Source organism: Suncus etruscus, chromosome 3 (genome assembly GCF_024139225.1).
Source record: "Suncus etruscus isolate mSunEtr1 chromosome 3, mSunEtr1.pri.cur, whole genome shotgun sequence".
NCBI lineage: Eukaryota > Metazoa > Chordata > Mammalia > Eulipotyphla > Soricidae > Suncus > Suncus etruscus.
This window is the reverse complement of record NC_064850.1, coordinates 138,309,728-138,432,172: the sequence shown is the minus strand read 5'-3', so window position 1 is coordinate 138,432,172 and position 122,445 is coordinate 138,309,728. Positions and strand designations below refer to the sequence as shown.

The window sequence follows — 122,445 nt, the reverse complement described above, 5'->3', positions numbered from 1 at the left end:
GGAGCCCATGGCTCCAAAATGAGAGTCTAGTGAGACACAGCCCTGGAAGCAAATGTCAACACAGGAAATAATCCACACAGTGAAGAGGTACAAGAATGGATTCAGGAAATCCAGTGCTCAAGCAAGGAATTCAACCACCCAAGCTTTCTGCTCCCAAGATGAAATGCAGCTCAGTGGAAGAAGACCAAAAATGAGCCTCTGCCTTCCTCAGACCACTGCTTTTATCAACAAGAATCAGGTCCCACTCTAGGGTGGAAGAAGAATACCAATTAGGGAATACTCCAATACACCATCACCAGATCACAGCCTAGGGTGAAGTACAAATATTAATTAGGATAGGATCAGTAACCCAACTACAGGGAATCAATATCACCATCAATGCAGGCAAAGAATAGATGTGGGCTATTCCTGCACTCCTATCTCAGGGATAGTAGGGACTAATAACAAACATTATTTTTACACTTTGAACAAGATCCCTTAGCAGGCCCCAAGACATTGTTCCCTGGAAAATTTGTAGGTCTTATTTCTATTTTATAAATTGAAGTCACTTATTAGACCTGAGTATAAGAAAAATATATCTTTGAGGAAGAGAATGGATTGTCAGATCATGGCTCCATTGTCAGATCCTTATGGCCCATCCATAAGGAACTTTGTTCCTTGGACAAATCAGATCTTTGCCCTGCCACCTGGTTTGTAGATCTTCATCTGGAAAAAAAATAGGCCTTTTTCTTTATACCTTTCAATATATATCAAAAGAGACAGCTGCTTTTTTTTTTCTGGCAAGGCCCAAAATATACCTTTCCTGATTCAGAGCTTTACTGCCTTCCAGTCCGCTGTTCTAGGAACTTTGATCATTTTGTCCTTTCACTGGTCTTCCCAGAAGCATATTATTTTGCCAAAAAAAAATAAAATAAAATAAAGGGTGGGGAGAGAGAGAGAGAGAGAGAGAGAGAGAGAGAGAGAGAGAGAGAGAGAGACAGAGAGAGAGAGAGAGAGAGAGAGAGAGAGAGAGAGAGAGAGAGAGAGAGAGAGAGAGAGAGAGAGAGAAGAAAAACCAGCTGAACTTTGAACAGGATATAACAAGTATCTGAAATATAGAGTAAGGACTGCTCTGTACTAGATGGTGAGAAATAAACCCAACAAGTTTCCAGGACGTCAGGGCTCTGAGGCATGTTAAGATATTATTTTCAAAGACAAAACGGCATTATGTGCCGTTTTGGAGACCACAGAGAACTCATTTGGACAAGCCACTTCCTTGCCCAGTGACTTTTGAAGCTGCCACTTAGTTTTAGTTTTTTATTTGGGTATGAGGGCACATCCAAGGGTGCTTATGGGTTATTCCTAGCTTTACGCTAAGGAATGACACCTGGTTGTGCTTAAGGAACCAAATCAGGGTAGTGGGGATGCAAGGCCTTAACTCCTAAATCATGTTTCCGATACCTGAAAGTTACCATTTTGGGGGTTTTGTTTGGGGCCATACTAGGCAATTTTTTAGGCTTATTTCTGGCCCTACTCCAAGAAGAGCTTGGGAACTATATTGGGTGCTGAGGCTCAAACCCTGGTTGGCCAAGTCCAAGTCAAATGCCTTATCCACTATACCAGGGGTCCTCAAATTTTTTAAACAGGGGGCCAGTTCACTGTCCCTCAGACCATTGAAGGGTCTAACTATAGTAAAAACAAAACTTATGAACGAATTCTTATGCACACTGCATATCTTATTTTGCAATGAAGAAACAAAACAGATACAAATACAATATGTGGCCCGCGGGCCATAGTTTGAGGACCACTGCACTATACTATTGCTTCAGCTTGAAACTGCCACTTTTTTTAAAATTAATTTTTAAAAAATTCGAACACACCCAGAAATGCTCAGGGTTACTTCCCCATTTTCCTTGATTGCGGCTCTCTGGTCTTTGTCTAGAAGCCCTAGCTAGCTAGTCCAATAAACTTGCTTTTGTATTCTCTGAAGATTCGTGGTCTTTATTTGAGGTGGTGGGCTTCCATGTATCCTAACATTGAGGGGCTGGAGTGATAGTGAGTAGGGCATTTGCTTTACATGTGGCAGACCTGGGTTCGAGCCCCAACATGCCATCTGATCACGAGCCTGCTAGTAGTAATTTCTGAGCGCAGAGTCCATAGTAAAACCAAAAACCAACCAACCAACCAAACAAACAAAAAAAAAACCCAACAAACAAACAAACAAACAAACAAAAAGTCATTGATAGTCTATTATTTTTATACTTTTCCCAGGCCAGCTTAAATCTACAATTCAATGCCCCATCTACCACCAGGAATCTAAAACATCAAAGATCTTTACTCACTTATCCTTGCCTTTGACATCTACAGATAAATATGTATTGCAAGATTGCATTACAGCATTTTGTTTTGTTTTGTTTTTTTTGGGGCCACACCCGTTTGATGCTCAGGGGTTACTCCTGGCTAAGGGCTCAGAAATTGCCCCTGGCTTAGGGGGGACCATACGGGACGCCGGGGGATCTGCAAGGCAGACACCTTACCTCTAGCGCTACCTCGCTGACCCGGTATTAAAGCAATTTTTTAAAGGAAGAACTAAAAGACAATAATAAGGTTTATTGCAGCCACTGTGACACACAGTAAGACTCCTTAAAAAGGACAGAAATTTGTAGACTACCACCTGTGCTCTTAATACATTTGAAACTCTTCTGTAATGGCAAGAAAATGGAAAAAAAAAAAACAAAACTGCAGACCTATGTGGACTTTCCTTTAGAAAACGATCTATCACAGTACACTATGGACTCTAACAACATACAAGAAGAATATAAAGTATTCTGTTTTGAACCATTATGATAAAATAAAAAAGGGTCATTGCACAGTCTACCGTAAAAAGACAGCAAGAAAACATTGGTTTAAATTTGATAATCAAGCAATTTCAGAAATAGCTAATTCGTCTATAAAATCTCCAGCAGCCTATGATCTTTTTTATATCTCAAAGAAACTTGTTGCTGGGGCCGGAGAGATAGCACAGTGGCCTCTGCCTTTCAGCAGCCAACCCAGGACCTAAGGTGGTTGGTTCAAATCCCGGTGTCTCATATGGTCCCCCGTGCCTGCCAGGAGCTACTTCTGAGCAGATAGCCAGGAGTAACCCCTGAGCACCGACGGTGTGGCCCAAAAACCAAAACAAAAAAACAAACTTGTTGCTATGAATATAGCTGTTTAAATTAGCAGATGTTTAACTGGATGCTCCTTAAAGATGTCTATAATAATGTTCTAATGTTTAACATTTTTTTACCAACAGAAAAACAGCTGCAGGATGTGGACTCCCACTATAGTGAAACATTTTTAGAATGTTTCAGTGTCTTAATTTCTATTCTAGTATGTTTATAATAATCTTAATGTTTCTATTAATTTAAAATGTGTTTAAGTTTTTGGCCAGGGTGACTAAATCAACTGGAGAAAACAGAGAAAGATGAGATGGAAATCTGTGAGATACTATCAGTTTTGGGAGTTTAGAACGTATGTAATGATCATATGGAACTAGACATAGTTTGTAACGCCAAGTGTAACCCCAGCTCACAGGCATTGCTAGTGTGAGCCAGAAGCCAAACAAAAAAAGTATGTGCCTTTTTCTTTTGATCCACATCCAGTGATGCTAAGGGCTAACTTCTGGTTCTGTACTCAGCAATCACCCCTGGTAGTGCTCTTAGAACGATATGGGATACTGGGGATTAAATCAAATCAGGGTTGACCTGTGCAAGGAAAATGCCATATTCACTGTACTATTGCTCTATAGTCCAGAAATATGTGTTTACTAAAGGATTAATTTCTAAAACTCATACTAAAATAACATTAAGGAAACAAGCTAAGGACCTGAACAGTAATTTAATTCTTTAAGGACAAGCAGATGGCAATTACCTATGAAAAAATGTTGAATATCGTTAACCATTAGGAAAATATGTTGAACCTGTCAGGAGGCTATTATCAAAAAATAAGAAACCAAAAACAAGTGTTGGTCAGGATATGGAGAAACATCTGTTGGGGGAATGTCAAATGGTACAGCTAATATAGAACAGTACAATGTGGGCCGGAGAGAAAGCATGAAGGTAAAGCATTTGCCTTGCATGCAGAAGGTCGGTTGTTCGAATCCTGGCATCCCATACGGTTCCGAGCCAGCCAGGAGCAATTTCTGAGCATAGAGCTAGGAATAACCCCTAAATGCTGCCAGGTGTGACCCAAAAACAAACAAAATAACAACAAAAATAAGAAAACAGTACAGTACAGGTGGTGGCGCTAAAGGTAAGGTGCCTGCCTTGCCTGCACTAGCCTTGGACGGACCGCGGTTGGATCCCCCGGTGTCCCATATGGTCCCCCAAGCCAGGAGCAACTTCTGAGCACATAGCCAGGAGTAACCCCTGAGCGTTACCGGGTGTGGCCCAAAAACCAAAAACCAAAAAAAAAAAAAAAGAAAAGAAAACAGTACAATGCAGGAGAGACAAGTCCTTGCCTTGCATATGGCCGACCGCATACAATCACCCTGAGAACTGCTAGGATTGACCAGAGCACAGAGGCAGGATTAGTGGGCTCTAAACACCTCAGGGTGTGGCCACAAATCCTTTCCTGCAAAAGAACACAGCATGGAAATTTCTAAAAAAAAAAAAAAGTATAACATTATCCAGTAATCAGACTTCTGGGTATTCATCCCAAAATAACCGAGTCAAGATCTCTAAGAGACATCAGCATTTCCAGTGTCATAGAAGTACTGTTCATAATTAGACAAGATGTGAAAACTTAAAAGTCTAGTATGAAAGACTCTTCAGTGTTAAGAAATTTTGCAAGGGGCCAGCGAGGTGGTGCTAGAGGTAAGGTGTCTACCTTGCAAGCGCTAGCCAAGGAAAGATCACGGTTCAATCCCCGGCATCCCATATGGTCCCCCAAGCCAGGGGCAATTTCTGAGCGCTTAGCCAGGAGTAACCCCTGAGCATCAAACGGGTGTGACCAAAAAAAAAACAAAACAAAACAAAACAAGAAATTTTGCATATGGCACATGAAACTTGACGACATCATGCCAAGTCAAATAAGCTGGTGACTACACGGCAATCACTATTTATATAATGTACATAAATCAGTCCAATGCATAATCCTAAAGAACAGAAGGATAACTGCCGGGGCCAGAAGGAGGAAATGAGGATTAAATGAGTATTGAAACTTCAGTTAAATAAGATGACAAAGCTATAAAGGCTGCTGCCCAACACTGTTATTATAAACCATAATAATGAAATAGAGAAGATAAAATCATTCATAAGGCTATTCTCGCTGGTATATAAAGTTCTCCTATTTAGTAAACATCAATTTGGGCTGGAGAGATAGCACAGTGGTAGGATGTTTGCCTTGCATGCGGCCGACCAGAGAGGGACCTGGTTCCATTCCTGGCATCCCATAGGATTCCCCAGCCTGCCAGGGGCGATTTCTAAATGCAGAGCCAGGAGTAACCCCTGAACGCCGCTGGGTGTGACCCTCCCCTCAAAAGAAAAAATTTGCTTACTCCTATAATAAACCAGAAGTAGTCCTAGAAGATGAGGCAAAAAGAACAATAGAAAAATAAGGCATATTTTAAAAAGATAAAACAGATGTACTCAATGAGTGCTATGAAATTTTCATAGTTGGAAGGGAAAAAATAATCTTAAACACCATAAAAAATTTATCATGGGGCCCGGAGAGATAGCACAGCGGTGTTTGCCTTGCAATCAGCCCATCCAGGACCAAAAGTGGTTGGTTCGAACCCCGGTGTCCCATATGGTCCCCTGTGCCTGCCAGGAGCTATTTCTGAGCAGACAGCCAGGAGTAACCCCTGAGCACCGCCAGGTGTGGCCCAAAAACCAAAAACCAAAAAAAAAAAAAAAAAAAAAAAAAAAGAAATTATCATGAATTGCTGTAACTTTGTTGTTGTTGATTGGGTCACACTCAGTGATGCTCACTCAGTGATGATTTCTAGAGGTGCTCAGGGGAGCACAGTGGTACCAGGAAATGCACCTGGGTTAGTTATGTGCAAAACAAGCAACTCAGGAAGAATCCTTGCTCTTTCTATGTTGGAGGTTTTTAGGCCACAAAAACCTGGCTGTGGTCAGGGTTTACTCCTCACTCTGTGCTCATGGACCACTCCGGAAGCTGATTGGGGGGCCACATGGGTTGCTGGGAAATGAACCTGGGTCAATGCAGGGCAAATGTCCTATCTGTTGAATCATGTCTCAAGCTCCTTGGTCTAATTTTATAACAGGACATGTTTGAGAAAAGCACAACATCTAATACAATTAGCAACACTGCAATTTGCAAAACTGTACTGAGCTGCTTGTATCTATCCGGAAGCAATTTTAAGCTTAAAGTAGCATCACTGTTCATTTCTGAGCCATGAAAGCAATTCTCTCAGTTGTCTTTTTGTTGCTTTCTTAATCTATATTGTCAGAAAAATGATTAAGTGATAAAAATCTTATTTCTTTCACAAATTTAGAAAAGCCACTCTATCAACCTCCTTGTTCTATATAGCAGGCCTCCATTGCAGCTCTGGACTGTCAGAGACTAGATACCAATATAAAGAAAAAACTCAATAAGCAGGTGATATATGGCTTGAACCCACTTAAAATTAAATGTCAGTGGCTAGTTATGAAAGTGAGTAAACCCAAGAAAAAATTCACCACTTGAAGTAGAGCTTCCTAAGATAATGCACACAAGTCAACAGTCTATTTCATAAAAATATTTAATGCTGCCAAAAGTATAAAAATACAGTAGGAATGGCAGTACAATGCAAAGTAGTCTCTCCTAATTTACTTCTTTTACATTCTTTCTACATTTCATACACACATTAAAAACTTAACAATACTTCAAATTAGAGAGTCTGCAAAGTCTTCTGCTGGTGGTGCTCTTCATTCCCTGGATGTAAAGTTTACTTTGTAAACAGACAAATGTGAGGCCATCTACAGGCTTATCAAAACCTCACTTTAGTTTCCGGAGTGGACTTCAGATCTTGCTTTGCACATCAATGGTTCAAAATTTATAGCTGCAGAATATTCTCAAGTCATGAATAGTTAGGTGTCTGTCAGTCTTGGCCTAAAACATAAAATAAGAAGTCATCTATTCAATTCACATCTGCCAAACACACAGACATACAAGGCTACACACAAACATAAGAGAACAAACAAACTAAAAAGGCATAAAAAAATTCCAGCCTATCACATTCAACTACACTAAGTGCTTTACTGTTTATCTTGGTAAGCTAATTGTATTACATCTGAATTTTCAAACAACTGATGGTGTGAGGTTGACTTATAACTCAATTTTGTTTTTGGTTTTGGTTTTTGGGCCACACCTGGCAGTGCTCAGGGGTTACTCCTGGCTGTCTGCTCAGAAATAGCTCCTGGCAGGCACGGGGGACCATATGGGACACCAGAATTCGAACCAACCACCTTTAGCCCTGGATTGGCTGCTTGCAAGGCAAACGCTGCTGTGCTATTCCCTCCGGTCCCCTATAACTCAATTTTTAAAAATAATGATTACTACTTACTAATTTTGTTATCTGGCTTTACCGAACAAATGACCTCTAAGTGTAATACTGACAGGCAGGATTAACAAGAAATCACTCATAAAAGTTAAGCAAGTTTACATGGTATGTGCTAGACTTTCAAAAACTTTGGAATTCGATTTGAAATTCCACTATACTATACTGCTAAGTATATTATGAGTGTAGGAACATAAAGTTGACTTCTATTTTTAAATCACCGACTGCTAGCTACATGCTTTTTGTCCTGTAGAATAACATGATTATAGGAATATAACCTGAATTGAAGTGACAATTAAAATTTACTAACAATATAAAAGACAATAAAATAATTGAAAATTGTTATGTAAAGATAAATTAAGAATTTAAACAAGCAAGTCAATTCATACCTATTTTAAGGACAGGTTGGGTCTTTTTAATTGCTACTGCAAAACATTTGCAAACAACCAATGTTTGAGGGTGTAACTGGTCATTTCCTTTCTTCTCCCAACTTCCCTCACTGCACAAACTCCAAATCTAAATACTTATCATTATTAAATTCCCATATATATTAACATGATATATAAATCAAACCTACATATTTAGCAGAAACATTTAGTCAAAATCCCTGAAAGACCTCAAACTAATCACTAACTCCTACTAAAGGAAAGTGTAATAGTAACAGTGCATGAAGGGAATAGTGAAATAGAATGCTTTGGTAATGGTTTTCATTAGATATCTGTGAGCCTCAATACTCACTATAGATTTGCAGCAGGGATCTACAGAACGTTGAACCAAAGTGGCTGAAGCAGGACAGGGACTTCATATAGATTCTGACTGCTTAGAAATAACTCAGTTATTTCCCATACAGTCACTAGTATGTTCTTGACAATAGGAGAACATAATAAAAGTAAACAAAATAATGGCTCTGTTCAGAGAATATTCTGATGTTTCAATAGTTCAGGTTTAGTGGTGGTCCAAATTGTCACACACTTTTTTTTTTTTTTTTTTTTTTTTGGTTTTTGGGCCACACCCGGTAATGCTCAGGGGTTACTCCTGGCTATGTGCTCAGAAGTTGCTCCTGGCTTGGGGGACCATATGGGACACCGGGGGATCGAACCGCGGTCCATCCAAGGCTAGCACAGGCAAGGCAGGCACCTTACCTTTAGCGCCACCGCCCGGCCCCCAACACTTTTTTTTTTTTTTAAGGAAAAACTCGACTCTCTCCTTAAAATGTAAAGAGGAGCTAGAGATATGGTTCAAACAGTAAAAAACATAGGCCTTACAGATGTGAAGTCCTAGATTTAACTCTTAGTAGCAAGGACGTCCTCCCCAGCACTGCTTTGTAGCTTTACAGTGGTGGCAAAATAAAAGAACAATCCAGGCAGGGGGACTGAAGCACCTAAGCACTGCTCAGGCTGTGAGTGTGTGTGCCAGTGACTTAACTCACCCTGTATACAAGGCAGGGGCCTCTGAACTCTCTCTCTGGCACCAAAGATTATGGGGCTACTTTGGATTTTTAACAAATCAAACAATTGTCAGATGGTTCTTTACTCGTTGGTCTACATATACCATTAAAAAAAGACTGACAAAATGGAGGAAGTCTGTGATATGGAGATTAGATTCTGTAGTCTGGCGTGCGAGTCTCAGCTGTCAAGTGTACCTTGAGCAAGGAAATTTTCTGATTGATATATTCTGCTCTGGTTATCAGATGTCTTGTGGGTTAAATTTATATTGTTGTTATTATTATTATTTGGTTTTTGGGTCACACCCAGCGGCACCCAGGGGTTACTCCTGACTCCGCTCTTAGAAAATGCTCCTGGCAGGCACAGGGGACCATATGGGATGCCGGGATTTGAACCACCATCCGTCCTGGATTAGCTATGTGTAAGGCAAATGCCTTACCGCAGTGCTATTTCTCCAGCCCGATTATATTATTTGAGTTGATTGGCAGAATTTTAACTTTTCCATATACATGGCTGCCTTTCCAGCAGTGTGTTCAAAGATGAACTATCATTTATAAGAACTCGACAGTGTTCTAAAAAAAAAAACAACAAAAAAACAAAACACCACTTTTTTTTGGGGGGGGGGCATAGCATAGCATAGTGGACAGGGTGTTTGCCTTGTATGTGGCCTTCCAAGTTCAACCCTCCAGCTCTCCAGGATTGATTCCTGAGTGCAAAGCCAAGAGCCTCTCCTGTCCACAACCTGATGTGCCCACCCCCAAAAAATCCAATCCACTTGTTTTTGATAAACAGTATTCTAGGGGCTAAGAAAATAAGAAGGGCAAGAAAGATAGTATAGAGGTTAAGGCACTTGTGTTGTATATGCAGCTAACCTGAGTTTGATCTCTGGCACCACCTATATGGTTCCTGAGCCCTGCCAGGAACAATTCCTGAACACTGCCAGGTGTCTCAAAATTAAAACAAACAAAAACCTGGAAACATTAAATTGCATTTAAAAAATTTGCAAAAATTAAAAGACTAATGGATTTCAATTTAGTTAAAAGAAAAAAATTTTTAGGGGGGTGGATTTATTTAGGAAGGTAAGAATAAAATGGGTTCAAAGAAATGAATCAGCAATGCTGGGCCCTATTTTTAGCTAGAGTAGAGCTCACGTAACACCCACCACTCTTTCAAGCGCAAGCCTACAAGAGTACCGGAGCAGCTTAAAAGCAGAGCAAATTATCCAGAAGCAGTCCACACTCTGAAATAAGAGCAAATTCAACGACAACAAAAGTAGTTCTACCCTAGAAACTCGGATTTTACTGAAAAGAATCCAAAAACTTCTCTAATGTGAGAAAAGCACTGCTTATTGGCAAAAATCTAACTTAATTGATTTCTCCTTAATTCATACAACTCAAATAACTATACTAGAAATCTGCAAAATCAATAGCAACATGTCTAAAAAGGTTGAGGCCAGATTAAACCACAAAGACTGATGATTCTCCTTAAGAAGTAGTCTTTGTAAAGGGAAAACCCTGCAATCTTACACATGATGTAATGGAAAAAAGCATAGTAATAAAAGCAGCCTCAAAAAAGACTAAATTCGGGGCCGGGAAGGTGGCGCTAGAGGTAAGGTGTCTACCTTGCAAGCGCTAGTGTAGGACGTACCGTGGTTCGATCCCCCGGCGTCCCATATGGTCCACCCAAGCCAGGGGCGATTTCTGAGCTCATAGCCAGGAGTAACCCCTAAGCGTCAAATGGGTGTGGCCCAAAAACCAAAAAAAAAAAAAAAAAGACTAAATTCTGTAGTGACCACATCCCACTCCTAATTACGAAGCCAAAATAGAATTCAAAAGGCTGAACTTTCATTATTCCAATAGACTACATAGAGATGGTTAGAGTTTTAAGCAATTTCTTCACTATCTGGGATCGAAGAGGGTACAGGGCTGGCTTTCAAGTAGCTGGCCCTGATTTTATCCACAGCACTATATTGCTCCACACATATTACATCAGCTTCTGGAGGCCTGAAGTATTGCTTGGGAGGTCCGGTGATGCTTGGCACGCCTGCAGGGACTTAGCAGCACTGTATTCTCTGTTCCAAGAGGCCCAGATGGCTCCGAATTCCCAGGCTTCCTGAGCACCATTTGGGAGCTGCTACTCCCAATCTTATCATTGTCAGGTTGTTACCAATAAATAAAACCTTTTAAGCCAAGTAAAAAGAGCACCTATATTCATTGCAGCACTATTTACCATAGCAAAACTCTGGAAACAACCAAGATGCCCTTCAACAGACGAATGGCTAAAGAAACTGTGGTACATATACACAATGGAATATTATGCAGCTGTCAGGAGAGATGAAGTCATGAAATTTTCCTATACATGGATGTACACAGAATCTATTATGCTGAGTGAAATAAGTCAGAGAGAGAGAGAAAAACGCAGAATGGTCTCACTCATCTATGGGTTTTAAGAAAAATGAAAGACATTCTTGCAATAATAAATTTCAGACACAAAAGAGAAAAGAGCTGGAAGTTCCAGCTCACCTCAGGAAGCTCACCACAAAGAGTGATGAGTTTAGTTAGAGAAATAACTACATTTTGAACTGTCCTAATATTGAGAATGTATGAGGGAAATGCAGAGCCTGTTTAGAGTACAGGCAGGGGTCGGGTGGGGAGGAGGGAAATTTGGGACATGGGTGATGGGAATGTTGCACTGGTGATGGGTGGTGTTCCTTTTATGACTGAAACCCAAACACAATCATGTATGTAATCAAGGCGTCTAAATAAAAAAAAGAAAAAAAAATTTCCAAAAAAAAAAAAAGAGCTTGTATAAATCACTGCTTGTATGAGGCTATTCTGTGATGGAATACATAGAATAAAATGCAAGGAAAGTGCCAACAGTTGAGAATGAAAAAACAATTTCCCCAGATAAGTTTCTAGAATCCTGTAGCCAAATGAGAGAACAGTTTCTCTGAAGACTGAGAGAAAGCACTTGTGCAGAATTATTCAATACTGATGATCAATCCTGGAGCAAAATAAATGTGGTGAATACTGAGAAAATTCCAGTTGCTGAGGAATATACATTGTCAAACCCATACCATTTCCCTGCAAGGTTTTCTTTAGAACATTACCTGAGAAAGCAGTTTAATTCTTTAATTTTATGCTTGTTTTACTCCTGGCTTTGTGATCAGGAATCCTGGCAGGGTTTGGGGAGCCACTGAGGGTGCTGGGAATCGAAACCAAGTTGACCATGTGCAAGAGAAGCGCTCTGCTCCCTGTACTATCTCTCCAGCTCTGAAAACAGGTAGTTAAGTAACTAAATTCAAAGCTGAGATGGTGATATGATGGTCAGAAACTTGGAATACAGGCAAAAAGTGTGAAGTATCTGGACTGAGGGTGGCCAAAGAAACATTGAGGAATTACATGACCAGAATGTCTTTCCAAAATGGCAGGATGTCACTTACACTTCCATGGAACAAGGTAGCTGTAATGTCTAATATCTACTGCTGTAGTGGCTGGTGGTGGTGGTGTTCCATAACGGTCTCTTATTCCTTTGAGGATAGGAATAAGGAAAAAAGGAATCAAATGCAAAAAATTAACTAGATTAAAAAAAAAAAAAAGATGACCTGTATTTTAAGTCAGAACTTAAATTTTATTATAAGAAAATTATTTTTTAATTTTAATTTTTGTTTTTTTGGGCCACACCTGGCGATGTTCAGGTGTTACTCCAGGTTCTGCTCAGAAATTGCTCCTGGCAGGCTCGGGGGTCCATATGGGATGCTGGGATTTGAACCACCATCCATCCTGGATCGGCTGCTTGCAAGGCAAACGCCCACTGCTGTGCTATCTCTCCATTCCATAAGAAAAATTTTTTAAAAGAAAATGGGTTGGAGAGAGCTCAATGGGGCTGAGCACAACTTTTGCATGGGAGTGGGGTAGGGTGGGGGAAGGGAGCAAGGGAGCCTATGGTCCTTGAGAACAGTCACGAGTGATCTCCAAGTACTGAGCTCAGAGCATCCTAAACATCACCCAAGCTGTACATACACAAAAAATGTCTAAGAAATTTGTATAATTACTGGTGTATAAATGAGAACACCAACTGCCAAATTAGCTATGTGATCAGATAGAGAAGGACATACTAAGCTCTAACTTGCCCATCATCTTCTATTCCCATATTCTGCCAGTGTGCAACCAGTTTCTGCTCAATGAACCAACCCACATGAATCCACTGGAAGCAAAATATTTCAAAGTATATAGACAATGTGGTTCCTTGACTCATGTCTGGGTGTAAGGAAAACCAGACCATGATTGTAAGGGTACCACACATATAAGAGACAACATTAAATCCCACCAACCCCCATCCCCAACACTCTAAAAGCTCTAACTGAAACTAAAAATCAAAGTAAACGAAGTTTTTTGATCTGTAAAATAACTAAACAGGTACTTTGGAAATGTAAGCAGTTAATAAAACAGTATTGTGACAATAAAAACACTTCTAATATAACCAAGTTCTGATCTGTGTCTGTATATACAGAATGTAGTCAGAGTTATTTTCCTGAGAGTGACGACTTGTTACCTAAGATTTAGAAGACTGGATTTGTTCAAATATACCATATATAAGACTTTTCAATGATTGCACCACAAAAGGATATAGAAACGTCAAGTTCCTGGCTGGTCATAAACTTAAAAATAACGCCACCTACCTCAAAAGCTTGTGAGGATTATATGGGGTAATATATGAAAAGTGCTTAGCACTGTGCCTGGCATAAGTAAATGATCAGTAAATGGTAGCCACCATCACTTAGAATTGATGCTGAAAGCAAAGAATGAATGTTATAAAACTTAAGAACTATTCTATATCACAAACTATTTTTAAAAGTATCTACTTTTTTTGTTTTAAAACATCATTCAAGTTCAGTTAAAATGAGGGAGAAAAGTGTACATAAGCAGCCACAACTTCTTCCTCTGACATAAACATTAAGCAGAGCTACTTAAAAGAGGTGAAGTGTGGGGCACAAAGATGGCTCAACAAGTTGAGTACACCACATGCATGTGGAGGCCCAAATTTGAGCCCTTTGTACTGCACAGTCCTATGCACCAATGGAAGCCACCCCACAGCACAGCGTGGAGTAGCCCTGAGCACTGCTGGGTATCCCCCCCACCAACAAACAATAAATTAACCAAATGAAAATGAAAAGATCAACCAGCTTTTTGTTTTTACTTCCTCTGTTCTTGCTTATTCCTTGGTAGAAATGTTAATATCCTATAATATGGAACAGAATGTTTAGAAGAGTAAAAGAACAGAGCAAATAAAATATCCTTGAAAAACACAATGAGCTAACATTATCTTAAGTTTTCTGCACAAATTTAGTATTTCTTTAACCTGATAATAATGTAAAAAAAGGTATTTTATTGTAAAAATAAACTAAAATGAATAATCATCATATATCATATGCATACAGGCATAGGTAAAAATCAGTAGAATACTAGCACAATATACTGACTACATTTAGGAAGAAAAGAATTTGCAACGAGTCGGTATGATGAGAGGACATGGCATTAAAATGGCTACTGCCAATTAGCCTGGACAATTATGAATACAAATAAATTAGAAATCAATGCAAACATTCTTAACTTTTTACAGTTTTGGGGCTGGAGCAGGCAGCCTTGGATGTGGCCAACCCTGGGTTCAATCAACCCCTGGCACCACAAGGTCCCTCAAATGATGGCTGTGCTGTGCAGAATCCATCAAGGACTGTTCAATCCTGCTTTCCTTTGTTATCAGGGAAGACAGGAGCCTGGTGGCTGTCTGCTCCCCTTCCTAGGAATGGCACATCTCATTTACTAAGGCTGAGAGGACAACAATGAATGCCTCAGCACGATGCTGTGTATGTTCAACAATTAGTACACAGAACCCACCAACTAAAGAAACCATCTTTAAGTATTTGTGTGGAGTAGGAAAGGTGATTAGCCCGTGTAGAACATCATCAGTAAGTGCGTGCTACACTGAAGTAGAGGTCTAAGTGTTCCCTTGGGCTTTTCTTCTATACTACACCTTCCAGGTCGACAGTGAAGAAATTATTCCAAAAAAGTAAAATCACTTGTTTCCATAATTAGTTAAAATAAAATATGAAAAAAATACACACATAACACACATATACATGTGTACATACATTTATGTATATATATGTGATGTGTTTTATATGTCACAGGGCTCAGAGATATAGCTCAATAGGCCTTGGTTTGATCCCTGGCACTGCAGGGAATGACCTCTGAGAATAAGAGTGGGGAGCAGCTGCGAACACTGCTGGGAATGAGCCTCAAATAACAATAAAAGCATATTTACTTCACAAAGAGTAATGTGTACAATTATCAGTATGTTTTCTGTAATGTTTTTACCTTTTCTTTAAAGTAAGGCCTTCCATCTCCAACTGAAATATAAAATATGGCCTAAGTGTATTTGACTTATGAAAGAACAAAGTGGATTTAAGCAAAGCTAAGCCAGAGTAAACTAAAAGAAAAAATTCTGTTTCTAGTTTTTTTTTGGTGGCAGGGATCAAATCCAGGGCCTCACATATGCACGGCAGATGCTCTACCACTGAGCCATATCCTTGGCCTGGAAAAAGATTTTAAACAATAATGATTGTATTGTAAGGGTCTTGGTGCCTATACACAGATTTAATGCAGACAAGACACAAGAAAATGTCCCTCTTACCTCCTCTCCAATTTAAGGTAACAGGAGACAATAATACCGAATTAGGACACAGGCACAAGTTATAAAAATCATTTAATATATAGTAGTATCACCTACATTCAAGAAGGCTACTCACATCAACTAAAACTATCCCAATGGTTTCAAAATGTTTTAAAAGTAATTGCTCCCTTAAAATAATTAAAACTTATACAGAAATCTTATGGAGTATAAAAAACAGAGAAAAGAAGAGATGATCTGGGTGAAAATAAAACTAGACTAGATGCCTTCCATTTACCTCTTGGTGACCCCTTAAAAGTATAGTCTGAAAACCACAAAACAATGTGATTTCATAATTCCTGCAATTAATAGTAATAACAACTATTTAAAGTCGAATAAGTTAACACTGGATGGAATGTTATGATTTGAAGAAAACTAGCATTCAAACAAACAGCTAAAATCAATAAAATTTCAAGTACCCATAAAAAGTTAAGGGACAATGTAAGGTTGTATGTCATACTATTTATTGAAGTAGAAAGAACTTGAAAAAAATGTACTTCAAAATTTCAGTCTCATAAACTGAAACCATGGATAATAAAAGACTGTTTATTACTTCCCAAATCATGACTTACCCCAGTTGTAAGTTAGGGTGATATTACACTGAGAATTTAATGAAAAAGAAACAATATTGATAATGGGCTTTACAGAAATAAATCCGTACCTTTACATAGATTTGAACGACTGTTCAACTTACTAAACCAGTAAGGAATTTTTCCTTCATATATACTTTTAAGGAAAAAAATTTTCTCTTTAAAATTGGGAAAACTGTACAACATAAAAGAAATGCAAATATAGAATAAAAATCACTTTTATGAGTTCTATCTGCTTATATCAAATTTCTCTATAGGAAAATGTTTCTAGTACAACTGAGTCAACATATACAATTATTTTATGGTAACAGATTTTCCAAATTTAGCTTTTATAAAGTACATTTAACTACAAAAGATTAAATAGGTATTTATAAAATATATTTACCCTGAAATGGTAAAGAATATAAAATGTTGATACCCAGGTCAATAGTACATTATACATTACACACATTAAAGATATTTTCTTTCCAGTAATAACGTAAATCAAACCACAATATTTATTGCTTATATCAAGTGCAGATTAATATCCAGTTATCTTCTAAAAACAAATCCTGTGATAAAGGATTTATCAGTCTGTTCAAGTAAAATATTATGCTAAACATGTATGATGAATACAGCTACAAAATGTACCATTTTTTAACAATCATTAAAGTCTTTATTTTAGATAGCCATTTACAGTCTTGGGGCAAAGTCCTGAGATGGAGAGCAGGGTCTGAATATAACACTCATCTGGTTAGTGTCTATGCTATTGCGCCCTTTGGGAAATGAGAAAACTGTTGTTAACAAAACAAACCCTTATGATTAACACACACTATCAGCTACCAGTGCAGAAGCTTGCTAGGCAAAATTAATTGCTTATTTGTAAGGTATTTTGCCGAAAGAATAGCATCCAGCCGACAAAAGCGCCAACCAAAATGAATGACACAAATCCTATCTTAATAAGAATAGGTTGCCAATATAACCACCTTTTTCTTTTTCGTTCAGTCTCATTTAGCCTCTGTTTCATCTGCTGAACTTTCTGAGCTGTGTTAGCTTTTCTGTCCTCTCGAAAACGTTTTCGTAGAACACTATGAAGAAATAAAAATAAATAAATAAATAAATAAGCACAACAGAATTTAATCACACCAATATAGTATTTTGGCTCAAAGGCATTCAAATACTGCAAATAAAGGAGAAACAGTACAATATTCTAAAATTGTCAGAGATGTACTATGATAATTCAGAAACAAAATCAAGTTAACTTGAAAATAAACATGGTGCTTGCTCAAAATAATGGACTAATTATTTTCAAGTTTTCTTTCTTTTCCTTCCTCCCTCCCTCCCTCCCTCCCTCCCTCCCTCCCCCCCCCCCCCTCTCTCTCTCTCTCTCTCTCTCTTTCTTTCTTTCTTTCTTTCTTTCTTTCTTTCTTTCTTTCATTTTTTTTCTTTCTTTTGGTTTTTGGGCCATACCTGGTAGTGCTCAGGGGACAGATGGGATGGCGGGATTCGACCACCTTAGGTCCTGGGTTGGCTGCTTGCAAGGCAAACACCACTGTGCTACCTCTCTGGCCCCTTCCATTTTCTTTTTATTTTTTTCATAATATATACATATATGTGTATGTGTGTGTGTGTGTGTGTGTGTGTGTGTGTGTGTGTGTGTGTGTGTGTGTATATTTTTTTTTTCTTTTGGTTTTTGGGCCACACCCGGCAGTGCTCAGGGGTCACTCCTGGCTGTCTGCTCAGAAATAGCTCCTGGCAGGTACGGGGGACCATATGGGACACCGGGATTCGAACCAACCACCTTAGGTCCTAGATCGGCTGCTTGCAAGGCAAACACCGCTGTGCTATCTCTCCGGGCCCTATTTTTTTCATAATATATTTAAGCACCATAATTACAAACATGTTTGTAGTTGTGTTTCAGTTATAGTAAAGAACACACCCCCCACTTCATCAGTGTAACATTCCTACTATCCCATCTTATTTTCAGTTTTCTTTATTATCTAGCCTGTAGGTGACAGTAACTGCATCCTCACATTTCTGATTCTCTTTTTGTGTGTGCTTTGGGGTAGTTTTCCTTGGCTCTGCTCTCAGGAATCACTCCTGGCAGTGGAAGGGGACCATATGGGATGCTGCAGATTGAACACAAATTGGCACTGTACAAGGCAAGCACCCTACTTACTGTACTATCACTTAGTCCCCTGAAATAATTTGCTTCTTAATAGGACTAAGCTCTAAGATTAAAGATGTCATCATACATTACTAAACAGCCATAGGTAATATCTAGTTAATTCATTTAACAAAAGGCCTATATGATCTCATAGTCACAGAACGTACTAAAAATTAGTCTTATTTTTTTAAAAGTATGTTACTGTAATAACCTTACCTCTCACTGTTTTCCTCCACAGAATCTTGCATTTTAGAGGATAGTCCTGTGTATCTGTCATCTGTCAGTTTTTCTTCTTCTAGGTCTATTCTGTTTCCATTGTATTTCTCAGTCATTATTTTTGTTGGTGAATGATCAAAAGCAGGAAATAAGTCTTCTTTAGAGAGTTCTTTCCACTGTTCCTATATAGGAAAAACAAAATTCAACTATGTTAATAAATGAAATAATAAAACCAAGTCCTAACTAAAGTATCTCCTAGAATATCTGACAAATTAAGAATTGGTTAACAAGAAAAACCCAGTAACAGACATGATGTTAGGTAGAGATATGTAAAACTTGTTTAAAAAATACACAAAAAGGGGTCCGGAGAGATAGCACAGCGGCGTTTGCCTTGCAAGCAGCCGATCCAGGACCAAAGGTGGTTGGTTCGAATCTCGGTGTCCCATATGGTCTCCCATGCCTGCCAGGAGCTATTTCTGAGCAGACAATCAGGAGTACCCTGAGCACCGCCCGATGTGGCCCAAAAACCAAAAACCAAAAAAAAAAAAAAAAAAAAAAAAAACCCACAGAAAGGGTGCTGGAGCAATAGTATAGCAGGTAGTGTGCTTGCCTTGCACATGGATGATTTGGGTTTGATTCCCAGCATCCCATATGGTCCCTAAGCCTTGCCAGGAGTGATATGAGCACAAATTCAGAAGCCCTGACAAAGCGGGTGTGGACCCCCCCCCCCAAACAAAGAAGTACCACAGGGGCTGAAAAAATAATACAGCAGATTGAACACAATCTGAATGTTTGTCTTGCATTTGGCCAACTGGGTTCAATCCCTGGTACCCTTGCAGTCCCTTGAGCTTGCTGAAGTGATCCCTGAGTGCAGAGCCAGGAATAAGCCCCTATAACTACTGGGTATGGCCTGAAAACCAAAACCACTTCAAATCAGAATCCTTTAGTCATTATTCTGGGCAGCAAGCTCCTTCAATGTCTTCCTTTTAATACACCAATCAGAAGGTACTCTAATATTGCCCACTCAGTCTGTGTACTTGAACTGGTGAGGCCAAGATACCAAAACTGCACTGAGCTACAATCCTGTCCAGGGTCTCACATTGTGACTTAAACTAGAGCTTATGTAGAGTGAACCTATTTCTCATTTTTCTAACTTTATGTTCAGATTGAACCACACCTGTACAACAGTGCTGCATGTTATAAGAAGTGTCTCACATGGTACCTATCAAATATTCCCCCCCATTTCTCATCAAAAAGAACCTCCTGGGGCCAGAGCAGTGGCACAAGTGGTAGGGCGTTTGCCTTGCACATGCTAACCTAGGATAAAGCAGAGTTTGATCCTTGCGTACCTCATATGGTCCCCCAAGCCAGGAGAAATTTCTGAACACATAACCAGGAGTAACCCCTGAGAGTCACTGGGTGTGGCCCAAAAACCAAAACAAACAAAAAAACCCCAAAAACCTTCTAAGTAAAATGATGAAATTAAGCTTAATATATACTCTAATTTGTATAGTGTATCAATACTTAATAATTAGTAGTATCAAGTAGCTACAAGAAGGTGCCTCCACGCTATCATTGTGAACATACTAGAAATAACTTTCTTCTTTTTTTTTTAATATTTATTAGTTTCCCTCTAAAAGTAGAGGCAAAGAGGATACAAATACATGGTGAAAAAAGAAGCCCTATTCTTATTTGGCTTTCATGATAAGCAAAATCTGCAAACAATTTAAATGCCAAGTAGAGATGATGGATATAAGAAAATATGGTCTATCTACACATGGAAAACCATACAGCCATTAGAAAAGATGAAGTCAGGAAAATTACTGATGAAGTTGCTGTTCATCCATGTATATGAATGAACATGAGAATATCATGCTGAATACTATGAGTCAGAGGAAGAGGGATAAACATAGAATTATTGCTCTCATTTGTAGGACATAAAGAAATACAGTAGGAGAATAATACCCAAAGACAACAGAAATGAAGGCAAGGAGGACTGATTCTTTATACTCCGGCTATTACATTCTTGTTTTGTTTTTGGTTTTTTTTTTTTTTTTGGTTTTTGGGCCATACCCGGTGATGCTCAGGGGTTACTCCTGGCTGTCTGCTCAGAAATAGCTCCTGGCAGGCACGGGGGACCATATGGGACACCGGGATTTGAACCAACCACCTTTGGTCCTGGATTGGCTGCTTGCAAGGCAAACACCACTGTGCTCTCTCTCCAGGCCCTTTTTTTGTTTTGTTTTGTTTTTTTCTTTTTTTTGTTTTTGTTTTTGTTTTTTGGGTCACACCCATTTGATGCTCAGGGGTTACTCTTGGCTAAGCGCTTAGAAATTGCCCCTGGCTTGGGGGGACCATATGGGACACCGGGGAATCGAACCACCGAGGTCCTTCCTTGGCTAGCGCTTGCAAGGCAGACACCTTACCTGTAGCGCCACCTCACCGGCCCTATTACATTCTTATATAGTTGATAAAATTTTTTAGATCACAGCCATTTCTGACAATTTGGAACCAATACACCAACAAAATAACCTTAGTTCTCCATAACTATAAGGTTTAATGTTTTTATCTCAGGAACCTTTAATTCTTATAGACTTCTGTTCTAATCTCAAGATTTAGTACTTACTGTTCATTAAAATATGTGAGGAACATACATAATTTTAAAGTGTCAAGTCAATTATTAATATTTTTAAAGGTGAATTTGGAGGTGAGAATGTGGCTTATGGTAGAGCACCTACTCAGAATGTGAGGTCCTGGCTGGAACCCTAAATATGCAAACTGAAAAAAGATGAATTTGGGGCTGGAGCGATAGCACAGTGGTAAGGAGACTGCCTTGCACATGGCCAACAAAGAAAAGACCCAGGTTCGAATCCTGGTATCCTATATGGTCCCATGAGCCTGCCAGGCGCGACTTCTGAGCAAAGAGCAGGAGTAACTCCTAAGTGCAGCCGGTGTGACCCAAAAACCAAACTTAAAAAAAAAAAAAAAAAAAAAAAAAAAGGTAAAAATTTAGGGGCCAGAGTGATAGCACAGTGGTAGGATGTTTGCCTTGCAAATAGCCAATCCAGGATGATGGTTCAAAACCCGGAATCCCATATGGTCCCCCAACCTGCCAGGGGCAACTTCTGAGCACACAGCCAGGAGTGACCCCTCAGCACCACCGGTGTGACCCAAAACAAAACAAAACAAGGTGAATTTTAACAGTATTTTAAACTCATATGTACAAAATACTATCAAATAATATTTTAAAATATTGATATTTTTTATATTTTTTAAAAAATTTATTTTAAATTTTAGATACATCTTAATTCAGACTTGTTACATTTCAAATGCTTCAAAGAATATGTGGTTAATGGCTGTCATTGGACAGGAATTCTCTTAGAAATTCATTATGTATTATTATAAATACATATGCAAGATAAATCTCTCTGTAAAATACATATTCCTGAAAAAATTCTTACATGCCCAAATGCATTTAAATTTAAGGTAAAAGTAAAGTAAATGAACACTTTTATTTTGTAAGTATATAATTTCATTTTCACTGAATTCTTTTGTACCCAATATGAACTCACTGTTTTTATAATACAACCAGTAGAACCAAGTCAATTACTGGTTTAAAGCTAATTCTGCTGAAATGGACCTTTCCAAATGGTAATAATAATCCTGAGTACCAAAAAAGGATATATTTCCAACAGGGGCATTATTCATGTTAGAAGTACTCAAGCTGCTCAGGGCTCAGGCATTACTCCTGGCTCTTTGCTCAGAAATCGCCCCTGGCAAGCTCGGGATGCTGGGAATTGAACCATCGCCTGTCCTGGATCAGCCCTGTGCAAGGCAAATGCCCTACAGTTATGCTATCTCTCTGGGCCAAGCTGTTCATTTTTTTTTTTTTTTTTTGGTTTTTGGGCCACACCCAGCGATGCTCAGGGGTTACTCCTGGCTGTCTGCTCAGAAATAGCTCCTGACAGGCACAGGGGACCATATGGGACACCGGGATTCGAACCAACCACCTTTGGTCCTGGATCGGCTGCTTGCAAGGCAAACACCGCTGTGCTATCTCTCCGGGCCCCAAGCTGTTCATTTTTATAATTATAAAGTAAAATAGTTATACCCCATCATTCCATCTCATTGTTTTTGGGTCTCTCCTGGCTCTGCACTAAGGAATCACTCCTGGTGGTGATATGGGACACGCTGTGGGAAATGGGATGCTGCTAATTAAACTTAGGTGAGCAGCATACATAGCAAATACCCTAACTGCTGCACTATCACTCCAGACTCCATTTCATAGTTGTTGTTGTTTTGTTTTTGCCACACCTGGAGTAGCTCAGGGATTACTCCTGGCTCTTCTCTCAGAAATCACACTCGGCAGGCTCGTGTGACCATATGGGATGCCAGGGATTGAACCTGGGTCTGAACCTAATGGTCAGTCATGTGCAAGGCATACACCCTATCACTGTGCTATCACTCCAGCCCCATTTCATGTTTTTAATAGAACAAAAGTACATAATGTTTCTGGTAGTTTAAAATACGTAAACTTCGGGCCCAGAGAGATAGCACAGCCTTCGGGCCCAGAGAGATAGCACAGCGGCGTTTGCCTTGCAAGCAGCCGATCCAGGACCAAAGGTGATTGGTTCGAATTCCGGTGTCCCACATGGTCCCCCGTGCCTGCCAGGAGCTATTTCTGAGCAGACAGCCAGGAGTAACCTCTGAGCACTGCCATGTGTGACCCAAAAACCACACCAAAACAAAACCAAACAAAAAAACAAAAAAAAAAAAGAAACGTAAACTTCCTTACAAAAAAATTTACCTTCTTTAATGAAACCTTGTTCCCATTAGGGATTTTAAGTAACAAGAGAATTTACTATAAGGCTAAGTACATATAAGAAAGTAAACTTAACTTTTATAATTTTGGTGCTTAAATAAATATATTATTAATAAAATAACTTAAATTTTAAGGTATCCTTTTGGATTTCTCATATTAATTTTTATTTTTGAAGATTGGAAGATGGCTAAGTTCTTAAATGCAATACAATTATTTGGTGCTAATTGTATTTCACACAGGCATCATTGTTTCCCTCAGAAAGTTTACCTGTATACTTGAATCTCCCTTTAAAATTTTTGCACCTTCTATTATTGTCAGATAAGAAAATCTGAGTTGATCTGGTGTCTGAATAAGTCCCATTCGGTATTTTCTCATATTCAGTAACAGTTGTTTAATGTTAATATCATTTCTTTTTTCCATCTGCAAGAAAGGTAAACATTAGTGAAGCCTTCTGAGTTCAGAACGAGCGCAATATGAGATGATTGGTACAAGTTTGCTATTATGTGCTGTGTTTATACTCAAGAACAAAGAAAAATTCCCACTGCAGCTATAATTCTTTCAAATCAGAACCATTCAAATCCATTCATCTTTCTTACATCTCAACTATTTAGACAGCAAAAGACTTCTGAGCACACTAGCAGATTCACAATTAACTGCAAAAAATATACTAATTTTATCTGCTCCTTTGGACAAAATCCTTCATTTATAAAGTTACAGCTTAACAGAAGAATAAATCCACTGAAATTGTCAGTGCTCTTCTTTTTCTTAGGTCTTGGCGGAAGTAACTGTGATTGGTGCCCCCTTCTATCTTCATGTATGAGGCAAGCAGCCATTTCAAAATGGTGGAGAAGAAAGACAGAAGAGTTGGTAATATGGCTGACCCACTGCACCAGGCCTAGAATATGGATCTGCAATTATAACCATCAATCCCCCAAATGCAAAAGAAAAAGAAAAATAGTACTAAAGCAAGTTTGGCAGAGAAAAGGTAAAAAACAATCAGTTTTAACATTCATCATTAACAAAATATACACAAGAAATTAAAAAATGTCCAAAGTCTACTTAAATGTAACAATTCAGTTTTTGATTGAAGTATACTATATAATGGCAGAGTGGTAAAATAATAGAATAGAGGGGCCGGCGCGGTGGCGCTAGAGGTAAGGTGTCTGCCTTGCCAGTGCTAGCCTAGGACGGACCATGGTTCGATCCCCGGCATCCCGTATGGTCCCCCAAGCCAGGAGCGACTTCTGAGCGCATAGCCAGGAGTAACCCCTGAGCGTCACCGGGTATGGCCCAAAAGAAAACAAACAAAAATAAATAAATAAATAAATAAAATAATACAATAGAACTGTACCTATAGCTGTCCCTATGCCATATAAGTTCTCCATAGTGAACAAGAAAAGATGAGAATTCTGATAAAATAAATATATTGTCCTTAGTTTCAAATAAGAAAACGATGGAATGAGAAATGATGGATATGTCTGTGAAGTAATTCAAGATCAATTTAAATCTGATAAAGAAAAAGGAGTAATTAAACTTGAAAAGAGAGGCAAGAGAGAGTGAGAGAAGAAAAACGTCTGTCAGAGGCAGGCAGGGGAGAGGGCAAGAGGAAAACTGGGACATGAATTTAAGTTAAAAAAATATATAGTTCCAGGGCTGGTGAGGTGGCGCTAGAGGTAAGGTGTCTGCCTTGCAAGCGCTAGCCAAGGAAGGACCAAGATTTGATCCCCTGTCGTCCCATAGGGTCCCCCAAACCAGGGGCAATTTCTGATCGCTTAGCCAGGAGTAACCCCTGAGCATCAAACGGGTGTGGCCCAAAAAACCAAAAAAAAAAAAAAAAGTTCCAAGATGCTCATTTTAGAATTTACAGTAAAGATGCAAACAGGACAAAATTAGATGAGATAAGAAGCACTTACCAGGGGCCGGAGAGATAGCATGGAGGTAAGGCATTTGCCTTTCATGCAGGAGGTCATCGGTTCGAATCCCGGCGCCCCATATGGTCCCCTGTGCCTGCCAGGAGCAATTTCTGAGCCTGGAGCCAGGAATAACCCCTGAGCACTGCCAGGTGTGACCCAAAAAACAAAAAACAAAAAAAAAAAAAAAAAAAAAAAAACAAAAAAAACAAAAAAGAAGCACTTACCAGAACAAGACAGGTATCTACCAGAGAAAAGGTGCCTGACCGTCCAATGCCTGCACTACAGTGGATCACTGCAGGCCCATGCTCAGGATTCAAGGAACCAGATTCTCTTACTTTAAATAAGAAATTGAGAAATGAAGCTGGTGATTCAGGGACTCCAAAATCTGGCCAGGTAGTGTAATGAAAGTGTGATATTGTTCTGGTTTCGCAGGTCTAAAAAGTAAAAAATCAAGAGAAGGGGAAGGTTAGTTCTAATTGTTTTCTTGGGAACTACTTGGGAAAGACTGTTTTGTCTACTAAATCTTTTTTTTTTTATTTTTAATTATGAGAACAATGATGCAAAGAGGACAAGGTAAAGTTACAGTGGAAGGACAATCGCCCATAAACAGAGTTCTCAGAAGAAATCCCCTTGCTGATGCCTAAATATTGAACTTACAGTCAAAGAACATTAAGAAAAATAAGGCAGAACCCATGTACAATTACTTTGTCCACAAGTCCCCAGATTGTAGTACATTATAACATTTCTTAGAAGTACACAAAGCAACCTAAAGCCATGAGATTTATGTGACTCCTTAAACATTGAATGCATAGTTTTTTTGTTTTTTTTGTTTGTTTTTTTTTTTTTTGTGGTTTTTGGGTCACATTGTCTACTAAATCTTACGGACTTTTTGTACTGTTTTTCTTTTTTGTTTTCTGTACTGTTTTTTTCATTTGCCTTGTGAAAGTTACAAATTTTGGGAAGTTTTTGTTAGGACAATTTATATATAATAATTGTTAATGCTATTATATAGTTAAGATATCAATACTAATGTATATTAATTAGATACTAGCAATTGATAGTATTGTATAACATTTATTTTGTAGGCATGTTTTAGGCTCTTTAACTCAATCCACAAACATTTTTCTAGATGAGAGAAGAGGCCAAAGTTAATTTACTCAACATTACATATGTGGAAAATGAGAGCTCAGCCTGAAGAAGCAGTATGGTACAGCATATGGGTACTGAACCACTTATTTGTATCATATGTTTCACTCATCATAATAAATTCTTTCTTTTTACTATCTTTACAATTTCTTCCTACTATTTTGATTTTAAAGATTTTCTTTTTAAGAATTTGAGAGTTACTTTTTCAAACAATTCTATGTTAGCTTTCAGACAATACACAGCACAGAAGAGCAAGTCGATTAATTTAAAAAAACAATCTTTATATTTTTAATTGAAATTGCTCTTCTAATTGCTGCTTTTCCCCATGGCAATAGTTTCCAATCTTAAAACTGTTTATATGTCTTTGCTGATGTGCTAAAGTGGTTTACCAACATGCAAAATGTTTCCTGTCCCTTAAAGCCTGCCTGGCATCCACTATCATTTCCTGGATATTCCTGATGATTTTTATTTCTGACTAACTCATTATGAAAATGTTCCTTAGCTCCTGCCAAATGCTTTTTGCCCCAAGGAACACTTCTCTGCCTTATACTTCTTGTTTCTGTAAACAAAGCAATAATCCTCTAGTATGTCTTTGCATAACTTGTGCAGCTGTATTACTGTACTTTCTTCTTTCAGGAGAAAGGAGTCATTGAAGGATCATTTTTAAAAATCCAATTATTTAAAATAGTGACTAACAACTTGCTTTGAATATAAATTTTCAAAGCTAAATGCAAAGAAAATGGCTAGATTTTAATAAAAATTTCTTCCTTTTGAGTATCAGAAATTAAAAGTTCTAAGACTCAGTCTGTTATATGAGGTATAATATTGATAAAACACAGTGCAGATATGTTAAAGAAATTAAATGATTTGTGATCGATTTCTATTACTAGCCAGCCTTCATAATTCCAAAACACTATGATATACTGGTTCTCAACATATTAAAAGCAACACAAGATATCCCTACTGCTAATAAACATGCTTGCCATGATTAGTAGACAGTAAACTATTTTCTTTTAAATTCTAAATTAAGTACATGGTGCCAGACTCTTAAGTATTATATGCTATATTTCATTAGAGGGCACTCTGACAAGGGTAAAATTAAAGGAAAAGAAAACTAGATCAGTAGTTAGTTGCCAGGAGTTGGTGGATAGTGGTAGAGTTAACTGTAGAGGCAGTAGGAGAAAACCCAGAAGCTAGATGGGTAATAACACTGCTCTGCATCTTTGTTTTGAGATGAGAGGCTACACAACTGAACACAGGTAAAACTTGTAAAACTATATACCAGAGACAGTTCCTTTCACTTCATTTATGAGTTAAATGTACTTATAAAGGAACTTAAAACATGAAAAATTAAGACTAAATTGTTAATTCCTTTTACAAAGTCATAAACAGAGAAGCAATATCTACAAAGGCCTAAGGAGACTGGCCCTTAATAAGCCCAAGTGTTCAGAGTACTAGTTTTCTATTCCTAGGCCTAATTTAAATGCGGTCTAAGATTCCAGTAGATGTTTTTAACCATCACCACTCCATAACCCATTCCCTCCACAAATACCCTACTACGGTCATCAGCTGCCATCAAGTGCGGAACGCATATAGCAAGGCCAATAATCTACATCTATGCTGGCCTAAATGAGGTAAACTGAGAAGGGTGGCCAGGTCTGGGACGGGAAGTGCCAGGCGCATCAAAGTGGTCAAGCTATGCTCCCCAAGTTGTGGTCCAGTGCTCCTAATAGCTGTGTATACAGATCAGGGTAGCTGTCGCCTTCCAGCTAAGAACCGTGCTACTCAACAAGCTTGAATGATAGCTTGTTTTTCCTTGGCCTGTATGGTTTTGGCTTAGGATTAGTGGTCTCTTAATTTTTCCCCTTCAAATTCAGGTCATGCTGTCTGGAATATTCAAAGTCAGTTCCCAGAAATGCTCATGACTGTAAAACACAGTCTTCCTTACTAATAAATTTTTGAAAAACAATCATTTGTACCTCCCCTTATAGACCAAAGGACTTCTTGAAAGGTTAATATTAATTTAGTCCTATTAAAACAAGACTCAAAAAAACAGCCAACAAATCTCTCTCCTCTCCCCTCCCCTCCCTTTCCCTCTCCCCTCCCCCCCCCCCTCTCTGTCTCTGTTTTTGGGCTTGGCAGGCTCAGGGGACAAAATGGGGTGCGAGGTATTGAACCTGGTCTGTCCCAGGTCGGCCATGTACAAGGTAAATGCCCTACCACTGTGTTATCACTCCAGCCCCCAAAATCATATGAATCATAAAGGTTCAAATACAAGTAGTAAAATACTTATGCTGACTACTCTTGTATAAAATAAACGTTTAATGCATGACTTCCTCATTTTCATGCTGGGGAGAAACAAAGAGAATTGGGTTGCCAATGAGTTTAAAACAAAATTCAACTTCATTCCAAGTAAGCATTACATTTACATTTTTTGGCAAACTATTTTAAAACAACAATGCACCCTTTTCTTGGTAACCAAGTCACATGGGGCCTCTTGTGATGTCTTGCCAGTCCTTTGCATCCTGTCTGCTGTGTCTCCCATCCCACATTCAAGAGCTGCACCCCAATTCTGCAGCTATCCTCCAGATGTTCTGCATATGCGAGCCAAGTCCAGACCAGCAAACTTACTTTATGTATATGACATACCACACAAAATATAAATGGGGACTATTCTTTTTAAGGAAAAAAACCTCATTCACATTTTAAAAGGGAGTTCTAAATTTAATGTTTCTGAGAAGTATAAAACAACAACCAACAGTCTAAAGCAACTTATATGTATGCTGCCTATTCAAGTTTATGATTATTATGAATAAAGTCAAAATTCAAATTATTATAATTATAAGCAATCTAATAGCTCTATTATACCAGGCCCAATGATTTTTATACATTAGACATGTTTAGAAAACACCAATATTTATATTATTATAATCTAGGTTGTCATCCATAAATATGGTTGAAAGAAGTACTTACCATGTAGTGAGAATAAATGAAATAATAAATGTAAAATCCCCAACATTGGCCTGCACATGGCATATAATTAATTGACAGACATGATTTGCAAAACACCTATACTAAATGTCTTTACTATCATTCCAAATAAATTCTCATCAGTTGTAAGCCTTTCCATATTTCTAATCTGTTCATTTAAATTTTTCTCTATACCAACCAAGGAAACATATCCTCATTCCTAAATACAGACTCAGTGTATCAAATCTATATTGTCACTGTCACTGCTCAGTTCCCTATTTTTTGATAAGTTTATTATACTGTCCATGCTAGATACATAGCTAGTGAAATTCATTTTGAAAGATGAAAAGAACTCAAGAGAAAAGTCAGGAATAGCTAAGCCTACGGTTTATGTTCTTACTTGAGAATTATCAAATCTTTTAATATGATCAACCTTGGGCGTCTGTAGGAGTTGAAGGTGAAGTAGACTAGACAGGAACTATGTTGTGGGGAGGAGGTGGTTATGGAAGTGTTTTAGATTTATGTAATGGCCACTCTGTGATTGAAAGATTATGCCTGAGTCTTAAAACAACCACATGAACTTGGTGAATGTCAGAAAGGAACACGAGTAGTGAAAAACTTGAACTGCTTAAAAATATAGTCACATACAAGTATTGAACAAGTCAGTAATAACATTTACATTATGTAAATAGCATACAAAGACCATGGGTTGGAGAAAGAAAAGGGGTAACAAGGAGTAAGGCACTTGCTGGTTTATTCCCCAGCTCCACGCATGGTGCTCTGCCTACACAGACAAAAGTAAACCCTGAGCACTACTGGGTATAACCAGACATACCACCACCACCAAAGACCATGGCTATTAGGAAAAAATGTGTCACAGATGAATTTATTAAGACACAAGTAAGAGTTAGGTTGTAAGGTGGTTCTGTTTACTGATATAAACAGAGAAGAGGGAGACATATTATTTAAATTATTTTGAATCAAATCCCAGCTGAGCATCATCATAATCAGGCACTCATCCTATTTTGGGAAAATCTACAGGTGAAGAGAAATAGAAGACAGCATTTTAAGTGTTCTGAAACTTTACAAACCAAATGCTGGCCAAAGGTATTATGGGAAATAATGAAACTAAGAAAAACTGAATAGCAAATAAGTTTTATATAAGACTTGTACTTAGGGGCCCGGAGAGATAGCACAGCAGTGTTTGCCTTGCAAACAGCCGATCCAGGACCAAAGGTGTTTGGTTCGAATCCCGGTGTCCCATATGGTCCCCCGTGCCTGCCAGGAGCTATTTCTGAGCAGAAAGCCAGGAGTAACCCCTGAGCATCGCTGGGTGTGGCCCAAAAACCAAAAAAAAAAAAAAAAAAAAAAAAGACTTGTACTTAAAAAACACCAAAATTACAGTCAGTTTGAAAGCAGATTAAAAAATCTCTTCATTCCAGGTGAGAAGTTAAGAGTCAAGGACAGCTGTTATGTAGCTTTATAACTTCATTATACTACAAAGAACTTAGGGAAATAAAGCTTTGGCCTGTTAACACAAACCACTAGACTCCTTCAAAAGGAAGCAGTTCAAAATCTCAATAAAGATTTGCAGATCAATTTGGCTATCATGCACCTAATCCAGAACACACACACACACACACACACACACACACACACACACACACACACACACACACACACACGCAGAGAAATGCACCAAAAAGTTGATGTACACACACATATTTACACTGAATGCTGTGTAACCATAAAAAATGAAATTATGTATTTGACTGCAACTTGGACAGAACTTAAGTATTGTGCCAAGCCAAGTAAGAGCAGAGGAAGATGGACAAATACGAAATGACTTCACTCAACTGAGGTATACATAGAAATAAGGAAAGAAAATGGAAGGTATCAAATGATGACAAAACCTGGACCCTGGATTATAGAATCAAGGATGCCAAGTAAGGTGGGGAATGGCCAGATGTAGAAATGATACAGTGGGCTAGAAATGACTTATAGACATTGGTAAAGGATCTTGGGTGCTTTGGTGGTACTGAAGTTGCTGTGTATACATTAATAAGAGAAGTGATAACAATGTTGTAAACATGTGGTCTGAATTATCACTGCACTAACAAAAAGCATGCCAAGGGAGTGGGGTAGAATAGGACCTTGAGACACAGGTGGAGGGAAGCTGATGCTTACTGGTGTTTATGTCGGTAGTATGGTGTTGGAACACTAAGCCTGAAACTCTTAGTATTATTAAGTGTTTTAAGTCATAGTGCCTAAATAGAAAATGGTGGTGGTGGTGGAGAAAGGTTTATACCCTTCTCTATTTTAAACAGAAATAAAAACTGGGATAACTACCAAGATAATCTATTCAGAAACCACAAGAAGTTTATGGAAATGCAGCCATTTCTGGGAATAGGTAAAATACAAATCTGGTGAAAGAGAGTGATGATCTCAAAACCACTTATGACAGAGAAATGGAATAGCTGTGCAAAATAAATACAGTAAGAAACTTATAAATAATTCTCTTATAACTCCCAACCTCAAGCCTTCTTTGATGACTTAAAACTACACAATAGGCATAATTAGGAGTTTCATGGGATGTTCAATCAGGGTCTAAAAAATATAGTAAGAATTTGTACTTATAGGATGCATAAAAACCTCTGAATCAGGGAAATAGTTCAAAGAACTAGAATGTATGCTTTAATATTGGAGACCCTAGTTTGGTTCTCAGTACCATAAAGTCTCAGACAACTGCCAGGAGCAATGTCACAAGGACTGTCGCCTCCCTGAACATGGTTGGGTATAATAACCCTCCACCCTCCTCCCAGAGATCACAACAAAAAAATTTTCTTTTCTCCCTCTCCTCTTCCATCTTCCTCCTCTTTTTCTTTTTTTTCTTTTTCTTTTTTTTGGTTTTTGGGTCACACCGGCAGCACTCAGGGGTTACTCCTGGCTCTATGTTCAGAAATCGCTCCTGGTGGGCTCAGGGGACCATATGGGATGCCAGGATTCGAACCACTGACCTTCTACATGAAAGGCAAACACCTTACCACCTTGCTATCTGTCCGGCCCCTCTTCTTTTTTTTTTGGTTTTTGAGGCCACACCCGTATGATGCTCAGGGGTTATCCTGGCTAAGCGCTCAGAAATCGCCCCTGGCTTGGGGGGACCGTATGGGACACTGGGGGATCGAACTGCAGTCCTTCCTTGGCTTGGCTAGCGCTTGCAAGGCAGACACCTTACCTCTAGCACCACATCACCGGCCCCTCTTCTTTTTTAAAAAAAATTTTGGGCCACACTTGATGGTGCGCAGGGACCATATGTGACGGGCAGAGATCAAACCTAGGTTAACGGAGTTCAAGGCAAATGCCTTAAACCTGTACTAAGTCTTAGGCCCAGGATATTTTAAAAAGATGTAAAATTAAAAAAGTTACATATGCTTTTTTTTTTTTTGACCATATCCTGTGGTGCTCAGGGTTAGTTAACTCCTGGCTCTGCACTCAGAAATCACTCCTGGCTCGGGATCAAACCCATATTCATCTTGGTTCAGCTGTGTGCAAGGCGAATGCCCTACCACTGTGCTAACACTCCGGCCCATATACTTTTCTTTTTCTATAAAACTTGTATTTGTTTTTTTTTGTTGTTTTTTTTTTTTGTGGTTTTTGGGTCACACCCGGCAGTTCTCAGGGGTTTTTCCTGGCTCTGTGCTCAGAAATTGCTCCTGGCATGCACGGGGGACCATATGGGACGCCGGGATTCGAACTGATGACCTTCTGCATGAAAGGTAAATGCCTTACCTCCATGCTATCTCTCCGGCCCCAAAAACTTGTATTTGTTAATGATACTTGTTAATTACCTAATTCACTTAATTAGTAAAGAACTCATTTTAGAGAGAACATACATTTCAGAAGGCATTTTTTGGCAAGCTCCTAGTCGGCCTGCCCACCAACCCCATTAACCAAACATATTCCTACGTTCTAATTCTCCTTTCTAATAAATAGCATTTCAGCAGAATCCCTCTCTTTTCAAATTCTTCCATTATTTGTATAAAAAAAAAAAAAAAAAAGTTGGGTTGTGGGGGAATCCATTCTAGTGGTGCTCAGGGCTTATTCCTGACTCAGTACTCAAGTATCACTCCTGGCAGGCTTGGGAACCATGATCTTCAGCTTTAGAATAGCAGGTTCAAATTACTATGTATATGTATATAGACTAGGTATTATGGAATAGCATGTATATGTCTCAGAAAAAAATTCAAATATGTTCTTAATAAGTCATGCTACATTTATTTCACCATTTTTCCTAATCCAACAAGGATACATTTCTCTGTGGTGCATTGCTTGAGTAAACTATGTTCCTATGAGTTACCTTGTTGACCTGCTTGCTACTCTCAACAGTTGTCATTCATTGGATATCAATAACTGCATCAGGCACTTTGCATATTCCTCTTCATTTGCTCTCCACAATAGCCCTAAAAGGGAGATACTATAATCTCCATTTTACACATAGGAAAAAGTCTTCAGGAGGTTAAGAAACAGGTCTAAAGCATATTTTGATTAAATAACAAAAGTAACATTTAAATCCAGGCTAATCTATTTTTAAATTCCTTTTTCTTAATGTCCAAGTATTTTTTTTAATTAAAATATTTTCATTCCTTATATATTAACTTGAACTCTAACAATTTTAGTTTCTAGAAGTTTTTGACTGTATAGTTTACCCAAATGTGCAATCCCAAACTTTAAATCTAGTAACAAAGAATAATCCTTAAAAATCATAGTAAGTCCAATCTATTGGACATGAAAAGTCTTACATTGATATTTTCTAATCGCAGTAGATGTACTGTATAATATGACTTCACATCTTCTGACAAAAACTTCACACTGAATCCTGTTTCTTTAAACAGCATCTCGTGGTCGTCTTTTGTTGGCCAGTACTGTGCACATTTAACCTAAATTTAAGAGTAATGTATATACAATTTTTAAGTTTATAGACATTATAAAACCATAAAATGTTGGAAGAGGAAAACAAACATACATGCTATATTTTTTTCTGAAGGACCCAAATCTCCAAATATCCATACTACATTTGAGATGCTTACTGTATTTTAATGAGAAAGGCACAAAAGCAGGTTTATAAAATGTTTCATAACTTATATACCAAAACATCGTAAAGATATTTGTATCAAAAAAGAATATTATTTCTAAAGCCCAAACCCCAATATTTTAATATCAAACTGACTTCAACTTCGTGCTTTTAAATGACCCAAAGTTTTGCGAGCACCTTATCTTTCAAAGTATTGAAGACTTAATTTTACAAATGTTTTTCATGAATACCTAAGAATCTGCTACAAAATACTTTTTATTTAGAAATAACATCGCATATTTACTTACTAAAATTAGGACAGGAAGGAGAACCAAAAGATAAGCCCCAATACCTAGAGTTGTTACATCTTGGCAGAGCTACTGATATAAAATTCAAAATTCTCAGAATAAAGGATCTTCCCAAAGCCAAATTATAAAGCCATCACACTGAAGCAAAGTGAGATTAAAAAGTAATTTCACTAGGGAAAAAAATACCAGAAATGCATGCTTGCAAACTATGGCCATTATTCTTTTTCCAAATCACAAACATGAATCAATGAATATCATGAATTTATACTGAAAAAAGTGCTAAAGAGACTTTAAAAATGGCATAAGAAAAAGCATAAATGAGAACTAAAATAAAAAATATTAAGTGATAATATATAGAAAAGAATTACAATAGCATATATTATTTCAGAAAAGAGGGCTGAACTGTAAGGAACAAAACTGAATAAATAGCAGATAATGCATTAAGATAAGAGGAAGAAGGCTGGAGCTATAGCACAGCAGTATGGGGTTTGCCTTGCATGTGGCCAACCCAGGACGGATCCTGGTTCAATTCCCGGCAATTCATATGGATCCCCGAACCTGCCAGGAGCAATTTCTGAGCACAGAGCCAGGTGTAACCCCTGAGCGCTGCCAGGTGTGACACCAAAACCAAAAAAAAAAGGAGAGAGATAAGAAGAAAAAAGGAAGACTAATTTAAAATAAAGAGATGGAGATACAAACAATATTAGGGAGAATTAGTGACAAATTTCACTAATTTGTAAGGTAAGCAAAGATTATCTAACATATATGTCAAGAGACAAATAAGATTAGAAAGCATTGAAAATAGAGAAGCAAAGAAAAATCAAACATGTACGCTAGCCACCAAATAGAAACATCAAAGCAAGCAAATATAATCCCAAAAATATTTCTTTTGAAAAAGAAAAGAGATTCTGGAGAGATTGCACAGGCAGGTGACCCTGATTTGATACCCACCCCCAAGAACTGCTAAGAGTAACCCCTGGCTGAAGAGAGAGCATGGAGGTAAGGCTTTGCCTTTCATGCAGAAGGACGGTGGTTCGAATCCGGCCATCCCATATGGTCCCCCGTGCCTGCCAGGGACGATTTCTGAGCATAGAGCCAGGAGTAACCCCTGAGCGCTCCTGGGTGTGACCCAAAAACAAAAAAACAAAGAGAAACCCCTGAGAACAGAGCAAGGACTAAGACCTGACTTCTGCAGGGCATGGTGCAAACCCACCAACCCTCTGATCCCCAAAATATCTAAAGTAATAAATTAAAGGAACATGTTGTCCACATGGAAAGTATGAACTAGAATGACACATAGAAATATGATTTAAGACTTGGACCAAGGAGATAAATCAAAGGTCTATTGTGCAGGTTTTGCATGCAGGAGCTCTAGTTCAATAGTCAGTATTACATGCTCTCCTGAGCACTGCTGGGAACAGCAATTCTGGGTATACTTTCCCTTTCATAAAATCTTAAAAAGATGTTCATTTGAGTTTGACAGTAATTTTTAAGCCAAAGAGAAACTAAAATATAGTTAAGCTGCTGAAAGAAAAACAAACATGAGGGCAAAGGTTCATTTTTTTTTTAATCTTGCCAAGATGATTTTTTATATTTCATTTTGGGGCCACACCCGGCAGCACTCCGATTACTCCTGGCAGGCACATGGGACCATAAGGGATGCCGAAGATGAAACCTGGGTTGGTCACGTGCAACTGCTCTACTGTTCTATTGCTTTGGCCCCCACAAAGCTAATTTTTTTTTTTATTTTTTTTTTTTTTGTGGTTTTTGGGTCACTCCCGGCAGTACTCAGGGGTTACTCCTGGCTCCATGCTCAGAAATTGCTCCTGGCAGGCACGGGGAACCATATGGGACGCTGGGATTCGAACCGATGACCTCTTGCATGAAAGGCAAATGCCTTACCTCCATGCTATCTCTCCAGCCCCTAATTTTTAAGTCTTAAGACAGCACATAAATTGTTATCGACATATAAAATTCAGGGGTATCAGGGCCGGAGAGATAGCATGGAGGTAAGGCGTTTGCCCTTCATGCAGAAGGACGGTGGTTCAAATCCCAGCATCCCATATGGCCCCCCGAGACTGCCAGAAGCGATTTCTGAGCATAAAGCCAGGAGGAACCCCTAAGCACCATCGGGTGTGATCCTAAAAACCAAAAATAATAATAATAATAATAATAATAATAATAATAATTCAGGGGTATCAAAAGAAATTGGTGAATACACAGCATGTCTACATACAAAACTGTAGAACTAAGATGTTAAAAGGGATATGAGAAAGATGATATAGTATGCTATCTGCTATCTGTAGTAAGATACAATTAAAAAAAAACAAACAGGGTTGGAGAGATAGCACAGTTGTAGGGTGTTTGCCTTGCATGCGGCCGATCCAGGATGGATGGTAGTTCGAATCACAGCATCCCTTATGGTCCCCGGTGCCTGCCAGGAGGGAATTCTGAGCACAGAGCCAGTAGTAACTCCTGAGCAATGCCAGGTGTGACCCCAAAACAAACAAACAAACAAAAACCCCAGCATACAGGGATCTGAAAAACAGTACAGAGGGTAGGACATTGTCATGCATGTGGCTATCTAAGGTTAGATTTCTGTCACTCCATATGGTTCTCTGAGCTCCTCACCCCTCACTGAGCACAAAGCCAGAAGTAAATCTAGGAAAACTGTTGGGTGTGGGCCCAAAACTAAAAATAAATAAAAACTTCCATAGCAAACAATAAGGGGCTGAGAACAGTGACTCAAGCACTTGCTTCACAAGCAAGAAGCTGAGTTGGATCTCTGGTGCTGCCACAAACACCCTATCAAATTTCAGTGCCTCTGCTATTTGCACTGGCAGCCCTTATCTTTGGTCCCTGACACTGCAAGCAGTGAAGGCCTGGCAACCAAAAGATGGAATCCCTACAAGGACTGAGTAACCATGGCCAGAAGATCAGTCTCTGCTGAGCCCTATAATAAAATATGGACAAGCCCATGATTAAAGAGTGCGACCCCCAGCAGACTGAGTGTGAGCACCACAACCAAGCATGTGTGTGATTCCTGGTCACAATAACAACAAATCAGAAAAGAAGACAAACTGAACAACAACAAAAAAACACTTTCAAGTGTATTTTATTAGTTATTTATGCATTCCACCCACAACACCCCCCAAAAAATATCTCATTGACCACTCATATTATAAACAAATTTTTTTTTTAAAACTCCTACTTAAAATGTGCAATTATGACTTTACACAAGAGAATCAATAATCTAAAGAAATGGAATAAGCCTAAAATCTTAAACTGGGAAAATAAATGACTGGTTTTACAGAAAAATAATCTAAAGCTACAGACGTTAAAGGACTTAAAATTATTTCACTAATTAACTTTGTGTTACACTATACCTTCAAATTTAAATATTTCCCTATTTACTGTCTCAGAACCTAAAAATACCAATGATGCTTTCACATTGCACAAATATTTGATTTTACAACTGAAAAACTGTCCATCTAAAGAAAAAATAAAACATATATAATATGAATAAGTTAAAAACATCAGGGCCAGTGAGGTGCCGCTACAGGTAAGGTGTCTGCCTTGCAAGCGCTAGCCATGGAACAGACCGCAGTTCGATCCCCCAGTGTCCCATATGGTCCCCCAAGCCAGGGGCGATTTCTGAGCGCTTAGCCAGGAGTAACCCCTGAGCTTCATATGGGTGTGGCCCAAAAACAAACAAACAAACAAAAAAACAAGTTAAAAGCATAGGTACTTAAAGACAAGGGGAAGGAACACAAATGAAGCAGATGTTGATCAAGTTTAAGAGTTAGGGTTATATTAAAAATTTGGTGGTGGCTATGTAGCTTGTGTAGAAATAAGTTTTCTGGGACCGGCGAGGTGGCGCTAGAGGTAAGGTGTCTGCCTTGCAAGCGCTAGACAAGGAAGGACCGTGGTTTGATCCCCTGGTGTCCCAAAAGGTCCCACCAAGCCAGGGGCAATTTCTGAGCGCTTAGCCAGGAGTAACCCCTGAGCATCAAATGGGTGTGTCCCGAAAAAACAAAACAAAACAAAACAAAACAAAAAGTTCCCTAAACTACTATAAGATCTGCTCGTGTAGACTCAAAAATGTTGGGGTTGGGGAGTTGGCAGAAACACTTAGGTAACCACATAATAAAATACATGGGGAAAAAAGGGCAAAAGGTGAACTCAACAAAAATGTGGTCATTTGTCATATGAATTCTTTTTTGTTTGTTTTTTTGGGTCACACCCGCTGGCACTCGGGGTTACTCCTGGCAGGCTCGGGGGACCATACGGATGCCGGGATTCAAACCGGGTCCGTCCTGTGTTGGCCGTGTGCAAGGCCTTACTGCTGTGCTATCGCTCCGAACCCTCATGTGAATTCTTGAACTTTTATTAAATCCTTTGAATTGCAAACAAAATAAAACTGTGCATGAAATGGTTTTATTTCAAATACACAAATGTCTTCTGGGACCGGAGAGATAGCATGGAGGTAAGGTGTTTGCCTTGCATGCAGAAGGATGGTGGTTCCAATCCTGGTATCCCATATGGTCCCCTGAGCTCGCCAGGAGCAATTTCTGAGCACAGAGCCAGGAGCGATCCCTGAGCGCTGCCGGATGTGTCCCAAAAACAAAAACAAAAACAAACAAAAAAAAAAAAGCCACAAATGTCTTCTGTGAAATAAGACTGCTTGCATCTAATTTTAGGTCATAATAATAAAACATTTTCTTTCTTTAGCAGCTGGAGTGATAACATGGCAGGTAGGGCATTTGCCACACACACAGCCAACCTGGGTTCAATCCTATGGTTCTTCCATAAGTAACCCCTGATCACTGCCAGGTGTGGTTCTCAAACCAAACCAAAGACCCATAATCATTTAAATATTTTACAAACATTTCCTCCAATTCTGTTAATAAAGTGTAGTAATTCTATACTTTATTTATTTATTATTATTTATTGTACCCTAGTGAGCCCAAAGATCTATATGTATTTATTTTATATTTTATCTTAGAGGATAAAGGTCTGTTATTGTTACTAAATATTAAAGGTAAGAAATAAAAATGATATATGAATTCTTCTGGCTAATAAAAAATAGCTGACTACTAGCTTTTAGCTATAAAAGCCCAAACTAATGAATATACAAAGAAATAAGAAAAAATAGGTAAAATAATAATCCCAGACAATACACTGCACTATAGACAATAGATTATACTCACTGATTCTTTCTCCACAACTCGGTTTAGCATGACAACTGCTTTGGTTTTCTGCTGCCAAACCATCAGCCAAAAATGACAACCTGTATTAGGAAGTGGGCCCTGTTAGAACAGAAAAGGAGTAGATAAGATAAAGGATGGCACGGGTTCAAAGAAACTCTCATATAGCTCTGGTTTCAGCTCCATCTTATGACCTGTGCAAATACCAAGATCTCTAGTTACAGAGGCCTAATTTTATCATCCATGACTGAGTGGGAAGTTTCCAGACACCACAAAAGGACCTAGGGGAGAGTAAAAGAGCATGTACGGAGCCTTTAGTTATTCCCATGACAGTATGCTTCAGGGGTGTAGAAACCCTGTATCTTAGGCCAAGGAAATTCCTTTCTAATCTCCCCAATATTTACTATGCCTATGCAAAGAAAAAGGGAGCACAATTTTTTTGCATTATTATTGTTGTTGTTTTTATCTCTCTGTTTTGCTTTGGTTTTATTTCAGGATTGTGGTTATTGTTTGGATATTGTCTATTACTGTGGTGCTTCTCAGGTATTTTTGCTTGATTTTTTTTTTTTTGGTCATTGTAGTTTTTCTTTTGTATTATGTTTTTCTTCCTTTTTCCCTTTCTTCTCTTAAATTGATATTTATAGCCTCTAGAACAGTGGTCCTCAAATTATGGCCCGCTGGCCACATATTGTATTTGTATCTGTTTTGTTTCTTCATTGCAAAATAATATATATGCAGTGTGCATAAGAATTCGTTCATAAGTTTTGTTTTTACTATAGTCAGACCTTCCAATGGTCTGAGGGACAGTGAACTGGCCCCCTGTTTAAAAAGTTTGAGGACCCCTGCTCTAGAAGGACTCCTCCCATTTTTTGCTTATTTGATTTTTGCCTTTTTATTCCCTTCAAACAGAACCACATAACTTGAATCATCTTGTTCGGCCTCATAAATTGAGGGATGGTACCAAGACCAAACAGTCATATGAACATTGAGTACATATAAAAAATGATCATATTTAAACACCAAATCCAAAGCCAATGATGACAGAATTGTTACCCAATCTACAAGGTAGACACAGAGGGGACCACATATACTAGCAGCCCGGGGGGAGGGGGGTAAAGGAAGGGGATAAGGGATGCATGCTGGGAACAGGGGTGGAGGGAGGACAACAGTGGTGGGAATGCCTCTGATTCAATGTTACTATGTACTTAAAATATTACTGTGAGAGATTTGTAATCCACTTTGGTCAAAATAAAAATTATTAAAAAAATAACTTTTCAATAAAACAAAATGTATTTTCATTATATTTTAGTTTCCATCCTTTATCAATTAACATTTTCATCTTTGTAATATCTTTTATAGATAAAAATAAAAATCTATAAATAAAATTTAAAAAATAGCTTCTGGTTTCAAACAGGGTATGGCATTCTTCACTTTACTGTATTTCAAATACTATATTTTCTACAAATTGTAGGTTCATGACAATCTGGAATTAGGCAACTTTATGAAGTTTCATTTTTCTAATAGCACATGTCCTTACTTTGTGTCACATTTAAAGTATGTATTTTGTTTGTATAGACAGAATCGTACTGCTTTTTTATCAGTCAACAGTATAGCATAAATCTAACTATTTTATGTATTAGGAAGCAAACAAAAATATTTTATGACCGGAAAGTCAAAATTTACAGACTTGACTTTATTGCGATAACCCTGTGATATTTCCAGTACTGAAATGTACTGAACCAAAGAAATACATCATGACTTTAAATCCACTTGACAAATAAAAATAGACCTGTGGCCAGAGAGATAACATGGAGGAAAGGCATTTGCCTTGCATGCAGAAGGTCAGTGGTTTGAATCCCGGCACCCCATATGGTCCCCAGAGCCTACCATAAGCGATTTCTGAGCAAAGAGCTAGGAGTAACTCTTGAGCACTATGTGACCCCAAAACCAAAAAAAAAAAAAAAAAAAAGAAGAAGAAGAAGCCCTATACTAGCTAGGATTCGATGTTATAAATCATCAAAATTGATTTTGAACTACTTAGGCAAAAATGAAAAAATGTCTGGGTAACTTTCTAAGCTGAGAGAGCTGGAAAACCAGTCTTGAGTGGGAATCAGTATCAGGGCAAGCTTTTGTCTAGAGTTCTATGGACTGGAAACTGATACTGTCACTTCTATCTCCTTTCTTGTTTTGTTTTGTTTTGGGGCCACACCAGGTGATTCTCTGGAGTTACTCCTGGCTATGCACTCAGAAACTGCTCCTGGCTTTGGGGACCAAATGGGACACCGGGGATCAAACTGAGGTCTGTCCTGGGTCAGCCACATGCAAGGCAAATGCCCTACCACCGTGCTATCACTCTGGCCCCTCTATCACCTTATTATGTGAGCACTAAAGTGGTTGCACTGGATGTGAATAACCCAAATGCAAACTAGAGTCTACAGAATTATCTGGTTGGTCAGAAATCTTTGAGCTGCAAAGGAAGAAAGGAAAGAGAAATTTCTTTCTCCTTCATTTTCTACAGCAGAGGTATTGCCTCCACGGACTACTGGCAAGTACAAAAGGATTCTTATGTGTTGCTATGTAGCCAATAAACTCCAGTTAACTATAAAAGTATTAAAAAAAAAACAACCTAGAAATTTCATGGTATCCATGCCACTATGAATATCCCTCACCTCACCTTTTCTCAGACTCCCCACCCCCCCCCACCAGTTTTTGGGCTACACCTGGTGGCCATATAGGATGCTGGGATGCGAATCACCATCCTTCTGCATGCAAAGCAAACACCCTACCTCCATGCTATCTCTCCGGCCTCAAATAACTGAGTTTAATAAACATTTAACATCTCTCCTTATTTTGTGAAATATTTTCTGAATACATGCTCTATTCCTAAGTACAAGATCAAAAACTGTCTCTGCTTCCAAAGAATGCTAGATGTCCTTCTATGTCAGGTGGCAAAGGTAAGAAGAAAATCGTTTTATTTTTGGCAGAAGGCAGTGCAAGGCTATAAAAACACTAGATACACCTTTATAAGAAGTGAACAGTATAGGAAGGAAGGAAATAAAGGAAAGAAAAAAGGAAGGAAGGAGGGAGGGGGAAAGGGAGGGAGGGAGGAAGGAGGAAGGAAGGAAGGAAGGAAGGAAGGAAGGAAGGAAGGAAGGAAGGAAGGAAGGAAGGAAGGAAGGAAGGAAGGAAGGAAGGAAGGAAGGAAGGAAGGAAGGAAGGAAGAAGAAAGTTGAGATGAGGGATCTAAGGTGGTTGGGTGTTCTTTCTTATTTTCAAAAATTATTGTTTTCAAATGTAAAAAACTAGCTTATTTAAAAACATATAAGTACTCTTAAAAAAAACTTCAAACATGAAAGATAGAGAACAAATTAAAGTTTCTATTCCCAATCTCCAGAAATACTACCGTTACTTATGGTACAGATATGACAAATTTAATCCTTTGCAGATTATTCAAGTACTATTTTACTCAAATAAATTGCAATATGTACCCTCAAATATACCTTAATATGTATCTGACTACTAAGCAATATAAACTTTTAATTTGTTGTTCTAACAAGTAAAAAAATAAAGGTAGCCAGTTGCAGTTTTAAATCTATAGTCTATATATTAAGGAAAAAAATACATTTTCATATATAGTATTTACCTTATTTTCTTTGAAGTTGAAATTTTGTTCTATGGCAATTTTTTCAGATTATTAATTTTCTTGTCGATTTACAGAATAGCTTTAATATTCTTTAAAATTAGAAATAGCCTAAAAAGGCTGGAGTGACAGCACAGTGGCCGACCAAGGACCAATACAAGTTGGAACCCTAGCATCCCATATGGTCCCCCGAACCTTCCAGGAGTGATTTCTGAGCACAGAGCCAAGAGTAAATAAACCCTGAGCGCCGCTGGAGTGGCCCCAAAATCCAAAAAACAAAAAAAAAAACAAAAAAAAAAAACAAAACAAACAAAAAAAGTAATAGCCTAATAGAAGCCAGTTATATTAATTTGTATTCTTTACCATGCTAAATTTTTTCTCTTTCAAGAACAGATTATACTAATGCAAACTAGGTTTTAAGAAATATCAAATAGGGCCGGGCGGTGGCGCTAAAGGTAAGGTGCCTGCCTTGCCTGCGCTAACCTTGGACGGACCGCGGTTCGATCCCCCGGTGTCCCATATGGTCCCCCAAGCCAGGAGCAACTTCTGAGCACATAGCCAGGAGTAACCCCTGAGCGTTACTGGGTGTGGCCCAAAAACCAAAAAAAAAAAAAAAAAAAAAAAAAAAGAAATATCAAATACTAGATCACAATGGTTTCAATAAAATAAAATTAAAAATAATAATAAAAAAAGAAATAGCAAATACTATGACAACATAATTTAGATTTTGTGTTAGGGAGAGGGCCTGGGCCATACCTAGAAGTGCTCAGGTCTTACTCCTGGCCCTGTGCTCAGGAATGATCTTGGCAAGGTTTGGGGGACTATAGGGTGCTAGAAATTAAACTCTGAGTCAGTCACATTCAAGGCAAGTGCCCTGTCTGCTGTACTATCTCTCTGGCCTCTGTAATTTAGTTTTTGAATATTTAAAAACCCTTAACTGGAGAAAATGACAGTACTGTTTATTGAATCACTTTTATTTGGTACATAAAGGACAACTGGTTTAGATAAACCAGTATCACTTCTATTATATAAACCAGTATCACTTCTATTATCTTAGAATGGAAAAAGGTCATTTTGGAATATGAATGCAGCTAGTGTATCAAGGAATAATCAGGTAGAAGATTACAGCCTCTCTGGTCTCAAGGGCCTCCTGTTGCACCTGATCTAACCATAGTCACTATTTGCTGAAAAATAGCTGGGTGGATCCAAGACATATCCTACTCTGAAAAATATGTGTTAGAAATGAGGGTAGCAGGGACCCGGAGAGATAGCACAGCGGCGTTTGCCTTGCAAGCAGCCAATCCAGGACCAAAGGTGGTTGGTTCAAATCCCCATGTCCCATATGGTCCCCCGTGCTTGCCAGGAGCTATTTCTGAGCAGACAGCCAGGAGTAACCCCTGAGCAAAGCCGGGTGTGGCCCAAAAAACAAAAAACAAAAAAAAAGAAATGAGGGTAGCTGCCAGCAGTAGGATGTTTGCATTGCATGCAGCCGACTCGGGAAGGACCTGGGTTCCATTTCCATATCCTATGTGGTCCTGTAAGCTTGCCAAGAGTGATTTCTGAGCACAGAGCCAGGAGTAAACCCTGAGCGCTGCCATGTATGGCCAAAACCCAAACAAACAAACTAAAGCAAAAAAAAAAAAAAGAAGAAGAAAAGAAAAAGAAACAGGGTACCAGAGTGGTAGCACAGTGGTAGGGTATTTTGTCTTGCATGTGTATAACCCAGAAAAGACGCGGGTTTGATACCCTGCATCCCATATGGTCCCCAAAGCCAGAAGCAATTTCTGAAGTAACCTCTGAGCACTGCCCAGTGTGATCCAAAAAAACAAAACTAAACTAAAAAAGAGAACTTCTAATTATAAAAGGCCTCCTAATTATTATACAAGCTATGTAAAGATAAATTAAAATAACAGCACTAACAAAGATTTTAGAAACTTTTCAGCAAGGAAAATCAGTTACCCAAAATGATTTCATTAAAAATAAAATTTTGGGGCAGAGAGGCATTTGTCTTACAAGCAAACCCAGGACCAACAGTGGTTCTAATCTGGCATCCCACATTGTTCCCAGGCCTGCCAGGAGTGATTTCTAAGCGCAGAGCCAGGAGTAATCCCTGAGAGCTGCTGGGTGTGACCCAAAATCCAAATAAATAAATAAATAAATAAATAAATAAATAAATAAATAAATAAATAAATAAATAATAAAATTTCCCTTTGCAGAATACATACTGCTAAAAAGTAACTTCAATTTGATCTCATGTACACATAGCTTCAACATAGTTTCCAATTTAATATATACGCAAAACCAACAAAAAAGGAAAAGAAGGTAAAGAAAACCAATAAAACCCTAAATCAGTCAAGATATATTCTCAGTTGTATTTTTAAGCACCCAACCATATAAACTGTACTGCTAGGCATCTGCCCAACGAGCACACCACTTGCCTGTGTTAAGATGTAACTCCTTTGCGCCTCTTCTATGTCAACTAAGCTGGCATTTATATAATCATTTTCAGCATTTTGCAATTTAACACGGCTGTGATCATCTGAAATAGAGAATGATAAACTGTAACTGTCATTTCAAACTTTTTAATTTAAATATTAAAGTTCATGGATATAAAACTATGGAAGATACAAAACAAAAAATAGGCTAACAGCTGTCAAATTCTAAATTTCTCATTTTTGCTAAAAAAATTAAAAATAAAAATTAAAAAATATAATCCTTGGTGTGTTGTTGGACAGAAGGAGCTTCAGCTATTTCAACTGAGGAATGTAACATAATAAAAAGCATTGAATATAGGCCTTCTAAAAAAAAAAAAGGATCTTCTAGAATCTTGTATCCTAATACTGATAGGCCTATCTATAAAAATTGAATGGGGGCTAGAGTGAGAGTACACTCACTCAGTGTCCCAATATCCCATATGGTCAGATTTAGGAATAAACCCTAAACAGCAATGGGTTTGACCCTAAAACAACAAGAAAAAAATAGAAGTCTCTTCTTGGTAATGCTTGGCTGTGACCCCACATACTTTGTGTAACCTGAGCTACAAGATCCTCCCATTTCTGGGAGGGTCTTGGGCGGATATTATGTGTATTATTACCTGCAAGGCCCTCCCAGGAATGGGAGGGATCTTGGGGAGATTATAAAGGTGTGGCCTCAGGGCCACAGGGGAGGAATTTGCATTTACCTGGATGGAGAGCTATGGCTAAGGGAGAAGTGAGAATGCAAGGCTGAATGCTTAAATGGTTAGAAGCCACAAATGTTGGTTAGGGCGTGTATAAAGCTGATACTTCCTGAAGCCTGTCTGAGTGAGTATGATTTCTGCTGCTCTCATGAACCTTCAGACCGGCCATCTGACGTGGCCTGGGATGGCAGAGAAAGGCACCTCCATGCCTCTACCACCATCCAACCCCATCCTAAGGGCTGTAACTCTACACTTGGCCCTGGCTCTTCATTCCTTAGGGCTCCTGCCATCAGTGTTCAAATTACAATCAGGGCCCTGTACTTTACCACTAGGTTTTATCCATTGGCCTTCCTTCTAGAAACCTATTATTAAAAAAAAATTTGTTTTTAATTTTTGCATGTTTGGTGGTACTTGGGGAATCACAGAGCTGCCAGGGATGAAATCCTGGTTAGCTTATTTGCTGTGTAATACTTTCTGCAAGTTCTCTTACAGGAAAAAAACATTTTTTGTTTATATTTTTGTTTTTTGGGCCACACTATGTGATGCTCAGAATTAACTCCTGGCACTGCACTCAGAAATTACTCCCAGCAGTGCTTGGGGGGGGGGGGGGACGGGGGACCATATACGAAATGCCAGGAACTGAACATGGGTAGGCCACATACAAGGCAACCACTCTATCTACCTGCTGTACTGTCTCTTCCTACAGAACTTTTTTTTAAAGATATAAGCCATACCTTTATTATACAAAAAGTGTGTAAAGTCTTATAAAATAGTTTTAAAACTCACTTTACCTTATTAGAACAAAAATAATAATTTAAAACATATCACCAGTGTTTTGGTTGAAAGGAGAAAGAGTGAAACTTATAAATAGCAAGAGAATTAACATAAACTTAGAATCCTAAATATACAGGAGCTAGAGCAAGAGTACAGTGGGTAGGGCACTTGTCTTTCGAGCAGACAACCCAGGTTCAATCCTTGGCATCCTACATGGTCCCTGAGTATCACCAGAAGAAAGCCAGGATTAACACGTGAGCAAGTCTGAGCAAGTCCCCCCAAATTCTAATTAACTATAAGATGTAAGAAATGAACTGAAAAATATTTGATGTTTAACTCAGCAGAATATATTCTATTCTAAGGAATTCTCTCTAAAGAAAATGTACATAAAAATATCCACTCTCTCCTCTTTTAAACACATCATTTATTTATTTGGTTTGGGGGCCAGAGCCAGGGGTTACTACAGGCTAAAGCTCAAGGGTTATTCCTGGTTCTATACTCAGGAATCACCACTGGTGGTTGATGATGCTCAGGGGACCATATGATATGCCAAGGATCAAACCCAGGTCAGCTACGTGTAAAACAAGCACCCTATCCACTATACTATCTCTCTAACCCCTCTCCTCTCTTTTAAACTGAACAAATGTCTACATTATTTTCATATGAAAGAAAATGTTAAATGGCTTTAGTTCACCCAATCAATTTATCTGAGATGATACTGCTGGATTTAACCTAAGATCTCTGTAAATATTACATGTCACTTGCCAATAGGAAAACTAAATCTTGTTATAGTAAATCACTTAATACTAGTGTTCTCGGAAAGATGATGTCAGCAAGCACTATCTTTAAAACTTTATTTTAGGTTTGACAACTCTGTTATATGAGACAGTAAAAAGGTCAACTACCTAATTAACAAAATAAGACTGTGTATCTTATAGTACCTAGATAGTACTCAGAATGAAGGCCTTTAAAATGCTACACAATACCTAAAATTCAAGATCCATTAAAATATAGTAGCTAAAGGCAAGTATTTCCTTATGTTCGTTCCTATGTAATTACAGAAAGAACAAAGAACTCAAAGTGAATCATATCTGTTGCACAACTGATAACAGCAATTTGGCCAATATGAAGTAATCCTTAAAACCTGATTCATAGTGCAGCTGCCCTCCTCATCACTTCCTCTGTTTCTTCTATAACTAAGGAAGAGTGACCTTTAAGCAGAAAGACCCTTTGTCTTTAGAGTATCTGAAATGAAGTCAAGAGATAGCACAGTGGTTAGGATGCATGCCTTTGCATGTGATAGACTTGGGTTCAATTCCTTATGACTTCCAGAATATCATCAATTGTGGCTCTGGAGGTCGTCGGGACTGCGGCAGTGGCCCTGATATTTGATTACCTTCCTTGAGGAATGTGAGCCTGAATTACTACCATTTCCCTCCTACCTTCAAAACCAACTTCAGGTATCACTTCAATACATTAAAACACAATACACACTCATCTATCCTTTGAAGCTGCAGTATTTGACCAAAGGGATGCAGAACACAAGAAGTGGCTCTGGTTCCTAGATGACATTTATTTACAAAAAAAAAGTCTGCAAAAACAAAGATAATTCTGATCTCCCCCCCCCCCCCAGGGAGTAGGTTTTTACTTTGCTAGCAGTTTAAGACTCAAAATGGAAGGCAACTGATGGCAAACCATAGCTATTTAATTAGCTACAAATGTTGGCTGAACTTTTCTCCTCAGGATGGATTAAAAACAAATTTCTTGGGGACTGGAGTGGTAGCACAGTGGTTGGATATTTGCCTTACACGCAGCTGACCCAGGACATATCCGGGTTCGATTTCTAGCATCCCATATGGTCCTCAAGCATGCTAAGAGCGATCTCTGAGTGCAGAGCCAGGAGTAACCCCTGAGTGCAGCTGAGTGTCGTCCCAAAACCAAAACAACAACAAAAAAACCCTGAAACATCTATAGTATAGATATTTATTTTAACTGTCCTGTTCTATTAGAAAAAATTAAGTATCTGGGGTAGTTTGGAGCACCACAAAGCCAGTGGAACTGAGCTCCATTCCAAGACAGCTAAAAAAAAAAAAACTGAATAGTAAAATAAATCTTCCTTAAAAACTGGGTCTAGGAGATAAATGGGGTGGAGAGAGGAAGCACACATCTTGTCTTACCTATTTGAGAATCTGATTCTGACAAGCCTATACCAGATGGCACAAGCACTTCTAGGGAGGGCCCCATCAAATTACAAAATAAATAAATCTAAGTATCCAAACTTGCTAAATCAAATGAGAACAGTGTCAGGAACTAATAAATAAACCTATTTTGAAACGATAAGTATAGTGTACACACTTCAGGAAGTGAAGTTATCAAAGACTATGAGAAACTGGCATGATTTATGTTTTCCAAAACAAAGAGGGCTGGGCCCGGAGAGATAGCACAGCGGCGTTTGCCTTGCAAACAGCCGATCCAGGACCAAAGGTGGTTGGTTCGAATCCCGGTGTCCCATATGGTCCCCCGTGCCTGCCAGGAGCTATTTCTGAGCAGACAGCCAGGAGTAACCCCTGAACAATGCCGGGTGTGACCCAAAAACCAAAAACCAAAACAAAAAACAAAAACCAAAAAAAAACAAAGAGGGCTATGCCTTTTCTCCATATATGAATTAAGATTCACTAGCTGATTTAAAATATCTTTGCTGGGGGCTGGAGCAATGACACCAGCAGCAGGGTGTTTGCCTTGCACATGCTAACCTAGGACAGACGCGGTTCGATCCCTTGGCATCCCATATCGTCCCTCAAGCCAGGAGCAATTTCTGAGTACATAGCCAGGAGTAACCCGAGTTACTGGCCCCAAAACAAACAAACAAACGAACCCTCAAAACTTTGCAATTTGGGGGATAACCAATGTCCAAAGGCAATAGAAATGAAGAGCAGGAGAACTAGCTTTAATAGGAAGCTTAACTTTGGGAGGGGGGTGAAGTGAGGAAATAGACCAAGGTAGGAAAGACTACAATAATAAATAAATAAATAAATAAATAAATAAATAAATAAATAAATAAATAAATAAAATAATAAAGACTAGCTGCTAAAAGGAGGTAACGGGGAATGTATGATACTTGACATTATTGTAAACTACAGTGTCTAAAACAAAAGGGGAAACATATAGAAAAAGAAAAAAGTGACTGACATAGAAACGGGCTGGGTGAAGAGGTCAAATATCTTTTCCTTGCTCTGTAAATGCCAGTCAATCCAAACACGTATTTCAAATCAAAGTTTTAGTTTCCGAGTTATGGAAAAAGAAACATTTGTTCTCTTTTCTCCCATAGTTTACTCTATGCAGGAACCTATGATGATCAAAATGAATGGGCTATAAGCAAATCCAAAACCACAGTACTCTTATCAGTCTAGTCTAAGCAGTAAGGTATCTTCCTCTTTCCTATCTGTTTTTTTTTGGGGGGGAGGGAGGGGTTTGAGCCAAACCCGGTGAGGCTCAGGGGTTACTCCTGGCTATGCGCTCAGAAATTGTTCCTGGCTTAGGGGACCATATGGGACACCGGGGATCAAATTGAGGTCTATCCTAGGTCAGACACGTGCAAGGAAAATGCCCTACCACTTGTGGTACCACTCCAGCCCTCTTTCCTATCTTTTAAAGGATCTGGCAAAAAGAAAAATAAACTAATAAAATTTCAATTTATAGGGCCGGAGGGGTAGTGCAGTAATAGGGCGTTTGCCCTGCACATGGCTGACCCAGGATGGACCTTGGTTCGATCCCTGGTATCCCACATGGTCCCCGGAAGCCAGGAACGATTTCTGAGCGCATAGCAAGAAGTGACCCCTGAGCGTCACAGGGTGTGGCCCCCCAAAAAGAATTCAATTTATGTTGCATGAAATACCCTTATGCTAATAAATCACACTTCACAGGAAATCTTATTTCTCAACATCTATTAACAGCAACAGAACTACAAAGAAATCCCCTGTGGGATATAATCTTCTCTCATCATTGGGTGAATGAAGAAATGCAATACCTAAATAGAACTGTGGTTTATAACCATAAAAACTAAGTAAACTTGTGACGATGATTTCCTTCACCTCCTACCCCCAAAGGGTATGTTTTCTGAGAAATGATTTTAGCTGTCAAGAAATGACTCGCCTAAGCTGACAATACAAATTGGCTTCCTCTTTCAATACTGTCATAATGAATTTTTTTAATACACACACCCACACACTGTTTTCACCTAATTCATCATTATTATAAAATCACCTTCTTTTGGAAGTCTTTCAGGACAAATAGGAAAGAGAAATCTTATTCATCATCCTCAATGGGGTTACACCAAGGCAGAGACCAAAAATAATTAAGGTAGGTAGGTAATTCGCCTTGCATGAAGCCAACCCAGGCATCTTATATGGTTCCCTCAACCCACCAAGTGACTCCTTGAGTACTTCCAGGTGTGTCCCAAAACAAAAACAAAAACAAAAACAAAAAAACAAAAAAGTGCCTCAAAACCATTTCTAAGTTGAGCAGGAAGTGTAACTCATTCAGTACAGCATTAACAGATTTTATTTTTCCTTTTCTTTTTCAACAGGAGGAAAAGAGGGTTTTTTTTTGGGGGGGGGGGGTTGGGTTTTTTTTTGTTTTTTTTTTTTTTTTGGTTTTTGGGTCACACCCGGCGGTGCTCAGGGGTTACTCCTGGCTGTCTGCTCAGAAATAGCTCCTGGCAGGCACGGGGGACCATATGGGACGCCGGGATTCGAACCAACCACCTTTGGTCCTGGATCAGCTGCTTGCAAGGCAAACACCTCTGTGCCATCTCTCCGGGCCTAGGGAAAGAGGTTTTAAAACCGATCTCCAGGGGACAGAGCAGCAGTATAGCAAGTAGGGCACATACCCTTGCATGTTGCCAACCCGATTTGCCCCCTGGCGCCACATATTATCCCCTAAACCACCCTCAGGAATGATCCCTGAATGCAGTCAGGAATAAGCCCTAAACATTGCCAGAGGTGGCCACCAAAAAGCAAAAACAAAAATGTCAAAACCAAAACAAACCCAAAACCTAATGCCAATACACAAAATATTTTTCTGACAAGAATATAAAGCGGTTAAATGTCTGCACAAAAAAAATATATGTTATTATATATAAAAAAAATCATGAGCCAAAGACAAAGCTGGTCTAAAACCCAAGTCACAGTAAGCTCTTTCACATTAATGAAGAAATAGAAACCTTAGTATACATTCCACATTTCAATAGTTTTGCAAAGAAAAAAATCTATTTGACAAGTTAATTTGTCCACACTAATCTGACAAATGAAATGGGTTAATATCTAAGACATATAAACACTTGCAAAACCTAACAAAAACAAATAAAAAACCCCAAATAATCCCATCAAAAAACAGGAAGAAGAGCTGAAAAACACTTAGTTAAAAAAGGCCTACAGATGGCTGGGATATTATTTATCATCAACAAAATACAAGTGAAAAATATCGTTCATAACTGCAAGATTGGTGCACATAAAAAAAAATTAGCCAGAGCTGGCTGGGATGTGGGAAAAGGAGAACCTTATCCATTGTTGGTAGGAATATCTATGAAACAGTAGGGAAAGTCTCCAAACATAAATAACTGAATGTCAAAGAACCCAGTAATTCCCAAGGGCCGTGAAAACACCTCCAAAAAGATATCTTCACTTCTCTGCTCACTATAGCACTATCCAAGGTCTGGCAAAAATCCAAACGCTCAAGAACAGATGAATGGATAAAGAAGTTGTACACATACAAAATAGAATACTACTCAGCTATAAGAAAAGATAAGGGCCCAGAGAGATAGCACAGCGGCGTTTGCCTTGCAAGCAGCCGATCCAGGACCAAAGGTGGTTGGTTCGAATCCCGGTGTCCCATATGGTCCCCCGTGCCTGCCAGGAGCTATTTCTGAGCAGACAGCCAGGCGTAACCCCTGAGCACCGCCGGGTGTGGCCCAAAAACCAAAAACCAAAAAAAAAAAAAAAAGGAAAAGATAAAATCATGTAATTTGCAGCAACATAGATGGAACTAGAATATCAAGCTAAGTGAAGTCAGTAAGAAAGAAAGGAATACAAGATGACTTCTTATACATGGCACATAAAGAAACAATAAAGAAAAAACAAATGCCCAATGACAAGAGAACTTGAGAATTGACCTACAGGACCCTGCATGCCTGCCAGGAGCGGTTTCTGAGTGCAGAGCAAGTAGTGGCCCCTGAGCACCACCAAGTGTGACCCAAAAACCCACCCCCCCCCAAAAAAAAAAGAAAACTGGCCTACAGAGTTGAGTTTAAGAAGAGAGAGTGAGGGGCCGGAGAGATAGCACAGAGGTAAGGCGTTTGCCTTTCATGCAGAAGCATGGTGGTTTGAATCCCGACATCCCATATGGTCCCCTGTGCCTGCCAGGGGCGATTTCTGAGTATAGAGCCAGGAGTAACCCCTGAGTGCTGCCGGGTGTGACGAAGAAAGAGAAAAAGAAAGAAAAAAGAAGGAAGAAAGAAGGAGGAGGGAGGAGGGAGTGCGGGGACGGAGCGGTGGCGCAGCCTTGCACACGGCTGAACTAGGACGAACCACGGTTCAATCCCCCAGTGTGCCATATGGTCCCCCTAGCCAGAAGCGATTTCTAAACACACAGCCAGGAGTAACCCCTGAGCATCACAAGGTGTGACCCAAAAAATGCAACAAAAAAGGAGAGAGTGATCCCTAGAACAATGGTGAATAAACACTGACATAGGGCCCAAGCAATAGTACAGTGGGTAAGGCGCTTGTTTTGCATGTAGCCGACCTGGGTTTGATCCCTGGTATCCCATCTGGTCCCCCAGCACTGCCAGGAGTGATTCCTGAGTGCATATCCCTGGAGCATTGCCAGGTGTGCACCCACAAAACAACAGCAAAAATAAATAAAAGGAACAGTGACTCTTGTCGCCTGTGGTGTTGGAACCTTGGATGCCTACAGATATTCTACAATTAACATTATTATAAACTGTGAGCCCAACTCTTTTTTAAGCTTCAAAAGGGAAAAAAAATGACGGTCACCAAGTCTTCCAGGTACTCTGGTCTGAGCTGAAAACTTTGGGGCTTCTCTGAAAAGGTAAGGGCAATTTCCACTTTCTGCCTGAAGTGAAAGCAGCCCAGAGCCACACCTGATATCCTGGGTCACAAACATCTAAGCTCCACAACTTTACCTTATTAAACTGCCAGGCCACCAAATTTGTTCCAGATCTATCGATCTTGGACCTCACAGCCACTTACAACTCAAAATTTCCTAATAGTGTCAGCCCAGTAGGATCACAGAAAATTTGATGGGAAAGTTACATAGAAGACCACCAAGCTAAACACAGAAGGCTCAACTAGCTCAAAATACCACACAGTAAATCCTTAGACAATAACTTTTGTAACACCATAAGAGATATAACAATCATTTCAAAGTAACCATTATTGACTTACGTTTTATAATTCCATTTGTCTTTGTGTTGTAACAAACAATATGAAGTAAATTTATTTGTGCCTGCAAGAGAACAAGCTAGGGAACACTGGAGGAGTCAAGATCACATTGATGGGATATTTAATGCCTGAAACAACTAAATCATGTAATAATAAAAATTTTTAAATTGAAAAAAATTATAAATTATGGTGTCTCAATAAAATTTCAAACAAAAAGATTTCTTGGGCCAGAGAGATAGCACAGTGGTAGGGCGCTTGCCTTGCAAGCACCGACCCAGGACCAATCGTGGTTCGAATCCCGACATCTCATATGGTCTCCCGTGCCTGCCAGGAGCAGAGAGCCAGGAGTAACCCCTGAGCACCACTGAGTGTGGCCCGAAAACAAAAACAAAACAAAACAAAAGATTTCTTATGGACTACATGACTACTTATTATCACCATGTAAGAGATTATTTAGTGCCTATAATGTGTGGGTACTGTATGATAAATCTTATGGGATTTTAATTCCCACAACATTATGAAACTGGTATCACCATGCCCATTCTACTAACATTGAGAGATTCAAGTCTGTAGCTTAAGATAATACAAGTGAAGCACAGCAGAGATGCTAATCTAATTTGTATGACTTAACAAACAGCATAGTTTCCTACACCACATTTCCTAGTATATCCTAAAAAGTGTCTTGGTAGGCACCCTAAATTCTTTCTAGCACTGCCTTTCATTCTGTTTTTTTCCTCAAGCATGACTTCTATTTTTATCCATGTTACACAGCCTTAACTTCCTTAAAGATCCAATTCTATGAGTAATCTTCAAACAGTGTCTCTGATGGGCTCTCCATCATGATGGTCTGTACCATCAGGTATTTACACGAAACCTATTTGACACTCACACAATTTTTCGTAAAAGAAAATATTTAAAGCCAGGCAATAGGAACAAAATATAAATTATTAAAAATAAAGGGGCTGGAGAGATAGCATGGAGGTAAGGCGTTTGCCTTTCATGTAGAAGGTCATCAGTTCGAATTCCAGTGTCCCATATGGTCCCCGGTGCCTGCCAGGAGCAATTTCTGAGCATGGAGCCAGAAATAACCCCTGAGCACTGCCGGGTGTGATCCAAAAACCACTAAATAAATAAATAAATAAATAAATAAATAAATAAATAAATAAATAAATAAATAAAAAGGCAAAAAAGTGGCCAGAGATAGAGTGGAGGTAGGGCATTTGACTTGCATGAAGGACGATGGTTTGAATCCTGGCATCCCCCAAGCCTGCCAGGAACTATTTCTGAGCGTAGAGCCAGGAGAAACCCCTGAGCGCTGCTGGGTGTGACCCAAAAACCAAAAAAAAGAGGAAGGGGGCAAAAAATCTATTAATAACTCCAAGTGCTATATTTTCTTTGTGCTTTTTTTTAAATTATTGTTTATTTCTTTAAGAGCTGTGGTAGGGAGAGGCCCGAGAGATAGCATAGAGTAGGGTGTTTGCCTTGCATGTAGAGGGACGGTGGTTCAAACCCCGGCATCCCATATGCTCCCCCCCCCCCCCCAAGCTTGCCAGGAGCGATTTCTGAGCATAGAGCCAGGAGTAACCCCTGAGCGCTGCCGAGTGGAGTTGTGGTAGGGGAGAACCTGGAGAAATAGTGTAGCAGGTAAGATATTTGCCTTGCATACAGCCAACCTGGGTTCAATCTCTGTCATCCCATATGTTTTCCTGCACCTGGTCAGGTAAGAAGGGCTAGAACTAATGCCTGAGCATTGTTGGGTATGGCCCCAAACAAAAAGAATGTAGGAAGGAAGCTGATCCTAAGTAAGTCTAGTATGGTGAGCAAGCAGACTTTGGTCCATAGGAAGAAAAGGGAAATTTCAGAAGAGCATACAATCAGAAGAATAAAGGAAAACAGCATATCACAAAAAGCTGGTAAACTAGGGCCGGAGAGATAGCACATTGGTAGGCGTTTGCCTTGCATGTGGCCGACCCAGGACAGACAGTCGTTCAATTCCTGACATCATGTATGGTCCCCCGAGCCTGTCAAGAGCAACTTCTAAGCACAGAGCCCGGAGTAACCCTGGAGTGTCGCCAGGTGTAATCCAAACACCAAGAAACAAAAAACCTGGTAAACTCAGGAACACTGAGTGGGTTCCAAACAATGTGGAGGCCAGACTGAGAGGCTTTGAGTGCTATGCTATAGTATAGAGCAATCTCAATGAAGTTCCTAAAAATGACAAATACCCATCTAAGATGGTGGCTGAGCTGAAACACTGAAGCACTAGCACTGAAATCAAGAGACCAGGAACAGAAACCAAGCAGTAGAATGGAGAGAGTCACTAATGAAGTACTTCCCCCAGGTACACCACTTAAACTTACTAATAATGCATATGGCATTTTGGAAACCTTCAACAGGTTCAACCTTTGCCAAACTCATGGGTATTCTCTTTAAGAACTTCAATCGTATGCACTCCATCATAATTTCAAATTCCTGAACTTGCAGGATAATGTTAACTTAAGATCTGATTCTGGAGGGCTGGAGAGATAGCGTGGAGGTAGGGCATTTGCCTTGCATGCAGAAGGTTGGTGGTTCGAATCCTGGCATCCCATATAGTCCCCCGAGCCTGCCAGGAGCAATTTCTCAGCGTAGAGCCAGGAGTAACCCCTGAGTGCCGCTGGGTGTGACCCTAAAACAAAAATCTGATTCTGGGGCCAGAAAGATAGTAGATGTATGCTAGGTGCAATCTAGAGGTACCATATTTTCCGGCGTATAAGGCGACTTTTGAAACAGAAAAAAGTCAACTGAAAATCGGGGGTCGTCTTATACGCTGAGTATATCCCAAAAAATGTTTCAATATGTCGCTAAACAAAAATTGTCTGACTATTGCCACAAAATAAATTTTCCAACTCAATCCTGCACCAATCACTGCAAGGCTGCTCGGACCGCCTCTGTAACTCAGCCAATCCAAGCAGGCTTTTTATGCATGCAAATTATACAGTGTTCTGTACCTGAATCTACACTGTAAAAAGTCTGCTCGGATTGGCCAGAGTCAGAGAGGACGTCTATTACAGTATAACTTTTGGGCCTTTGCTTGTTGTGACTGGCTAACTGTGGAAGATACAGTTGCAGCATAGGAACATTCTGTCTTATACAGCAAATATAGGCCTAAACCTATGTTTTAACTGCAAAATTAGAGGGCCGTCTTATACGCACAATCGTCTTATAAGCCGGCAAATACGGTAATTCAGCACCACTGGGCTGGCCCTGGTAGACAGCACCAAAGTGATGTAGCTACATTGGCTCAATCTGGGCCCTTGTTTTGAACTAAGGCCCCACTGGTCAAGAATGGTTAGGAGTGGACATCAGACATCACTAGAGAATAATGAAAGAGTAAAAAATATATATATAAAGATTACTCTACCTGAAATTCCCCAACTGTATTATTCATCCATGAATCCTAGAATATTAATTCTACACTTGGGGAGAGACTAGGTAATGAATTTCGTTAGACAGAGTTCAAATCAGTTACCAGATTTGCTATAGGATTTCTATTTTCTTATCTAATTATTCTAGCCTTTTTGGGGTTGTTGTTTTTGTTTTTGGGTCACAACTGGAGACACTCAGAGGTTACTCCTGACTTCGCTCAGAAATCACTTCTGGCAGGCTCGGAGGACGACATGGAAAACTGGGAATCAACCACCATCTCTCCTGGGTTGGCTGCATGCAAGGCAAATGCCCTACTGCTGTGCTATCTCTCTGGCCCGTGTGCTATTTCTTCAGCCATAATCTAGCCTTTTGACTTCTTCTATAGTTTACATCTATACCAGTGCATCTAAAGTCTCTAGAAATAAATGATTAAATTCAAAAACAAATTCAAAAAATAGCTTTAGGGACCAGAGAGATAGCATGGGGGTAGGGTGTTTGCCTTCAATGCAGAAGGATGGTGGTTTGAATCCTGTCATCCCATATGGTCCCCCCAGCCTGCCAGGAGCAATTTCTGAGCACTGGGCCAGGAGTGACCCTTGAGTGCTGCCGAGTGTGACCCCCCCCCAAAAAAAAAAAACACAAGCAAACAACAACAACAAAATAACTTTAATTCAGTCTTGATTAAAATAGAATATTAAAAAAAATAACAACTGTAGACAGAATTTAGGCCAAAGTCCTAATAGTCATTGGATAATCTTTAAATAAAAAACTATCAGTACCGTAGACTTTTAAGCCTGTAAAGGGAATTTGGTCTTTTAGATAGGATAATAAAAGAGGCTGACAAATATTTATATAATAGTTAATATAAATTTTACTTATAGTTACAGTCATCTCTTTGAGGTTATACTTTCTGCTGTTTCAATTATCTACTGTCAACTGTGGTCAAATAATAAATACAAGAAGATGTTCTGCAAGACCACATTAATATGACTTATAATAGACTGCTAGACTTCGATTTATTACTTAATGTTGCTAATCTTTGCTGTGCCTTATTTACAAATTAAGCTTTAGTTTAATATAGATGGTATGTGTATGTAAGGAAAAACATTTCATATATATAGAGTTCTGTATTATTCACATATTTTTTGTTTTGTTTGCTTTTCAGTGACACCTGGCAGTGCTCAGAGGCTACTTCCTTCTGGCTTGATGCTTGGGGTTTACTCTGTTGGTACTTGGGAAACCAAGTTGTGCCTGGGAACAAATCCAAAACTCTCTGTGCTCAGAACATTGTGCTACCTCTGTAGACCCCATCAACCATATTTACTGTTATGGTTAAGGGGTAAAGTATTGGGGGAGGGGAACCTAATGGTTGTTTCAAGGATTAGATTTAGGGCTTTCCGGGGCCGGGCGGTGGCGCTGGAGGTAAGGTGCCTGCCTTACCTGCGCTAGCCTAGGAGACGGACCGCGGTTCGATCCCCCGGCGTCCCATATGGTCCCCCAAGCCAGGAGCGACTTCTGAGCGCATAGCCAGGAGTAACCCCTGAGCGTTACCGGGTGTGGCCCAAAAACCAAAAAAAAAAAAAAAAAAGATTTAGGGCTTTCCATATGCTAGGCTCTGTAATTAGGAATTACTCCTTGCTGTGCTTGGGTGACTATAGAGGATTGTAGGGAATCAAACCTTAGTTGGCCACGTGCAAGGCAAGCACCCTACCCACTATACTATTGTTCTAGCACATCAACAAATGACCAAAGTTGTTGGAACTAGAGATTTTGTCTACAGAACTGAGCTTATATGATGTGGAGAGTCGAGGTGGCTGGGAGGTATCCTTGAAACAATGGAGGCTAGTGCTAGATGTGATAGTGTTAGAATGATGCGTGAAAGTATAACCAACAGAACTGCAAATCCCAGTACCTCAATAAAAATGGTAATAAAATAAACTGAAGGGGCTGGAGTGGTAGGATGTTTGCTTTGCACGTGGCTGACCCAGGACGAACCTAGGTTCAATCCTGGCATCCCATATGTTCCCCTTAGCAAGGATCGATTTCTGAGCACATAGCCAGGAGTAACCCCTGAGCGTCACCAGATGTGCCCCCCCCCCAAAAAAAATTTAAGGATAAATAAAAATGTTTATACAAAAATACTAAAAGTATAAAACAAAAGTTTTCATTTGTCTTGAAATTATGGGGTGTTTTTTAAAAGTTTTCTTTAAGAAAAAGAGAGAGAGCTCAAAAGGCTGGGTGACTTCTTTTGAATGTAGGAGGCCTAATCTGATCCCTGACAATACATGGTCTCCTCTGAGTATCACTAGAATATGGCCCAAAATGTAAATTTTCTGCAGTGAATACTACTTATTTTGTAATTTTTGGGGGGAAAACCCACACCAACAACTAAGTTATTTTATTTTATTTTATTTTGGTTTTAGAGCCACACCTCATCGTGCTCAGGGCTTACCTCCCCTCTATATTCTCAGGAATCACTCTTGGTAGGCTTGGAAGACCATATGCGATCCAGGGATTGAACACAGTCCACTATGTGCAAGGAAAATGCCTTATTCACCTTACTATTGCTCTGGCCCCAATAACAAAGCATTTTAATACTAATAAATGCTATGAAATAATAGGAAAAAGAAGCATGCATGCATGTGTGAATTTATATATCCCTATGATTATAATCACTTTAAAGAAAGAAAAATGATGCATAAGAAATGAAATAAGGTTTGTAGAAAATGTTATGAAAATAAAGGTGTCTATGTCTAATGCACATAATTACAGGTCTTTTTTCTTCCATTATTTTACGACTTGAATGTTTTCAAGAATGTTATTTGTTCTAAAACAAACCAACACACACATAAACACACACACATTCACAATTACTTACATGGGCTTACATCTCTGTATCTGTTTCGATTCCTGTTTTCTGGAAACTTGGCCACTCTATGAGGATAATCATGGGATTCGTTGCGAATTTCCTTAAAATAACAAAGACATATTTTAACATTTCTCTTGAATTTTATATAAGTTTTCCAAGTCAGTATAAAAGAACATTTATTAGGGGTGCCAGACAGTTAGCTCAAAGAACTAGAATACATGCATTGAATATATGGGGCCCTAAGTTCAATTTCCAGAACCACACAGTCCTAGTCACCTCTGAACAGCTGGACCTGCACAACATAAACACCATCATATCACGAGGCACAAGCACTGAACATCTAACCTAGTTTGCAAGTTTCAGAGCATGTGAAATTCCCACAGAACCACAATCCTCCCAAATAAGTAATGTATCAGATAGTTATGATACACAAACTACTGTGTAAAGTAGTTTATTCACATTCAATTTTATGACATTAATGGAAATGATTATCTTCCTCATTTTAATAAATGAGGCATCAGATTTTTGAAGGTTAATCTGCCATCGGCTACAATGCTAAAAAATGGCAGACCTCATCATTGAACCAGAAAGAGTCCTGTAGGCACAAAGTTTCTGCCTTTCTGCTACCATCACACTCCCCCCACCCCACTCCCACTATGAACCACAACTGGCAGTACTCAGTGGCTACACACAACTATGTTCAAAGTTCCTTTCCCAGCAACGGTCAGAGGTGTGGAAGTAAATGTAAGCCTCCAACATGCAAAGCATGTATTACAGCCTACTAACCAATCTCTCTGACCTGAAGTCAGCTTTCTGAATTTATTTTATGTCACATTTTACTTAACATTAGCAAGCATTAAATACTCCATGTAAAACAAAATTAATGTGATGAAGTTATGTAAGGTTAAGCTCAAATACAAAATTCTCAAGAATATCTGTATATCTTGTATATTTTGAAGTTACTTGAATGTCTTTTTTTATTTTTATTTTTTTACTTTCATGCCGTATAACTGTTATTTTGAAACCAGAAATATCCTCAAATTTTACTTTTAGTGCTGTAAGTGCTTAGCAACCACCACCAGATTGATACTGGACCTTTACAGTCCTCTCTTCATAATGCAAAAAATCCTGTGAGGGTATTATCTGTGCAACACATTAGGCTACCTGGAATATACAGTATAACCAAACTGTTTCTCCCCAATGGATTATCGTTTTAAAATTTTAGATAAAGGGCTAGAGAGATTAAGTACAGTGGGTAAGGTGTTTGCTTTGTACCAGCCAAACTGGGTTCAATTCCCAGCATCCCATATGGTCTTCTGGGCACTGCCAAGATTAATTCTTGAGCAGGGACAAGAGTAACCCCAAGATATATTAAAAAAAAAAAAAAAAAAAAAAACTACTGAAATTAAATTGGGCTTTTGTTTCCAATACTACATGTGAAAAAAACATTTTAAAAGCCATATACCAGATATAAGTAAGTATAACTACATCATTTCTTGAGGAAGGCCCTGTTGCGAGTTCCCTACTCTTTATGCCCCTACTGGCCCAGGACAATAACTTTCAAGTTAATATTTACTCTCTGGGTTCATCCTAGTATAAGAGCAAGGAACATAGAATCCTCCTGAGGGAAAGGAATGTCAGTCAGGCTGTGTGAAATGCAGCTGGGAATGCAACATGTCAGTATGGCCATTTTGGAAGTGCACCTTATAATTGCTGCTGACTTTTCAATAGTACTTTCATGTTTAACATGTTTCACACTACTTTCATGTGTGCTCTCTAGCAATAACCAATTTAGATTTCTTAGTAGCAGCAAACAGTAATAAATCTTGTGCTACATATTGATTTATTTATACTCAGTTCTTTTTCTTACCTAACTATTATTTTGAGCACCCCATGCAGTGTCACACAGAAATAGCTTTTCCAAGACTGAAAAGACAGCTCACCTAGCTGAGTGCATGCTTTGCATGTAGGAGACTCAGGTTAGATTTGATAGTATGAGTGAGCACAACCAGCAGTGATACTCCATCACCAGCAGCTCTCTGGCAAAAACCAGAGAGTTTTGCCCTAATTTTAAAAATGCTGTTTCCACTAATTAGTACCACTTTACCACTAATGTAATATTTAACTACCAACCTGATAATGTCACATGGTGAATTATAAAAACAACTATACTAGGGTTCCTCTGTCTTTTTCCTGGTCTTTCTAGCTGTAGGTAATACTGCACTGTACCATAAGGGGATATACTATCATTATTATTTGTGTGTGTGTGTGTGTGTGATTGCTCCTGTGTGTGTGTGTGTGTGTGTGTGTGTGTGTATGTGTGTGTGTGTGTGTGTGTGTGTGTGTGTGTGTGTGTGTGTGTGTGTGTGTGTGTGATTGCTCCTGGCAGGCACGGGGGACCATATGGGGCGCCAGGATTCGAACCAATGGCCTCCTGCATGAAAGGCAAACGCCTTACCTCCATGCTATCTCTCCGGCCCCTACTATCATTATTTTTAAAAGATTTATGCATCTTTAAATTGTCCCCTAGGGCTGGAGAGATAGCACAGTGGTAGGGTGTTCACCTTGCATGCAGCTGATTCAGGACAAATGGTGGTTCAAATCCCAGCATCCCATATGGTTCCCCGAGCCTGCCAGGAGTGATTTCTGAGTGTAAAGCCAGGAGTTACCCCTGAGTGGCGCCGGGTGTGACCCAAAACCAAAATAATAAATAAATAAACAAAAAATAACTGTCCTCTAAGTTTTTCTCATGACATAAATAGCTTTCTTATCAAAGATTTATTTACTTTAAATAAAAATTGAACTTAAAGAGTGGCCGGAGCGGTGGATCAAGCTGTAAGGTGTCTGCCTGTCTTGCATGTGCTAGTTTAGGATGGACCACGGTTCTATCCCCTGCGACCCATATGGTCCCCCACGCCTGGAGCGATTTCCTTTTTTTTTTTTTTTGTTTTTTGGGTCACACCTGGCTGCTCTCAGGGGTTACTCCTGACTCTACACTCAGAAATTACTCCTGGCAGGCTCGGGGGACCATATGGGATGCCGGGATTCAAAACAACAACCTTCTGCATGCAAGGCAAATGCCCTACCTCCATGCTATCTCTCGGGCTCCTACCAGGAACGATTTCTGAGTGCATAGCCAGGAGTAACTCGAGCATCACTAGTGTGGCCGAAAAACAAAACAAACAACAACAAATACCCTGAGCTATCTTTCAGTATCAAGAACTTTTCCTATAAAAGTGTAACCAATTTCTAGGACTAAAAATGGAAATTTTTACCTTCTTGTGTATATATATATCTATATCTATAGATATAAATAAAGATATTTTTTTTGGTTTTTGGTTTTTGGGTCACACCCGGCACTGCTCAGGGGTTACTCCTGGCTCTATGCTCAGAAATCGCCCCTGGCAGGCACAGGGGACCATATGGGGTTCTGGATTCGAATCACCTTCTGCATGAAAGGTAAATGCCTTACCTTCTCCATGCTGTCTCTCCAGCCCCATAAATATTTTTGTATAAATTTTTTAAATGTCAAATAATTTTGGGGGCTTCCCTTCAGTAGTTGGAATGCATGTTTTGCATGCTGGAGGCCTAAATTTGGTTCCTCACATCTCTGACTTTTGCTGGGTAAATCCAGCTGTGCTAAGGGTTTACTCCTAGGTCTGTACCCTGAATTATTCCTGGTGGGCTCAGGGAATCATATGGATTACTGAGGAGCAAATCTGGATTACACATATACCAGGAAAGCACCTTACCCACAGTACTCTCTCCCTGGCCCCATAAAATGGCAAACCATTAAATCACACTTAGGTCTAGGTTTAGATTTGCCAAACCCCAAACACCATATAGTTAAAACACTACAGAAGTTTAAGTAATTTTAAAGTTAGTCAATGAAGTAAAATAAAAATACTAACAATATAAAAATTTTACTTTCTGACAGTTCCTTCTTATTAATAGCAAGAGTATGGGCCGGAGCTGTAGAGATGGTACAGCACGTAGGATACTTGTCTTGGGTAGGATATTTACCTTGAACTTAGTTAACCTGAGTTGGGGCCCTAGAGCCACATATTGTCTCCACAGCACCACTATGAAAGATCCCTGAGCACAGAATCAGAAGCCCTGAGCACTGTTGTGTGTGTTCCAATACCACCCCCCTCAACACCCATTTGATTAAGAAAAAAAAGAAGCAGGGCCAGAGAATAGCATGGAGGTAAGGCATTTGTTTGCCTTGCATGCAGAAGGATGGTGGTTCAAATCCCGGCATCCTATATGGTTCCCTGAGCCTGCCAGGAGCGATTTCTGAGTAGAGTCGGAAGTAACCTCTGAGCACTGCCGGGTGTGACCCAAAACAAAAAACAAAAAACAAAACAAAGGAAAAAAAATAGCTCACTGTCATTTAAAAAAGAAAAAGAATAATAAAGTTCTGAAACACTACATGGTAAGAGAGTTAAGAGGTATTTGCATGCAGTATTTTAATGAGGAAAATATACTCCTGGGCCCGGTGAGATAGCACAGCGGTGTTTGCCTTGCAAACAGCCGATCCAGGACCTAAGGTGGTTGGTTCGAATCCCGGTGTCCCATATGGTCCCCCGTGCCTGCCAGGAGCTATTTCTGAGCAGACAGCCAGGAGTAACCCCTGAGCACCGCTGGGTGTGGCCCAAAAACCAAAAAAAAAAAAAGAAAGAAAAAGAAAAAGAAAATATACTCCAATGAAAATTTATTTTGAAAATTGGTAAATTTATAAACGCCAGGGGCCAGAGCAATAGTACAGTGGATAGGGCATTTGCCTTGTACGCAGCCAACCTGGGGTGGACCCAGGTTTGATTCCCAGCATCCCATATGGTCCACCAAACCTGCCAGATCAATTTCTGAGTGCAGAGCTGGAAGTAACCCCTGAATGCCACTGGGTGTGGCCCCCCAAAATTATAAACACTAATTTTAGTTACATATATGTGCAAAGATTATGAGCAAGGATATTGTCTATAGAGTTTAATGAATTTCTAAAAAATCTAAATGTCTTTTAGGAGTGAACTGATGAATTATAATACTCCAATGCAGTGACATCTATAATAAGCATGAAAAAGTATACCAAACACAGCACTAATATAGAACAACCTCAAAGATACAGTTTAGTGAAATAAAAGGTTTTTAAGAAAAGTACATAAGAATATGTTCATGTTTGGGGGTTGGGAGTAAAATAAACTCCACTCAAACATATATATGACTAAGTATACAATGAAGTACTGATTCTAGAAGATAAGAAATTAGTAACTTCAAAGGGGAATAACTGGGGGGGGACAAAAATTCAGGAAAGGGAGGCTTATGTAAATAAAAGTGTTGAAATTATGAAGCATTTAGGCTGGTCCAATAGCAGTGGTTTGTCAGAACTTAATAATATTAGTATCACAAAAGTTGTTATATAACCCTCCCCTACTGATCAATTTGACGGGCATAAAAACATTTTTTAAACATTTAATTTTTCTGTTTTTGGGTCACACCCAGCAGTGCTATGGAATGTTGGGGATCGAACCCAGGTTTGGCCATGTGCAAGGCAAATGCCCTACCCACTGTGCTATTTATCGCCCTGGTCCCCCAAATTAGAAGCCTTTGAAACACAAAAATACAGAGGCTCAGAGAATGCGGCTAAGGCAGAACAAACCCTCAAATGTGTGGCACCGTAAAACAAACCAAACAAAATCCCAGAAAAATACAACTTACATCCATTTCCCCACCAGTGATTAAACATCATATTTGCCATATTTGATTAAAATACTAATAAATAAGGGGTTATAGAAATAGTATAGGGGTTATATATACATATATATATTATATATATATATATATATATATTTTTTTTAAGTGCCTCTTGCAGAAACAGACTGGTAAATAAGGGATTGGGGTAGCACTGGCAACAAGAAGTGGTGACTGGTAAAAGGACTGGTATTAAAACGCTACACCTGAAACCCAATCATTAGAAACTTTGTAATATCACAGTGACTACACACATATACAGTGTATATATAAATACATATAAATATATACGTCCCGAGAACCACCAGAAGTAAAACCTGAGCGCAGCCAGGTTTGGGCCAAAATTATAAAAGAGGGGCTGCAACCCATGAAATGGGGAAAATTAGTTCTGAATCATATATCTCATGATTAATATCCACATATGAAGAATTCTTACCATTAAAAACCTTTTGCTGTTGCTTATGGTTTCTGCATCAAACCTAATGAGGCTCAGGAACTACGCAAGCTCTTTTTGGTTCTTGGGGAACCATATGATGCCAGGAATCAAACAGGGGTTGGTAACATGCAATGCACCTTAATTTCTGTACTTTATCTACCAAGTTGCTAAACATTTTAAGAGAAATGTTTTTGAAAACTAGGGAGATATTTCAACAGGATGAAGCACGTGCTCTATATATGCTAGAGGCCCAACTTAAATAACCTGCACTGCATGGGAAATCCAGAGAACAACTCCCATGCACTGAGCAGAACTATTTCCTGAGTAATACCTGGTGTGTCCCTCAAAGATGTCTTTATATGGGGCCGGAGAGCTAGCATGGAGGTAAGGCATTTGCCTTGCATACAGAAGGACGGTGGTTCAAATCCCAGTATCCCATATGGTCCCATGCCAGGAGTAATTTCTGAGTGTAGAGCCAGGTGTAACTCCTGAGTACTGCCAGGTGTGACCCAACCCTCCCCCCCAATAAAAAGATGTCTTTATCTTTAAAGGGGCAAAGAGAATAAGCCTCTTTCCATTATACCAGCCTGTCAATGTTTGTCAATGTTTTGTCAATGTTTAATAGATACACAAATGCCTATTAAATTCACTTGTTAGAGGCTTATTACAATTTTTCGTTTAATGACACTCATTCATCTATTAACAAATCACTACTGATCCTTCCTATAGAAACAAAGAAAAATAGAGTGGGACTTAGTATGGGATAGGGAGATATGTAAATTTACAATAAATAGATTAATCCTTGGGGGTTAATATATTTCTAACGTAATACATTTTATTATTTATTTTATTTTTATTTGGGGCCACTCAATAGCGATGCTCAGGAGTTACAACAAGTTCTGAGTTCAGAAATAACTCCTGGCAGGCTTGGGAACCATATGGATTGCTGGGGATCGAATCAGGGTCAGCTGCAAAGCCCTCTCTGCTGTGCTATTGTTTCAGCCCCACATAATATATTTTATTTAACCAGTTAAAAAAACAAAACACTCACAGAATCTATTTTCTCAAGTACCCAATGCTTAAGCTGTTCCCTGCTACCTTCTTAATTTCGATAAATCACGGAAGAATCACCAATAGTAGTTCCAGGGTTGGAGTAATAGAATAGTGGGAAGAGAGGTTCAAATCCCAGCATCCTATATGGTTCCTTCTATTAGCCCACCCAGGTTCAATCACCAACATCCTATACCGTTTCCAGAGCCCACCAAGAGTGATCTCTGAGAACACAGTCAAAAGTAAGCCCTGAGCACTGAAGGTATGGCCTCAAAAAAACTAAAAAAAAGTAGCTCCAGAGGAACAAAACTGTCCATTGCTATACTATATCCATTCTTCCTTATTAAAAATTTCCAATTTTATTTTCTGATTTACAAAGAATGCAACTATAAGACTATTTCCCAATCTCCTACAGCTATGGATAGGCAGGGGACAAAGTCAGGAAGAACGCATTGTAAAATTGCTGGAAAACACTTAGGAAGCAGACTAGCTCACTCAGTTCAGTTGGCTCAGGTCCTTCTTACTTTGTCCTTCTTACTTTAGACTTTAATTTGGGAAGGAAAGATGGTAATAAAGTGGAGCTATATTGTGACCAAAAAATACACACATTATAAGGAAAACTACAGAAATAATGGAGTGTGCACAGTTAGAATGCATGTCTAGCAAGCATCTGACCTGATTCAATTCCTGGCACCACAGAGTTCCCTGAGTATTAACCTGGGCTGCAGTCTGAAGGCCCCCAACATAGATGGGGCCAATTGCATTGCATGCTCAGGCCCTTATGCTGAGCATAAAAGTGATTTTTGGCTCCTTGGCTAAGAATTGTCATTGGGGAATCCTGGAATTCTTGAGTATTGTTGGGAGTTGTCCCCACTAAAGACTGAATCACTTGCTAATAATATTAGTTAAGTCCAAAAGTCCTATTTCCAGAATTCTCACTAGAGAAGAATTTGCTCCCATCTTAGACTGGCTACTGCTTGATTATCTTTCCCATAAACAAATACAGACCTCTGATACACAAAGCATAATCTAAAAAACAGAATAAATTTCAATAAATACAAGGTTTGTTATTTCTTAACTTAAGTGGGATTAGGGAGCCAGGCACCGAGCCATCACAAAGTCTATCATATTTGGCAAAATCATCTTTAAAGCAAAGTTCCAATGCTAAAACATTCTCCTATAAACAGAAAACAAAATAAAACCTAAAAAACAGCAGACCTAACTGTTTCCTGCCAAACTGATAAACTAAGATTTGTTCAACTCAGCTGATTTTGTTTACTGTTGGAGTTAATCTTATGCACTGCAGGATGCTTGACAGCAGCCCCACTCTACTTACTAGCCGTGGCAGCATCCCTCTTGCCAGCTCTAACCAGCAAACATCTCCTCAGACACTGAAAAATGTCCCTAGACAGCAAGATACACCACAAACATACCACACCAATGACCTGTGGGGGAACTACTTTACAAATCCAATACCAACTACCACTTTTTTTTTTTTTTTTTTTTTTTGGTTTTTGGGCCACACCCGGTAACGCTCAGGGGTTACTCCTGGCTATGTGCTCAGAAGTTGCTCCTGGCTTGGGGGACCATATGGGACACCGGGGGATCGAACCGCGGTCCGTCCAAAGCTAGCACAGGCAAGGCAGGCACCTTACCTTTAGCGCCACCGCCCGGCCCCTAGAAATCATTCCTGGCAGGCTCAGGGCCGGGATTTTTTTTTTTTTTGTTTAGCAGTTGTATCCTTTTTTTTTTTGGGTCACACCCGGCAGTGCTCAGGGGTTATTCCTGGCTCCAGGCTCAGAAATTGCTCCTGGCAGGCACGGGGGACCATATGGGGTGCCAGGATTCGATCCGATGACCTCCTGCATGAAAGGCAAACGCCTTACCTCCATGCTATCTCTCCGGCCCCCCAACTACCACTTTTAATTAAGCTATGTTCAAGTGAAAAGGATCTATTTCAAAAATATAATTTAAACCAAACCAAATATTTTAATCACATTTTATATTTTTTACTTTAAAAAAGGGCAAGAAATAATTCTTTGGACCAGAGCAATAATACAATAAGTAGGGCATTTTTGTCTTGTATGCAGCCAACTCAGGTTCATTCCCTGACATCCCATATAGTTAGCTTCCTGAACAGTGCCAGGATAGAAGTACCAGGAGTAAGCCCTGACTGAGCACAGCCAGTGCATTCCTCCCACCCCACCCCCCAAAACATAAAAAGAGAAATTCAAAATTCTCATCATTCCTTTTTTTTTTTTTTTTGGCCATACCCAGCTGTGCTCAGGGGTTACTTCTGGCTCTGCGCCCAGAAATCGCTCCTGGCAGGCTCAGGGGACCATATGGGATGCTGGGAATTGAACCCGGGTCCATCCCGGTGGGCTGTGCTCTGGCCCATCTCTTCATTCTATAAGCAACAGTGTGTATTCCTGAATCAGACACAGCATTGGGTAACAATCTATGACTGAAATTTTCACAGAGCTCAAATAGCAAGATTTTACAAGTTTTACACAAAACCATTTATTCTGTGTGTGACCACTCCAGGTAGTGTTCAGGGATTACTCCTATAGGGCTCGGAGTGCCTTATGAAGTGCCAAGAACTGAACTCAGTTCAGCCACATGCAAGGCAAGTTTGCCATACCCACTTAACTACTGAGCTGGCCAATCACATGTCAATCAATTCACATGAAACCATATGCTCAATAAAAAGTTCATTTTCCTCCTTCAGGCTTGGGAGGGTCTCTCTCCCTTCCCGGAGCAGGATTCTTAGCCGGCGGGGACGGGCAGCTGGCAGGCCCCCCATGGGCCAGCGGCCTTTTAGTCCGGCCTAGGGTTAGGGGGGCCCGGACCTGGGTCACCAGGCCCCTCTCTCCCCCATTCCTCCGGATCTCCAGGTGGGTTTCTGGGAGGAGCTGACGGGGCACCCTGGCCTAGGGAGGGGCTCCAGTCCCTGAGCTTCAGGCTTGGGAGGGTCTCTCTCCCTTCCCGGAGCAGGATTCTTAGCCGGCGCGGACGGGCAGCTGGCAGGCCCCCCATGGGCCAGCGGCCTTTTAGTCCGGCCTAGGGTTAGGGAGGCCCGGACCTGGGTCACCAGGCCCCTCTCTCCCCCATTCCTCCGGATCTCCAGGTGGGTTTCTGGGAGGAGCTGACGGGACACCCTGGGTTTTTTTCCCCACTCCCAGGCCGGGCCGGGACCCTGGCCTAGGGAGGGGCTTAGGGGGTAGAGTTTGATCTGGTGGGTGGCAGATAGCTGCTCAGCTATACTCAGTCTGTCACTGGTAATTTCATACCAGTCTACATTTTGGAAACCGCACGGGGGCTCCTTCCAACCATCAGTACCCCAGATTTACCCTTCTTAACTTCAGTAACACATAGTTCTAATCTCTGACCTAAGACATACAGTAGATCTAACAAATCCCAGAACTATCTAGAAGGACACACATTGAACACATATATCTTTTGAATATTTTATGGGTATTTTCTTTAACTGATGTAACTCTCTATATATTCTTCTACCCTGATGTTTCTATTCACTTTTCATCTTGTCTGTTCTTTGTAAGCTGTACAGTAAGGATTGTTGGTGGAACTGTCCCTCAGTTTGATGCTTATGATTGAACTATGTCATGGAAAATGCAGGTCTTGTTCCTATTGCCTCCAGATGCACCAATAACGCCCCATGGCATTGATCCTTGTTTGCATAGACACATTAAAATGGGAAAACACCATACATACAGATAAGTTCTTATCTAATAAATCTCAGTACAATGTACCTTACACCCTGAACATTGATATAATGACCTGGCACAGGCCTCATAAGAATGGGCATCCTCCATTCACGCCGGAACCAGGCAAGCTATCTACGAAACATCCAGGGTCTTTTTCAGCAACAGCTGGAAGCAGTCCTCTACCAGGAAAGACACTACCAAGGGTCTGACATCGACCCCCTAAAAAGAGACTTCCGTTTACACTGAGAAGACTCGACAACATCAATGACCTGCTCTACAGGACATGGTTCTCTCTAGTGCCCCTTAATTGTGAGGTGAAACGAGAGGATGCTATGCACCATCCTGACTGCAATATGGGATATGCAGACTCCAGGATCCTTAATACAGAAGCATGATACCAACAACAGAGACTATGTGAGGAATGGAGGTGTATTGCCACTACAGACGATGACTTGAATTGGACAAACTAATTTGCCTGGAGCCTAGAGTCAGTCCTGTGCCAGGAAACTTCAGGGTTAGGGTCTTCTTGTATTTAGACCATAATTTGTCTTTCCATGTCCCTTATGTTTTGATGGGCCTATGCAAACAAATGCCACTTTAATACCATTTTTTTACTATGTTCCCTTGACTCCAATCCTTAAGAAAAACAACCCACTAGGGGCCGGGCGGTGGCGCTAAAGGTAAGGTGCCTGCCTTGCCTGCGCTAACCTTGGACGGACCGCGGTTCGATCCCCCGGTGTCCCATATGGTCCCCCAAGCCAGGAGCGACTTCTGAGCACATAGCCAGGAGTAACCTCTGAGCGTTACTGGGTGTGGCCCAAAAACAAAAAAAAAAAAAAAAAAAAAAAAAAACAACCCACTAAAACTTTTGAGGTTAACTTAAACTAGTAAGCATGTGCATAGAACTAGAGAAATGTACTTTGCCCTCAATGTTTAGGGAGCTACATAAGTATAATGTCTTTAGATTATATTGTGTGCTACTAAGAAATAGTATGTACTACAACTGGGGATTTGAGGGACAAGAAATTGTATTGTACATGGGTTCAGTTTTGTTTTTCTTAATGCTCTTTGGCTGAAAGTTCAAGGCTGGGATATCATCGATGGGACTACCGAGAATTCTGTTTATGGGTGATTGGGCTTCCACTGTCCTCTTCTTTACATCTTTGTTGTCATAATTAAAATAAAAAAAGGAAAAAAAAAAAAGTTCATTTTCCTGGGTCGAAAGCTAGTATAGAAGGACTCAAGAAAAAAATGGTACAGGGGGTTGAACTGGGGCCTCATACATGTGAGGAATGCTAGATCACTGAGCTGTGATGTATCACAGCCTCTAAATTACAGGCTTTGTTCTATTTATGACTGAAACCCAATTACAATCATGTTTGTAATCATGGTGCTTAAAGAAAAATTTTATTTAAAAAAATTCACTTATAGAGCCGGAAGGATAACCCTATAAACGCCCTAGGGCGTTTGCCTTGCATGCAGAAGGGTGGTGGTTTGAATCCCGGCATCCCATATGGTCCCCCAAGCTTGCCAGGAGCGATTTTTGAACATAGGGCCAGGAGTAACCCCTGAGCGCTGGTGGGTGTGACCCCCCAAAAAAATTCACTCATAGGTTTAATGAGAAAGAATTGAAAACAGATATTTGTGAACCCATGTTTATAACATGATTCACAATAATCAAAATAGAAAAACAAAATGTGGGGGCCGGAGTGATAGTACACAGTAGGGTGTTTACCTTGCACGCGGCTGACCCAGGACAGACTTGGATTCGATCCCCGGCATCCTATATGATCCCCCAAGCCAAGAGCAATTTCTGAGTGCATAGCCAGGAACGATAATTGAGCATCACCAAGTACGGCCCCAAAACAAAAACAAACAACCAAAATGTGATACGTTTATATAAAAATATTGCTCAACCAATAAGAAGTCAATGGCTGGAGCCAGCGAGGTGACGCTAGAGGTAAGGTGTCTGCCTTGCAAGCACTAGCCAAGGAAGGACCGCGGTTCAATCCCCCCGTCCCTTATGGCCCCCCCAAGCCAGGGGCAATTTCTGAGCGCTTAGCCAGGAGTAACCCCTGAGCATCAAACGGGTGTGGCCCGAAAAAAACAAAAAAAAAAAAAAGTCAATGGCTACAAGATGGTTCATTCAACTTTAATAACATTAGAGTGTAAAAACAAACAAACAAACAAATTTTGTAATAATCTAGTTGTATAAAGGACTTAGAATTCACAGAAAGTAAAGGTTACCTACCAGGGGCTGAAAATTGGGGAAATTGTGAGCTATTACTTAATAGGTAGAGTGTTTGGGGTGCTGAAAGTTTTGAGGGCAGTGTTTTGAGCAACATTAAATAGAATCAAGAGTGGCATATACTTACAAATGGCTATAAAGACCAACTTGTTAAATACTTTACCATAAAAACATTTAATTGGATGCTTATCTCATTCTTTTTAACATATCCTGGTTGAGCAGATTAAAATGGGTAAGAAAAGGAACCATTAAACTTTGGAGGAGTAAAAAATGTAGAAGCACACTTGCACTGCCTCATGTGAAGCTCTTGGATAGATTCCTCCTACAGGGGGTAGGGATAGGGGAAACTATTGAAGGAAGTTATTTGTAATTTTCTAAGACATATTAAAAGAACCAAGACTTACTAAATTTGGCTTAATATTTACATTTTCTACATAAAAATAACATAAATAAGGAAAAAGATAATTCATAAATTGGAAAAAAATTTAATATATGCTGGGGCTGGCGAGGTGGCGCTAGAGGTAAGGTGTCTGCCTTGCAAGCGCTAGCCAAGGATCAGGACCACGGTTCGATCCCCCAGCGTCCCATATGGTCCCCCCAAGCCAGGGGCAATTTCTGAGCGCTTAGCCAGGAGTAACCCCTGAGAATCAAACGGGTGTGGCCAAAAAACCAAAAAAAAAAAAAAATTTAATATATGCTTATTTTAACTTCATTAGTATGGAAAGCGCTCCCACATATCAACGTGAGAAAGAACATAGTTATTCAGGGCTGGGGATATATCTCAGGATATCCTAAATGCATGAGAGCTGGGTTTGATCCTGGGCAACAAAGGAAAACAATATTTTTCAAACACATTTATTATATTAGAACTTCAAATCATAATTACAATAAAACCTCTTTACATATAAGACAAAGATCGAAAGTTTGATAAGTTTTAGGAAGTTTCATAAAATGGTAATGGTAGGAAAACGTATAGGGAAACAGGAACTTTCTTATATTGTTAATGGAAATAAATATCTAATGAAAAATATGGCATCTCTGGGAGGTTATTTACTGCATTATCGTTTGTAACAGTCAAAAGACTGGAAACAAACTACATATCCACAACAGATGACGAATAAAACAATGAATACTGTTTCTACTGTTGAACTGAACATGATAAGTATATGAAGTGAGAAAAGGAAAGTGTCTTCAACAAATGGCGTTGAGAAAACTGAATAGTCACATCAAAAAAAGAAACAAAAAAAGAAACTGGAAATGTATCTCATACCATTCACAAGTTAACTGGGAAGGGGAGGTCAAGGGTGGAGTTGATAGATAGTGCCAAAGTTAAGGTGTTTGCTATGCTTGCACAAATGACCCTGGTTTGATCCGTGGAAATGCATATGGTGCCCAAACACCACCAGGAGGAATCCCTTTACACAGAGTCAGGCATAAGACCTGAGCACTATTGGGTTTGTCCCAACACTACTAATTCAAAGTGTAAGACTTTTAAAATGATCTATAAAACATACTGAAGTAACACAGGGGAAAAAATTGCAGGATATGAATCTTAAAGATGTCTTCAAGAGACAAGATAAGAAAGACAAACAGTGCCAGAGTGATAGTATAGAAGGGTAAGGCACTTGCCTTGTATGACCTGGGTTTGATCCCTGGTATCAGATAGGGTCAACTGAGCATGTTATAGGAGTAATTTCTGAGCAGAGCCAGGTCTAAACCCTGAGCACTGTCAGGCATGGACCCAAAACAAACCAAAAAAAAAAAAAAAAAAAAGAAAAGAGGGGCCGGAGCAATAGCACAGTGTAGGGCATTTGCCTTGCACATGGCTGACTCAGGACAGACCTGGGTTTGATCCTCAGCATCCCATATGGTCCCCCAAGCCAGAAGCGATTTCTGAGCCAAGAGCCAGGAATGACCCCTGAGCACCACCAGGTGTGGACCTTCCCCCAAACAAATTAAAAAAAAAAACAACAATTAGTAGTGATGATCAGAGTGAAGGGAATAAAAGATGATGCAAGGTTATTGCTCTACTCCTGAGCCACTAACCCTGGCCACTAACTTCATTTTAATAGTATTTTTTTCAGACAATAGTCATGCAAAATATAAGAACATTTTAATTCTGAATAGGAAAGTTTAGTATTCTATTCGTACTCCAAACATTCTTTGACATTAGCTTGCTGAATAATCTCTCTTCCTCATATTAGCTAAAATTTAAGCTGTCTGTGCTAACCTGACTTAGTATAAGCAATGGAAGGTATTATCCAAAATTCTAGTACTTTGTTAAGTCTCTGCCTCTACTAGTTTATCCCTAATGAGGAACAGAACTTCAGTGGAGCATTAAGTGGAACTACTATTAAATAGAACTAGCTGTCAGGAACAGAGTCTAAAGTTTCCAAAGGAAACAAAATTATTCACATGTATGCTTATTTGTACATGTGAAAAGCATGCTATTAGTTTTGCTTTCCTAGCCTTGTCTGAAAAGAGGGAGCAAAGTCAAAGAGAAAGAATAGAGGAAACTTCAGGAGCTACATAATTCCCCCAACTGGGAATACAAGAGTATGGTAGAAGTCAAATATTCCAAATAGATAAGGGTGACACATTCTATTCAACAACTGTTAAGGTTCCAATATGTGACTTTCCAGGAAAGTCAAGGAGTGTGATAGCTTCAAAGCCCATGTAAAAACACTATAAAAAAAAAACAAACCACTGGGCACTAAGATACCAAGGAGTGGGGCTGGAGAGGTGGTGCTAGAAGTAAGGTGTCTGCCTTGTAAGCGCTAGCCAAGGAAGGACCATGGTTCGATCCCCCAGCGTCTCATATGGTCCCCTCAAGCCAGGGGCAATTTCTGAGCGCTTAGCCAGGAGTAACCCTTGAGCATCAAACGGATATGGCCCAAAAACCAAAAAAAAAAAAAAAAAAGATACCAAGGAGTATGTACTAAGATACTGTGAGAATGTGTTTAACAAGTGTTTCATATGCCCTGCTCCCTCTGAGTTCTAAGAGTTCACTCGATACTTTCTAAAAAATGGGATGACATACAAATACTAAAAACTGTTCTTATTCTTACAAATTTGAACTACAGATTTCTAATAAACAAAAATGTCAAAAGTTTTGTTTCAGAGTCAGAGTGACAGTAGGGTGTTTGCCTTATATGCCTTATATGCAGTGGACCCAGGCTTAATTCCCAATTAGTCCTTGTAGTCCACCAAGAGTGATCCCTGAGTGCAAAGCTACAAGCCCTGAGCATAGCTCAGTGTGCACCACCCAAAAGAGTTCCCTGTTCTTAAACCCTGATTAATCAACCATGTTTCCTGTACCAAATGCTTATCAGAAACATTTTATGACTAAGCTTTTGACATATCCCCCAATTTTATTCCCAGCCCCAAGCAGGCTCACAAAGCTCCATTCCTTTTCTGCAATACTCAAACCCCAGCCGACTGCAACAATCAAAGGTGATAAAGGAAAAGGGGAGGGGATGATAAAGGGGGTAAAAGGGACCAGAGATAGCATGGAGGTAGGACATTTGCCTTGCATGCAGAAGGACGGTGGTTCAAATCCCGGCATCCCATATGGTCCCTGAGCCTGCCAGGAGCAATTTCTGGGTGTAGAGCCAGGAGTAACCCCTGTGCACTGCCAGGTGTGACCCAAAGACCAAAAAAAAAAAGGGGGGGGTAAAAAACTACCATGAACGTTTCTCAAAAAGCTAGAATTGGGGCCGGAGAGATAGCACAGCGGTAGGGCGTTTGCCTTGCAAGCAGCCGATCCACAACAGATAGTGGTTCGAATCTGGGCATCCCATATGGTCCCCCATGCCTGCCAGGAGCGATTTCTGAGCGCAGAGCCAGGAATAATCCCTGAGCACCGCCTTCAGACTACATAAATGCTATTAGTTGTTAATCAGACCAAACAAAATGTCAACAGTCTAACTTGCCAAATGTACCCTTTCAAGGCCAATTCCTCCACTTGTGTATTCACCAATTCTACCAGCTATCTATCCCTTGTAGTTACCAGTAGTTTTCAACCTTTAACTCTCTCTCTTTAGGTATTTTCTTCTAATCATATAAATAAATCAGGTCATCCTTTTCTGGCAAGTGTTCCTACATTAACCAAATATTTATCAAGTACTTATTAATTATGACTCTGTGTGCAAGATCTAGACATAGCTTCTATGAAACTCTGATGAGGTAGTGAAGAAGAGAAACAGGAACAGATTTTGCTTTGCTCTGATCCAACAAAACGTTTCCAGGAAACCTATTATCAGGGACAGGAATTAGAATAGCAGCATGTGCCCAATCTGAGTTCAATCCTTAGCAAATGCTTCCAAAGCACTGCCAAGTGTAACTCTGGAGGCCCCCTAAACTTTGCCAGATGTGGTCTGGCACTGTAGGACCCAAAAGCATTGAATTACTGGCTTACTGCAAATATAGCTGGAAGTGATCCCCAGACCCCCAGAGCAACACTTATGAGGCATCCCCTGCCGGCCATCTCCCTAACCTCCTATTTAAAAATCATGTTACAGAAGCAATTGTTCCAAGGATAAAAAGGGTCCAGAGTTTCAGATTCAAAACAATACGTTTTTTTCCTCTGCAATATTTTCTATTAAAAAAAAAGATAAAGTTCTCACACCACTAAGCAATTCCTGCTTGCTATTTTATTTTAACTTTTGCTCAAAAGTAAAGCTGTCTCAGGGCTGGAGATAGTGAATAGGATTAGGCGTTGGTTTGCACAAAGCTGACTGTGACCATCCCCATTCCCCAAACAGTGTCAAGGAATCGTGTGTGTGGGGGGGGCAGAGAGAGTGAGAAAGAGTGAGAAAGAGAGAAGGGGGAGAGAGAGAGAAAGGGAGGGAGAGAGAGAGAGATCTGGTATACAGCTGGTATGGGGGCACTGCTGCATCCACACTGTGCACTGTGTAGCAGCAGCAGCAACATTACCAGCATCACATGCAAAGGTGGAAAATTGGGAGGTTAAAAAAAATTTCCGGGGCCGGAGAGATAGCATGGAGGTAAGGCGTTTGCCTTTCATGCAGGAGGTCATCGGTTCGAATCCCGGCGCCCCATATGGTCCCCCGTGCCTGCCAGGAGCAATTTCTGAGCCTGGAGCCAGGAATAACCCCTGAGCACTGCCGGGTGTGACCCAAAAACCACACAAAAAAAATTTCCTTGGAGGGAAAGGCAGAGCAAAGCCTTTCTGTTTTCTTTCCTGCAATGGGAAATACTTTGAATAATAGTTTGCTCAATTATCTGCTACTGGCAACGTCCAATGCATTGCACACAGGCAAGAGGAAGTTGTGGGAAGCCCCAGAAGTAGCTAACAGAGAGCAAACCCTACAAGGATTGCGGGAAAGCCTGCCTTAAGGAAGTGAGAATTCAGGGATGAGTAGAGACAGTTAAACAAAAGGAAAATGGAAAAGAGGAACTAGCTGTACCACATAAATATTTATACCAAAGCCAAAGAGTAAGCTGGGCAAGCATAAACAGACACACACATTTCAGGAACCTACTGGAAGACAAAAGTAATATAGAAAGGCAGGACATTATGGTCTATGTGAGTCAGAGTAGGGACTTGAATTTTACATTATGAGCAATGGGAAATCACTCAATTTTTTTGGCTTGTTTTAGAAATGGGTAAGTTACATAATCACACTTCATTCTAGCAGCCTTTCCTCACTCCATCCCTTCAAGTTACTTTAAAGAGTAAAAGGCCAGGGGCCAAAGTGATAGCACAGCATGTAAGGTGCTTCATGCAGCTGACTCAGTTTTTCCATGGTGCTTGATATGGTCCCTTAAGCCCACCAGAAGTGATCCTTAAGTTCAGTCAGGAGAAAAGCCCTGAGTTCCATTGTGTGTGGTCCCAAATTCCAAAAGAATAGAGTAGACTTCCCTCACCCTGTGATCAAAAAACCAAAACAAAATGCTTCTCTTATAATCAATAATTCAATTTATCCTTATTTTTCCCATATGCAGCATGAGGTCCTACTGACCATTAACAACCCTCCACTAATTTTCTTCCAGTCCCCTTTGCAGTCTACCCTTTAACTGTCAAGGACTGATTCTTGGGGGCAGAAGAGATAGCATGGAGGTAGGGCGTTTTTGCCTTGCATGCAGAAGGACAGTGGTTCGAATCCTGGCATCCCATATGGTTCCCTGAGCCTGCCAGGAGCAATTTCTGACTGTAGAGCCAGGAGTAACCCCTGAGCACTGGCGGGTGTGTCCCAAAAACCAAAAAAATAAAAAAATAATAAAAAAAATTAATCCTTGGTTTTCAGCATTTCTAGAACCTTTATATTTTCTCAGAGTGATGTCATCCGTATCTAAAATCTCAAACAAAACTGTACTGACGGGTCAGACTATCCTGAACTCAATTTAATATTCAACAATTTGTATTTCAATGTCTTCCAAGCACTTCAATTGTATTGAACCATTTCAAAACCAAACACAGGGCTGAGAGATAATACAAAAAGTTAAGTTGCTTGCATAGCATCTGGGTCTGGCCACAGTTCTGGTCTAAATTACTCTAGTTCAAATCTCAGAGAAATATTAGGGCCAAGAGATAGTACAGTTATAAGGTGCTTGCCTAGCATGTGGTCAACCCAGATTCAATTTCCAACCTAAATTTGATTCTTGACATCCCATATGGTCCCCTGAGCACAGCCAGGAGTGAATCTTTAGCAGACCTCGAGTCTGAATAACAGTCTGAATATTTTCTAAAATGGGAACAGTACATGGAGCCAGAGCAATAGCACAGCGGGTAGGGCATTTGCCTTGTACACAGCCAACCCAATTTTGATCCCCGGGATCCCATACGTCCCCCAAGGCAGCCAGAACAAAAACTCAGAGATTTCTGAGTGCAGAGCCAGGAGTAATGTTAGATGACATCATATTTTACCCAAAACAAAGATCATCCTGGTTTCTTTCTGTTTGTTTACAAATGGTTTTCACCCCAAAACAAGTATTGTCTTACATGTAAACCTGGGCAGGATTGGCTCAGGATAGCCTGAGCTATCTGTCCTTACACCCTCAGCTAGGGGTGGTCTCTGCACTCAATAAAAACTACAATTCTGGCATGTAGTTAACTCTCCATAGGAGTTAGAAGACTGTATGGTATTTTACCCTCAGCTTGGTCTGGATTATTTCGTGCAGCAACACTGCTTTAGACTTGTTCACCTAGGATTGGAGATAAGGCACGGTTGGAGTGAGTTTACAGAGTAACCTCTGAATGCCCCCAGGTGTGGCCCAAAACAAACAAACAAACAAATAAATTTTAAAAAAATGGGAACAGTTCAAAGAATAACAAGGCCTTTGTAGAGAGGATGGCACATAAGCCCATGGAGCAGTCCATATTTTGGAGGCACTGAGGTGGTGGGTGTGGTGCAGTCTGACTGTATGTCTAAAGTACACATATTAGTATCACTGCAAATCAAATCAGGTTACTGGAGAAAAAAATGTTAATAGCGCATGAGAGCCAAAGAAAATACAAGAGGTAAGGCTTTTGACTGGTATGTAAAAATCGATCCTCGGATCAATCCTCTGCATTATCCCATATGGATCCTGTGTAAATGGTCAAGGTTAATGTCTCAGTGTAGAATCAGGAGTAAGTTCTGAGCATGGCTGGGGGTAACCAAAAACCCAACAAAATAAACTTTTTTAAAAAGGTGATTCTCAAGGGCTAGAGCAATAGCACAGCAAGAAGGGTGTTTGCCTTGAACTTGACAGACCCACGTACAATTCACAGCACCCCATATGGTCCCGAGTTCCACTCATCTTTGAGGAGAGTCAGGAGTTAGCTCTGAGCAGAGGTGGATATGCTTTCTCCCCTCAAAAAAACACAGAAAGTGATTGCCTTGGACATTTATTGCTCCTTTAAAATAAAGTTTTGTTTTGGAACACACACACACACACACACACAATAAAGTTTTGTTTTGAAACACACACACATTGCTTCCCTTAATTAAAAAAAAAATAGAGCATGATCTTTATAGCATTCTTTGCTCAATTTCTAAGACCCAAAACAGCAGGGGCTAGAATCCCATTGGTGCTCAGTCTGTATTTGTACATGGCTGAACAGATATCTAATGTCTTAACTTGTTTTCCATTACTAACTTTCAAGGTTTATGACCTTTTACTATAGCACCACTGTGGGGTGCATGGTTCCCATTAACCAATACTCATCTTTTCGAATTCCACCAAACCAATATTCTTCTATTCGATTTTTACTGAGCTAATATTCTTGTTCTTCCACAGATATTCCAAGACACTACTCCTAGGCACAAGCAAGCCCCTGTATCTCACTAAATATTAAGTATTAAGATTTTAGTACCAATGCATTTGGGGGGGGGTGGAATTAGTTTTCATGGCTATTTCATGGGCGTTGACACCAAAAATTACTTAACCAAAAAGTCAAACAAAGTTATCACAGTGTCTTCAAATTGCTGTTTTGATATGATTTGTCACTAGCCACATGGAGACAGGAGTCTTGGCTTAAAAAAAATGAAACTGGAGAAGACAGCTGGCAGGCTCTTTCGCTATGGAATTTATATTTCTTTTTTTTTTCTCTTCCCTCTGATTGGAAAAGCCCTTAAGCAACATTCTCTAAAGTTAGTATACTAAGTACTCTGCACCCAACTGAATCAGAGAGGATAGGATGTGCTGTTAATGTATTCTAGAAAATATTACATTCTGAACCTCCACGCAAAGAAAACATTAGGTTTTTTTGCATCCAAACCTTTCATTCTGAACTTGCAAAGGCAACTGACATCTAGTTAACTGGGAGAGAACAGTCAAAGATCACCCAGATTTTCAGGAAAGCTCCAGCCTCTTGCCACTCTCCCACTCCCCAAGAACAGCAAAGGAGCGGAATTCAATGCTCTGAATACAGTACTCATTTAGACGTTGGGGTAAATATGCAAGCAGGCAGAAGAGGACCTGGGACTAAATCCTTATTAGAAAGTTCTGGGGCCAGAGAGGAGAGAGGACTTCAGCAGGATGCATGCCTTCCACACATAGCATAACAGGGCTCCCCGGCACCCCATAGGATTCTCCAGAACACCACCAGTAGTGATCCTGGAACACAGAGCCAGGTGGCTCAAAATGAGAGAGAAAAAGCATGAGAATATGAGGTGTGTGTGTGTGTGTGTGTGTGTGTGTGTGTGTGTGTGTGTGTGTGTGCCAATGGGGATTTTCCAATATTAAAACAAAACAGTAACCTGCCTGCGGTGACCTAGGGACAAGGGAGTAGTGGGCACCGGTAGGTAGCTCGCCCGCTCCAGGGGGATGCAAAGGTTTATTCATTTGTATCTTTGGGGTATTGTGCCACACTCGCAGTACTCCGGGATCGATCACTCCCGGCGGGTTTGGGGAGTGAAGCGGGGGCCTAGGCGGTGCAGGGGATCGAACCCGGGTCGGCCACGTGCCAAGAAAGCGCCTTCCCCGCGGCACTACCGCTCGGGCCCCCGGGAAGGATCCAGATGTTTTGCAAGAGCAGCTCGGCCCAGAATCCCACACGGGGCTCCAGGTGATCGGCCTCGCCGTCCCGTCCGTCAAGGTCGCCCCGCGACGGAAGAGGCAGAGCGCGACTTCCTCGGACCCAAGTGGACGACTCGCACTTCCCAGAAGCAGCTCCGGGTGGGAGCGCAGCGCAGCGGCCGGGTAGACGGGGGAAGCCACGCCAACGTCCGCCACTAGGCGCCGCTGTGGCGCCAGCTCGGACAAACCGTAGTGCGCTTGCGCGGCCGCCAGCCCTCACCACCCCCCCGCCCCGGAGCGAAAGGGCAATTTTTTTTAAATCCCACCACAGCGGCCAGAGAAGCCCGACGGCGCAGGCGCGGTCCTGACGCGGCCCTCGCGCCGCTACTTCCGCCCCGAGCGGGAGGCGGGGGGAGGCGGGGGAAGCGGGCGGGAACCCCGGGGTTCTCGAGGACGGCGGGCGCCGCGCGAGCCCCGTTCGACTTACCAAGTAGAGCTGCTGCCAACGATTCTGCGTATCCAGCTCCTCAAACTCCCGCTCCACAGCGGCGGACATCTTGGCGGGAGCGGGCGGGGTCGAGCCGGAGCGCGAGCGGCGGAGCCTTGCGCCAGCCGAGAGGCTCAGGCCCCGCACCACCGGGGAGTGCGCTGGAACCGCGACGCATGCGCGCTCTGCGCCCCGCCTCCCCCCCCCCCCCGCGCGCCCGCCCTACTCCGGTCTGGCCGGCCGCGGGGAAAGTACCTGGAGCGTCGCACGTCAGCGCGCTGACACGCGCGTCGCGCGGAGCCGGACGACGCTGGCAGAGGGGAGGGCGGGAAGGGGCGGGGCCTGACGGGTGCTCAGGTGGGGAGGGGCGGAGCTAAGAGGACCACCCGGAAGCGGCTGCGCGCAGCGCCGGCCGAGAGGTGGCGCGCCCCTTGGCACCTGCGCAGAGAGGCGGGAAGGAAGCGGCGCTGAGTCTGGGAGAGTTGTTGCCTAGAGAGCCACGGGACCCTCGTTGTTCCTTTGGTCTTTTTCCCTGGGTTTCTCTGTACTGCTTGTTTGTTTTAAATTTAACTTTATTTAAATATTAAATATTAAAATGTATTTAAATTAAATGTTTAATTATCTAATACTAAATTATTTAATAGTAAATATTAAAATTTCTTTAGATTTAATAATAATAAATTTAATTAATATATAATGATATGATATAATATAATACATAGTAATGGTTTAATTAATATTAATATATCTAATATAAATATCAGTTATTTCATATTAAATATTATTGAATAAATTTATTTAAATTAAATGTTTGATTTTTTAATTTTAAATTATTAAATGTTATTTAATAATAGTAATATAATATTAATATCATATTAATAAATAAACTATATTGCATATGATTAATTATATTACTAGATATATTAATAAGTTATTAAATATTAAATAAAATTAAATGCTTAAATATTTAAATTTGATTTTTGGCTCCACAGGATCCTCTCCACTGAGCTCCAATGAGAGCTACCCCCGACCACTTGTGTGATGATCCAAAGACCGACCCCCCCTTTTAAAATGAGAGTGGAGCCAAGGTGATAGCACAGCTTGTAGTGTGTTTGCCTTGCACACTGCCCACCCAGGACAGATCCGGGTTTCCATCCCCAGAATCCCATATGGTCCCACTACCAGGAGTAACCACCCTGAGCACCTCTGGGTGTGGCCCAGAAACCAAAAATACTAAATAAATACAAATAAAATTAAGAGTAAATTTTATTTTTTTTTTTTTTTTTTTTTTTTTTGTGGTTTTTGGGTCACACCCGGCAGTGCTCAGGGATTATTCCTGGCTCCAGGCTCAGAAATTGTTCCTGGCAGGCACGGGGGACCATATGGGACGCCGGGATTCGAACCGATGACCTCCTGCATGAAAGGCAAACGCCTTACCTCCATGCTATCTCTCCGGCCCCGAGTAAATTTTATTTTAAGCATCATCTCTATCTAGTTCGGGGAACACATTTTTTTTTTTCTCAGCACTTTCAGAAACTATAAGCCACCAAGTTGGCCCTGGTGGTCTGATCGCACAGGACCAGTTGGACAAGTATCTCTGGAAGTAGGCCCTGGACACCCTTTATGTTATACTCCATTTCACCAAACTGACTTTACTTGCAGTTTCACCTCACCCAGAAATGGAATTCTTTTTTTGGTTTGTATTTTTGGGGACCACACCCAGCACTAAATACTCCTAGTGGGCTCCAACCATATGGGGTGGTGGGATCGAACCCAGGTCAGCAGTGTGCAAAGCAAACACCCTACCTACTACATTATTGCTCTGGCCAGAGTGGAGTTGTTGAGTCCATCAAGAATTGCCTGAAGGGGCCCGGAGAGATAGCACAGCGGTGTTTGCCTTGCAAGCAGCCGATCCAGGACCAAAGGTGGTTGGTTCGAATCCTGGTGTCCCATATGGTCCCCCGTGCCTGCCAGGAGCTATTTCTGAGCAGACAGCCAGGAGTAACCCCTGAGCACCGCCGGTGTGGCCCAAAAACCAAAAAAAAGAAAAAAAAAAAAAAGAATTGCCTGATCACATTACTTAATATATCTGCTATTCTCCAGCCATCCACTAAAGCAGCATTTCTCAGTGGGGGAGGTGCACATTGCCACTGGGCATATTCCTAAAGGGGCAGCCAGTAGCACTGGGGGACCACAAGAAGAAAACAAGGGGGCTATTGCAGACGTTGAAAAGCATTGCCCTAAAGGAAGGTAATCTTGAAAAAATGTGCCAATATTTTGGCTACCATAACTACCTTTTTCTGTTTCTTTGTGCTAATAAAAGTCTGATTTTGTATAGTTCCTCAGTTTCTTTTTGTTTGGCTTACTCCTAGCTCTGCTCAAGGATCAGTCCTGGCAGGCTTGGAAGACCATATGGGATGCAAGAGATCAAACCTGGAACAATCTCATGCAAGACAAATGCCCTGCCCGCTGCCTATCTGGTTCCCTTCAATTTCCTTTAAATCAGCTGGATTGTCTGCTGCCTGATTCGTAAATTGTTGAACTAGAAGGCCAGAAAGTTGATGATGCCCTGACAATGGGCTTTTATCTGCAGTCCCAGGCTTAACGCAGTCTGAAAAGATCCCAAAATTCAACAAAGCAAAACAAAACAAAACCACCATCACCATCAACACACGCAGACACATACAAAACTCAGAATGCAAAAAATATCAAGTCTCATATTTTGAAGCATGACTAAATGTTGATCCATATTTAGACTTTCCTAGTGTAATTGAGAGCCCTCACCAGTTTGCTAAAGAATTCAACATGGTTATTAAAAATTACCAACCTGGGTTTTCATATCTATACTAGTGAGTCCACAGCTTTTTTCTTTTTTTGGTGAGGGTCAAGATAAATATTTGAAATTTGCTAGATAGTAAAATCCTGTGAATGATTTAAATAAACATCTTTAACTTTTGGCAAGAGGATAGGAAAACTTAAGAAATTCTACAAAACAATTACAGCAGTGTTTACTAAGCTTACTGGAACAAAATTCATGCTGGCACACAAAAGTTTGAGTAACTTGTTTATAGCTACATAGTTTTCAAAAAAAAATCTTAGGGGCCAATGAGACAGTACAGTAAGACACTTGCCCTATAACTGACTTAGGTTCAATCCCAAATGGTCCCCTAGTCTCCATTAGGAGTGATCCCAGAGTGCAGAACCAGTAATAAACCCTAGGGCTATCAGATGTGGCCCCCATCCCCCACCCTAAGTTTTTTTTTTTAGACTAGAATCTTTTTTCAGATATCTACTTAGGAAACTTGATTTAATTCTATGTTTTGTTTGGTTTGGGCGGGGCTAAGGGGTTATTCCTGGCTCTGCCCTCAGGAATTGTTCTGGGTAGTGCTCAGGAACCAAATGGGTTGCCAAGGATCTAATCTAGGTCTGTATTCTGCAAGAAAGGGGTCCTTCCCACTGTATCATCACTCCAGCCCCCAATTCTATTTCTTTTTTTTTTCCGGCCACACCCGTTTGATGCTCAGGGGTTACTCCTGGCTAAGCAGTCAGAAATTGCCCCTGGCTTGTGGGGACCATATGGGACACCGGGGGATCTAACCACGGTCCTTCCTTGGCTAGCACTTGCAAGGCAAACACCTTACCTCTAGCGCCACCTCACCGGCCCCCAATTCTATTTCTCAATGGGATAAATCAAGGCCTTTGTCTAGATTTAAAAAAAAAAAAGACGAGAACAGAATGAGAGTTGTGTCTAGGTTTAATTTTGCAAATTATCATGTTTACAATGTTCATCAAAAAAAAGAGACATCACCTAAAAGAATTGCCATTTGAGACTGGTTATTTAGGCAAGGTCCTTTTAGAAATGCTATCCTTTTTCTTAGTTCCTCTGCCACTTTTAACTTATTAGATAAAGGATTCTTAGAAAAGCATCATGTTGAGATTTCTTTCTCTCAAAAGGGAAAATAATTTTAGAACTCGACAGCAATAATAAAAATAGTCGAGGCTGGGAAAATCTACGCCTGCCCAGTGGTTCCCGACTGTGAGAAACTGTGAGTGTTGCCTGTGCGTGTTTTTACACTGACCTGTCTCCTGAACCTCTTGGAAGTGGGCTGAAAAGGGCCCAGAAAACTAGCTCTTCCAGAGGCTCCAGAAGAGCATGGCCACTACGCTTTCCTTTGCGGCCGTGTGCTCTTTTTAACCAACGAACCCCACCACAACACGCAGAAAAAAAAAATCACACTACAAGTGTGACAATGGGGAAACCTCGCAGGCAAACACCATGCATAGAGAATGAAGACGATAGCTCAGATGACCTAAAAAATTTCAACCATCTGGGCCGGGCGGTGGCGCTAAAGGTAAGGTGCCTGCCTTGCCTGCACTAGCCTTAGACGGACTGCGGTTGGATCCCCCGGTTTCCCATATGGTCCCCCAAGCCAGGAGCAACTTCTGAGCACATAGCCAGGAGTAACCCCTGAGCGTTACCGGGTGTGGCCCAAAAAAAATTTTTTTTCAACCATCTGATTAATCTCTCGGATAAGGAGTTTAGAAATATGGAAGATGTTTGTAGAACTCAAAGAAAGCGTAGATCGATCTGAACAGAACACAAAGACAGAAATTAGAAAACTCCAAACTGAAATAACAGATCTGAAAAACACTGTAGCTCAACTGAAAAACTCAGTGGATGGCCTCTCCAGCAGGGTAACAGCAGCTGAGGACAGAATTGGTGTGCTGGAAGATGAGATGCAGAAAAACTCAACACAGCAGAAGAAATTGGAAAAGAAGCTTAAGACAAATGATCAGGCAATGGAAAAAGTACTCAAGGAATGTGAACAGATGAAAATAGTAGATATCTGAAAAGATTCTAGTCTAAAAAAAGGGGGGGGGGCGGAGAGATAGCATGGAGGTAAGGCGTTTGTTTGCCTTTCATGCAGGAGGTCATCGGTTCGAATCCCCGCGCCCCATATGGTACCCAGTGCCTGCCAGGAGCAATTTCTGAGCCTGGAGCCAGGAATAACCCCTGAGCACTGCCGGGTGTGACCCCCCCCCAAAAAAAAAAAACAAAAAAAAACACTTAGGGTGGGGGATGGGGGCCACATCTGATAGCCCTAGGGTTTATTACTGGTTCTGCACTCTGGGATCACTCCTAATGGAGGCTAGGGGACCATTTGGGATTGAACCTAAGTCAGTTATAGGACAAGTGTCTTACTGTACTGTCTCCAAGAAATAAGAGAGGACACACGAAAATGGAAACACATACCCTGCTCATGGATTGGCAGGATTAACAACATTAAAATGGCAATACTCCCCAAAGCATTGTACAGATTTAATGTGAGCCCTCTAAAGATACCCATGACATTCTTCAAAGAAGTGGATCAAACACTTTTGAAGTTCATCTGGAACAATAAACACCCTTGAATAGCTAAATCACTCCTAAGAAAAAGGAAAATGGGAGGCATTACTTTCTCCAACTTTAAACTGTAATACAAAGAAATAGTTATCAAAACTGCATAGTATTGGAATAAAGATAGACCCTCAAATCAGTGGAATAGGCTTGAGTTCTCAGACAATGTTCCCCAGACATACAAACACCTAATTTTTGACAAAGGAGCAAGAAATCCTAAGTAGAGCAGGGAAAACCTCTTCAACAAGTGGTGCTGGCAGAACTGGTTAGCCACTTGCAAAAAAGTGAACATAGTTCAATTAACATTATGTACGAAGGTAAAATCAAAATGGATTAAAGACCTTGATATCAGACCTAATACCATAAGGTATACAGAACAACATGTAGGTAAAACTCCATGGCATTGAGACTAAAGGCATGTTCAAGGAGGAAACTGCACTTTCCAAACAAGTGGAAGCAGAGATAAACAGATGGGAATACATTAAGCTGAGAAGCTTCTGCACCTCAAAAGAAATAGTGCCCAGGATACAAGAGCCACCCACCATGTGGGAGAAACTATTCACCCAACACCCATCAGATAAGGAGCTAATATCCAAAATATACAGGGCACTGACAGAACTTTACAAGAAAAAAAACATCTAATCCCATCAAAAAATGGGGAGAAGAAATGAACAGACACTTTGATAAAAAAGAAATACAAATGGCCAAAAGGCACATGAAAAAATGCTCCTCATCACTAATCATCAGGGAGATGCCAATCAAAACAACAATGAGATACCATCTCACACCCCAGAGATTGGCGCACATCACAAAGAATGAGAACAATCAGTGCTGGCGGGGATGTGGAGAGAAAGGAACTCTTATCCACTGCTAGTGGGAATGCCATCTAGTCCAACCTCTATGAAAGGCGATATGGAGATTCCTCCAAGAACTGGAAATTGAGCTCCCATTCGACCCAACTATTCCACTCCTAGGGATATACCCTAGGAATACAAGAATACAATACAAAAACCCCTTCCTCACACCTATATTTACTGCAGCACTATTCACAATAGCCAGGCTCTGGAAACAACCAAGATGCCCTTCAACAGACGAATGGCTAAAGAAACTGTGGTACATATACACAATGGAATATTATGCAGCTGTCAGGAGAGATGAAGTCATGAAATTTTCCTATACATGGATGTACATGGAACCTATTATGCTGAGTGAAATAAGGCAGAGGGAGAGAGAGAGACGCAGAATAGTGTCACTCATCTATGGGTTTTAAGAAAAATAAAAGTCATTTTTGCAACAATCCTCAGAGACAATGAGAGGAGGGCTGGAACTTCCAGCTCACTCCATGAAGCTCACCACAAAGAGTGTTGAGTGCAGTTATAGAAATAACTGCACTGAGAACTACCATAATCATGTGAATGAATGAGAGAACTGGAAAGCCTGTCTAGAGTACAGGTGGGGGTGGGGTGGGATGGAGGGAGATTTGGGACATTAGTGGTGGGAATGTTGCACTGGTGAAGGGGGTTGTTCTTTAATGACTGAAACCTAATCACAATCATATTTGTAATCAAGATGTTTAAATAAAGAAAAAAGTTTAAAAAAAAACTCAGCAAAAGAAAAAAAATAGTCATCCCAGAAAATTGAATGTAACTTTGACATCTTTATTTGGGGATTTGGGGACCACACCCAACTGTACTCAGCAATCATTCATGGCAAGGGACCCATAAACTTTGACATTTTTTATTTGCTCCATTTTTAGAAGTTCTAGACTTGATTCAGGAAATGATCAAATGATTTGGGAGATGCTGATCATTTTGCTCATAAAAGCAACCTTACTTTATATGGGAAAATTCTCCTATTGATTTTGTCAAAACTTATATTTTATCTCCTTTCAAAATTAAACAAGATCCCTCAAAACTTCTTAGATTTGTGGCTGGAAAGATAGTACAGTGAGTAAGTCTTTTACCTCACATTCAGCCAACCTAGGTTCAATTGCTGATATTCCATATGGTCCCCTGAGCCCTCCCTACCAGGAGTGATCCCTGAGCACAGAGTCAGGAGTAACAACCCGTGAACACCACTGGGTGGTGCTTTCTCAAGTAAGTTCAATTAAAAGCAACCAGTAAGGGCCGGAGAGGTGGCTCTAGAAGTAAGGTGTCTGCTTTGCAAGTGCTAACCTAGGACTGACCTCAGTTCGATTTCCTGGCATCCCATATGGTCCCCTAAGCCAGGGGCGATTTCTGAGAGCCAGGAATAACTCCTGAGCGTCATACAGGTGTGGCCCCCCAAAAAAACACAAAACAAAACAAACAGTAACCAATAAAACAAACTCCCCCCCTCACTTTACTAAATAGCTAGCACTTTTAAAAGCAAATTGTTGAGGATGTTTCTGTTTCTTCAATTTCTTGGAAGAGCCTGAAAAGAACTGGCAGTAGTTCCTCTTTAAAGGTTTGAAAGAATTCAGTAGGGAAACCATCTGGGCCTGAACTTGTTTTTTGGAAGACTTCTGGTTACCATTTCAATTTCTCTTTATTTAATTTTTAATTTTAATTTTAATTATTTTTCATTTCAATTTCTTTGATAGTGATAGATCTGTTCAAATATTCCAAATACGTTGGATTATCCTTGGGAGGTTTTTGGAGACTAAGAATTAATACATTTCTCCTAAGTTCTCTTATTTTATTACATAGATTCCCATCTGATAAGAATATTGAAAGATTATTAGCTAGTAAGAAATTGAATGAGTCTCTTAACCAATAAAATCCATTCCCACCCCTCGGACAAAGACCAGGTTATTTCCTTGGGTAGAAGCCACTGACCTGTTTCCCCAGAGTTTGCATTTGAATAGCATATGTTATTAAAAAAGAGGCAGCAGGTTTAGGGGGAGATCATTCCCATAGTTCCTATGGGGGTGGTGGTGGAGGGGGATAGTTGTAAGTCCCAGCATTTCTATAAGCAGGTAGAAATCCCATGACATCTTCTTTCTACCTAATTGACAATAATTGACTGACAATATTCATTGGCATAATCAAAGGCTAAGGTTTTTCTCAGGAGTTTTAGAACTTCCACATCTCTAATCTGCCTTCTAATTACCTCTGTCAATTTCCCCAGAAAATCTGCATATGGCTCTGTAGCTCCCTGAAAAATCTTTGTATAACTATCCTTGTACTTAGTTTCTGAGTCAATTTTACCAAGCTTTCCAAGTAAGTTCCCTGACAAGTCTTATAACAGCACAAAGTAAGTAGTCTTGCCTGCTTATTTACTTCTGTGAATTCCCTTTCTCCTATCATAATCTTATAAGACAACTTGACTCCTGCAACTATTATTTCAGAGTAATCTAGGCTATTAATTTACTCTTAGAGCCTTTTGACATCACATTTTCCACTGTAAATATTGAAATGTGCTCTGTTGTATTAGTTGAATTAAATATTAATTATATAGTTCTTGGTGGTACATGGAGTCGGCCTGGTGCCTGATGCCCCTTTAGGCAAGCGTATCTGAGGGTTCAGGATAACAGTGAGGAAATTATTCACAGCAATTAGATTTCAGGAGACATGAAGCTTTATTTAGGCCCTAACTGCCATGTGTGGCTTCTAAGCCAAACAGCTTATCTGCACCCAACTGTCTCTCATCTCTCTATCCTGCATCCTCCTGCTGAGACTTCTGTTGCTGAATCTCTCTCTCACCCCTAAGGCAACCCCTTAAATTACCCACTAGACCCCTCCCAGCAATGGGAGGGTCTCCTTCTCCAGGTGAGATACCCAGGAAGTTGAGAGGAAGGGTAACTGATCAAACACATTTTTTAATACAGTGTTGAAGTCCAAGTGGGTTGAACACCTGCCACCACTCCAGGAACCAAGAAATTCAACACAAAATGGAGAAAGAGGACCATACTCTGAGCAAGCTTTCTAAATTGAGGTAATCCATATTTAAACCCTCATAAGTTAAAGTTTGATTTTTTTCCTGATGGGGAGGGGGAATTTGTTTGATTTTGTGTTAGTACCAATTTATCTAATAACTAGTCATTGTGGGGGATGAGGGTTCATTCCACATTCTCTAAAGAGCTGTGGTGGAGGGGGGGGGGTGATTGAAAATCTTAAGAGCAGCGTTTTTCAACCACTGTGCTTCGGCACACTAGTGTGCTATGGCACACTAGTGAGATATTGTCTCGTGTGCTGTGGGAAAAATTCCAATTTGTGAGCGGCTTCAGCTCACAAATAGACCAATCATTAGATTGTTTCATAATAAAGTAACTATAAAATAATTTATTTGTGTTTATTTGATTCCTAGTCAAGAGAATTACTTTATCTATAATATAGTCAATATAGGCACAGAGTTAAATTTTTTTAGTATTTCCTAATGGTGGTGTGACTCGTGATTTTCTTTTTCATGAAAAAAGTGAGCCTTTGCACAAAAAGGTTGAAAAACACTGTCTTAGAGAACCACCTTCTGATTCAGCTTCTGATTGGGCCATTTTATTATCATTTGATTCTCTTTGTAAGCCAGTTCCATTGGGTGAAACAACTGGAGGCTCTTGTGGCTTAGTGCCAGTCAGGGGTTGCGGAACACCAACATCAGGTCTTCTGGCTTGCTCAGGTGTGGTCACTAGGAATGCTTTTCTAATTTCTGGCTTTATGGGCCTTTTAGAAACATTAGAAAGCACTTCAAAAACTTCTAATGTGAAGTTAGAGTATTCAGACCACATTTTTTGCATCTCACGCTACATAACACTGAAACAAACAAGGAGAACCACCACCAATGCAATTTGTATGAGAAAAAGCCAGGTCCTTCAGTCAAAAAACCAAGCCATTATTACCACTTTGAACCAAATAGTTAAAACCCAGGCCGGTGAAATCTGGAGACCAGGAAATTAATATCTCACCAATCTTTGTCTGAGTCCTTGTTCCAGGTGCCATCTGTGAATGAAACCTCAAGCTCCAAAACCAGGACCTGGAGAGATGCGGGTCTGGAAGCAAACGTTGATGCAGGAAATAATCTATACAGTGAAAGGAGGCAAGAACCGGTTCCAGAATTCCAACATGCAGACTGGGAATCCCAACACACAAACCGTCTGCTCCTAAGAGACAGGAAGGTCAGTGAAGAAAGACCAGGGAATGAATGCATTATCTTCCTGAAATCCATGCTTTTTATTAGCAAGAACGAACGGGTGGAGAACGACTACTGAGTAGGGTAGGACCGGGTGGAGAACGACTACTGAGTAGGGTAGGACCTAGTAATCCAATCATCAGATCATATTTTAGGGTGGAGAGCAAATACTGAGCAGGGTAGGACCCAGTAATCCCACAGTGGAGAGAGAAAAGAACAGTGTCTACCCATAGAGGCAGACTGGGGATGGGAGGGTGGTGACTGGAGTGTAACTAGAGAAATTAGTGGCAGGAAATGAACACTGGTGAGGGGCTGGGTGTTAGAACATTGTATGACTGAAACTAAACTATCAGCAACTCTGTAACTATCTCAAGGTGATTTAATACAAAGGAAAAAAATCTCTTTAAAATTAATAAAAATTACTTTGTGAGGTCTGAGAGATATATTTGTGGGAAATGTTCTGATGAGAAAAGGTCAATTCTTTCTTTGTAAACAAACAGAAAAGTTAAAGGTAGTAGGGTAGAAAAGGCTATAGTGACTCTGATACTCTTTTTCAAGTAAACAAATCAAGTTAAAGCTATATCATGTTAACTAGTTTTCAGACTGCACATTTATCAGCCTATATACTGTTGTTCTAAAATATTGATTTAAAAACCTTGAAAAGAGATATCATATCTAGAAGAAAATAAATTAGATCCATCGCCCATCTCAAAAGTTGTTGTTATTTATTATTATTATTATTATTATTATTATTATTATTATTATGGTTTTTTAGGTCACACCCGGCAGCGCTCAGAGGTTACTCCTGACTCTATGCTCAGAAATCACTCCTGGCAGGCTCAGAAGACCATATGGGATGCTGGGATTCAAACCACCATCTTTTGCATGCAAAGTAGATGCCCTACCTCCACGCTATCTCTCCAGCCCTCAAAAGTTATTTTTTATCCGTTAAGCATAAAAAGCTATATAGTATCTTATACAAATTAACCAGTATTCTTATAAAAGTAATATGGTTTTGGACTGATGACATTATACCGCGTTTGTGGTAAAGTAGTACTAGGCACAAGAATATATGTATCAATTAGGCATGTTCACTGTAGTTTCTAAACTTACTTAATTCTTGGCAATATGTAATAATAACATATGCATTTTGGTACATAAGTCATTAATTGTGAAGAAGTATGTATTAAAGGAAGGGGGGTCCATAGATGACAATTACAGTGTGGAACAAATTTCTTCTATGAACTTTGTGATTGGGTTTTCAGTAAGTCACTTGAAGTAGATCCTTGACTTGATTCTTCCACATTCACAGTTCCTCCAGATGTAACATCCTCTGGCATTTCTTCCTCTTCCTCTTCTTCCTCATTTAGGTCTTTGGAAATTAAATATTCAGTCCTTGGGGCCGGCGCGGTGGCGCAAGTGGTAAGGCGTCTGCCTGCCCCAGAGACTGCTGGGAAGGACTGGGTGCTCCATAAGGCTAAACAGAGGGAAGAACCCATGAATCCATGGCAGGGCCTCTTCTATATTCCTGGTCCTGTCCACCCCCATGGAACTGAAGCTGGGGCCCAGGTATCACTCTGAAACATGGGCTCACCACTGACACACCTTTGGCATGAGAACATTGTCTTTGATTTAAATCCTGTCACTGCCCTTGTGGCTAAGGCCACCAAGAAAGTTAGCATGGGATTTCTTCCCCACCCCACCTTTTTTTGTTTGTTTTGGGCCACACCAAGCAGTGCTTAAGGATTACTCCTGTCTCTGTGCTTAAAGATCACTTCTTTTTTTTTTTTTTTTGGTTTTTGGGCCACACCCGGTGACACTCAGAGGTTACTCCTGGCTATGCGCTCAGAAGTCGCTCCTGGCGTGGGGGATCTTATGGGACACCGGGGGATTGAACCGCGGTCCGTCCAAGGCTAGTGAAGGCAAGGCAGACACCTTACCTCTAGCGCCACCACCCGGCCCCAAGATCACTCCTTTTGTGGCTTGGGTCCATACAGGGTACAAGGAATCTGTGTCAGCTCTGTACCAGATAAGTGCCTTATCCATTATACTATCTCTTTGGCCCCTGTCAGAAAACTTTAGAACAAAAAGGAATTAAATGTCTTGGGTTTTAGAATGATAGCACAATTAAGTTGCTTATATTGCATGTAGCTGATCTGGGTTTGATCTTCAGTATACCATATAATCTCCTGAATCTTACCAGGAGTGATCCCTGGGTGCAGAGGAAGGAGTAATCTCTGAGTATCACTAGGTGTGGTCCCAAAATGTAACAAGACATGCGGCTGATCCAGGACAGAATTCGGTTCGATTCCTGGCATTCCATATGGTCCCTCAAGCCAGGAGCAATTTCTGAGCGCAGAATCAGGAATAACCAGGAATTACAGTGTGACTGGATATGGCTCAAAAACCAAAATCAGAGTCAAAATACTTAGAGATGTAGTTTTTTTTTTTTGTGGGGGGAATAATTTGTATTTTGGATTAGCCAGCTGGACTGTTTAGATGATCCCAATCTTTTTTTTTTTTTTTTTTTGGTTTTTGGGCCACACCCAGTAACGCTCAGGGGTTACTCCTGGCTATGTGCTCAGAAGTTGCTCCTGGCTTGGGGGACCATATGGGACACCGGGGGATCGAACTGCGGTCCGTCCAAGGTTAGCGCAGGCAAGGCAGGCACCTTACCTTTAGCGCCACCGCCCGGCCCCAGATGATCCCAATCTTATTGGCAACATCCAAAGCATCATAGTCAGGAGCCAGCCGAACATATGCTTTCTTCTCTCCATCAGGTCTAATCAGGGTGTTGACCTTGGCCACATCAATGTCATAGAGCTTCTTCACAGCCTGTTTAATCTGGTGTTTGTTGGCTTTGACATCCACAATGAACACGAGTGTGTTGTTATCTTCTATCTTCTTCATGGCCGACTCAGTGGTCAGAGGGAATTTGATGATGGCATAATGGTCAAGCTTGTTTCTCCTAGGGGCGCTCTTCCGAGGATATTTGGGTTGCCTTCGCAGCCTCAGAGTTTTGGGTCTTCGGAAGGTGGGTGATGTTCGGATCTTCTTCTTTTTGTGGCTGTGAACACCTTTCAGGACGGCTTTCTTAGCCTTCAAAGCTTTAGCTTTGGCTTCAGCTTTGGGAGGTGCAGGAGCTTCCTTCTTGGCCTTCGGCGCCATCTTCGTAGAAAGGGTTTAGAGATGTAGTTTTAATGATCATGCATTGTAAATAAAAAATATAAATATAAATAAAAAAACAAAATCAAAAGAAAACAACTTTCTTTCACAGAGAAATTTGTAGTGGTACAAACACACATCAGATAACCAGAAAAAAAATCCTACTAATAGTTAGAATAAAACACCAAAAAGTGGTCATTTTAAATCATCTATGTTAGAAAATAGAAGAAATTTAAGACAAACACAGAAAATAAAATCTATCAAATTTTTTTATTTCCATAAAATCAAATATAAAAACTGATTTTGGATGATTTGTCAGGGTCAACAGTGTCAAAGACCCAAGTTTTAAAATAACTACATGGCAACTCAAAATCTTAAACCCAGATTTTACCACTGTCGCCAAAAAAACTAGACAAGCTTACAAAATAGAATCTCAGAGCAGAGTCAACAACTTCATCATTATCAGGAAAGTAAGTCCGAAGGGGTACCATACAAAATTGAGCCTAAGGACTCAGTAGTTCAGTTCAAAAGAGGGACCCCATTAAACTATACCTCTCAATTGGCCTTGGTGCATAGCACAGGGAGACTCTAATGTCATATAAAAATGACTATCAGGGGCATGGGGTCTGGGGAGACCTCGGGTCGAATGCTTTCTCCCTAGCTTGGGCATGCTGGGAGCCTTCCTGGGGTGGCAGCCCAGGCGGCCAGAAAAGGTGGGTTCAAATTGAGGGTGCTTAGAGCTTCTCATTTTTACTAAGGCAGTCTCTGCAATTTCTTACCAGTCTACATGTTTAATTTATATATATATATACACATATACATATATATTATATGTATATTATATATAATATACATATAATATATATGTATATATTTATAGTATATCCTATTCTTAAGTTATGTTTTGTGTGTGTAGAATATCCATCTGGTATTCTGCCCTTTCTTATACCCCTGTAAAGCTCATTTTAACTCCTTAACTCTATCACCCCTAACCATCAGTACACCCCATTTACCCTTTTTAACTTCAGTACTGCTCTGTCCTAATCACACACCAAAGTGGTGCACTGGATTTAACAACCCCCAACTATTTTAAAAGACTTAAAATGGGCACGTATGGCTTTTGAATATTTTATGTCTATTTTCTTTGACAGTTATAACTCTTACTAAATATTCCCTTATACAGTGAAGATTTTCTCCACTTTTATTCTTTTCTTCTCTTTGTGAGCTGTTCAATAAGAAATATTCGGTGAAGGAATTCCTCAGTGTAATGCTTATGTTTAACCATGTCATGGGGATTTTTGGACTTGTTCTTGCAGCCCCCATATGGGCCTATAATGCCATGTGGAATTGTTCCTTGTTAGCATAGGCACATTAAAATGGGAAAATACTATACATACAAATAAGTTCTTATCTAATAGAGGTAAGAACACAGAAATCTTGTAGAGCAAGATTACACCCTGAACATTGACATAATGACCTGGCACAGGCCTCAGAAGAATGGGCATTCTCCATTCACCCCTGAACCAGGAAAGCTAACTATGAAACATCCAAGGTCATTTATAACATCATCTGGAAGCAATCCTCTACCAGGGAAGATCCTGCCACTGCTCTGACATTGACCTGCTCAAAAGAGACTTCCCTCAACACTAAGAAGACTTGACAACAACGACCTGCTTACAGGACAGAGCTCTCTGCATTGCTCTTTTATTGTGAGGTGAAACTAGAGGACGCTCTACACCATCCTGACTTCAATTTAGGATATGCAGATTCCAGGATCTTTAATACAGAAACATGATACCAACAACAGAGACTGTGTGAAAAATAAAAGTGTAATGACACTATAGCCAATGACTTGGATTGGACAAATGAGTTTGCCTGGAGCCTAGAGTTGGTCTTATGCCAGGAAACTTCAGGGGGAGGGTCTCCTCATATTTAGGCTAAGGCTTTTTCTTTCTATGTCCCTCATATTTTAGTGGGCCTATGCAAACAATAATTGCCACTCTAACACCATTTTTACTGTGCTCCTTTGACTCTAATCCGTAAGAAAAACAACCCACTTAAACTTTTGAGGTTAACTTAAACTAATATGCATGTGCATGGAAATGTAAAAAAGTACTTTGCCTTCAATGTTTAAGGAGTTACATAAGTTTTATGGTTTTAGATTACTTTGTGTGCTGCTAAGAATTATTATTATTATTATTATTATTATTATTATTATTTAGTTTTTGGGCCACACCCAGCGGTGCTCAGTGGTTACTCCTGGCTGTCTGCTCAGAAATAGCTCCTGGCAGGCTCGGGGGACCATATGGGACACCGGGATTTGAACCAACCACCTTTGGTCCTGGATCGGCTGCTTACAAGGCAAACGCTGCTGTGCTATCTCTCCGGGTCCAAGAATTATTATTTATTACAATCTGGGGACTTGTGGGACAAAGTAATTGTGCAAGGGTTCTGTTTTATTTTTCTTAATGTTCTTTGGCTGAAAGTTCAAAGTTTGGATATCAGCAAGGAGATTTCTGAGAATTCTGTTTAAGGGTGATCGTCCTTCCTCTGTAACTTTACCTTGTCCTCTTTCTTTGCATCTTTGTTCTCATAATTAAAAATGAATTTATTATTAAAAAATGATTCTCAGGAGTCAGAGTGATAACACAGTGAATAGGGAACTTGCCATGTACATAGCATGTATTCAATCCCCTGGATTCACTCTCCAGCCTGAGCCTGTCAGGAGTGATTACTGAATGCAGAGTCAGGAGTAATGCCTGAGCATTGCCAGGTGTGGTCTCTATTCCCTCCCAAAGGAAAAAAAAAATGATTCTCGGGCCCATTGACATAGTACAGCCTTAGCAAGAGTTAAGGCTTATGACAAAAGGCTCATACTTGAAGGGTGAAATTGGCAAATACTGTAATGGCTCCTTGGCATGTACACTCCTGATGTAATAGAAGTGCTTCATTGACCTTTGGCTATTGACTAATATTTTACAGACTGAATGAGAAGCCTTATTGTAGACTTGCACCCTAGTCAAGCACAAAACTCTCCAATGACAGCCAAATCTCTATTATAACCTAAAGAGACATTTCGCTGGGTCTTAACTTAGGAGAACTGTCCAGTGAAACCTATATCTTGGAATTAGAAGAGGAAATGCAAAATTGGAAATTCAGCAATGGTTTCTATAATGAAAAAAACACAAGTGATGCTCAGGACTTACTCCTGATGCTGTGCTCAGGGATCATATATGGCAGTGCTTAGGAGACACCATATGTAGTGCCAGTAATCAAACTGGAGTTGGCTGCATGCAAAAGCCTTAACTTCTTTTTTTTTTTTTTTTTTTTTTTTTTTTTTTTTTTTTTGTTTGTTTGTTTTTGGGCCACACCCTGTGACGCTCAGGGGTTACTTCTGGCTATGCGCTCAGAAGTTGCTCCTGGCTTCTTGGGGGACCATATGGGACGCCGGGGGATCGAACCGCGGTCCGTCCTAGGCTAGCGCAGGCAAGGCAGGCACCTTACCTCCAGCGCCACCGCCCGGCCCAAGCCTTAACTTCTTAACCTTAGAGGCCAGAGGGATAGTATACAGATCTACTTGTCTACTTGTACTATCTCCCTGGCCCCAACACAACAAAAATTTTTACAGTGACAAATTAATGTCTCTTAGGAGATGAACATTTAAGTTTTAGACAGGCATTTTTTATGTTACAAAGATTTCATATAATGATAATAAAACTTCATTTAATTACAAAATTATGTTTAGAAAACCCTTTATTGAAATATGCACATAGAGATGTGAACAAATCATAATGGCATAACAAGGCTTTTATAAAGGCATCATACCTATATCCCATCCGCAGGCCCAAAGCAGAAATTCTAGTTGCCCTTTGGGACACCCTGAGTCCTCACTTAGATACAGACCACCTTCACCCTTGGCTACTAGCATCCTACCCTCTAACATCAAAGACTCATTTTGACATCTTGAATTTTATGCAGTTACAGCACAGACATTTTATGTCTAACTTATTTGGTTCAATATGTTTGCGAGATTCATTTATATTGTTGTTTCAAATTTCTGACTATTGTGAATAGTGTTGCAATGAACATAGGAATGCAGATGTCTTTTCTGCGATGTGTTTTGGGGTCTTTAGGGTATATTTCCAGGAGTGGTATTGCTAGGTCAAATGGAAATTTCAATTTATAGTTTTCTGAGGAATGTACATATTGTTTTCCAAAGATGCTGGAGCAGTTGACATTTCCACCAGCAGTGAAAGAGAGTCCAAAGTCTTTTTTTTTGTTTGTTTGTTTCTTTGTCTTCTCTGTGAAAAGAATCTGGGCCCTTGAAACCTTTTCCACTGCTGCTGACACCACATTAAGCTTTGGCAGTAGAGGGCAGTAGAGAGACATTGCAGAAGAAAGGGTCAGCTTTAGGGTTCTGGTTCGCTTCCTCTGGCCTTTCCCTCTCCGAGAGGCCAGAGACATACCCCAGCAGTTTGTTTCCTGGATGGCTTAGTAGCAGAAACTTCAGTGACATCTAGGAGCAGCTGACTTCCAGCAGGCTTTAGAAGACAGTGTAGACCTTCCCATAGTATGTCTGCATGAAAGCTGTGAGTGAGCCCATGTGGTTAAAGGATCTTAGCAGATGTAATGAAGGACTGAGATCATTCTGAGGGTATCTGCGCAGAACCGAGAGAGAGAGAGAGAGAGAGAGAGAGAGAGAGAGAGAGAGAGAGAGAGAGAGAGAGAGAGAGAGAGAGAGAGAGAGAGAGAGAGAGAGAGAGAGAGAGAGAGAGAGAGAGAGAGAGAGAGAGAGAGAGAGAGAGAGAGAGAGAGAGAGAGAGAGAGAGAGAGAGAGAGAGAGAGAGAGAGCAGCTTCTAAAGGCCATTCACATTCATGGACTAATGGTCCCAAATGGCATGAATTCATCTGTTCTTACAATTAAGTAGCATGCTGTTGTATATGTAGAATACAGTTTCTTTCTCTAGTTATCTGTTCTTGGACACTTAAAACGTATTTCTAAATTTTTTTTTTTTTTTTTTGGTTTTTGGGTCAAACCCGGCAGTGCTCAGGGGTTACTCCTGGTTCTACACTCAGAAATCGCTCCTGGCAGGCTCAGGGGACCATATGGGATGCCGGGATTCAAACCACTGACCTTCTGCATGCAAGGCAAACACGCCTTACCTCCATGCTAACTCTCCAGCCTCTTATTTCTAAATTTTGGCTATTGTGAATAGTGTCGACATAAACATTGATGTGCACGTATCTTTTCTGAATAGAGATTTGGGATCCTTGGAATATATGCCAAGCAGTGGACCTGCATGTCATAAGTAAGAGTGATTCTTAGTATTTTTGAGGTGTCTGAGCTATTTCCAAAAATGGTTGAACCAATTGGCCATTAGCAGTGAATGAGGGCTCCCTTTACCCCACATCCACACTAGCACAGGTTGTTTTGTTCTTTATTGACTTGTACTTTTCTGGACATGTGCTTTTCTAATTGGTGTGAGGTGCTATGTCATTGTTGTTTTGATTTGATTTATGACAAGTGATGCACCATCTGTAGGTTCTTTGAGAGAGCTTCAATTCATTTATTTTCCCCATTTCTTTGCTGTTTTATTTTTATTTTTAGAAATAAAATTTTAATTGAAACATCATGGGATACAGTTACAAAGTTGTTCATGATTGAATTTTATTTATACAATTTCCAACACCTATTCCTTTCTTCATCAGTGCACATTTCCCACCACCAGTGTCCCTAGTTTCCCACTCACCCTCCCCCCTGCCCTTTTACTGCCTGTCTGTGGTAGACACGTAGACATTTTCTTCTTCTTCTTCTTCTTCTTCTTCTTCTTCTTCTTCTTCTTCTTCTTCTTCTTCTTCTTCTTCTTCTTCTTCTTCTTCTTCTTCTTCTTCTTCTTCTTCTTCTTCTTCAACTTCTTCTTCATCTTCATCTTCGTCTTCTTCTTTTCTCTCTATACATATTTTTTTCATTTTAGACACTATAGTTTAGATTATTACTGAAGGGGTATAATGCATCCAGTTGATATACAGAGTGATCATTTCCAACTATCATTGTAATAGTGGTCCCTTCTCTGCCCTAGCTTCACTGACCCCCTATTTTTAACAAGCTCCTACATGGAGCTTATATAATACCATGCCAAACCAAATAATACATATACATATAATACATATAATGCCAAACCATAAATACATGGTTTAATACCATACTAGTTTTTTTTTATATCCCACAAATGAGTGTGATCATTCTATGTCTATCTCTCTTTGACTCATTTTACTCAGCATTATACTCTCTGTATCCATCCATGTAAGCGAATTTCATGACTTCATTTTTTCTATCAGCTGTGCAGTACTCCATTGTGTAGATGTACCATGATTTCTTTATCCACTCCTCTGTTCTTGGGCACTTGGGTTGTTTCCAGATTCTGGCTACTGTGAGTACAGCTATAATGAACATCAGAATATGGAGGGATTTTCTGCATTGTATTTTGGGTCCCTGGAATATATTCCTAGGAGAGGTATTTCTGGGTCATATGGAAGCTTCCTATAATAAATTTTAATGCATACTTAATTTTAAAGGAATTAACAATAATTAAAGGAGCTCTTTTGTCCTGCCTATGAAATGGGTGCATAATATAGAAGTTTGTCAAAGTTGCATTGGTGATTCAAGACAGCCCCATCAGAGTCAATGAGGGAGTCCTATGAGGGGCTCTTTGAGATCCTCAGAAGCAAGAGCTCCTTTCCTCTTAAGTGTCTGAATGTTGAGTTTTATAATCTATCACTTCATTTGATGACAAGGGCAGCATGCAGAGAGGTCATAACTCATAACTTTGCAGATAAACTACTTTAGTCACTGACTTATTACTTATTATTATACAACATTATTACATAATATATTAATATTATATAAATAATATATCATTACTATATAATATTGTTATAACTATAAATATTAACATAATTTTATATAATATATGTGGTCATGTATAAATATAATGATAACATAATTATTATTAATATAACAATATCATTATTATTTATTAGCTGCAGTCCTTTTGTGCTAGTTAGGTGTATGACAGTTACATAGAACTTTTTCTGTTATGTGCAGCCAAATCATATGGTTATAGTGCTCTAATATTTCTTCTTTTTTTATAATTATCTTTATTTAAACACCATGATTACAAACATGATTATAGTTGTATGATTACAGTCATGTAAAGAACACCCCCCTTCATCAGTGCAACATTCCCACCTCCAATTTTCCGGATCTCCCTCCTCCCCACCCCCCCACACCTGTACTCGACACAGGCTTTCTACTTCCCTCATTCATTCACATTGTTATGATAGTTTTCAGTGTATATATTTCAGTGTAATATTTCTTTTCCTTTTTTTGTGCTCTGATATTTCATTGCAAATAAAAACTTAGCAAAATCTCATCTATCACCAAATAGAGCCTCTCTGAGTCTTGTCTTGACCTGCAACTTTCTAGCCTCCATAACTGTGAGAAATAAAATCTTGTTTAAGCACCCCCAACCCAATCCATGGTATTTTGTCATGGCAGTTCAAATGGACTATAATAGTTCTCATGCCTTTCTAGAAACTAAGCTTTAAATGTCAAGGTGAATACTGAGCAGAAAGGGGCAAGACTCGTAGCATACATAAGCATATATTTATGGCTTCTAAAGTTTACTGCTTTTGTTTTATTTAGGAGGGCATACCCAGCAGTGCTTGGGGTGCTAAATCATTTCACAGGCATAAAAGCACATTGACTGAAGGGAAAGCTGCCAGTTTCCCTGGATGAAGTACTTTGCAACACCATTAAAAGTATAAATCATATAAATCAACTAATTCTTCCTTAAAAGAATAAACAGTCGTAAAGCAGATAATGGTGCCAAAAGTAACAGATATAAATTTGGATTAACCTGGATGCCACAGGAGTTGAAATATCATGCTCTTTTAGTTAGGGTTGGGGTTCATGAAAGACAGATGCATAATGTTCTGCCATGGGTCCTTGGGTCCTGGATCTGCCCGCTGGTTCTTTTCCTGTATAATTAGAATAGAGATAAACTGAATTTAATAGGGAGAACCTTTACAATGCCCAACCCAATCAAGAGAAATAATCAGAAGCAATCTGAGAAGAGTGGGCCTTACAGAACTCTGATGGATCACAGCTGAGAAGGAACAGACACTGATGAGAGAGAAGCAGCAGGTCACAGATACAATAGCCAGTGTGATATGGACTCAGCTCTGAACACGTTCTCCAGAATTTATGTGGCTGCTAAGCCATAATTCTGATGTTCTTAACATCATCAAAAAGGACAGTGTAAAGTATATTGTTTCCCCTTGTAATCAACTGCCTAACCTCAGGCTTCCACTTTTGGTCACTGTATATATCCTACAGAAATTTTTATCTTCTCGGAACTGCAGAATAGCACAGTGATTTACGAATTGAGCCTTTGGAATGAGAACTATTTGAGTAGGATTTCTTAGGGACTCAGGTTTGAATTTTATTTAGTAAATTAGTAATATTTTATTAGTTTTTAGAGTAAAAACAATGTAACAACATTCATATCGATTTGTTCCAGATGATAATACATAGATATTTATCTAATTGGCATTTGTAAACTTTAGTGATATTTACTATAGTAAAACACACAACACAAAGCTGAACTATTTTAATGTGTATACTTCAGTGGCCTAGACTATATTTCTAGGGTTGAACAAGTGCCCGCTATTTTTAGAACTTTTCTTCACGCACAATAAAAATCCCAAATTTTTTTTTGCCCTCTCCCCTTAAATTGTTTGTTTTGGGGGGTCACATCAGAAATGTTTAGGATTACTCCTGGCTCTGCACTCAGAAATCACTCCTGATGGTGCTTGGAAAACCACATGGGATGCCTGGGATTAATCCCGGGTTGACTGTGTGCAAGGCAAGTGCCATGCCAGGTATTATCTCTCCAACTATTAGATTATTTTAAAAAGATGGGCTGAGGGGGCCAGAGCGATAGCACAGAGGTAGAACATTTGCCTTGCATGCAGCCAACCCAGGACTGACCCTGATTCGATTCCCGGCATCCTATATGGTCCCTCGAGCCTGCCAGGAGTGATTTCTGACCGGAGAGCCAGGAATAGCCCCTTAGTGCCACCTGGTGTGGGCCCAAAACAAAACAAAACAAACAAACAATATGTCCAAAGAGACAGTACAGAAAGTAAGGTGCTTATCCTTCAGGGATAACTGCCGGTGTTTGGGATCGCTACTGTGCTGTGTGGCCAGGTAGTACCGGGATCAAGCCCAGGCCTCCAGCATGCATTTCATGAGCTTAGTCAGTTGAGCTACTTTCTAGCTCCCATAATGAAATTGTTATTTTGTTTTGAGGTTCACCCATGCCACTCAGGGCTTACTCCTTGCTCTGTGCTCAGGGATCACTCCTGGCTGGGTTCAGGAGACCATATGCAGTGCTGAAGATGGAATCAGGGTAAGCCATTGTACAAAATAAGCACTTTACCTGCTGTACTCTATCTCCCTAAATTAATTTTCAAAAACTGCATCATGAGGTTTGGAGCTATAGTACAGCAGATAGTGCATTTGCCTTGCATGCGGCTGACCTAGACGGATCTGGATTCGATTCTGAGCATTCTATATGGCCCCCTGAGCTTGCCATGAGCAATTCTTTTACTTTTCTTTTACTTTTCTTTTACTTTTCTTTCTTTCTTTCTTTCTTTCTTTCTTTCTTTCTTTCTTTCTTTCTTTCTTTCTTTCTTCTTTCTTTCTTTCGTTTTCTTTCTTTTTCTTTTGTCTTTCTTTCTTTCTTTCTTTCTTTCTTTCTTTCTTTCTTTCTTTCTTTCTTCTTTCTTTCTTCTTTCTCTCTCTCTCACTCTCTCTCTCTTTCTTTCTTTCTCTCTCTCTCTCTTTCTCTCTTTCTTTCTTTCTTCTCTTTCTTTCTCTTTCTCTTTCTCTTTCTTTCTTTTCTTTCTTTCTTTCTTTCTTTCTTTCTTTCTTTCTTCTTTCTTTTCTTTCTTTTTCTTTCTTTCTTTCTTTCTTTCTTTTCTTTCTTTTTCTTTTCTCTTTCTTTCTTTCTTTCTTTTTTTTTTTTTTTTGGTTTTTGGGTCATACCCAGCAGCACTCAGGGGTTACTCCTGGCTCTACACTTAGAAATCGCCCCTGGCAGGCTCGGGGGACAATATGGGATGCCAGGATTCGAACCACCATCTTTCTGCATACAAGGCAAACGCCCTACCTCCATGCTATCTTTCTGGCCCCATCATTTTTTTTCCAAGAGCAATTTCTTTTTTTTTTTTTCTTTTTTTTTTTTTTTGGTTTTTGGGCCACACCCTGTGACGCTCAGGGGTTACTCCTGGCTATGTGCTCAGAAGTTGCTCCTGGCTTCTTGGGGGACCATATGGGACGCCGGGGGATCGAACCGCGGTCCGTCCTAGGCTAGCGCAGGCAAGGCAGGCACCTTACCTCCAGCGCCACCGCCCGGCCCCTCCAAGAGCAATTTCTGAGAACAGAGCTAGGAGTAATCCCTGAGAACTGCTGAGTGTGGCCCCAAAACAACAACAACAAAACACAAATACAAAATACCCCAAAACAAACGACAACATGATGAGTTTTTTTTTTTTTCTAAGAATGGTCCCAGGTCTCAGGAAAGGACATAGCAATGTGGCACCTACAAGAACTGCCATATCAGGTCCATAAGACTGCCTGGAAACTGAGTCCCTAAAGGATTCCTTCTCCACCCATGTCCTATCAGTCCATTATGATTTCTTGTTTGTTCATCACTAGACTCCTGGAAGTTAGGAGCTGTGTGGACTCCACCTTTACAGCTCTTACCCAATCCAGTTCCCAGATGTATGTACATACATCCTGCATCCCTTTTTGCCGACAGACAGAATTTTGGCCCATTCAGGATGCTAGCGTGGGAATCAGGGTGGCAAAAGGTAGAATGAGGGTAAGAAATACATGGAGCTTCCAGCAGGAATGATTTAAAATAACCGCCTACTGAAAATCATTTTGCCTTCTGCTGATTCCCATGAAAAGAAAAGAAACGCTTAATTTTAACTAAAACAAAACAAAACGAAAAACCAAAAACAAAAATTCCCCCCCAACCACAGCAAATGTAACAGTTTAATTTCAATGTCCCATTTCCATTTATTTACTTAATCAATCCAATCTTGCTGAACAGTTAGATTGTTTCCAACTTTTCATGATTATAAATAACAGTAAAATAAAGAGCATTTTGATGCCTGTTGCCAAACTTGCCTCTAGAGAAGCTTGACTAATTCACTTCCCATCAGCAGTCATCACTTGTCTAATGTAGGTAAATGGCCTGGAAAGATGAGGATGGGAAAACCCAGGATTATCCCTAGGATGTTCAGTGTCTTGGAACCTGTACACAAATTGCTTTTAACACAAATATATGTACACCGTGTTTAAAAGTGTAAGATAAAATCCATAGGTTTGTGTGCTGCATATGGATTTACTAATAAAGGTTTGGGATGATGGGTAGAGAGGGTCAACTCTGTATTCATTTACCGACCAGATTGGGGGGTGGGGTTCAGGCTCTTGTGGAGATTCTTGGTAGCACCCAGACTCTATTGCTCCATGTTCCTTATTGTTATTCAGTTATTCCTGGCTATGGTGAGCTTCTATTCTGAGAAATGGAATTTGTGTGGCCATTACTTTCCCTATCCTGGTTCTGGCACCTGCCTATGCTGACTAAACGAAATCTTCTTGCCTTGAATGGTCCTCTGCTCTCCCTGCAGCTCCTGTCTCTACCATTCTTTGACACTGTTGCATCATCATGTCAAAGGTAGTAGCTGTTGTGCTTGCTCTAAACACTGACTTTCCTCAAATTTGAGTTATTTCTGTGCTTCACTGATGTGGCCTCTTATTTCAAAGAAGTGTCCAGTAAAGATAGTATTTGGAATTTTCCTTCTTTTACCTTTCTCCTTTAAAATTTTTTTGGGGGTCACCCACAACCATACTCAGGAGTTACTCCTGGTTCTGTGCTCAGGGATCACTCTTTTTGGGACTTGGGGGATCACATGTGGTGCCAGGAATTGAAACTGGGTTGGCTACATGCAAAGCACTCTACCAGTTGTACTATTTCTCTGGGACCGTTTGGAAGTTTTCTGGCACAAAGTTAGAATCCCAGCTTCATGTAAACCCTGCCTTCTACCCATTTCTGTTGTCAAGGGCAGGTAAGTTGTCCACAGGCTGAGTGAGAAGCTTATGCTGAAGGATTTAAAATGAATCCAATGAAACTTAGACATCACTTTGGTGGGACATGAAATGGGACAACAATGAGATATTCTATTGATTTTGAAGGGCAAAGGCCATGCAGCCATCAGAAGAGAGGATGTTGGCATGGAATCTGCAAAGGGGTTGAGGTGAGCACTTCGTGTGAGTGCCAGAGGCAAAGGCATAGGCTGAAGGATGCCCACTGCTAGTCATTTGCCTGAGGTGATTGAAAGTCACACAAATTGGTATGTTAGTGCCATTGCAGTGAGCCAATCTCTGGAGATTCTGGCAATATGCATACCTACATTCACCACTGCATTAATTACCAAGAGATAGAAAGAACTCAAATGCACCACTATAAATGAGTGGATCAAGAAGTGTGGTATGTATACATAGTGGAATACTATGTAATTCTAAGAAAGAACAAAATTGTGCAATTAGAAGCAACATGGATAGAACTAGAGGATATTATGTTGAGTGAAGTCAGCCAGAAGGAACGGGAGATACAGAATTATCTCTATCATATGTAGGACTAAAAGATATTCAGTGAGGTAGCAACTAAAGTCTGAAGGCAAAATAATGGGAGAATTGATCTACACAATTGAGTTGGGGGTAAGGGTGTTGAGGTCCTTGGGGGAGGGAGATGGGTACATTGGTGATGATTAGATACATTGACTGTTGGGCTGGAATTATGTGCTTGAGAAATCATTATTGAGTATTGTAAACCATAGAATCTCAATTGAAATCATAGATATGTACACACACACATATATATGTCTATTGGGGCCAGAGAGATTGTATAGCAGATAGGGTGCTTGCTTTGCACAAGGCTGATCTGGTTCAATTCATAGCATTTCATATAGTCCCTGAACCTACCAGGAGTGATTCCTGAGTGAAGAGATGGGAGTAAACCCTGAGCTCTACTGGGTGTGGACCATCACTCCCCCAAAATTATATATATAGAAGCATTAGTATGGATTTTTAACCTACTCATTCCCCTCTTAAAAGTCCTAGAACTAACTAGTTTGCCTAGAGCCTAGAGTTGGTCTTTCGCCAGGAAACTTCAGGGGTAGGGTCTCCTTGTATTTAGGTCAAGGCTTTTCCTTTCCATGTCCCTCATATTTTAGTGGGCCTATGCAAATAATAATTGCCACTCTAACACTGTTTTTACTGTGCTCCTTTGACTCTAATCCTTAAGAAAAACAACCCAAGGGTCCGGGAAGGTGGCGCTAGAGGTAAGGTGTCTGCCTTGCAAGCGGACGGACTGTGGTTCGATCCCTCGGTGCCCCATATGGTCCCCCCAAGCCAGGGGAGATATCTGAGCACATAGCCAGGAGTAACCCCTGAGCGTCAAATGGGTGTGGCCCCCAAACCAAAAACCAAAAACAACCCACTTAAACTTTTGAGGTTAACTTAAACTAATATGCATGTGCATGGAAATGTAAAAAAGTACTTTGCCTTCAATGTTTAAGGAGTTACATAAGTGTTATGTCTTTAGATTGCTTTGTCTGCTGCTAAGAAATATTATGTGGGCCTGGAGAGATAGCACAGTGGCATTTGCCTTGCAAGCAGACAATCCAGGACCAACGGTGGTTGGTTCGAATCCCGGTGGCCCATATGGTCCCCCGTGCCTGCCAGGAGCTAAGCTATTTCTGAGTAGACAGCCAGCGTAACCCCTGAGCACTGCCGGGTGTGGCCCAAAATCCAAAAAGAAATATTATGTACTACAATCTGGGGACTTGAGGGACAAAGTAATTGTACATGGATTCTGTTTTATTTATTTATTTATTTTTATTTATTTTTTTTTTTGGTTTTTCGGGCCACACCTGTTTGATGCTCAGGGGTTACTCCTGGCTAAGCGCTCAGAAATTGCCCCTGGCTTGGGGGACCATATGAGACACCGGGGGATAGAACCGTGGTCCTTCCTTGGCTAGCACTTGCAAGGCCTTACCTCTAGCGCCACCTCGCCGGCCCCATTTTTCTTAATGTTCTTTGGCTGAAAGTTCAAAGTTAAGATATCAGCAATGGGACTACTGAGAATTCTGTTTATGGGTGATTGTCCTTCCACTGTAACTTTACCTTGTCCTCTTTCTTTGCATCTTTGTTCTCATAATTAAAAATAAGAAATAAAAAAAAAAAGTCCTAGAACTAAATGGCCCTGAGGGTAAGTCCTCCCAGCTGGTCTGCCTGGGCAATCATTTGGAGCAATTGTGTGTGCGTGTGTGCGTGCATTTGTGTGTGTATGTGTGTGTGTGTGTGTGTGTGTGTGTGTGTGTGTTAGTGGTGGTGGTAGTGGTGGGTGTGAGGGGTATACAAGGTAAAGTCGAAGGTAAGATGTGATCTGAAGGAGAGAAATGGTTTCTGAGATCCCAAGAGGCCTGATCTGGTCCAGGGTGCCTACTCAGAGGACCCAGTGGCTCAGGGAGACAGCAAGTGTTGAGAAGGATAGTAAATACTGTGCCAGATTCTGGAAACTAGTCCAGGACGCAGTGGCAGCGTGGACACTACCACCCACAACCAGAACGAAATGATTCTTTTTGCGGCTTATTTATGCAGAGTTAGAAGTTAATTTTATTGCCACAGTTGGTGATGGGTGGAGCAGCAGGAGGGAGCAAATGTGGAAAGTCTTACGTGTTATGTTCTCTAGCCAGAAGACCCCAGTCCTCTGTTTAGCCTATTTTGCCACAGCATGAGCATGGATATGGAGTAAAGGAGGGGGGAGTAGTGGGACACATAATCCTTATCAACTAAAATAACTATTCAGGTTTATATTTTTAGTGCTCTCTCAGCTATAAATTTGATTCATAGGCCACTGGAGCCTTCATTACCCTCAGCTAAGCACTGAGACTAATTTTTCTTTAAGTACTGTTGCAAGGAAGGCTAATGTTTTCACAGGGCCTGCCAAAATAGATAGGAATGACTTAAAAAAAAACACCCAGTTCCACCAATTCCAGGAAATATGCAATGACTTAAAAAAATACAATTCAGAATCTGGATTTGTGTTCCTTATAGCATCACAAAAACCATGATTTAATTAACAAAAACATGTGGCTTAAAAAACTGAGGAATTGTTGGATTTTTATAAAGCATAATTAAAAAATATAATTCTACAAAGTGACAAGAGCTTTTCCTTTAAAGTGTAAGGGTGTAATAATTGTTTCTTCATCATGCCAATTTATTTGTTTATTTTGTTTTGGGGCCACACTCAGTGATGTTCAAGGCTTACTCCTGGCTCTGTGCTCAGGAATCATTCCTTATGGGCTCGGGTGACATTATGAGATTTGGGGGATCTAACCTGGCAAGGCTAATATTCTTCCTGCTGTGTTGCTCTGGCCTGCATTATGCCAATTCTAAATTTGATGAAAGTTTAAGCCTTTCACCATCTGGAGTTCTTTTGTCTTTGGCATCAGCTTTCATATGCAAAGTTTATAGAGCAGTTCTGCCTATTTAATTTCTTATGTGGACAAAAATAAGAAAGGATGAAAGGAAGACAAGAAGAAAGGAGAGGGAGGGAGAGGGACAAGAGAGGGACAGGGAAGAGGGGCAAAGGGAAGAAGAATGCAATAAGTAAAAAGAATAAAACAAACTCTGAGCACATGATCATGGGTCATTTGTCTGCTGATTTCTATTTTTGGTTTGGAGCCACACCTGCTCGGGGCTCACTCCTGGCTCTGTGCTCAGAATACTCTCCTGGTAGTGCTCAAGGGACGATAGATGGTACTGGGAATCAAGCCTGTATCGGAAGTGTGCAAGGCAAGCACCTTAACTATGTACTGTCTCTTGGGTTCTGGTTTTCTGTGCTTGACAGATGTTACAAGCAGAATGGATTCTTCAACCAGGATTCCCAGTAACACACCCTTGCAGAGACTGCTGTAGTTCTCTGTAGCCCACATGACGGGGCTGTTCAGAGAGGCATGAGTTGATGAGAATTATTCTGGAGAACTGACTTCACTCATTTAGACATAGCGTTTCCGGAGCAGAGTATTTTCAGAACATTTACTGGCAGCATAGTGTAGATGATATCACAGAAGTAATTCCCGCACAGCTGAGCTGCTTAATTCCCCAGTTAAACACTGCTCTGATGTCAACAGCATCGTGGCCAGAAGGACTGCCAACGTCGTGTTGCTGTGCAGACTTCTCATCACCCAGGAATGCACTTTTCCCACTGATATTAATTTCAAATAACAGCGTATTTTTTCTCCTAGCCAACATCTTCTTTATTTTAGACACACAGATTCATAAACACTCTATTTGGTTGTAGAGATTTGTTTTTGTTTGGGGCTTGGGGGCTATACCTGGTCGTGTTCTGGAGCTACTCTCAGCTCTGTGCTGGGCTTGTGGGGTCAGTATCAAGTAAGGCGGGTGCTGTCTTTTGTCCTATCTACCATCTTTTCAGCCCTGAGATTGGACATTTTTTACCCAAAACGTCTCAATTTGGTACTGCTCAAGTAACAAAGCTTGATCATCTTTCTTCTTACCATCTTAGCACACTCATAATATCTAGGGTCAGCAATGTAAAAAACATGAGGGTGTGATTTTGTACTTTTGGGGGGACCACACCCAATGATATTCAAAATTATTCCTGACTTTTCACTCAAGAATTACTCCTATCTGTGCTTTTGGAACCAGATGGCTGGGGATCAAACCTGGTCAGCTGCATAAAAAGCAAGCACGCTACCCACTGTACTGTCTTTCTGGACTCTTTTTATGATTTTTGCATGTTTTGCTTCAGATTCAACATTATCTAAAAGTATAGAAGACGTTAGAATATTGGCACTTGGGGCCGGAGAGATAGCATGGTGGTAAGGCATTTTGCCTTTCATGCAGAAGGTCATTGGTTCGAATCCCGGCGTCCCATATGGTCCCCTAAGCCTGCCAGGTGCGATTTCTGAGCATAGAGCCAGGAATACCTCCTGAGCGCTGCCAGGTGTGACCCAAAAACCACACACACACACACACACACACACACACACACACACACACATACAAAAGAATATTGACACTTGCTAGTAATGCATGTTCCAGGGGCCAGAGCGATAGCACAGTGGGTAGGGCACTTGCCTTGCATGGGCCAACCTGAGTTTGATCCCTGACATCCCACTATGTCAAGAATGATATATTTTTTTTGGTTTTTGTTGTTGTTGTTGTTGTTTTTGGTTTTTGGGACACATCCGGCCACTCTCAGGGGTTCCTCCTGGCTCTATGCTCAGAAATTGCTCCTGGCAGGCTCAGGGGACCATATGGGATGCCGGGATTCGAACCACCGACCTTCTGTATGCAAGGCAAAATGCCTTACCTCCATGCTATCTCTCTGGCCCCTCAAGAGCAATTTTTGAGTGCAGAACTAGGAGTAATTGCTTGGGTGGTTGCCAAGTGTAATGCCTGAGTATTTGCGGGCATGGGCCAAAAACAAAACAAACAAAACAAAGAAATGCATGTTCCTGGCCCACAGAAATTTATTCCAAAAATGTTAAATCCTTTCATATTTCTGATCCCATGTTCCTACATTAGTATGATGCAAAGGGACATTTTTATAAATGTCTTCTAGAATGAAACCTCTATAGTAAACCTAGCAGGGGTGGTGAACAGGATTTTTACCCTCACTCAAAATGACAAAATGCAATATGTGTTTAATATATTATTGTTAAAATTATATGCTTTTGTATGAGTGTTTGTCTGTTTGGCAGGTCACTGCGTGGTGTGGCTCTCTGACTCACAGTTTAAAATTCTGGCTCTTTGTGTCGAACTTGTTCGCCACTCCTGACCTAGAGGTTTAATCTAGCGGCTTCATAAATAACCATTATTCTAAAAACTTTAAAAAATTTAATTAAAAATTTTTATGAAGGCATCATTATTTACAAAGTTGATCATACTATTTTTTCAGCCATTTAATGTTTTAGGACTAATTCCACCATCTGTGCCAACTCCCTCCACTACCAATATCCCCAGCTTCCTCTCACCCACAACCTGTCTCCTCACCAGGCGTATTTTAAAGTTTGGCTATAGTAGTTTGGGTCTCCCACTTACAGTCTTGCTGGATCTGTGGCTTATGTATAGAGATATACCACACCTCTACCCCACCATATGCCCAAGGCCCGTGGCCCTTTGCTCTTACTACTTCCTGTCTGCTTTGTCTTACTTCCCTTGGATTTCTTTCTTTCCCTGTCTTCTCATATCTATAACCTAGCATCAAGGGTAGATTAGATCTCCTATTCTGAAAATGTTTCACTTCACCAAAGTAGAAATAATTCACTTTTGACTCACATGATATGGAAATGTAGTAAGTAGTTGAACTTAGCAGACACTTTGCTGGGGCCAGAGAGATAGCATGAAGATAGGGTGTTTGCCTTGCATGCAGAAGGATGGTGGTTCGAATCCTAGCATCCCATATGGTCCCCCGAGCCTGCCAGGAGCAATTTCTGAGTGTAGAGCCAGGAGTAACCCCTGAGCACTGTAGGTATGACTCCCCAAAACAAAACAAAACAAGCAAGATTTTTTGCTAGTCTAAGGTTGAATTCATCTACTTTCAGCAAGTGCTGTCTTTGCATATATATCAAACATAAAACAGAAGTCACATGGAGACCAGAGTAATAGCACAGCGATAGGGTGTTTGCCTTGCTTGGAGATGATCAGGGACAGACCTGGGTTCAATCCCTGATATCCCATATGGTTCTCTAAGACTGCCAGGAGCGATTTCTGAGCAGAGAGCCAGGAGTAATGCCTGAGCACTGCCTGTGTGGCACCAAAACCAACCAACAAACAGAAGTTACCTATAGCTAGGATTTTATTTTATTTTAGTTTTTGTTTTATGGGTCACACTTGGTGGTGTTCAGAGAAGTATCTTGAGGCTCAGAGAACCATAGTGAGTGCTGGGGAACCAAATTAATTGGCCCTGTGCAAGGCAAGTGCCCTGCTGCTGTACTATTGTTCCCCTTCTGGCTGAAATTTTATTTTATTTTTTTTGAGGGTAACACCTGGCAATACTCAAGCTTGCTCCTGGCTCTGCATTAGCAATCACTCTCGGTAGTTCCCAAGAGAACAAATGGGATGTTGGGGATTGAACCCAAGTCAGCCTCATGCAAGATAAGCATCCTATTCACTGTACTATCTTTGTAGTCCATAGATTGGTATTAAAGAGAAGTTGATATGGTGACAATTGTCAGTGCGGAAATAACTTTCAAAGATGTAAACAGGATTGTAATTAATAATGGCAGGTTACTAATACCAATATCAACAGTAATGCCAAGATTAGTAACAGCAGGACATTGTAGCCCAGGAGAACATACCAGTCCTGGAATGAGTCAACCCAGACTTAGTCTGGTATTCTTCATCTGGAAATAGAACTCAGCAACCAAGATCTAGTTCCCTTATCTCTGGATAGTGGAGGCCATGTAGCTTGGCTGTTAACTCTAAATAGAATATTGTAGGAAAGATGAAAAATTGCAGAGCAATAAAACTTTGAATTGGGAGAAGTAAAACCACATTCTAAGGAAGCATCAGCCACTGCAAACAATAACTGCAAATAAGCCATAAGCCAATGGCCAAATGAAGGACAAGGCTGGAATGAGAGTACAGGAGATAGGGTGCTTGCTTTGCATGCAATTGACCTGGATTTGATTTCCAGCATCCTCTTTGGTCCCTGGAGTACTTCCAGAAATTATTCCTGTGCAGATCCAGGAGTAAGCCCTTACCATGACCCCAAACCAAAATACAACAAAATTCTGCTCTTGTGAGCAGTGTTTCTCCAGACATCTCTGAGAAGGAAAGAGGAAAACTCTTTAAAAAATATGGGAAGGCTGGGAAGATATTCATTAGTAAGAACTCGTTTTGTAAAGGCTCTGACTTTATTTGCTTGGACACATGGATCCCAGTGAAGATTGCCAAAGTGAAGGCGGACAAAAGGCCACTCTGGAAAGATGTGTGCGCAGGTTGCTTGTCATAGGTCTTCCCTCACAGTTGAAAATGGTCCTTAGTCTGTGCACAATGAAAAGCCAGAGGAAGCTTTTTCTGTGCGGGGCCAGATGGAGAGAGCTGTAGTTGTTGTGAATGACTGAGGAAGGCTCTCAGGAAAAGCCACATTTAAATTCTCAGAGAAACTAGCTGCCTGGGAAGCTCTGTATAGATTTAGTGAAGATTCCTTCGTGCTAACCACATTTCTAAGGCTTCTGATTGCAGAGCCCTTGGGCCAGTTCCATAATAAACTAAGACTTCCGAAAAAGCTAGTTATGGCAGCCGGGTTATAAGGAGCAAGAATAACACCCAAGATTACCCAGCCTGAGAGTGTAGCTATGAATTGAAATGTGCTCATAGAGATGGAGAAACAAGAGATTAAGTGGACATCAAAGAAGCTCATCAAAAATGGTGGGGGGAATATATACACTCTGATAGGGATTGTGGTGTTGGAGTGTTGTATTCATGAAACCCTATCAGTGACAGAGTTGTAAAGTTATAAATCACAGTGGCTAAAATTAAAAATTAAGAAACAGGGGCCGGAGAGATAGCATGGAGGTAAGGCATTTGCCTTTCATGCAGAAGGTCGGTGGTTCGAATCCCGGCATCCCGTATGGTCCCCTGTGCCTGCCAGGGGTGATTTCTGAGCATAGAGCCAGGAGCAACCTCTGAGCACTGCTGGGTGTGACCCCAAAACCAAAAAAAAAAAAAAAAGAAACAAACACTTGTGTTAACTTGCCTGCATTAGTCAGACAGTGTGAGACTCTATATCTATAAGAGCCTTGAAACTGTCACCAGTCAGTAGGGTCAGAAGGAAGAAGAAATGAAGGACCTCACGGAGAAATCTGCTCTCCAGAGGAAAAAATGATAAAAAAAAAAAAGAGGACATGGGATCCTAGAAACAGAGATGCTTCTTAGACATCTCTGAATCCCCAGTCTGGTCCAGTTTAGTCCTTTGCAGCTATTAGTATTGGAACTTGCACCTCTTAAGGTACATTTAAGACCATTTGACTTTACTGGTTCAAGCAGTCAAATATTATCTGAGACACTTAAATGTTCAACTGTTTTGTAAAGGCTGAAATAGATTCCTTCTTTTGGTAAACTATGGTTTAACAATTCCCCAAATGTTTTCAATAAATTGCATTACAAATAACCATGCAGTTAAATCTTTTAACACATTTATGAGTGTACTCAGATGAATTCCGAGAAGTGGAATTACTGGATGTCGTGGATATTTTGATATATAGAGAGCTTCTTGCCTTCGGGTCAGCTGATTCAAACTTTGACAAGGAGAGCATGGCAGCCCCTGCTTCAACCTATTCTCTAAAACTGTCATTCTTATTATCCCATGACAAGATCATAAATTACAAATAAGTATTTTGGGGGCTGAGGAGATGGGATGGAGGGATGGACTACATGCTTCGCAGTAGAAGGAAAATCTGCTTGGCCCCAGCACCAGGTCAGTAATAGCTCTCAAGCACACACCCAGCAGCGCTCAGGGGTTATTCCTGGCTTTGTGCTCAGAAATCGCTCCTGGCAGGCAGGGGGACTATATGGGATGCCAGAATTTGAACCAACGTTGGTCCTGGGTTGGCTGCTTACAAGACAAATGCCCTACTGCTGTGCTATCTCTCCAGCCCCTAATTGTTTATTCTTATTTTATTGAAACTTTCAAATATTTGGGCACTCAGATCTATGCCTATATATTTTGAATTTACCACCTCTATTTATTTTCAACTGCCATGATGAATATTTGTTAACCAATTTGTGGTTTTCAAATAAAATTACCTGTCACCATGACTTAGATATGAGCTTGATGGTTATTGTTTTTAAAATAATGCTTATAGTTTTTGACAGAGAGTTTTGTAATACTTCTCTTTATTCTTTTCAAAATCTGGGAAAATGGACAGGAGCATTAGTGCAGTGGTAGGGTGTTTGCCTTGCACGCGGCTGACCCAGGACAAACCTCAGTTTGATTTCCGGCATCCTATAAGGTCACCCAAGCCAGGAGCAATTTCTGAGCGCAGAGCCGGAGTAAACCCTGAGCATAACTGGCTGTGGCCCAAAAACAAACAAACAAAGCACTCAAAATCTAGGAAATTAAATTTGATCATTAAAGAACCATATGACAAAAAACAAAGCACTCAAAATCTAGGAAATTAAATTTGATCATTAAAGAACCATATGACAAAAAAAAAAAAAAGGGAAAAATGTGAACCCACTACTCTTCTCACCTCCACCCAATCCTATACCCCAAACCTATATACAGTAGACTGATAGGTGTCATCTCACCATTTCTTTTATATATATATATATATATGACTATGTATATATTATATAAATACTATTGGTATATATATACACACAAACACCAATAGTTTGTATATACCTTCAAACATAAAAGTGAGATCATTGTCTTGAAAATTGCTTTTCTCTTACGTATAGCATGAACAGTTTTTGTATTAGTAGTATTCAATATTTTTGAAAAAGTATGACATAAATGAATATATAATCTGCTCATATGCTTATGGATGAATATTTAGTTTTTAAATATCATAAGCAATATAGTAACAATCATAATTGTACAAATACCATTGTAGTATTGTACAATATTTCTGCAGAGTAGATTCCCAGAAGGAATTTCTAGATCAATAGGTACATTTTAAATTTTAATAGTTACCATCAAGCAATCCTTTTAAAAACACTGTACCAAATTATACTTTCATCACTAATAGTGAATAAAAGGACCCATTTCCCTCAATTACTAATATCAACATTTCACTTGCTATTGACCTGATAGATCAAAATAGTATTCAGTGTTTTACTTTGAGAATATTGGTTGTCAGTAAGGTAAACATATTTTCATGGTTTCATTTATATTTATTTTTCTGTGAAAAATATTTTCATGGTTTCATTTATATTTATTTTTATTTTCATTTATATTTATTTTTCTGTGAAAAATATTTTCATTTATATTTATTTTTCTGTGAAAAATATTTTCATGGTTTCATTTATATTTATATTTATTTTCATTTATATTTATTTTTCTGTGAAAAATTCTACTTGGTAGTATTTTATTGTATTGATTTATAAATTTTGTTCATATATTATAGATACATATGCTATAAATAAATATATTACAAATTAATGTCTATTTTATCATTAGTTAATTAATTAATTTTGTATTTTGGGTCACACCCGGCTGTGCTCAGGGGTTACTCCTGGCTCTACACTCAGAAATTGCTCCTGACAGGCTAGGGGGACCATATGGGTTGCCGGGATTCGAACCACTGTCCTTTCTCCAGCCCTAGATTTTTATTTTTAGCTGTTTTCAATGTTGGTTTTGGTGAACAATGTTTTGTTTTGTTTTGCTTTGTTTTTTGGTTTTTGGGCCACAACCGGCGATGCTCAGGGGTTACTCTTGGCTGTCTGCTCAGAAATAGCTCCTGGCAGGCACGGGGGACCATATGGTGTTATACCCCACTCAGGAAGGGCACACACATCAAAAGTGTTGCACTCCTGAAAAAGAATTATTTGCCAAAAAGGCCCGCTTAGAGCAGTCAAATCAGTTGACCCTTTGCGTGGATTGTTTGGCGACAATTCTAAACGTGGCTGTAACTATCTCTCTCTTTATTTTTGACCATTATTAGAAATCAGGCCTCTATATTTCATTCTAACAAAGAAGCACAGTACAAATCCCGCCAAAAGTCTCCCACTGACCAGTTCTCTGTGATCTCTGCTACCTTGGCACCAAGATCATGTTTTTTCCCAAAACTTAGCTCATAGTAAAGCAATTTTCAGTTTTCCCCAAAAACTCTAAAACATTTCTCTCTCTTCCCACTTTCCTGAAAATTACCTGGTTTCTCCTGCTTACCCAAAACAAAGCAAACCCACAACAAAACTTCTTTTCACCTTCAGTATTGGTTCTTTTTTTTTTTTTTTTTTTTTTTTTTTTGGTTTTTGGGCCACACCCGGTAACACTCAGGGGTTACTCCTGGCTATGTGATCAGAAGT

The 122,445-nt window shown here is 40.2% G+C and overlaps 2 protein-coding genes across 3 annotated transcripts; both read right to left on the bottom strand.

The window, feature by feature from the left end:
- Window positions 1–6,711: 6,711 nt before the first annotated feature.
- PTPN2 (protein tyrosine phosphatase non-receptor type 2) lies at window positions 6,712–84,744 on the bottom strand. 2 transcript variants are annotated; one of them, XM_049770093.1, is made up of 10 exons: window positions 84,574–84,744; window positions 61,424–61,514; window positions 46,167–46,267; window positions 40,092–40,190; window positions 34,302–34,439; window positions 25,611–25,820; window positions 23,741–23,893; window positions 18,652–18,833; window positions 17,255–17,356; window positions 6,712–7,077 (listed from the first exon to the last, which is right to left on the bottom strand). In XM_049770093.1, exons 1-10 carry the CDS (start codon window positions 84,640–84,642, stop codon window positions 7,056–7,058), a joined length of 1,167 nt encoding a protein of 388 aa, XP_049626050.1. In that variant the 5' UTR covers window positions 84,643–84,744; the 3' UTR covers window positions 6,712–7,055. The 2 variants fall into 2 exon arrangements, with proteins under 2 accessions (XP_049626050.1, XP_049626049.1); XM_049770092.1 differs by lacking the exon at window positions 6,712–7,077 and having other exon boundaries at window positions 16,922–17,356.
- Window positions 84,745–94,064: 9,320 nt separating this feature from the next.
- Window positions 94,065–98,253, bottom strand: LOC126004478 (60S ribosomal protein L23a-like). The gene is made up of 3 exons (XM_049770899.1): window positions 97,763–98,253; window positions 94,851–94,918; window positions 94,065–94,143 (listed from the first exon to the last, which is right to left on the bottom strand). Exons 1-3 carry the CDS (start codon window positions 98,240–98,242, stop codon window positions 94,065–94,067), a joined length of 627 nt encoding a protein of 208 aa, XP_049626856.1. The 5' UTR covers window positions 98,243–98,253.
- Window positions 98,254–122,445: the final 24,192 nt, after the last annotated feature.

What these genes read in the sequence shown, in the direction of transcription:
- PTPN2 (XM_049770092.1), bottom strand. Translation starts at nt 84,642, where the DNA reads ATGTCCGCCGCTGTGGAGCGGGAGTTTGAGGAGCTGGATACGCAGAAT. An exon ending in GTTGGCAGCAGCTCTACTTG is followed by an intron (nt 61,515 to 84,573) that starts GTAAGTCGAACG and finishes TGTTATTTTAAG; the next exon opens with GAAATTCGCAACGAATCCCA. An exon ending in GGAGTTACATCTTAACACAG is followed by an intron (nt 40,191 to 46,166) that starts GCAAGTGGTGTG and finishes CTGTTCTAACAG; the next exon opens with GGCCCACTTCCTAATACAGG.
- LOC126004478 (XM_049770899.1), bottom strand. Translation starts at nt 98,242, where the DNA reads ATGGCGCCGAAGGCCAAGAAGGAAGCTCCTGCACCTCCCAAAGCTGAA. An exon ending in GGATCATCTGGGGCCGGGCG is followed by an intron (nt 94,919 to 97,762) that starts GTGGCGCTAAAG and finishes GCATCTCTCCAG; the next exon opens with GTCCTGGTTTTGGAGCTTGA. An exon ending in AAGGACTCAGACAAAGATTG is followed by an intron (nt 94,144 to 94,850) that starts GTGAGATATTAA and finishes TTTTTCCCACAG; the next exon opens with CACACGAGACAATATCTCAC.